This window comes from Lithobates pipiens, unplaced genomic scaffold, assembly GCF_037356315.1.
Source record: "Lithobates pipiens isolate NorthernLeopardFrog02 unplaced genomic scaffold, aLitPip1_a1.2 Scaffold_18, whole genome shotgun sequence".
Classification (NCBI taxonomy): Eukaryota; Metazoa; Chordata; class Amphibia; order Anura; family Ranidae; genus Lithobates; species Lithobates pipiens.
Window position 1 is genome coordinate 491,703,028 of NW_027507758.1, and position 144,179 is coordinate 491,847,206.

Consider the following 144,179-nt stretch of genomic DNA (forward strand, 5'->3'; position numbering starts at 1 on the left):
GTATCTTCCTGAGGAAGAAAAAAAAACATATTTGAGGCAAAGCCCCCTTTTTCCCGGGTATGAAAGTCGTTTTTGGCCCCCTACTGAGGGGAACTTGCAGAGGCAGAAGCACACACCTGTTACCCATGTTCAAATGAATTACTAAGGTACTTTAAGATACGCCCTCCACCGGCATTCCTTAGATGCCCGGGGAGAGCACACATATATGCTTTGCAACAGGGGTCAAGTCCTGGGGAAAAAAGTGTGGGAACTCCCACCCAAGATCCACTCCCCCACCAAAAAAAATAAAAATAAATAAAGGTACGCTCATATGCATATATATTTCACAGAAAATACAGTACATTTATTGTAAAGTGCCAGTTTACAAATACAAAATAAGTTAACTTATCAAACAGAATAATCAACACAATGGGTGATGATCTTTCCCTCGCAAGGAATTTCTAACACAAATACACCCTGTTCCAAATTCAAATACAGCAAATTATAAAATATCCCACAAACTGGAATAACGTTGCCCTTGCCGTGCAAGATTATCGGGAACGGATCAAAAAACTCACGGATCAGATCATTCCTTGGATCTGAGTCACAGATCGGATCTTTTTTCGGATCAGCAAATAATAATTGAATTTGCAAAAACCTGTGAAAAATTTCACCACCATATAGTCCCCACTGCAATATACATCTCCCCTACTGTAATATCCACGTCATCTACCCCAATAATATTTTGGCAGAGCATGGATGGGTATGGCTGGGTATTAGCAGAATATGTATTGGCAGGGTAAGTATTGGCAGGGTATTGCAGAATATTGGCAGGATAAGTATTGGCAGGGTATTGCAGAGTATTGGCAGGGTATGGCAGATTATTGCTGGGTATTGCAGATTATTGGCAGGGCATTTCTGGGTATTGCAGGGTAAGTATTGCAGAGTAAGTATCGGCAGGGTATGTATTGCAGAGTATTGGCAGGGTATTGCAGAGTATCGGCGGGGTATGTATTGCAGAATATTGGGAGGGTATTGCAGAGTATTGGCAGGGTAAGTATTGCAGAGTAAGTATCGGCAGAGTATGTAATGCAGAGTATTGGCAGGGTATTGCAGAGTATTGGCAGGGTAAGTATTGCAGAGTAAGTATCGGCAGGGTATGTATTGCAGAGTATTGGCAGGGTATGTATTGCAGAGTATTGACGGGGTATTGCAGAGTATTGGCAGGGTATTGCAGAGTAATGGCAGGGTATGTATTGCAGAGTATTGGCATGGTATTGCAGAGTGCTGGCAGGGTATTTCAGCGTATTGGGTAATGCAGAGTATTGGGTATTGCGGAGTATTGGCAGGGTGTTGCAGAGTATTGGGTAATGCAGAGTATTGGCGGGGTATTGCAGAGTATTGGTGGAGTAATTCCGAGTATTGGCAGGGTATAGCAGAGTATTGGTGGAGTAATGCAGAGTATTGGTGGAGTAATGCAGAGTATTGGATGGGTATTGCAGAGTATTGAGTAATGCAGAGTATTGGTGGAGTAATGCAGAGTATTGGCGGGGTATTGCAGAGTATTGAGTAATGCAGAGTATTGGTGCAGTAATGCAGAGTATTGGTGGGGTATTGCAGAGTAATGGCAGGGTATGTATTGCAGAGTATTGGCATGGTATTGCAGAGTGCTGGCAGGGTATTTCAGCGTATTGGGTAATGCAGAGTATTGGGTATTGCGGAGTATTGGCAGGGTGTTGCAGAGTATTGGGTAATGCAGAGTATTACACTCAGCCATACTCGGTGATACCCTGCAATGCCCAGCCATGATACCCTGCAATACTCTGTGATACCCAGCCATGCTCGGCCATGCTCAGCCATACCCAGCCATGCTCAGCCATACCCAGCCATGCTCGGCCATACTCGGCCATGTTCAGCCATACTCGGCTGTACTTGGCCTCTGTAGGTGGCCAGGCTGTGGAAGTCTCAGACATTGGGTATCGCTGTACTCAGGAGTAGGAGAATCTATTCTTGCCCCAACATTATCTCATTCTAAAGCAATCTGGGACAAACTCTAAATTAACCCAGAGTTAATATCCCCAATTTAAGCTGCTGGCACATTTATTCCACAATCCCCAATTCCCCCCAGGCATAGAGCCTTTCAATGGTGGCTGAACAAGGGGCTATACAGAATAGGTCATTATTTTAATTCCTCTGGCCCACTCACCCTCAATCACTGTATCTTGAAATGCCCCCAACTGAAACTTACAGACACCAACAAATCAACCAACCATCACTTCCTACACTCCATCTGGGAATCCAAACCCTTCCCACCTAGCATAACGCCATATGAACATTGGCGTGGTCAGCTTATGGAGCAGAAAGGGGGGAGATCTCGGAGATATATGCATCACTATCCGTAGAACATACTAAAACAACCTACATGTTGACCTGGGAGCTTGAACAGGAATGGGAGCTGGATGAATGGCACAGAGTGATCTCATGGTCAAACCGAGGTATACTCAACATATCTCTGATGGAGGCAAACCTAAAAGTTCTAACTAGATGATACTTGGTTCCCGCTGGGCTTGCAAAATTATATCTTTCAACTTCCCCCCTATGTTTCAGAGGATGCAATCACACAGGCATCATGATCCATGTTTGGTGGGAATGTCCAAAACTAAGAGGGTTCTGGAACAGGATATTTGCAATCATTAGACAGACGATGGGTTTGTCCATCCCTATGTCCCCCAAAATAGCACTGCTAAACTTCCCAATAGAAAAGGCCTCTAAAAGTAAAAGGAGCCTCGTTCACTTTATCCTTCTAGGAGCTAAAATTACAATAGCGAAAGCATGGAAGTAGCCCACGGTTTCCAGTGACTAAGGCAAACAAAAAATATCTTGGATCATGGCTCAGGAAAAAATGATTAGTATCCTACAAGATACTGTTCAAAAATTTGAGGCCACTTGGGAACCTTGGGCAGATTACATGCACATGCCCTTGACATCCTCATAGGAATTAGATAAAACGATCTTAGTAGAACATTCTGGAAGAACATCTTATTCTTGTTTTTATACATCTTTTCTATCCCCTTCTTCTTCCTTTCTCTCTCTCTTTTTTTTTTCTCTTACTCCTTAATACCTCCTTTGCTAAAATATTACCTGGTAGCAGACTTTAGAAAGACACATCCCCACCAGTTTAAATAGCATTTCATCTGTGGGTTGGATGTGCCATTCCCCTTTCCATGACACAGCTTGTACCCATTTGAGGGGTCTGCTGGAGAGGGGCGACTCTTCCTCTCCTTATGTTTGATTGATGTACCTGCGCCTACTAACCACAGTTGTTTATACATATATATGTTTTAAACTCATTCTCTTATACGTTGCATTACTATGGATTTATTGTTCTGCTACGTGAAAGTATGTATCAATGACTGTTTATTTTTTTATCTGAAAAATACTTTAAATTAATATATATATATATATATATATATATGTATATTAATTTAAAGTATTGTTCAGATAAAAAAAATAAACAGTCATTGATAAACCGGTATAAGGTGAAACCAAAAATATATTTATTTATAATTAAATCAAAAATAAAGCTTTTCTTCAGCATATAAAAAACGTAAATTAAAGTCCGCTTATCTTCAGCACAAATAATACGAAAAGAAAAGCACCTACAGTTCTGTAGACAGGTCTTCACCAAAAAGTTTCTTTAGAGTCCTTGCAGAGATCTTTTTGCAGCCTCCAAAACAGCAAAACAGCAAATACAACAACACAGCCAGACAGCTCCCCAGACAGGTGTTCATCTCCTTCTCCTCCTCACCACCACCCCTCTACTACTTCCTGTCTTATAGGCTCTCTGTCTTCCTGGAGGCCGTTAACCCCCTGTGGGCCGAATCCCTGTGGTCAGCGAGGGAGGCTCTTTCCCACCCAAATGTCACTTCAGAGCCTCCCAAATTCCGGGTCCCAACTATCTCTCTTAAAATATAGAGAGGACCGCTAGTCAGTCTTCTCCCGAAACTATCCCCGGAATTTGTCACCCATTTTTGGGTGACCTCCTGAGGCCTACCATGATTCCCTTAAAGGGACCACATCCCGAATATAGGCGCCACATAGCACCCATCCAGGACCCAACCTTGGCGTCCTGTACAATATATATATATATATATATATATATATATATATATATATATATATATATATATATGCATTGAAAGATTTAAAAATTTGCAGCGTGACAAATGTTATATCTCCATTACGAACCTTAGTTTTACCAGACTGAGAGCTTCCGTCTTGTACTAGATTCAGAGCATGCGTGGAATTTTGTGTGTGTCGAAATTGTGTACACACGCTCAGAATTTATGACAATAGATTTTATTGTCAGAAAATTAGAGAACCAGCTCTCAAATTTTTTGTTGTCAGAAATTCTGACCCTCCACCACCCCACAATCCACACACATACATTGGTGACCATGTCCTGCTGGAAGCTGCATTTCTGTATACACGATTAAGCAATGAGATCAAAGAGTAGAAGGTTAGCAGATGTTCCCAAATCATGAATGCATGGTCAGACAGGAATACACACACAACATTGATAGCAGGGCCACATAAACCCACTGTTAATGGTTAAATTACACAATAATTTCAGCAAACAGCCCTAGTTGGGCATTTGTCATTATGCACAATATCATTCCTTCTTCCCCACAAATCACAGCAAAAAACCTGGCCACTTCTCAAGCCGAACAAATCCCCTACTGCAGCCCTTTATATAAGGTAGGTTGTATTGTTAGCACACTGACACAAGCCCAATAGAAGTACATGCCCACCAGTATCTTTCAATCTATCTGTTTGTGTATGTCTAAAGTGATTGCACCTGATGGGCAGGAACACATTATACTATTTGCAACTGTGTTAGCCCTTGGCTATTTCCATTAAATCTCCAACTACAGGCCAAAGATGTCCATTTGCATGCACATAAACAAAGCAACAGTTTTCTAAGCATATGTACCTGTGCAGTGTAAACCCTACAATTTTAAATGTCCAAGTCCATGGGCATGATTAGTGCTAACAAACATTAACATCAGTCCCTGGCTGCAATGAGTTAGTGCAAAACTAACTTTCTTACATTAGAGACTATTTTGACAGGAGACAAATAAAATGCCAGCATGTCTTTGGATTGTGGAAAACATGGAGAACATATAAATTTCAACACAAGCATTAGCATGTTGGGGAATTGAACCAGTACTACTAGCCAGAATTACAAGGGGTGTTTTATGTGGCGCTACCTAGATAAATACTAATAAAGTGATTAAACTACCAAAATTGAATCAATACAAGAAAATTATAAATAAAATTATGTGAATCTATCCAACGTATCAAATAGTGAAAAATATTAATCAAGCTACTAAACGGCAATAAAGTGCATAAATATCAATTTACCCTAAATAATATGGTGTATCAGCAGTAAATCTCAATTGCAAAAATGCATGCGGCAGTGCGAATAGTGCAAAAACGCCTAGCATATTGCTGCCATACTTCTACCACAATTAATAAATAACAAGTGCTTAAAAACAAAAATCAAGATAAAATATACCAAAGATAATGGTAAAAAATAGTAATATGCAAAAATATATATATCCACATTAAACGCAAATTGCATGCAACAGTGTAAAATAGTGCAAAATCCGGCAATATAAACAATAAAAAATATATTCTGTGAGCATTAAATTCCAGTGCCCAGTGAAACACGTGTGTAAACAGTCCACTCCAAAAAATGTGCAGTTCGTTTAGCAATAATATCCATGCAGTGTGAGCAGTCAATATGATGTTCCCTCTTCCTTTGACTTTCAGTGCTTTACATGCACCCCTTGTTTCCCCCAGCCTCTCACCTCCAATAAAGGTCCCTACGGACCGGATCACACTTAAGGGGTGGTTAGTACCCAATCTTCCACCATCAAAAACTACAGCCTCCAAGAACTCCAACCAGTTCCTCCAATAGCGATGATCCAGGCAGTATATAAAAGAATGAGGGGGGGCTCCAATGAGTAGTAACGCACAGTATTTATTTATAATAAAAAATCAACACTTACATTTAAGTAAAACTTTTCAGGAAATATACACAGCGGAGCTTCTGGTCTCGGCGGAAAGGAGGTATGGGTGACCCCGTATGGGTGACCCCGCCCCCTCTGATGTAACGGAAACCTGCGTTACATCAGAGGGGGCGGGGTCACCCATACGTCACTGGGGAACCCCTGGCTTCCCTTACCAGCGTCAGATGGGCGGGGTCAGGTGACGGGTGGCCCCGCCCTCCTAATATAAGAAACGTCAGCGCTGGGATCTCCGCAGTGTCTCCGCAGTGGAGACAGAAGACGGATGTATGGACAGCGCTGGACTGAGAGATCCCCCGTCGCTGGATATGATCATCCATCGCTGGACCCCAGAGATTCGTCGCTGGATAGCAAGAGTGGATTAGCACCGCTGGAATCTTTTTTTTATTTTTTTTATTTTTAATAAAGGAATTTTTCAAAAGTGTGTTTGTCTTATTTAACCATTTTTACACTTTCTTTGTGAAATGGTAGGGGTACTTTTGTACCCCCTTACCATTTCAAACAGGGGGGGCCAGGATCTGGGGGTTCCCCTTTGTTAAGGGGGGCTTCCAGATTCTGATAAGCCCCCCGCCCGCAGACCCTCACAACCACCGGCCAGGGTTGTGAGGATGAGGCCCTTGTCCTCATCAACATGGGGACAAGGTGCTTTGAGGGGTCACAGACCCCCAAAGCATCCTCCCAATGTTGAGGGTATGTGGCCTGGTACGGTTCAGGAGGGAGAGGGGGGCGCTCTCTCGTCCCCCCCTCTTTTCCTGCGGCCTGCCAGGTTGCGTGCTCAGATAAAGGGTCTGGTATGGATTTTTAGGGGGACCCCCACGTCAATTTTTTTTTATTTGACACAGGGTTCCCCTTAATATCCATGTCAGACCTGAAGGGCCTGGTAATTGAATTTAGGGGAACCCCCACGCTTTTTTTTATCAATGAATGAATGAATTGTCGGCTAATACAGAGAACACTCATTGAGTGTTCTCTGTATTACGCGGAGCCGACAATATAGCCGCAAGTGATTTTAAAATACTTTTTTTCCTGCACAAATGACACTTTGTGCAGGGACAGTTCTAAGCACGGGAAACATGCGCCCCTTCACAGGCATACCATAGATACCCCCCAGGTACCACATTTAAAGGAATATTACACTTTTATTGTTTCACTTCAATTATTATTACAATCAGTGCTTCTGAAAAAACGTCAGTTTTTAAAACTTTTTTTTGCATTGATCCATGTCCCCTGGGGCAGGACACAGGTCCCCAAACACTTTTTAGGACAGTAACTTGCATATTACCCTTTAAAATTAGCACTTTAGATTGTGAACGTTCGAGTCCCATAGACTTTAATAGGGTTCTAAAGTTCACACAAAGTTTAGGTCTGTTCGCAGGTTCTGGTGCGAACCGAACAGGGGGGTGTTCGGCTCATCCCTAGTCAGGAGTTATTTTTAACAACATAGGGAGATGAGACAACTTCTCTACATGAAGCGGCATGCTTGGGATTTGAACCCAGACCCTCAGAGATGCTAAGCAGAAGTTCTAACCTCTAGGTCATAGAGCCACCACATATGGAAACCTCCTACAAAGAAATACACATATACTGCATTTCTTTGGACATATAGGAGGTGGAATTACATTACTCAAGAGTTATTCTTCTTGATTTATTCTGTGATATTTGGTGGGTGAGTGTAGAATAGTGATGTTACCCTCTAATTTTTGGGAATGACATTTTGATTTCTGATGTTGGTACACATCACATTTTTTGGGCTCAAATTATGATTATGTGGAAGACACCTGTGTGAGTTTGGGTAAAGATTTTTGTGAGATGGAGAGTAACAAGTGAAAGTGACAGAGAAAAATATATTTTATCAAAACATTCCACATTCTAGCATTCTTAAAAACAAAATAGTAAAATTAACAATGTTGCAAGGAAAATTTATTTCAGAGAAAGATAGATACATTTCATTTCAACATTAAAAGTATTTATTTGGGGAAGTTACAATTATACAATTAGAATCAATGGCTGAAACTTGCATTGGACTAAATAGCGCAGATTTTCCCTCTCAAAAACGCATTTTAGCCCAGCGCTAATTTTTAGACATGTGCACACTGAAATATTTTGTTTTGGAATTTCGTTTTCGATCGAAAACTACATTTATTTAGTTACTCGCGAAATTCATTCGTCTGAAAATCCTAATTAACGTCAAATCTGTCATTGAAGGCTTATGGTGTCCGTTGAATGTTCAAAGAAGATTTGACGGAGCAGCTAAACTGTATGACTCCGTATAGTTTAGCTGCTCTGTCAAATCTTCTTAGAACTTTCGACAGACACCATAAGTCCAAGATTCGATGTTTGTATGTTTTTTGCTGCTTTGTCGAATCTTTGTCAATCATGTTGAATGTATATAGATATAGAAAGCTTGGAGATGGGGAACTTTTAAGGTACCAATACAACTATTCAACCGGGTTTAAATAACCCTCTCCGTGGCGCCAAAATGCAGCGTGTGATGTCACGGCATAATGACACCACGCAGACACTAAAGTGGACATCCACGAGGCACAGATTTACCAACCGGAAGTGAGCATCACTTCCGGTGCGCCTACCCAATCTGCAAGGAGAAACCATCTCCTTGCAGACACCTCCTAGAAGGAAAAACCAGAAGGCAGAGAATGTATCCACTGAGGCTTCGCACTGGCTCTGGAGAACTATGTCCAATAGGGAACATCCAGAGCGGGCCCATAGGGAGGCACGGCGTCCCCAGGAACGAGGACAAAAACAATGCCCCCATGCACCCTCGGGCATCCGTACGGGCATCTATGGCATATAGACCACATGGCTTGGGATCCAAAAAAAAACACATATTTGCATGAGGTAATGTGAAAAAATTATTTTACACGCAGCACGAACCACGCAGTTGCATCACAAAGGAAAAGATATAAACACACGTATACAGCACAAATATAACATAAATATACCACAAACAGAGCCCCAATATAGGGACTGTAGCTGTGTACAAAATACTAAAATTACATTATATAGCACAATAACATAATCCTCCTCAAATTGAGGAAGTGAAGGCAGCAATAAACCAAGGCATCCCCACCAGGGCCATCCCGGCAAAATGGGAAATGCCGAACTCACACACCCCGATAAATGTCCTATCAAAATAGGGAGAGAATCGGTAATATACTTCATTCAAGAAATACTATGGACCAAAGGCCACACTGTGCTAGCCAATTATAAAAATGGCTTATAGCTGATCCCCTCATCGAGCTCCGGAAAACGGGTCACTTGCAATGAGTAGATCCATTTTGTCTCTAATTGTAATATTTTTTTCCAGTTCCCCCCCCGTCCTTGTGGAGGCAGATGTTCCAGGCTAAAAAAGCCAATAGATTTGAGGTTGAAATTGTGATGCAGTCCCACATGGCGACTTATTGGAGTCTCCATCTTATGTTTTGATATCAGAGAAACATGATCCCTTATTCTGCAATAGAGGGGGCGCTTCGTTTTGCCCATATAGAAGGATCCGCAGGGGCACTTCATTAGGTAGACTGAGGCTACTGACTGACAGTTGGTCCTTTTGTTAGGGAGGCCACACGTTGCCATTCGGAGCACCACATTTCTCCCCTCCAAAATGAAAAGACAAAAGTCACATTTACCACACCGGTAATGTGGTAATTTTAGTTGCACCTGCACTTATATAGTGACTCGAAAACCAAACTGTCTCGTAGCAAGCGAGATCTTTTATACGTGATCTACAGGGTAGGACTTAATAAACTTGGAGATCCTCTGGTCCGCTGTTAAAAGGTGCCAGAATTTTTTGTAGATGTTCCGGACTTTATTATGTTGCCGATTAAATTTAGTTAGAATCCGTGTTGAAGTAGATGACTTATTTTGTCTAGGTTTGTACAGCAAAAATTGTCTGTTCAAACCCCTAACCTTGTTGTAAGCTTTCCTCAGGCAATTCCTACTGTACCGCCTAATAAGGCGGCAAACTCGTAGGGACTTAGCCTCCCTTTGAAAGTCCTCATCCTGTGTGCAATTCCGTTTAATACGTAAAAATTGGCTATAAGGGATGCTCTTAATTATATTGTCCGGATGCGAATTGTTCCCCGCTGACGTCTTCCTATACAGAGTGGAACACAGTACCCCCCTCTCATCCACAAACAGCTCCACATCAAGGAAAGTATTTTTTATTTTTTTTGGTCAAAATTGTAAGTGAATTTTAAATTTTATGAATTAATTTGAAGACCATCCAAAAAGCTTAACAAGTCCTCCCTTGATCCTGCTCATATCATCAGGACATCGTCTATATAATGATTCCATGAAATTAAATGGGCAAGATTCATTGTCCTTGACTCATCTGAGAACAAGTCCCTTTCCCACCCCCCCAGGTACAGGTTTGCGTAAGAGGGTGCACATTTCGCCTCCATAGCAACGCCCTGCACCTGGAGGTAGTGGGAACCCTTGAACACAAAAATATTGTGTGTCAATATAAAGCTATGCATCTCCAAAATAAACTCATTATACTTCCAAGAGTCGAGGTCTCGCTCACCCAAGAATTCACGCACAACCTCCACACCCTTTTTATGTGGTATAGAATTGTACAATGCCTCTATATCAATCGCGACCAACCAAGCATTCTCTGGTATCTACAAACCATCCGTAATTTTTAACAGCTCAATAGTATCCTTCACATAGGAGGACAGCCCCTTTAGATGTGGGTACAGGTACTCATCAATGAGTTTGCTGGCCTTCTCGGTCAGCGAACCACACCCCAAAATTTTAGGGTGACCCAGAGGGCACACCAAACTTTTATGCACTTTAGGAAGTGTATAAAAGGTCGGGGTGGTAAAGTCAGTCATGTCCAGATATTCAAAGGTTTTCACATCAATAATGCCACTTATACGTGCTCTCGCAATGATTTCTTTATATTTACGTAGGTAATAAGTGACATGTGACGCTAGGACTGGTCTGTAACATGTTCTATTCAAGATGATGTCATAACACATCTTTTCATATTGGTTCACATCAAGTATGACCAGATTGCCACCTTTAACCAATGGCTTGATTATAATTTGTTTATTAGAACTTAGTTTACGGAGTGCCTCCCTAAAATCTTTAGATAGATTTGATTGTGGTCCACTTCGCCAATTTGTAGATTCTATTTCTTTGGTGACTTGGATCACAAACGCCCAAATATTTGAATTTCCCTGAAGAATCAGGAAGGACTTAGACTTAGGTCTAAGATGTCTAGATGACGTGATGGAGGAGAGACGACAGCGGGCGGATGGCTGAGTGTTGGAAGCCCCATCTATTCCACTGCTTGGATTAAAAGTCCATCCGGCCTCGTCTGGATTGCTCTAGTCCCATAACTCCATCATGTCATGCAAAGCCCATAAATCCTCAAAGCTTACCCCTTCCAAATTGGAGCCACTTGGTTCCACACTTTGAACATCAGAAGATTCCTTGTCATAAAGTACCTTGTACATCAAACGTCTGGCAAAGAGATGCAAATCCCTTGCCAGTTCAAAATTATTGGCATTCTCATCTGGGCAAAAAGTTATACCCATTTCTAATACTTCAGTCTCAATTTCTGAGAGACAGTAAGAAGAGAGATTGATAATGTCAAAGTGTTCCCGACTCCCAGTATCTGTGGAGTCGGGACAAGTTACTTTAAACGCTGATTTGTTTTCCTCAAAGGGGTGGGTGTATTAATCAATGTCCGCTTTGAGTCGTTGACGTTTGAAGCAAAAATAGGTGCTGTTCGTAGGTCCATAGATGGACCTGGTGCTGACAGACCTTGTGTTTGCCCTTGTTGGCCCATAGGTCCTGCTACCTTTGACACAGAATCAATATTTTTGATAGGTGTGTTCAAAGACAATGTAGAATGATTTAGACTATTCCCTGTTGGTGTTGTATTAGGGGTTGTCGTGTTTTTTGTCTGCTTAGGTCGTGTTTTCTTATCCTTGTTGGCTACCTTGGTCGACCTTTGGCGACCCTGTGAACTTGTTTCACTGTCCTTCTTTCTTTTTCGAGGTACTGTCCCTGACTTACCAGGGCGTAATGAGATGACATTGATGAGGTGTCTGAATCGTCCATGTCTAGATTAGTTGCCTGAGGGGCCTGGTTATGCTGGGTCCTACGACAAGGCAGATTCCCCTGTTGTTGCCATCTGTAAGCCTGTTCATGAGCATATGCTTTCTTGTCCCTCATAAATTTGCTATCTTTCAACTTAATAAGACTAGTGGCATACTTCGTCAGATGCTCTCTGAGTGCCTTATCTTTCTCTAAAAAATAGGCATGAGTACTCAAATTAGTGTGTTCCTCTTGCCACTTCAAGATTTCTTTGTCTAATTCCGCCATGTCCATATCATATTGCTCACACAATATCCGCATCATCTGTATTAAGCATGTTTGTAAATTCAACTCCCAAGCTTTCTTAACGTTAGGCTCCACTTTTTTGATATTTGGAAAACTGGTACAATAAGGTTAGTTCTATACTTCCCAAAAAATTATTTATGCTAAAACAGGCGAGTCTTCCTCTCTACTAGACTAGACGTTGCAAGCCAACAAAGTACATATCTATGTCAGCCTCAGTAATATCCTCTTTAGAACAGACCAAGTTAACCTCTGTGACAAACCTGCCGTGCCTGACAACAATAACCCGCCATCCCTTCAAAGATTCATCCAACCGGGAAAAGCCCACACTGAGACTGAAAGGACACCCGAGATTAAGGCTCCAATGCACCCCACGACCAGGAACAAGTCCAAGTGGTGCCCCGAGCTGCCTACTACAATAAACAAAATTACAAAAATGACACTAAAACATTACGTGCTAACAAAACATTAATTCTAAACCAATAATTCTAAGCAAAAGATTTTTGAGAGCACAGATCCCTATCCAAATAAGGAAGTACCCTGGGTGTATAATCCACCCTAATAATGTTGAATGTATATAGTTCAAACAGAAAATGGACTGGTGATCGTGATCACTGATCAGACAGGTAACAAGATAGGGTATATAGAATCTATATAGAATCTCAATCTATAATATAGAATTTATAATAATAAATCCCCCCCCCCCCACAACACAGGCAGCTTCTGAGGCTATCACAACACTAGCAAAACTAGTATAACTATCAAGTTCACAACACTAACACAATAGCAGCAGATTATTATGAAAAAGTTAAGTTGAACTGTAGCTTGCTTCACTATTGTTCTGCTACTGTGCTTATGCTTAATTGCTAAATAATTTAGGTTCTCTGACAAACGGACCAGCTAAGATTGACTGTCTTCTGAAATTATTCAGTGTGTGTCTCTCTCTGCTAGCAATCGTAAGTGAAAGTAAGTTGGCTGTACGTGTGTACTTAGTTCTAGCTATTTTACTGCTCCTCCTCTTTGGTTACAATCAGCCAATAAAATTCATCATCATCATTATTTTTATTTTACTTTCCCCACCCAATTCCAGCAGCGATCTTTTCTCTCTATGTGAAATCTTTTCCCTCTATGTAGAATAATAATCCTCTGACTAATAGAGTTAAGGCTAGACACATTCGAGCACAGGTTTGATAGACACAGATTGTTATTGTCGGCGTCATGTCAAATCTCCTATCTATATCAAACTGTTGTCACAACGAAAATGAAAATAAAGCATTTGTTTATGTCGGATCTTTTGTTTTTCGGATTCTGCACTTTCATTATCGTTTGTTAAAACAATAACGAAAATACCTGAAATTCGGACGAAAATGCATTCGGACAAAAACTAATTTTGGCATTTACTATAGCGCCCTGTAAAAAAGCCATGGGAGTTAAAATGAGAGTAGTTTGCAGGTCTGAGCATGCTCAGTTGTGCTGGCCCTTAGTTGTACAGAGACACGGAATTTATCTCTTCTCAGACTTTTAAAGATATTTCAGTGTAAAAATATTTTTTCACACAATTTAAAAGCCGATTATCTTTAAACAATACACTGTATATTTCAGTACTATTTAGGCAATTATATCATGCTCTAAACATTATTTCCATGTGTACTACTCCAGGTTTTAGCAGAGGGTTTGGGCGCTATTTGTTTTTGGGGAGCCATAGTAAATTCAATTTTGGGAGTATTTTTTCACCAGCGCTATAGTGAATACCGTTTTAGCGCTAACTACCATGATTAGCCCTAATTTGCGGTAATTAGAACTAATTAGCGCCACGGTGGTAGTAAATGACCCCCTTAATCTCTACTTCAGGGAACAGATCAGTTAACCAGTGTTACTTTTGTAGACAAAAATATTTTTATCGATTATATTAACATTATTTTAAACAACTAAAATACAACTAAAACTAAAACAAATCAGATGACTAAAACGGCATTTTGGTCAAAACACTATGACTAAAACTAAATTGAGATTTGACATCAAATCAATACTGCACTACCACATGAGAATAAATAGGAGGCATCCACTAAGCTGCTGAAAGAGCTTTTACTAATATTTAAAGCTGGTAATATGTTGAGGTAATACGTGAAATGGCATTACAGGCAATAGAGTTTATAGCTTTTTGGGGATTATTTTATATTTTAAAGTTGCACTTCTGTGTGTCAAAAAGCAATATTTTTGTTGGTAATGAAACCTGGTTTTATATTTAAAGACGTTATATCTCACGGCTAAATCTCTGTCTGTAGTGCATGTTCAAACCTTAATACCATAAATAATTTTAGATTCCTTAGACATTAATGGCTGTGTGAGTTATTATGAGGGGACAGCAAATTTACACTGTTATACAAGCTGTACACTCACTAATTTACATTGTATCAAAGTGTAATTTCTTCAGTGTTGTCACATGAAAAGAAAAAAATATTTAAAAAAAATGTGAGGTGTGTACTCGCTTTTGTGAGATACTGTATATTTTAATTGTTTATTTTTATAAATTTACAAAATGCAAAGTGAGTGAACAGAAGAAAAATCTAAATCAAATCAATATTTGGTGTGACTACCCTTTGGCTTCAAACCAGCATCAGTTCGTACACTTGCACACTTTGTACACTTGCACAAAATCAGGGATTGTATAGGATCACAGTCAGGTGTATGATTAACCAGTTATACCAAGCAGGTGCTAATGAACATCAATCTCATATATAGGTTTAAACACAGTCATTAACTAGCAGAAATAGCTGTGTAGGAGGCCTAAAACTGGGTAAGGAACAGTTAGGCTCGGTTCACACAGGGGCGACTCAGATCCGACTTCAGGTCGCCCCTAGTCGCCTCAGGTCGGACAACATTTAAAAATCAATGTAAGTGAATGAGAGCCGTCTTAATGCACGCTACTGAAGTCGCTCCGACTTCAAAGGAAGTTCCTGTACTACTTCAATCCGACTTGTAGGCGACTTGTACCCATTGATTTCAATGGAGGTCGCCTCCAAGTCAGATCTCTGTCTATACGGAGGCGACTTTGACAGAATTATTAGCTCTGAAGGGGGAACTCCACGCCAAATTTATGAAAAAAATTTGGCATGGGTTCCCCCTCTGAGAGCATACCAGGCCCTTAGGTCTGGTATGGATTCCAAGGGGAACCCCCTACGCCAAAAAAACGGCGTGGGTCCCCCCCCCAGATCCATACCAGACCCTTATCCGAGCACGCTACCCGGCCGGCCAGGAAAGGAGGTGGGGAATGTGACATCAACCGATGACCCCGCCCCTTGTCCTTATATAAGTCGCCGCGCAGTGCGTCCCTGGCATTGCGGCCGGAGAGAGCGTCAAGTCAACATCTCCAGGAGAAGAAGAAGAACGGAAGGCGGCGGCGGCGACGGCAACAGAAGACCGGGCCACCGCCTGTAAAAGAGCTATAAGAAGGCGCTGTGGCCCAACAGAAGAACCGAAGAGGGGGACAAGACCCCCGAAGTCGGAAGAAGAGGGCGGCGGCAAGGAAGAAAGCCGGGCTCCTCCGCTAGCAAAAGAGCTAGAAGAAGATAGCGGAGGAGTCCGGCGAGAAGACCCCCGAAGACGGAAGACCCCCGGAGCTGTGCAATAAACTATTTTATCTTGTGTGTTGTGTTTTTTTTTGTACTTTTTTTCACAGGTGAATGGGTACATTGTACATTGTACCCCATACTCATTCACATAGGGTGGGGGTCCGGTATCCGGGGGCCCCCTTATTAAAGGGGGCTTCCGGATTCCGATAAGCCCCCCGCCCGCAGACCCCGTCAACCAACGGCCAGGGTTGTCGGGAAGAGGCCCTTGTCCCCATCAACATGGGGACAAGGTGCTTTGGGGTGGGGGGCCGCACGCCCCCCCTCCCCCAAGGCACCCCCCCATGTTGAGGGCACGCGGCCTGGTACGGCTCAGGAGGGGGGGCGCCTGCTCGTCCCCACCCCCTTCCCTGGCCGGCCAGGTAGCGTGCTCGGATAAGGGTCTGGTATGGATCTGGGGGGGACCCCCACGCCGTTTTTTCAGCGTAGGGGGTTCCCCTTGGAATCCATACCAGACCTAAGGGCCTGGTATGCTCTCGGAGGGGGAACCCACGCTAAATTTTTTTCATAAATTTGGCGTGGAGTTCCCCCTTCAGAGCTCTTTCTCTGATTGGCCATGGCAAAAGTCGCCTTGCCTGGGGCGACTTGTAAGTCGCCCCAGGTTGTGTCTAAGTCGCGTTGAAGTCGTCTCCAAGTTGCCTCACAAAGTTGTCCTGAAGTCGTGTCACTCCTGTGTGAACCGAGCCTAAAGCTCTGTGAGGTTGTGGAAGATATTTTCCTGTCACAGGTCATACACCATGGCAAGACTGCACACAGCAACAAGACACAAGGTAGGTATACTGCATCAGCAAGGTTTCTCCCAGGCAAAGATTTTAAAGCACACATGTGTAGATGGTGCAAAGTTTGGGTAATCACTGAATCCATTGGGCATAGCAATTTTTTTCCCAGCAACAGTAACAATAAGGGCATAGGCATCACTTGGAAGGTAGCTCAAAGCCACTTAATGTAATTGTCTGAATAAACTTTCTGTTAGTGTGTAATGCTGCACCCAGAGTAGTGCTCTCTGTTTGTATTGAAAGATTTCAAAGCAGACTGGGGTTTCAATATGTGCTATTCAAACTCCTTTGAAGAAGCCCAAAGAAACAGGCAATGTTGAGGAGTATAGACACAGTGGTCGGCCAAGGAAAATTAATGCAGCAGATGAAAGACGCATCATGCTTACTGAAGATGTCCAGCAGTTACATTAGTACACAACTGGCACACAACTGGCAGAAAGCAGTGGAACCCAGGTACACCTATATACCCCCCTGAAGAAGTCTGGCCAGGAGTGGTTTTCATGGATGAATTGTGGTCAAAGAGCCATACCTCCAGCATAGAATCAAGGCTGACACTCAACTATGCATGAAAACATAGGACCTGGGGTGCAGAAAAATGGCAGCAATATTTGAAATATTTGGGTGTAGCATGAGGCAGTTTGTTCAGCGAAGGGCTGGAGAGCAGTACGATAATAAGTGCCTGCAGGCAACAGTGAAGCATGATGGAGTTTCTTTGCAAGTTTGGGACTGCATTCCAGGAGATTTGGTAGGATCAATGGTGTCCTCAATACTGAGAAATGCAGGCAGATACTGTACTTATCCATCATTCCATACCACCAGGGAGGCATGTGATTGACCCCAAATTTATTCTGTAGTAGGACAACGACTTCAAACCTACAGCCAATGTCAAGTGGAAGTAAGTGATGGTTTGGCCACCACATAGCCCTGATCTCAACGTCATTAAGTCTGCCTGGGATTACATGAAGAGACCGAAGGATTTGAGGAAGCCTACATCCACAGAAGACCTGTGATTAGTTCTCCAAGATGTTTGGAATAACCTACTTGCTGAATTCCTTCAAAAATTCTGTCTAAGTGTACCTAAAATAATTGATGTTGCTTTGAAGGTAAAGGGTTGCCACATCAAATATTGATTTGATTTAAAAAATTAACTATTAAAACTTCTATTTCTGAAAGCATTATTAATTTACAGCATTTTTTCCCACACCTGCCTAAAACTTTTTCACAGTACTGTATGTGGAACACCCAAGTCAAGCAGCTTTCTAGGACTGGTGACAGGCTATTAAATAGTGCTGGAAGAAAAAGACAAAGTGGTCCATTGAGTTTGGTCCATTTTCTTATTCTTTTTTTTTTTTTACTTTTTTTGTTGTTAGTATAGATCAGTGGTCTCCAAACTGTGGCCCGGGGGCCAGATGCGGCCCTTTGCTTCCCTTTCCCCTTCCCAATGATGGGGTACTAATCCTTCCAATGACACCAATTATGGGGTACTATTCCTCTCACTAACACCAAGGATGGGGCAGTATTCCTCTCACAAGCACCAAGGATGCAACGTTGTTACCGTTGCCAGGACATTTTCTGCTCCTACTGGCCACGGTCCAACCCCTTTAAAGTCTGAAGGATAATAAACTTGCACTTTGTTTAGAAAGTTTGGAGACCTCTGGTATAGATCTACATATGTTTTTCCCAAGCATGTTTGAATCCACTTACTGTTGCTGAAAATTGATCCAAGGCATCAACTACTCTTATTAAAATAGTACTTTCTAATATTATTTTTTAACTTTCCCCCATTACAAGATTCATTACGCCACTAAAGTTATCTTATGGTAAGGCTGACCGTTTTGGTTATTAAGTTGGAATTTCTCTCCCCTTCCCGAACACCTCTGTCCAAAATGAGCTGGAGGTGGATATTACAATGCAAAGAGGTGCAGGAGGCAACTGGGCAGTTGCAGGTGGGTAAAACCCCAGGGGTAAATGACCTTCCTTCTGAATTCTACTCCTATCACATTGATTTACTGTTCCCTAGGCTAACAGATATGTTTAGTAATTTGCTTCCCAAGGTCCACTCCCTGAGTTGGTGTCTGAGCAGGGCCGTCTTTAAGGCAGGGCAAAAAGGGCCCCTGCCCTGGGCCCTGTCATTGTTGTGGGGCCCAAAGCAGCTGCCTCATATTTGGCAACTATCCCAGTGTAAATTCCCTTGTCCCTTGAAGTTTTAGTCCTGTGCTGTGTCCTAAGTGTGAAGTGATGGTACTAATACTGCCCAACTCTGCCCTATTGTTGTGTACAGATGACTCACCTGCAGACCCTGTGTTTACATGTAAATAGTGGCGGCATTACTAAGTAAATAGATATGGCCGGCAGCATTGATATGTAAATAAAGGTGGCATTTATATGTGTATCATGCTCCGCTGCAGTGAGGAGATGATGTGCTGTAACCTCCAGCAACCAATCAGTGAGCAGTATTACTTTACAGTAATCTCTAGTAACCAATTAACAAGCAGAAATCATTTGCTGTAACCTCTAGCAACTAATCAGTGAGCCATAATGTGTGCTGTAACCTCTAGCAACCAGTCATTAAGCAGTAATGATATGCTGTAACCACTGGCAACCAATCTCAATTGCTGCCTGATCTGATACAGTAAACTGATTTTAAGTCTAGCTGCTATATATTGTATCTCTTAGAGCAGGTGGAGAGCAAAATTGCATGGGGGGAGCCCCCAAGAATTTTTTTTCCCAGGGTCCAATCAATATTTAAGACGGCCCTGTGTCTGAGGCCATTATTGTTTTGGCGTCCAAACTGGGTAAAGAGTTCGATGAATGGGCTTCATATCGTCCTATTTCTTTATGTAATGGTGAGCTGCAATAAAAAACAAAAAAGTGTTCTAAATAATACCTATATGTGTAAAGCTTCAAAATTGAAAGCCAAATAGCCTGGCTAAATGGAAAATAAATTATATTCCCATTTAAATCAATTCATGTGGTTAAAAACGTGAGTGATCAGTGACAAAGAATTATATTAAAAAAATGTGAGCATTAAATAATATATAAATAAATACATAAATTATATAAATAGATAATCATTTATATAACTAGTCAATATGTGAAAAAAATCCAAATAATAAACACTAGTGTCAAATCAAAAGAGACCCCACCAAATCGGACCTATCAGGAATCCTCAGATGAGAAAAAAATTTATTAAAAGAGATAAGACAGAATATATATATATCTCCTATAAATTCAGACATCTGAAGCTTTAATGAAAACAAAATTGAATTCCATTTAATATATAGACATACAAAAAGGGAGAAGGAATTAGTCCACTAAAGTCCCAAAAATTGATAAACAGCAGCAATAGTGGTAATTCGTCCAGAGTGAGAATGGAAGACTAACACCCACGTCACTTCGTGCAAACAGAGATCCAATAGAAGCACCTCCACCAGTGAGAAAATGGGGCCGCTTACGAGAGCTTGAGATCTCAGTGTTTAAGTGAGATCAAAAAGGCATATACATAGATGGTCTGGATGAACCATTTTTTACGCAATGCGAGTGTCTTTTTGTTTTCCTATATGAATTGTGGCACCATCGTTTTACGGATTGGAACTAATATTGAGGAGAGCCCGGTGTGGTTCCTGTGACAGTTCATCCAGACCATCTATGTATATGCCTTTTTGATCTCACTTAAACACTGAGATCTCAAGCTCTTGTAAGCGGCCCCATCACTGGTGGAGGTGCTTCTATTGGATCTCTGTTTGCACTAAGTGACGTGGGTGTCAGTCTTCCATTCTCACTCTGGACGAATTACCACTATCTATTGCTGCTTGTTATCAATTTTTGGGACTAATTCCTTCTCCCTTTTTGTTTGTCTATATATTAAATGGAATTCAATTTTGTTTTCATTATAGCTTCATATGTCTGAATTTATTGGATATAGATAGATAGATATATATATATATATATATATATATATATATATATATATATATATATATATATCCCATCTTATCTCTTTTTTAATAAATTTTTTTTCATCTGAGGATTCCTGATAGGTCCGATTTGGTGGGGTCTCTTTTCATGTGATTTGACACTCGTGTTTATTATTTGGATTTTCTTCACATATTGACTAGTTATATAAATAAATGATTATCTATTTATATAATTTATGTATTTAATTATATATTATTTAATGTTCACATTTTTTAAATATAATTCTTTGTCACTGATCACTCACTTTTTTAACCACATGAATTGATTTAAATGGGGATATAATTTATTTTCCATTTAGCCAGGCTATTTGGCTTTTTTTTTTTTTGAAGCTTTACACATATAGGTATTATTTAGAACACTTTTTTGTTTTTTAGCACAGCTCACCATTATATATAGCCTATATTATCGGAGTATTATGATTAGAGTTGCTGCTTATAGTGAGGGCCTTTGAATAGCGCAGTTTACTCTCTGCTAGTTTGTGGTCCTATTTCTTTGCTGAATGTGAATGCTAAGATTTTACAAAAACTTTGGCCAACTCACAATCTAATGTTCTAGACAAACGAATCCATATAGACCAGACAGGTTTCATGCCCAGCAAGGGCAGTGACAATAATCTTAGGCAGATATTATTGAACTCTACAATTTCTCATATTAGTGGAGGGTTGAGATTTATAGCCTCCCTGGATACTGAAAAGGCATTTGACTTGGTGTGGTTGACTTATAGGTGGTACTTTGAAGATATGGTTTTGCATGTAGCTTCGTGAATTGGTTGCGTATCCTCTTTCAAACACAAAGAGCCAGAGTTTGTACTAATAGAACTATCTCTGTTTTGTATTAATATAACTGTCTTTGACCCTTTGTGTTACAGAAGAGGACCCCCCCCCCCCCCCAATGTTATCCACTTTCAGCTAGCCTCCCTGCATTTGCCCTGGACCCCCTAGCCATCACAGTACTGTGCTCTCCATTGGTACAGGGCCTTAGGGTAGGTAACTTAGAAGAGAGGTTGTAATTAAATATTGTCAACACCTTTTTATACTCACATAATGCAGGTCCATCCTTCTAGGCTGCCCTGGATATATTTGACCTCTTTTTTAATTTAATTTCAGGAATAACTATCAACTGATCTAAGTCAGTCCTTTTTCCCCTGGATTCCCTGTGAGCGCTAACCGGCATGTCCTGGTGTTAGGACAGCCCCTCTGTCAGAACACAATAGCTTAGAAGAGATATTGCTGTACTAACATTGGCTAGTTAGCTCCTCCTTTTTTCCATTCAGCTCCCTGGGTTGAACAAAAAAAACCTGATAGTGTGTACCAGACAGTCTTCACAGTTAGGTGGTGGTTTGCCTAGATAAAAAATTACCGTATTTATCGGCGTATAACACACACTTTTTTCCCCTTAAAATCAAGGGGAAATTGTGGGTGCCTGTTATACACCGATCCCTGGTGATCCCCCGCTGATTTTGAGTGGAGGATCAAGCGGGGCCGATATACATACATAGCCGAGGCTCCTCTCGGCTCAGCTCACAGTCACGCCCAGTCCCGCCCTATGATGGACATAACACAGGGAATTGGCATGACTGTGAGCGCATCCGAGAGGAGCCAAGACTAGCCGAGTACACTCGGCTATGTATGTATATCCAGTGACGTCACTAGGGTTGGTGTCACCCCCCCACCAAATAGTCCCCCCTCCACTAACTACAGACCTTCCTCCCACAGTATAGATCCCCCTCCCTCAATACAGACCACCCTCCATCAATATAGACCCCCTCCCTCAGTATAAACCTCCCCCCTCACTACAGACACCCCTTCAGTGCAGACCTCCCATCTGTGCAGACCCCCCATCGGTACAGACACCCCCACCTCAGTGCAGACCCCCCCAGCATTACAGACACTCCCCTCAGTGCAGACCCCCCAGTGCAGACCCCCTCAGTGCAGACCCCCTCAGTTACAGACACCCCTTCAGTGCAGACCTCCCATCTGTGCAGACCCCCCATCGGTACAGACACCCCCACCTCAGTGCAGACCCCCCCAGCATTACAGACACTCCCCTCAGTGCAGACACCCCCCATGCAGACCCCCCAGTGTAGACCCCCAAAAGTACAGACACACCCCCCTCAGTGCAGACCCCCCAGTGTAGACCCCCCAACTGTACAGACACCCCCCTCAGTGCAGACCCACTCAGTGCAGACCCCCCCAGCAGTACAGACACCACCCAGTGCCGACCCCCCTCAGTACAGACACCCCTCTCCGTGCAGACCCCCGTGCAGACACCCCTCTCCGTGCAGACAGCCCCAGTACAGACCCCCCAGCAGTGCAGACAACCACCCAGTGCAGACAACTCCCCTGTGCAGACATCCCCCCGTGCAGACTCCCCAACAGTACAGACCCCCCAGTGCAGACCCCCCCAGCAGTACAGACATCCCCCAGTGCAGACCCCCCTCCGTGCAGACCCCTGTGCAGACACCCCCCCAGTTCAGACCCCTCAAGCAGTAGAGACACCCCCCTTACATACCTCAGAACAGCAATCATATATACACACACACACACACACCCACACACACAGCGGTGTGTGTCCCTCAAGCTCGGGCTCCTCCTCCTTTGTGGATGGAAACAGAGATGAGGGGGAGGCGGCTTCATTCCGCTCCGCGCTGAGGGACACAGCCTCGGCGCGGGACCATGCAGCGGGCGTTGTTAGTGGTTGCGCTACCCACGGGTGTCACCTCTCTGGCGGGTGTCACCTGGGTGCGGCCCGAACCCCCCTAGCAATGCCACTGTATATCGGTACCGCTCGGCTCCACTCACAGTCACAGTGTGAAAGGAGCCATGATGAGCCGAAATACACAGAACGGCTCTGTGTATCTCGGCGGCACCATATTTAAATTGCAGTGACACTGACAAGGCTGCAATGTCACTGGGCAAGGCTGCAAATTACACTGACAAGGCTGAAATGTCACTGGGTAAGGCTGAAAATGACACTGACAAGACTGCAAATGACACTGAAAAAGCTGAAATGTCACTGGGCATGCCTGCAAATGACACTGACAAGCCTGCAAATGACACTGACAAGGCTGCAAAATACACTGGACAAGGCTGCAGATGGACACTGATAAGGCTGCATTGATGGGCATTTAAATGTAAGTTTTTTTCCTTAAAATTCCCTACTAATGTTGGGGTCCGTTTTATACGTCGGCGCGTGTTATACGCCGATAAATACGGTACAAAGCATTATGTTTGGAAAAAGCCTATGTGGGATCTCTTCCAGAGCAGGGCAACTTAGACCCCATACACACTATTAGATTTTCTGCAGATTTTTGTCTTCAGATTTATCAAAATAATGTAGTGCAAGGACCTCCCTGATTGCATACAAATTTAAACTCTTAAGGTTTGACCTCATATTATATGGTTTTGGTAAATCTGAAGACAATAATCTGCAGAAAATGTAATAGTATATATGGGGCTTTAGTCTTCAGGGACCCAAAGGCATATCCCAGACTCCCTGGACCTACCTGAACCACCTTAGGGTGTGGGCTATGGCTAGATATAGATTCCACAAACATATTTACTTGTCTCTGTTCCATCTGGTATGGGGTAATCCTTCACTGCCCTATTTTAGAACTATCCCTGATCTTCAAATCTGGGCACATGCGATATTCTCACCTGTGCAATGCTGCTCAGTCCCAATTTACATATCCATCTGTCCTCCAGGTCGACACCATAGAAAGCCAGTTGAGTAGATTACTTCTTACACCTTTGTCCTCCCTGACAAATTCTTACACCGGGTGTACTATACCCCACAGAGATTGCATAGGATATATCTCCATACACCTTCAGCGTGTTACCGTTGCTTAGTAGAACTTGGCACATACAAATATTTTCTAAACTTCTACAAGAGCTATTGGCTATAGGTCTTAGAAAACCCTTAACTCTTGTCTTGTGATGCTCCCTGGCCTTAGCCTCACTGGGTATACATGAGGATGTACAGATGCCTGATCACACAAAGCTACTATTGTCATACCTGTTCTACCTGTTCATGTACTATACTAAGAAAGAAATCCTTCTTTACTGAAAATCTTCCCTACTGCATAAAGCATCATCCTGAGAATTCTTTATCTATCAATGCTGTTCTACCTATGTATAAGCTGACTTATATGAGTAGGAACTTTTCCGATGAGCTTTAGTTGCCATGGATGGGAAGCTAAATAATTGTTGTTTTATACCTAATTATGTATGCCATGTATGACAATAAAGAAAACCTACACCTTTAACAAAAATTCCACTGATTCAGTTTGTTATGCAAAAATTTTATATCATACACCAGCAATAATAAAGCAGTCTTCCCAGTGAAACAATCTTTAATTGATTAATGTGAATGTAGATTTATAATGTCTTTACAAGATGCATTCACTGACTACACTTACAGTATATTGTAGAGCCATAGTGCCCAACCTGCGGTCCTTGTAGTGTATCCACTCTCTCTGACCCTCATTTCCTCTATTAGGTCTGCATTAGGTCTGACAGTCCTCTCAAGTATTAGATATATTAAACATTTTGCAAAGCCCTTTGGTGGTGTCAGAAGTTGCATTTGAGGCCCCCTTTAGCTCAAAAGTTGACAACCACTGTTGTAGAGTCTCTTTCCTAGCAAGAATAACTTGCATGCTCTCTTTTTTGAGAAGGAGCACAGCAATTTTCTTTTCACTTTATACAGAAAAAAAGTTTTATAAGTCACAGACTTATTAATATTTTACCTTCCAATGACACTGAAGGTTACACAGTTGGTTTGAACTTGACACCAGCAAATAAATATTTATTTTTCCCTAAAAACAGCTCTACAAGCTGATTGTAGATAAAGTGTATCCAACTTATAACATTTCCCTATATGACAATGCCCTCTCCACTTTCTATTTGAGATCAAACAAAAAACTGACAAAAATTCGTCCAATAATCTGACCGTGTGTACAAGGTTTTAGACTCCAGACCTAGTTTGCACCAGACATGTTTTCGCATTGCATAGCAACCAGTTCTTTTCAGGACCTTGTAATTTTAATGCCATTTGCACCAGGTCTCTCTTGCAGAGTCTGCCTGACACAGTCACAGTTCCAAGTACACCGACAACACAGGGTCATTCTAGGAATGTTTTTTCGTGGATTTTATTTGCATAAACTTGAACAAGAGGGGATTTAAGGGTTTAGGAAACTCCAAAACGATAGCAGACATAATCAGGAGAACAAACGTCTTACAAAATCCTCTTGAAACAGACCTGAAAGGAGGTAACAGGGAATGGCCGCCAGTAATTCTAGGTCTCTGTAATAGTGCTGTAGACCCAGTCCAACAAGTAACCTCTGGCACTCAATTTCCTCTAGCACATGCACACACATGAGTCCAAAAACAAGATTTTATTCACAATGTCCTGAAGGACAGTTGTTTGCCACCTAGCTTCCATGTGACACTCTCCAGTGAGGGAGCTAAAGATCAGTTTCCAGACCAGACTTCAAGATGATGCCCTCTAGCAAAGATCATTTTAGCATATCTTCTCCAGGCACTCAGTCCAGCACTTGCTGAGGCCCAAATTGCAACTCTGGTACACAGGCCCCATATCAGGGGCAGCAGCCTCAGGACAAGAAACACCCTGAGCTGGTCTCTCAAACATTTATCACCTTCTTCAGCCACCTTTTGGGCGTCCCTTCCCAGGGATTAGCTAAGGTCTGATAAATATTCATAACTCAGTGGTTGATCCTCCTATACTATATTCTGGAAGCTTCTTCCACAAGTAGATAAGAGTATTTATCTACCAAGCTTAGGAAAACCTGACCAGACCAAAAAACTGATTATTACCCCACTGAGTACAGTGGCGCCAAAAAAATAAAATTTAGCCAAACTTTTGGTAGGGTGCTACATCTATATTCACAGTGATGCTTTATAACTATTGGTTTAAATGGTATGAGAATTGATACTATATATATTGTTTTTAGAGGAGCACAATAAACTAAAATGTGCCTGGTGTTCTTGATGGTGGTGCCTCACACGTGAGACCTGACAGCACAGAGAACCACAAGAGTTGCTTGGAACCTGCCACAAACAGACCTTAAATTAACTATTTGGTTGATGTCATCACCAACCAAGATGGTGTCCAATGCCAAGCAACAGGCGCATCAAATACGGTACCAACAAAATTGACATGCATTGTAATACATCCTTCACAAGCACAGTAACACTGCTACAGCCATTTATTTAAAACACAGTCCTGTAGCAGTATGCCAGAGAGCCGGGAAACAGGAAAGAATAAAACATTCGGGGGGGGGGGGGGTATCATTGGGGATCAAGCAGACAAATTTTCTTAGTTACATTCTAAAACTATTCCAAGTTTTTTTAATTTTGGATATTATAAAGAATAGTTGCAAAATGGATATCTTTCATTGTCTCTGTTTGGGAGACCTCTTTACTTTCTGTTCAACCAATGAGTGTTAGCCCTTGTACACATGGTTGGAAATTCCGATGGAAAATATCCGATTGGACCGCGTCGACGGATAATCCAACCGTGTGTGCGCTCCATCTGACTTTTTCCGTCGGAATGTCCGACCAACAAAGTTTGAGAGCTTAATATAAAATTTTCCGACAACATGATCTGATCGGACTTTGATCATTTGTAGAGAATTCCGATCGGACAAAGTGCCACGCATGCTCAGATCAAATTACAAGACCAAAGCTATTGGCTACTAGCCTGAATGTAGTCCTGTTGTAACCAATGAACGTCATCAAGTTCCGAACGATCGGATTTTCTGACAACTTTGTCCAACCGCGTGTATGCAACACCAGTTTTGGACAAAATCAGTTGGAAAAAATCATACGGATTTTGTTGTCGGAATGTCCGACCGTGTGTTCAAGGGCTTAGACTGAACAGGAACTGACACAAAATCTCTCCAATTGATGTGTATTTGATGGGTATCTGACAGAACACTTGGGGATAGAGGTAGAAAAAAAGCAGGAAGGTTAATGGGTGAGAATGTTAGGAAATCTCTTTACCAAGGACACAGAAACAATTAAAAACTGTATGAAAAATGGTAATCAGTATGGCCAAAGATGGCATTTGAAACTTGGTAGAGGTTCTAACCCTGTTCTACTCTAAAACTGGAAAAAAACGTTTTTACTGGAGTTGAGTTTTAATCCAAAATTAAAATTGATTTGCAATTTATTTTTTAGATACAGTTTACATTTTTAAAACCAGGAAAAAAAGCTGAGTGTTTGCTCTCCCCACACTTACTTTTCTGGGTTTTTGTCAGCAGGCCTGAGTACATTAAGCAGGAAGTTTGCTGTCAAACCAAGTTGCCTAGGGCAGAACATGAATTCATAAATTAAATTGTGCCCTTGGCAACAAGAACAGTACTAAAAATATCAACTGTGCATGTCGTGGCCAGCACTAAACAGTCACTATTAGCCAGCATATTTTCCACATTCATGTTACATACTGTACATGCACGCATACATACAGTACATACATCATGCTGTACATCACATGTACAGACCACTGCATATTGTACAGTGCTCTTTATTTTACATTATTTTTCCTAGGCTGTTGTGCTCTGGACTATGGGGGTTATTTACTAAAGTCGCTGTAGATCCGAGGGGGAAATGCAAGGAAGATAAATAACAGCATTTTAGCTTGCACGTGATTGGATGATAAAATCAGCAGAGCTTCCACTCATTTCAGATCTACCCCTTAGATTTAGAGCGACTGCACTTCCAAGTGCACTTTCAGTGCAAAGTGGATTTGCCTTTTGTAAATAACCCCCTATGTGTTGTACTTCTGTATGACTTAAGGCCCGATCTGACTTTTTGACAACAAACATGCAAATTAGCAGTTTTAAGGCAACATCCGACCGTGTATACGCTCCATCGGACAAACTTTTTTCGGTTTTCATCTGACTTTTGTTGGCTGTGCGAGTGGACAAACTTTTCGACAACATAAGTCCGATCGTGTGTACAGAAAACCATCGGACTTGGTGAAAGTTGGCTGAAAATGTTCTGGGCCAACGCCCTTTATGCAGAAATTCACGGGAACGTTTGTACAAAGTCCGATCGTGTGTATGAGGCTTAAGAAGTTTCCTACGAATGTGGAATTTCATCTTATTAAATGAATGGGCCTTTTGTGGGTATATATCAGTAATTTTTTTTACTATCGTTATTTGGAAAAAACTTAATTTACTTTGTTCATGAACACCACATAAGTATACATATAGTATCTCACAAAAGTGAGTACACCCCTCACGTTTTTGTAAATATTTTATTATATTTTTTATGTGACAACATTGAAGAAATTACAATATGCTAAAATGCAAAGTATTGAGTGTACAGCTTGTATAACTGTGTACATTTGCTGTCCCATCAAAACAACTCAACACACAGCCATTAATGTCTAAACCGCTGGAAACAAAAGTGAGTACACCCCTAAGTGAAAATGTCCAAATTGGGCCTAATAAGCCATTTTCCCTCCCCCGATGTCATGTGACTCGTTATTGTCTCGTTAAGGTCTCAGGTGTAAATGGGAAGCAGGTGTGTTAAATTTGGTGTCGCTCTCACTCTCTCATTCTGGTCACTGGAAGTTCAACATGGTACCTCATGGCAAAGAACTCTCTGAGGATCTGAAAAAATATGTGTTACTCTACATTGAGATGGCCTAGGCTATAAGGCGAATGCCAAGACCCTGAAAGTGAGCTGCAGCATGATGGTCAAGGCCATGCAGTGGTTAATCAGGACAGGTTTCACTCAAAACAGGCCTCGCCATGGTCACCCAAAGGAGTTGAGTGCAGATACTCAGCATCATATCCAGAGGTTGTCTTTGGGAAATAGACGTATGAGTGCTGCCAGCATTGCTGCAGATGTTGAAGGGGTGGGGTGTCAGCCTGTCAGTGCTCAGACCATAGGCCGCACACTGCATCAAATTTGTCTGCATAGCTGTTGTCCCAGAAGGAAACCTCTTCTAAAGATGATACACAAGAAAGCCCGCAAACAGTTTGCTGAAGACAAGCAGACTAAGGACATGGATTACTGGAACTTGTTCTGTGGACTGAGACCAAGATAAACTTATTTGGTTCAGATGGTGTCAAGCGTGTTTTGGCTGCAACCAGGTGAGGAGTACAAAGACAAGTTTGTCTTGCCTACAGTCAAGCATGGTGGTGGGAGTGTCATGGTCTGGGGCTGCATGAGTGCTGCTAGCACTGGGGAGCTACAGTTCATTGAGGGAGTCATGAATGCCAACATGTACTGTGACATACTGAAGCAGAGCATGATTCCCTCCCTTTGGAGACTGGGCCACAGGGCAGTATTCCAACATGATAACGACTCCAAACACACATCCACATGGGGCATCTTCAAATGGAAGGTGGAGAAGTGCAAGGTCTCTAACATCCACCAGCTGCATGATGTCATTATAGAATAGTGGAAGAGCACTCCAGTGGCAACCTGTGAAGCTCTGGTGAACTCCGCGCCCAAGAGGGTTATGTCAGTGTTGGAAAATAATGATGGCCACACAAAATATTGACACTTTGGGTCCAATTTGGACATTTTCCCTTTTGTTGCCAGTGGTTTTGACATTAATGGCTGTGTGTTCAGTTATTTTGAGGGGACAGCAAATTTACACATTGTAGCAAAGTGTAGATTCTTCAGTGTTGTCACGTGAAAAGATAGAATAAAATATTTACAAAAATGTGAGGGTGTACTCACTTTTGTGAGATACTGCATTTGTGGCCATTAAGGTTAAACCATCTGTGCAAATATTACAAATGATTTTTTGGCACCATCAAGGACCTCCCCCAATGCTGTTACAAAAATTGAACATGCCCCACAAGTCCCCCATCCTCTTTCCATCCCCCCAATTCTCCAGTTGGATGCCCTTCTAATCATACCCAATACTACACCCTTACCAAGAGGGCGGGCAGGTATGCAAAATTTCTCACCTTACTGGCTGTTCCACTTCAAGGTCTCTCTAACCTCTAACTACTTCCTATCTGTTTCCTGTGTCATATCCCTAACCCCTTTATCACCATGTAACACATATATGCGGCATACAGGAAGTGGGCTTTAAATCTGGGCATTGCATATACAGTGTGTGTTCTTGTGTGGGAGCTTGCTCGAACACGTGCTACCAGCACTGAGTTTTTTGTTCTGAAGTCTGCCCATGTTTTTTCTCTGTGAAAAGAAATCGACTTGTGCTTTTTTTCAACCAGATTAACTATGTGACTATGTAGCTATAAACAACATCCTTTCTCGCTAGGGAGGAGAAGAAGATACAATGTCTCTTTCTTCCTCTAGCGGACATGTCAGCAAGATCACTTTTATAGGTGGAGCAACTTTCCGGTTGTTTCTGAGCTTACCAGAGCTGTTGGTAAGCCTGAAATTGATCCAGTGCAGTCAATGGTTAGACAGGAAGTCGAGTGAGGGCAAGATAGCCCCCTCTCGCCTCTATGCCCTTGGAGGACGGGAGCAATGTCTGACGTCACTTTCTATTCTCGAGCTTAGAGAGATGATTTTTTTTATATTCCTTGTAATAGGAATAAAAGTGATCAAATTAATAAAGGGACAGCGTAAAAATAAAAAATAAAAAGTAAAATAAAGAAGAAAAAAAAAGAATTTAAAGCGCCCCATCCCTCTGTGCTCGCACGCAGAATCGAAAGCATACGTAAGTTGGGCCCCGCATATGTAAACAGTGTTCAATCTACACATGTGAGGTATCACCATGATCGTTAGAGCAAGAGCATTAATTCTAGTGCAGGACCTCTTCTGTAACCCAAAACAGGTAACCTGCAAATTTTAAAGCACCGCCTATGGAGATTTTTAAGTGCCGTAGTTTGTTGTAATTCCACGGGCGTGCGTAATTTTAACCACTTGCCTGCTGGGCAATTTTCAGCTTTCAGTGCTCTCACACTTTAAATGACAATTACTCAGTCATGTAATACTGTACCCAAATGATTTTTTGTTACCTTTTTTTCGTACAAATAGAGCTTTCTTTTGGTGGTATTTGGTCACCTCTGGGTTTTTTATTTGTTGCACTATAAATGAAAAAAGTCTGAAAATTTTTGAAAAAAAACACATTTTTCTTTGTTTCTGTGATAAAATTTTGCAAATGATTAATTTTTCTTCATAAATTTTGCCCACAATTTATACTGCTACATATCTTTGGTAAAAATAACCCAAATTAGTGGATATTATTTGGTCTTTGTGAAAGTTTTAGAGTCTACAAGCTCATTTATTGTGAGCCTAACAAGCCAGGAAAGTACAAAACCCCCCTAAATGACCCCTTTTTTGAAAGTAGACATTCCAAGGTATTTATTAAGATGCATGGTGAGGTTTTTGATGTTGTAATTTTTTCCCACAATTCTTTGAAAAATTAAGATTTTTTACCCACAAAATTGTCATTGTAATAGGTTATTTCTCTCATATGGTATGTGTATACCACAAATGATGCCCCAAAATAAATTCTGCTACTCCTCCTGAGTATTATGATACCACATGTGTGGGACTTTTTCAGAGCCTGGCCACATAGAGAGGCCAAACATACAGGGAGTACAGTCAGGTGTTCTAGAAGCATAAATTACACATCTAACTTGTTGGCTACCTATTACACTTTTGAAGGCCCTGGAGCACCAGGACAATGACACATGACACTGATGTGGCAGTGAGGACAGATGGCACTGATACGTGGCACTGATGAAACATGACATTGATGTGGCACTGATGACAGATGGCACTTATACGTGGCACTGATGACTCGTGACACCAATGACAGATGGTACCAATATGTGGCACTGATGACACGTAAAACTGATGTGGCATTGATGACAGATGGCACTAATACGTGGCACTGATGACAGATGACACTAATACGTGGCACTGATGACAGATGGCACTAATGCGTGGCACTGATGACACACTTTGATAGAAGACTGGATGACCACTAACTCCCTCAAACTCAATGAATCAAAACCAGAGCTTCTTATCCTATACGCAAACCCTAATTCCCGAACCAAGACCCCCTGGACACCACCCACCATCTTTGAGCAGACCATCTCCCCAAAGACCAAGGCCAAGTATCTCTGGGTCATTTTTGACTCACAAATGCCAATGGATGCTCAAATAGGAGCGGTAGTCAGTGGCTCTCACCATCTGCTCCACCTGCTATGCAGGCTCATCCCTTTCAACCCAAAGAATGACAAAGCAGTGGTAGTTGGAACAGTCATTAATTCACGACTTGACTACGCAAACTCCCTTTACATAGGATTACCCCAATATCAACTTGCGCGCTTACAACTTATCCAAAACACGACAGCAAGGCTGATAACAGGAGAAAACCCATGGGAATCAATCTCCCTTTCCCTGAGGAGCCTACATTGGCTAACCATAAAGAATCGGATCACATTCAAGACCCTCTTCCTCACCTACAAATGCATGCATGGAGACGCTCCTCAATACCTACTTGAGAAAAAAAAAAACACTACACACCCAACCGCAGTCTTCGATCATCTAACAAAAACCTCCTCCTCGTTCCCAAATCCCGGTACAAATCAAAGGGGGAACGGAGATTCGCTGTCCAAGAACTACGGCTATGGAACGCTCTACCAACCAACATCCGCTTGGAAGAAAACCACCAGGTCTTCAGGAAAAAACTCAAGACCTTCCTCTTCTAGAAGCTGGAAAACAAAGCTCATCACAGCGCCTTGAGGTGATTCAGATTACTTCATTCACATTCATTCACATTACACTGATGTGGCACTGATTATAGATGGCTCTAATATGTGGCACGGATGACAGATGGCACTAATATGTGGCACTGATGACAGATGGCACTAATACGTGGCAATGATGACCCGTGACACTGATGTGGCACTGATGACAGATGGCACTGATGACACGTGACACTGATAACAGATGGTACGTGACACTCACAGGTGTCCCTGATGATAGATAGCACTGATACGTGGCACTGATAACAGATGGCATGGGACACTGACAGGTGGCACTGGGGGCAGAGGGCACTGATAGGTGGCACTGGGGACAGATGCCACTGACAGGTGGCACTGGGGACAGATGGCACCGTGGACATGTGTGTGTTTGTGTTCACAAACTCATGGCTCACGCTGCAGCTGCAGGTCGCTCTCCCTCCTCACACGCAGTCTCTGTGTGAGGAAGGAGAGCCGGCAATGAGAGATGATCATCTCTCATTGGACACTCTGATCGAGTGCTAAATGGCCGCTGTGATTGGCCATGTCCAAGGGACACGGCCAACACAGATTTCCCCCGATGCACGCCCACGGTGGCGCACATCCTATGATGTAAAAACTGATCTATAAATAAAAATACATAAATAAAATAAAAAAAAGTAATTAAATGTGTAAAACTGCATCCCTAAATAGTGCATCCAAATAAATTTAAAAATATATAAATTTTTTGACTATTCTGGGTCTGTTTTCCTTTGATAATAAAAATCAGAAGAATACCCATTAACATTTCCCACCAAGACAGTCTGCCTGCACCTAATCTACAGGTATATTATTTTGCTTCACAACTCACCCATGCCCATTGGTGGAGCTACCCTGACACTAATAATGCAGCTGCAGTATTAGAAGCTGCTATTCTTGCATCCTATGAATCTTTAACATAATAGGCAATGTACTGCTAAGCATAATAGTACAACAATATTTTTAATGATGCTCCGTATATTCTGAGCATTCCAATTAGCCACAGCCGCTGGAGATATAACCTATTTGCCCAATACCCCAATTATTTTTGTGAAGTGATGATTTTTTTTGGAGAAGGAGCACAGTAAAATATGTATCACATCTTTACGTTAAGGGTAATTTCAAATCTTTTTTGGAGTTTCCAAAGGACTATGGTATCCTAAATGCTGCTTAATTCAAATATTTGAATAAACATTACACTGTAGCAACTCAATTTGGTTTACTAATGTAACTTTACAATGTAGTAAATTGAAAAATGTGCTTTTTCAGCCAAGTAACAGTAAAACGTAAACTAATTTCTATATATTGTTCTACTCTGTTTCATTCCAAAACTAAACCCCTAATTTGAGCTGAATCTTATTGGAAATTGAATAAATCTGATTTTCCAGATAATGCCTGGCAGGAAATGTTACCTTCTCATGTCCCCTTATGCCACGTACACATGACCGGACTATCCGGCGGACTTAGTCCAGTGGACAATCCACCAGACTTTGCAGCGGAGGTCAGCTGGACTTTCCAAACAAGTGGATTTGCACACACACAACCACACACGAACAGACTTTCCGGCAGACAATCCGCCGGACTTTTGGCGGAGGTCTGCTGGACTTTCCAAATGAACGGACTTGACCACACACGGACTAAAGCCCGTTCATTTTGAAAGTGACTTCAGGTACAACGGGACTAGAGAAGGAAGTCAATCTCGCCGCCTCCATCGGCGAGATTGACACTTTGTGAGCCCCGTAGCCTGGTATGGGTTTTAAGGGTAACCCCTACACTGAAAAATGGCATGGGGGTCCCCCCAAAGTCCATACCAGACCCTTATCCAAGCACCTAGCTCGGTTGGTCAGGAAAGGGGGTGGGGACGAGCGAGCACCCCCCCTCCTGAACCGTACCAGGCCACGTGCCCTCAACATGGGGGGGTGGGTGCTTTGGGGAAGGGGGCCGAGGACGAAGGAGAAAGCCGGGATCCTACGCTAGCAAAAAGCGGCAAAAGAGCAGAAGATAGCAGAGGAGCCCGGCGAGAAGAACAGGAAAGCGCGGAGAAGTCGGAAGAAGACCCCCGGAGCTGCCTAATAAACTACTTTAAAAACCTGTGTAGTTTTCTTTATTGACACTTTTTTGTGAGAGAAAGGTCATTCAGCAAACTGGCACTGATAAAGAATTATCTGAGAACCATGATGACCCATGAAAAACTAAATGCTTTGTGTAAACCGGCTATTGAGAGCAGTGTCCTCAAGATGATACAGTTTGATGAGTTAAAGAGGAGTTTCAGCCTAGAGGAAAAAAATTAAAAGATGATACCAAGAAAATATATACCTAACATGTTATGCTTTTAATATATGGACACTTACCTGTCCAGGGAGCCCGTGATGCTAGAATCCCATCCGCTCTTCGGATCGGCTTCTGGATGCTGCCACCAAAAATTCCTGTTAAGGGAAACTGGAAGTGATGCCTTTTGGCTTTACTGCTGGTCACCTACTGCCCATGCGTGAAGCGCGCTGCACTTCCTAACTAGCCTGGTGGCAAGGGAAGGAGGAGGGGCAAACTTGCGAGGAACAGTGCCACCATGGCGCAGTCTCCCAGAAGTGGGAAAGGGTACGTGTCAAAAACAGATAAGTGGAAGTTCCACTTTTGGGTGGAACTTCGCTTTAAGGATTCTACAGATGCTCAGTTCAGGAAGAAAGACTTGTTTCAAAATATTGTAGTGAAAGGCATAACTGTGATTATGACTTGCCAGTTCCAATTACCTGTGTAACGTGTATTCTGACAGTCAATAAAATTGAGGGAAAAAATCAGACAAGTGTCTTTTTCAGAACCTAATTTATATATATTTTTTTAGAACAAATGTGGTTTATCATTCATTTCAATTCACTTTTTTATTTGTCATAATATAATTTCTATGTTGAGGAGCCCCGATCTTGAAGTGCCCCTGGCCTCCCAAGGTCTAAATCTGGCACTGCTCCCACGTGCTCTAAATGTCCTTCTGACAATGGCACATTTTATCATATGATCTGGAAATGCCCAGCTATCTGTTCTTTCTGGTCTGCTGTTACGGACGTAATTCCCTCCTTTACCTACCTAAGATATGCAACCTTTCTAGGTGTTTATTGGGGTACTTAGAGGACTCTGATATTCCTACTTGTACAAAACTTCTTTTACTTTTGTTACTATTTTATGCTAAGAAGCTTACGGTGATTCAGTGGAAATCACATACCCCCCCCCCCTACTTTACCACAGTGGCTCAAGACTGTTAACCAAGTTATAACTATGTATAAATTAACGTATGAGGCATGAGGATGCGCAAATACATTTGGGAATATCTGGTCTCCCTGGATGGAATTGCAATATACAATACCATAGTTATTATTCTAATGTATTATAAGTTAAAGTGAAGAACTAATTTAATTATCTATGGCAGTTGGGCTTCTATGACAAATTGTCATATTGTCATTGGATGAAATATGGATATACAGTATATGTTTGGCTTACATTTTACAGTATTGCACTGCTGTATTAAAATGGTTGTTAAAGTGGTTGTAAACCCTTAAAGAGGAAGTAAACCCAGATGGGTTTACTTCCTCTTTCATTCCCTGCAAAGGTAAAGCATAATGGACTACTATGCATCGCATAGTAGTCCATTATGTGTCCCTTACCTGACACAGGAGCCAGCGATGTCACTGCTGTCCCTTGTAGTCCGGTGCATCCATCTTCTCGGTGAGTCTCGCCACTGTCATTCGGCGAAGCCACGATGACGTCACTCCCGCGCATGCGCACGGGAGCCGCCACGCTTGGCATATTCGCAGTTGACGGTGCCGCGCTCAGTGCTCGGTAAATATCTCCTAAACCATACAGGTTTAGGAGATATTTCTTGGACCTACAGGTAAGCCTTAATCTAGGCTTACCTGTAGGTCAAAGTGTGTTGTAAGGGTTTACAACCACTTTAAAAACCACTTTGACCTACAGGTAAGCCTAGATTAAGGTTTACCTGTAGGTCTAAGAAATATCTCCTAAACCTACATGGTTTATGAGATATTTACTAAAAGACAGTCACAGCTGTCTACGGCGCATGTGCCGTAGACAGTGGCGCGCAGGCGCACTATCGTTAGTGGCAGCTCCCATGCGCATGCGTGGGAGTGATGTCATCACTGCTCCGGTGCTGTGAGTGGCCAGCGCAGCGATACCCGGAAGAAGATGGACGCTCCGGACCATAGGGGACAGCGGTGACATCGCTGGCTCCTGTGTCAGGTAAGTGACCCATGATGGGCTACTATGTGATGCATAGTAGCCCATTAGGCTTTACTTCCTCTTTAACCCACTGTACTAACCTCTGTATCATAATAATATTTGTCCCTGTATCTGTGTAATGTAAAAAAAACTGCAGATCTGTACCTGTATAAGCTGCACTCTGAGTGCTCAGCTGACATGTCAGCTCCCTTGTTTCTCCAGCTCAGAGCTGATGTGGGCGGGGCCGAGCCGTCCTGCTGATGTCAGCAGGTGGAGGAGGGGGAGAGAGAGAGCAGACAATCAGCTGAGCGGCTGGAGCAATTTATACAGGTACCGATCGGCTGAGTTTTTACATTACACAGGCACGGGGATAGATGTTCTAATGCTACAGAGGAGATAAAAAGATTTATTATCAGATATGAGAGGAGCAGAAGTGGGGGGGCGGTGCAGCTACAAGCAGGGAGGGGAGAAAGGAGGAGGACAGAGGACACAGACACAGGGAGAACTGCAGACAGGAGAGCTGAGGCTGACTGAATCATGGAAATAGACCATGATGTCCGGGCTCAGCAGCCATAATTATCGTGGTCTGTTTGCAGGGGGGAGGATATAGCCAGGCAGGATCAGCCAGGTTGTTTAGGGCACTGTGCTGTATAACATGGCTTAAAGGAACAGGATCAAGTTGTTGTTTTTTTGGGGGGTTAACAAACGCTTTAAATGAACAAGTGTTCAATGTTTACTGTACATTTGGTTTATACTTATGCAACCCCCCCCCCCCCAAATAAAAAAGTTACCTTTAAAAAAAAAACTTTAACCAAAAGTAGCAATGGCATGTACAGTTTTACTAACACACATCAAAGTTGAAAAATTGGGCTTGGGCATTAAGGTTTGTTTTGATTCTGGTCATGAAGGGGTTAAACTATTCCCCACACATTCTTAACCCTTTTTCTGCTTTCCAGCTCGCCTTGTCGTGGGCCTTTCACCTATGTGCTTCAAAGTGCTTGCACATCATAGGAGAACAATTTTTCACATCATAGGAGAACTATTTTTTTTAAAAACCTAGATAACTGGTTAAGCGAGGACTGGTAAATTCTGCTTTTGTTTGCCTAGGGTCTTGAATAATTGAGTCTGCAGCAATTATGATGTTTTTTTAGAGCATGTAAAGTAGAAAGGAAGGAGTGAAATGGGAGTGAGCTTTTCTGAAGATTTAGAGCAAGTAGACATGTGGACAGAAGCCAGATCATTCTGGAGTAAAGAATGGTGACCTGGAAGAAGGAGAAAAATTTCTGAAATGGAATTTTGACCATTCATTTTATTACAGATGATCGTTGTTAATATCAGCAAAGATGTCCATGCAATGGGTGCGCTGCAGGTAAGAAGAGAATGACTGAATGTCGCATGCATACAGCAATAGCTGTCAGTTTCAGTGTATTGGATGAGAGTTGTCAGTTGAGCAGTTTATGACTGATCATTTTGCACTGTAACCTTATGCCTGTATTTTATGCAGATTCTTCTTTAAAAACTACCTGCAATCTGGCATTTTAAGGTTAGGAATCAGGGTTCTCAGTGAAATACCTTTTTAGCCACATGTTTTTGTATTAATGGACTACTTCCAAAATAAGATATACATTTAAAAGATATTTATTGTCTACTGATCACATTTTTAGATTGTGTAGAAAGAAGCAACAAAGTGACCAGGATGTTATATTATAACCTATTTTCACACTGTTATCTACGGATTAGCACTGGGGCTATCCTAAAATTTATTAAACAAAATTCTGTTTTAAAGTCAGAATTCTGACATTAAAAATTACAATTCTGAGTTACAAAGTCCGAAGAATTTTGACTTTTAATCTAAGATTTCTGACATTTAATCTCAGATTTCTGTCTTTGAAACTCAGAATTTTATTTTACAAATTTTAGGATGGTCCCAGGGCTCTTTTGTATTTGTATTTAGGATGGCCCAGGGCTCTTGTGTATTTATCTTCCATTTTAGTTGTCTCCATACAGTTTGAATGACAGTCATATGCCTCAATGCCCCCAGCAGTTGGAAAGGAGTTTTCCATTGCTACATGCTGGTTTGCCTAATTATACACAACCTGATCAAGTGAGTTCATTCATATTTACTTTTACTTACCATACCTCCTCAGGTTTTATGCTATTTTGCCCCTGCCCAGTGTTTTTTTTTATATTTCCCCTAGAAAACCATATGTTGACCTGGAGATCTTTGATGGAAAGCTCTAATAGTTAGTTACGTTTATTTACATTTTTTAAAGTTACACATGTATACCTGCTTTACCTGAGCGGACCATGAGAATCAAGGAAACGCTGGTGCTTGGCCCCTTCACTCATACATTACTGTAAGCCCTTGTACACGCGGTCGGACATTCCGACAAAAAAATACGTCGGATTTTGTCTGATGGATTTTGTCCGAAACTTGTGTTGCATACACACGGTAGGACAAAGTTGTCGGAAGATCCGATCGTACGTAACGTGACAATGTTATTTCGTTACGACGGGACTACGTTCAGGCTAGTAGCCAATAGCTTTGGTCTAGGAATTTGATCTGAGCATGCGTGGCACTTTGTCCGATCGGAATTCTCTACACACAATCGGACAAAGTCCGATCGGATCATGTTGTCGGAAAGTTTTATAGCCCAGCTCTAAAACTTTGTGCGTTGGATATTCCGACGGAAACAGTCCGATGGAGCCCACACACAGTCGGTTTATCCGACAACACGATCCGATCGGACATTTTCCGTCGGAATGTCCGACCGTGTGTACAAGGGCTAAGAGATTTTTAAGTCACACACATAAAATCTTCCATTGTTTATTGAATTCAAAGACTGGCCTCGGATGGTTTAATTTTTGCTTGATCAGCCAGTGGGCTGATAAAAAAAAAGAACAGGTTCCCCCATCCACACGAGCAAGGTAGATGGAGGAATCATCCATGCTGTGCTATTATCTTCTGACAGTGGGGCTCCTTTAGCTGTCAGAATACACTGATTAGTGAATGCAGTCGATTGGAACTCATTGCTGTGTGCATTACATTTTGTTTAATCTGATGTATAAGATCTTTTTTCTTTTCTTTTTTTTCTTTAGTATACAGATAAAAATTGTAATGAGTCTAACGTAATATTTCGTCTCTCTTATTAATACCTTGTCATCCAGTCCCCGTTGCCTCTTCTCAACCTTTAACTCTCTGCTTCGCCCCCCACCCACTCTACCCACTAACTCACTCATGGCCCAAGAGATTGCCAATCACTTCAAAGACAAGATTGATGCAATACGTAAAGACACCTCCACTGCGCATACATCTTCCCCACTCAACATGCCTTTCCTAACAACACAGTCAGCACTCTCCTCCTTTAAACTGACTACTACTGAAGAGGTTACAAAACTTTTCTCAGATGCCCACCTAACCAGTTGTCCCCTGGATCCTGTTCCCTCACAAATACTACGGTCACCCTCTTATTCTATCCTATGCTCCCTCACTCACATCTTCAATCTCTCCCTCTCTAATGGCACCTTCCCTCCCCTCTCAAACACGCGCAGATCACTCCCATCATTAAAAAGCCCTCACTAGATCCCACCAACCTGAACAACTTAAGACCCATCTCATTGCTTCCATTCACCTCTAAACTTCTACAACACTTAGCCCTTGTACACACGGTCAGACATTCCGACAGAAAATGTCCGATCGGACCGTGTTGTCGGATAATCCGACCATGTATGGGCTTCATCGGACTGTTTCCGTCTGAATATCCGACCGACAAAGTTTTAGAGCTATGCTATGAAATTTTCCACCAACATGATCCGATCGGACTTTGTCCGACCGTTTGTAGAGAATTCCGATTGGACAAAGTGCCACGCATGCTCAGATCAAATACCTAGACCAAAGCTATTGGCTACTAGCCTGAACGTAATCCCATCGTAACGAAATAACGTCATCACGTTACGAACCATCGGATTTTCCGACAACTTTTTCCGACCGTGTGCAACACCAGTTTCGGACAAAATCCGTCAGACAAAATCCGATGGATTTTGTTGTCGGAATGTCCGACCGTGTGTACAAGGGCTTAGTCTTCAACCGTCTTAGCTCCTACCTCAGTGAAAATAGCCTTCTTGACCCCTTACTGTCTGGCTTTCGCTCGCAGCATTCCACAGAAACTGCCTTACTAAAACTCACTAACAATTTACTATCTGCTGAAACCAATGGCCACTACTCCATACACCTACTGCTTGACCCCTCTGCGGCCTTTGATACTGTTGACGACCTGCTCCTTCTCAATAAACTTCGTTCCCTTGGCCTCCAAGATTCTGCTCTATCCTGGTTCTCCTCCTACCTATCACAGAGCTCCTCCAGTGTTACCTACAATTCTGTCTCCTCCTCTCCATTGCCCCTTTTTGTGGGGGTCCCCCAAGGCTTTGATCTTGGACCCCTTCTCTTCTCGATTTACACCTCCTCCCTTGGTCACTTGATAACTGCCCATGGCTTCCAATACCATCTATACTCCAATGACACCCAACTCTATCTGTCTACTCCTCACCTCACTCCTTCAGTCCCCTCTCGTATTACTAACTGACATATCAGCATGTCACACCACTTCCTTAAACTAAATCTCTCTAAAACCGAGGTGATAATATTCCCCCCTCCATGACTTTTCTGTCAAAATCAATAATGCAACAATCAATCCCTCCCCTCATGCCAGAATCGTTTGACAAACGATAATGAAAGCACAGAATCCAAAAAACAAAAGATCCAACATAAATAAATGCTTTATTTTCGTTTTCGTTTTGACACAGTTTAGGAGTTTCGACGTGACTCTGACAATAACAATTTGTGTCTATTGAACTTGTATCATAACAGTCCATTCACACAGGGGCAACACGACTTCCAGCGTGACTTTGGGAGGCAACTTGGACACGACTTGAGTGTGAATCACAGCCCGACTTACAACAAGACTTTAATGTAAAAAAAAAAAAACGGCATAGGTTCTCCTTCAAAAGAATACCAGGCCCTTCAGGTCTGGTATGGATATTAAGGGGAACCCCGGGCCAAAAAAACAATGGCGCGGGGGTCAACCTCAAAATCCAAACCAGGCCCTTCAGGTCTGGCATGGATTTTAAGGGGAACCCCACGCCAAAAAAAAATGTCGTGGGGACCCCCTCAAAATCCATACCAGACCCTTATCCGGTCACGCAACCTGGCAGGCTGCAGAAGAAGAGGGGGGTGAGAGAGCGGCCCCCCCTTCTAAACTGTACCAGGTCACATGTCCTCAACATTGGGAGGATGATTTGGGGTCCCCCCCAAAGCACCTTGTCCCCATGTTGATGAGGACAGAGGCCTCATCCCCACAACCCTGGACGGTGGTTGTGGGGGTCTGCGGGCGGAGGGCTTATCGGAATCTGGGAGCCCTCTTTAACAAGGGGACCCCCAGATTCCAGCCTCTCCCTGTGTGAAATAGTAAGGGGGTACAAAAGTACCCCTACCATTTTACCAAAAAAGTGACAAAAGTGTTAAAAATGACAGGAGACGGTCTTTGACAAGTCCTTTATTAAAGTCTTCTTTCATCTTCTTTCTTCTGGTCTTCTTCCTTCTTCTTTTCTTCATCCTTCGGTTTCTTGATCTTCTTCCTCCATCTTCTTCTTCCTATAATCCGCTTCTTCTTGCTCCGGTGTTCTCGTCCGGCATCTTCCTCCACGGCATCTCTTCTTTGTTCTCGGGCCGCTCCATGCAATGGGAGGCTCCCGCTGTGTGACGCTTCTCTTCTTCTGACAGTTGTTATATAATGGAGGGTGGGGCCACCCGGTGACTCCGCCCCCCCTCTGATGCATGGAACCGTAGCAGAATGTATTTTGGGGTTTCATTTTTGCTATGTACATGCTATGTGTTAGAAATATCTTATCAAGGGACAACTTTGTGTAAAAAAAATGCATTTTCAATTTTTTTCCACATTTACGTTGGGGTGTTTGCTTGGCAAAATTGGGTAATTTTGTGGACAATTCCATTGTCCTGGTGCTCCAGGGCCTTCAAAAGTGTTATAGGTGGTTGAGAAATGAGATGTGCAATTTATGCTTGTAGAACGCCCGAAGGTGCTACTTCAATGTTGGGCCTCTATATGTGGCCAGGCTGTGTAAAAGTCTCACACATGTGGTATTGCCATACTCAGGAGGAGTAGCGGAATGTGTTTTGGGGTGTCATTTTTGCTATGTACATGCTATGTGTTAGCAATATCTTATAAATGGACAACTTTGTGTAAAATAAAAAAGAGTTTTCATTTTTTTTTTCACATTTTCGAAAACCTTCTGGAAAAAAACGAACCATTCAAAAGACTCATTATGCCTCATAGATTATACGTTGGGGTGTGTGCTTTCCAAAATGGGTTAATTTTGAGGTTAATTATATTGACCTGATGCTCCAGGGCCTTCAAAATTGTAATAGGTAGTTGAGAAATGATATGTGCAATTTATGCTTGTAGAACACATGAAAGTGCTACTTCAATGTTGGGCCTCTGTATGTGGCCAGGCTGTGTAAAAGTCTCACACATGTGGTATCGCCATACTCAGAAGGAGTAGCAGAATGAATTTTGGAGTGTAGTTGCAATTATGCATATGCTGTGTGAGAGAAATAACCTGTTAATATGACCAGTTTGTGTAAAAAAAAAAAAAAATCTTAATTTTCACAAGAATTGTGGGAAAAAATTACAAGTCCATCAAATCCAACCTATGTGTGTGAGTATATGTCAGTATTACATTGTATATCCCTGTATGTTGTGGTCGTTCAGGTGTTTATCTAATAGTTTCTTGAAACTATCAATGCCTCTGCTGAGACCACCGCCCGTGGAAGGGAATTCCACATTCTTGCTGCTTTTACAGTAAAGAACCCTCTACATAGTTTAAGGTTAAATCTCTTTTCTTCTAATGCCTCCTAGTAAATACCTTGGACTGTCTACTTTCCAAAAATGGGTCATTTGGGGGGCATTTATACTTTCCTGGCTTCTTAGTGTCTCAAGAAATGAGATAGGCCTTCAGTACATCAGGTATGATCAGATGTGATACATTTTCAGTGATTGGCACCATAGATTGTAGACTCTATAACTTTCACAAAGACCAAAAAATATACACTAATTTGGGTTATTTTTACCAAAGATATGTAGCATTATAAATTCTGGCACACATTTATGAAGAAAAAGTACTTATTTGCAAAATTTTGCAATAGAAACTTTAAAAAAAAGTGTGTTTTTTTCAAAATTTCCACAGTTTTTTTGCTTCTGTTGCAAAAAAGAAAAAACAACCCACTGGTGATTAACTACCACCAACAGAAAGCTCTATTTGTGAAAAGAAAATTATAAAAATTTGGTTTGGATACAGTGTAGCATGCCTGAGTAATTGTCATTCAAAGTGTGAGAGCGCTGAAAGCTGAAAATTGGTCTGTGCGGGAAGGTGCATAAGTGCCTGGTATTGAAGTGGCTAACCATACAGGGAATGGAGAGGATCTTTACACCCATTCGAGGGGGTGACAGATTCAAAACACTCCGTAAAAGAGAAGTGTTCTGGATCTTTCACCTCATTACTAGAAAGCCGACGGGGTTAAATTTTGAATGGGCTGTATCCCATTTTTCTGATTGAAAACACAAACTTCTTGTTAATCCGAGACTTGTTTCAATTATCTGTCTCGCTCTAGCCATTTATATTTCACCTTTCTGCTTTGAAAAGCCTTTTTATAGTGGGCAACATTTATATTTGCCCCTTTGCCATCTCACTATATCAGGATTATACTGAAAATATATATATATTTTTTAGGATTATACTACTAATATTTATGACACCAAGTAATATCCGGAGCTAAATGGAGAGAGAGGATATGGCCTGTAATTGCATTTACATTGTTCCAGACAAATTTGTTTCAAATTCAATCTAATATTAATAAAGCTAGTTGTGCTCCTGTATATAACCCTTCCCATGACATGTAAGGGTCCTTCCACATGTGTTAATACATGTACGTGTGTGCTTTTTATCGCATAACCAGTGAGAGATGACTTGTTCAGACACCTCCTGGTCATGGTCAATTGCATACATGTATTTGTGTTTATGCACACACACTTTTAGATATTTTCACATATTTTTTCACATATTTTTAAAGGTGCATTTATGATTTTGTGTACACATTGATGTTTAAATTTGACTAAATGTTTTTATGGGTGTTTGGTAGATATATGAGCATAGTGTGTTACACATTGATGTGTCACACATACCTTGCCCTTTACATGTATTATAGAATGCATTGGTGGGGTGGGGGGCGATCTGTTTTAGTTTATCTATTGGACCCTGGGTCATGAAGTATTTTGAAATTGAATTCTTCATTTATCATTTATTTACTAATTCCTACCTTGCATGGGTTAATCCACTTATATTTTTTCTACTCTGATTGCCTCCACGCACGCCCATTCCTCTTCATGTGTGTGAAAGTAGACACAATTGGTCAGGTGACCAGTGATTAATGTGTATAAAAGATAGATTGGGGTGAGTAGTCCTATAGCTATGAGTAAGCACCACTAACAGTGCGAAACGCATCAGCTCTCATCTCTACCTGTGCCTCTGTTGGTGTATGGACTAAGTTTTATCAATAAAGGCATTATATCGGAAGGGGGGCTGTCCTACTTGATTTCTCTTGTTATCGCCTTTGCTGAGCAAGCACCCTCCATCTCCTGAAATACAAGGATGGTGTGAACATGGGGCCATCACTTGGAGCGATAATCCCTTTGAACTTTATATTCCTATGGATGTTTAAATGAGCCTATACTAGGGGAGTTGGGACTAGGAGACCAGTTCTGTTCAATTGGTGGTAATCTAGTTTAGGAGACTCAAAGAGGTTGATTTATTAAAACTGTAAAACTGGAGAGTGCAAAATCTGGTGCAGCTCTGCTTATAAACCAACCAGCTTCCAGTTTTTTCCATCAAAGCTTAATTAAACAAGCTGAAGGTAAAAGCTGACTGGCTACAATGCACAGCTGCCCCAGATTTTTCACTCTCCAGGTTTAGTAAATCTCCCCCAAACTGTCTGGTGGTGGGAAAAAGAGATATCTATTTTTCCACATTCCAGTAAACTGGGATCCCCATATCACACGAGCCATGGTCAGTGATGGCGAACCTTTATGAGCCGAGTGACCAAACTCGAAACACAAAACCGATGTATTTATTTCAGAGTGCCAACATATACAGAACTCGATGAGCATGTGCTGTGATGTCTGGCGGTGAACATGGGACACATCAGAAATCATTGGGCTGTGTCATGATGAGCAGTGATCTATTTGCAGCTATGTATGTGACTACTAGCCACTATGCTGTGTGTGTTTGAAAGTGGAACGCATGTGTACAGTGCCAGGGCCCTTGAGTGTATTGAGTTTATTTTTTAGATAATGTTGTTAACCGTTTTTATATGTCATATTTTTGTGACACACCAAGCTAAAAGCAAGAGATATAAAAGTCAATAAGCATTTACATTTACTTTCAAGAAGAGCAACAGATAAGAAAAGTGGACTAGCATGTTGCAACTCCTATACATGTGCACTAAACACAACTAAAATAGAAGATGGAATCTGCTAAATGGTAACTAGAAATCAGTGACCTTTACATAGTGACCGCTATTCTACTAACTATAACATTAATATTCAATACACTCAAGTTGTATGACAGGTTCACTTTAAATTGCTAGTCGTCATTCAGTAGAAGCACTGGCTGGATGATAAAGAAATCCTGTTACAGGGGTGACATCCAACCAGCAACTCTCGAGCTGCAGCAGAGCTTCCGGTCCCCCATGCCCTGCTGGCACACATTATGCACTCTTGGCTGCCAAGGAATGTTGAGATCTGTAGTTCTACTCCAGCTGAAGACGTACTGGTTACCCTGCATTGCTGAAGTGGATGACTACTTAGAAAATCTCTCATTCCTGACTATGTTCATAGTCCTCAATGTCCAGGAAACATCCTCCTGAACGTGAATACTCAAGGACAACTGTAACAATGCTTTACCAATGCAGTTCACTAACAATGATGGTGCAGTTCATTGCAAGTCAAATGCACACTCCCAGCAGCAGCATCTCTACACCTTCTCCCTGTATAATGGCAGTGATTCTGGACTGTGTCTGTCATGTGACTCTGATGTCCTGAAATATAGTTTTTGTCCCTGCCATTCCTCTGTATGTATTCACATCTCACTGTACTGCAGTTGTCTCTGCAAAATCTAGGAGGCATTCCAAGCCAGATAGACCTGAATAGCCAACACAACGCATGATCCTAGGAAAAATGCCTCTCCGACAGCTTTGAGAGAGAGTAACACAGATAGCATATATACATTATTCTGGCCATACCCTTCCATAGATTCTATAATAGATTCTATTTGAAGAGGCACAGAAACATAGGTTACACAGCTAAACACATTTATTCCCCACACAGCATACACTTACTTTAACAATTTCCACAGCACTCCAATAATACAAACATTAGCCGACTCAGCTCCCGGGCATGAAAACGGCCTGTAATTGGGCATCTTCAGTGGCAAGAGCTGGTTTAGTAACCTGCCAAAAGCAGGGTTCTACATGCAGTTATATACTTGCCATAAGCTATAAAGCTGCAATTTAAATCCAATAAGATAATCAATAACATTAATTTATTTAATAACATTAGCCATCAACAGCTACCACTGAAGACTTACCACGTGCTGTTTCTTCTCTGCACCAACCAATATGTATCAAATGGTATGAAGATAAATAAAAACATCATTTGTGGTACTGTCAGCCATTGTAGCCACAAGAAGAGTTACGGTAAGCAATGAATGTTATTTGGTTTATAGCAAGTGTATACAGTAGATGCAGATTTCTCATGATCTATGTAAAAGGCCTCTGCTGTCTGAATTATGTTGTTGTTTTTTCACAATTTCCAAATAGTTTGTTTCATAAATGTGTCTGAAGAAGGAACAATTCATATTGACCATACAACCAATCAGAATCACAGATTCGTCCACTTATACTAGATGAATGGGGTCAAGGTCTCTTTCTGTTCCAGACAATTTCATATATGAAGTTCATACTTATCTCCTGTGTTTAATACTTTTGTACCTACACCTTTTTACTCTTTTTTAAAAAAAAATATTTACAGCCATATATAATGCCCCTAAAACAGTCACTCAATTGATCAGTTGACCTTGCACTTTCTTGGGCTTAGCAATATTACACTAACTGCTCTTTGAATTTCCTTAGCTATATTTGATGCCAATCAGCTTTGACATTAACTTAATAACGTAACAGAAAGATTTTTTAAAAAGGATCCAGCTCTTATCTGCCATTTCAAAGGCAATGTTGGCTTCCCCTGGCTTTATGTTTGCAATCTTTGATACAAGTAGGGGAAAGGGACACACTGTCCTCAGTTTTGTTTGTTCATAATCCTCACATTAGCCAAATTTACTTATCTACATTTTCTGTTGGGTGAATTTTCTAAACTATCAGGGCTGAAGTTCTGTAGCTTTGCGCTCAAAGCCCTTCATGTCTAACCCCCCCCCCCCCCCCCTTTACAAATAACTGTTTTCGTCCATAGGCCAGGTGCAAACAACACTTTTACTTGTTTCTTCAATGACCAGTCTAGGGGTGTTGTTTTTGTTGTTTTTATTTCTGGAGAACTTGGATAGGGATGAGGGGTAGTGGTGGCATACTCCAAAATTTAGAACTATTTACACTGAGGACCTAAACTTCCTTTCTTGCTTAGTTAGTAGTAGAACTAGTAGAGCAAAGTCTCTTCTCTTAGTGGACAATATCAGGACAGAGCTCTTCAGGACCAAAAGCCAGTGTCCCCTTTCAAATAGACCCACAGCTGACTATAACTAGGCACCAAAGGGGTAGTTAGAACACAAGGTCCCCAAGAACCAGCAAAGTCTGTACATACAAGGCTTAAAGACAGATGCATGCTGCCTTCCAATCTTCCTAACAATGCCCTCCAGTAATACCATTATTATTATTATTATTATTCAGGATTTATATAGCGCCAGCAATTTACGCAGCGCTTTACAATATAAAAGGGAGACAACACAGTTACAATACAATTAAATACAAGAGGATTAAGAGGGCCCTGCTCAGAAGAGCTTACAATCTAAAAGGGTGGGGCAGGTGGTACAGAAGGTTATAACTGTTGGGAATGAGTTGATGGAAGTAGTAGGAGATTAGTTTGAGACGTGATAGGCTTCCCTGAATAGATGAGTTTTCAGGGATCGCCTGAAGGTAGCAAGAGTTGGGCATAGCCGGACCGGTGGAGGTAGCGAGTTCCAGAGGATTGGAGAGGCTCTGGAGAAATCCTGGAGACGAGTGTGGGAGGAGGAGATGAGAGAGCTTGAGAGTAGGAGGTCTTGAGAAGAACGGAGGGGACGGTTTGGGTGATATTTGGAGACAAGATTGGTGATGTAGCTCGGGGCAGAGTTGTGAATGGCTTTGTATGTGGTGGTTAGTATTTTGAATTTAATTCGCTGGGTGATTGGGAGCCAGTGTAGGGATTGGAGGAGAGGGTTGGCAGACACTGAGCGGTTGGTAAGGTGGATAAGTCTGGCAGCAGCATTCATGATAGAATGAAGGGGAGATAGCCTATGGAGAGGCAGGCCAATGAGAAGGGAGTTGCAATAGTCAAGGCGAGATATAACAAGGGAGTGAATGAGGATCTTGGTAGTTTCAAGACAAATCTATGGCAGACAGCTCCTCTCAATCAGCTTCTTCTAAGCACCTGGGTCTCTGCATTTCTCCCCTCAGGTTGACCACCTGAGGCCTCCTTTCAGCACCTTGAGCCTGGGGAGAGCAGCGTGCCCTTCCCAGACCGGACTTTTTCACTCTGGGACATAACCCAGACCTTAGTGTGCGCAAAGAAAAAAATTCAATCACCCAGCCTGCCTCCAGAGCCTGCTTTTCTGGGATAGGCCAGGGCTGCATCCATATTCATGCTTCCATCTGGATAGCTCCACACCTATCATCAAGAAACTTCTCCTGACTCTGGGATACAGAGGAATATATATGCAGAACTAGAAGCAAGTGAGCACACTGAGCAGACCTAACTAGCAGATTGCCGCTTCATGCACAATTACAGCCATACTGCCTACCGTGTGTCAACTAAATTTGCCTATCAAAAACACAACTTAACAACTATCTAACTATCCTAGCACCTACCTAGGAGGGTGCTACATCTATAAGAATAGCTAATAGTAGTTAGTCACATTCATTTGGGCTTGTTCTATCATGTTAAATACAATTTGCAGCTTACCCAAGATGCTTCTTTAGTTCAAATAAATGTCAGGAACATATTCCAACATTTATAGCCACTGGGCTAACTCCTTAAAGTGGTTCTAAAGCTAAAACATGTTAAGGCATTGCTTACATTAAGTTAGAAATGTTTTACCACTTGCTGTGCTACCCACCCCTCTACCTCCCTAAAAACTTACCTGAGTTCTCTATTGATCCAGTGCTGTGCTCATTTTGCGTCTCTCCTCTCCCCTATCTTTGTTTTTAGAAGCTTCACTTAAAAAAAACTGGAGGCATTGGCTGCTGTCAGTCAAAGCCTGTGAGGAGGGAGTGGAGGGTGGGGCCTAACCCACTGTGTCTGTTTTTATTGATGCACACAGCCTAGATCAGGAGCACGACCACACGTGCTACCATAGCACACACCTTGCTATGGGGGCACACACAGGAGAGGAGAGCACCAGCAGGGGATACCAGAAGAGGAACAATAGGGCTGTTATGTGCAATAATATTGCACAGAGCATGTAAGTATAACATGTTTGTTATTTTAATTTAAAAAATTAGACGTTAGAACCTCTTTAGGCTCGGTTCACACAGTAGGCGGCACGACTTGCAGCGCCGCGACCTGCCGCGACCTCAGCGGCGACTTGCAAAACAACTTCTGTATAGAAGTCAATTCAAGTCGCCCGAAGTCGCCGCAAAAGTAGTACAGGAACCTTTTTTCTAAGTCGGAGCGACTTGAGTCGCTCCTATTAGAACGGTTCCGTAGTACAGAACGGGGCGCGACTTGTCAGGCGGCGAAGTCGCCTGGACAAGTCGCCCCTGTGTGAACTGAGCCTTAATCCAATCACTATGGAATGTGTAAATACAAATGTTGATTGTCCAGGAACACACAGAAGGTGTGAAAGATGTGTCACTACCCTATTCTATTTACATAATCCCATCCTTGTGCATCAGGGGCCCATTTGTACCATTGGTGCACATGAGAATAGTCCCAGTCAAGCCTGCAGGCAGCAATAAGGCTGTATGGTCAGTTACTAAAGGGCCCAGTCTCTCTAACAGCAAATAGTAAATCCCGACAGCAGCAGATCACCAGTCCCAGCGATATCACAGCTCACCATCCGGTCACACACAGCGATCATTGCAACAAACTTCTACTCTGCACCCAGGTGACTCTGTTGGCACATCCAAATTCAGCACTCCAAATCCCGCTCGGGCTGCTGATATACAGCAGTGATGGTGCATACTGGACAGCAATGTTCACTTGCTGGTCTCCCTTGCGGTAAGAGGAAGCTGTGTTCTGTACAGCCAAGTAAAAATGCAGCACTTCTCCTTCTGACAATCTCTTCTTGAGGAATGTAGTTCAAAATCTCTTTATTATATAATAGAGTCTCTCCCCAGGACTACAGTTCCCACAGTGCAGTGCTGCCTGACTCAGTTCATTGAACTCTATCTGCTCAGCAGCTCCCTTCTTTTGCTGAAATAGCTATTAACCAGTTCAGCATCGCAGGGCAGCAGCCTCAGAGAGCAGCTGCAGTCAGTGTTTCTCTTACTCTCATTCTTAGCCAAGCGCCTGGCTACATAATAATATAATTAATAGCATCTCCTAAATGCATTGTGAATCTAGTCAATATTTGATTATGTGGCTTGAGCTAATATTGCATCTGGCTTGTAGAAATGTTCAAAGTTAACTTGACCTTATACATTTACCACGGCCTAATAGCAGGCACAGTAGATTGCTTTTAAATAACCTTGACTTCCCTGAATGAAGCTCCAGCACTTCTTGACAGAATCCACACTAATTTCTATAGAAACACTTAGCATTTAAAGTGAACCAGTAAGCAATTTTAGCATATTAAAATAATTAGAGGTCTTGGCTAAACTTGTTTTATATGGGTCTCAACTTCCCTGTTATCAGGGCTAAGATTTTATATACGTCATGCTACACCCATGTCCAAAAACACTGTTGCAATAAAAGGTGAGAACCAACTGGACACTATTAGCTTCTGCCTCTGTGGTTCCACTATGTTACATGATTGTACAGGGTGCCAAGCCCAGAACAGCGGGGCAATAAAACAAAGTTAATCTCTTTTTTTAAAGATGATTTTTATTTATAGTTGTATATACCTGTATGTCAGAGGAAAACCACAGTAAAATCAATTGTACACTCCACCCTATTCTTGTTGCCTGTTGTCATTATTGATGATTACATTTAAAGATGGAGTGAAATATAAAAATACAATAATATGTGTATAATAAAATCCATGGGCTTCAAATACAGTCACATTTTTGTGGATGACCTATATTGTCATAAGTGAGTTTAAAAAAAGGTGAGATTAGTTCAAACAGCTTTTTACATTCCACAAGGGTTAGCTGGGAGGGTACCTTCCAGGGAAGGGAAATGACTTTCTTAGGCAAAAGAAATGCGTGGGAGGTGTCAGGTATGAGAAGTGATAAAGAGGTTCTCAAGCATGCCAAGAAGACAATACATTTGTTAACCTCTGATTAAAACCTATGGATGTAATGACAGTGCCAAAAGGAGTGGTAGAAATCTATCTCTAAAACACAACCCTTAAAACAATGTGAGATTGGTCTAAACCAAATTGATATGATACTGCAGGCGTAAGATACATAGTTTCAGTTGGGAAATCTTATCTTTAGACAAAATAATTGAAGGTATATACTGTATTTGTCTTCAAAATCCATCCAGTCATGTGGTGATAATTGGGGAATTTGTTCCTGTCATTTCCATTTAGCTTTTACAAAATGTAAGGAACTTGTTCAAGATTACATCAGAGTAATACCCAGATAGCAAGCAATTGTGCTGCAAGTTTGAAAATGACTTGCTAAGCTATTGCTAGGCTTGCCAAGCTTCACAAGTTTGTTGCACAATTGCAGCAAGTCAGCTTTGCATGACTCCAGATCAACTTTCTTTGCAAACATTCTGCAAGTTCTGGTGAAAGTTGTGCAATATCCATCCCACCACTATGGCTGAATTTTCATGCTGTAAACTTGCAGAGCTCTTGCTGTAGACTCACCAATACAACTTTGCTCTTGCTGGAGACTTCCTACACAAATTTGCTACAGATTGGAAAAAGTTCAGCTAGAACTTGTGCTTCAAGTCCTCTGCAAGTACAGTATACAACTCGCAGGTGAAAATGTGCAGCAAGTTAACAGATTTACAATTCAACACTGCCACAAATTTGTAGGAAGTTTTCCTTGCTATCTGGATATCTGAATACCAGTTAAGATGTATCTGTTCAAAGGAGGTTTTTTTTTTCTAAGGTCGGTTGAGAACTAACAAACTGAGCTTTGGCGGTATTTGAGAGTTGTAAATAGTAAGAGTATGATGCGGGACCCCAAATTCCTCCTGTGGTAGGTTATGGGGTTCTTTTCACTGAACAAGAGGTGCAGCAATTTAATACCTGGAGCAGACCAGTATTTTGATATTTGCAGTTTGGGAATTTCAGAATTACCCTTAATGGGAATGTTACTAGATCTGGTCCAGTCTTCTTTATAAAAGGTTACATAAACACGAAAATAGTCTGCAGTGGTTGATATCAACATTGTAATGGGTGGTTTCCCTGTATATGGAGTTATGTAAGGATAGGAAGTGAACATCAGTAGTTGTACAATGCCACAATACCAGCCAGTCGCTAAAAAAACTGCAGATTTTTAAAGAATATCCTTGGAGTCTGCTATTTTCAAGAAAAAAGGAGCATAGAAACAATTTGCTTGAAGTATGTTACTGGTATTGGACAGGGGGAGTTGACAGGAATGTAGAGCAATTTAGAAAAAAGAAATAAAGTCCTTTTAATAATATTCACTCTCCCTAGTAGATGTAAGAGAAAGTCCATCCACTCTTTGGTGTTTAACGACTTGTGCACCAGTCTGTAATACTTCTTCAATACCATGCCATTTATTCAGTTTTCATTGTTGTGATAGTATTACTAGATAGTATTAATTGCTCAGTCATTGAACACTACAACCAAATTAATTTTATACTGTTTCTTTGAGATAGATAGAGCTTTCTTTTGGTGGTATTTGATAACCACTGCGTTTTTTATTTTTTACTATATGAAGGAAATATATAATGACAAGAAAAAATAAAACAACTGTCTTTCTTCATATATTTAGACCAAAGGGTATTCTGCTGCATTTCTTTACTTACAAAACAGATATAGATATAAAAGATATAGGTGGGTATTTACTAAAGGAAAATCAACTTTGCACTGTAAGTGCACTTGAAATTAAAGTCGCTGTAGATCCAACTGGACACTATTAGCCATTTTACTTTGCTTTATTGAATACAATGAAATGTAAAGATTGCATATTTAATTATAGAATCTCTCCTATTGTCTACAGGAATATCCGATACATGAAGTTACTGTTTACTATTTTTATATTTACTGGAATTATTTGTATGCTTGCCATAGTGCAGAATCAGAACACATCAGAATGGTAAGTAGTAAGAGCAATTTTATAAATTTATACATGAATGTTGCAATATGAAAGGGAAAGGGGCATATTTGAGTGATCCAAATGAAATTTGCAGTATCGTTCTAAGCTGAGACAGAGATTTCCCTGCGGGCTGCAGTGAAGGAAGCTGGCGTCAGTGCACCATTCAGAGGTGTAAGCCCTTGTACACACGGTCGGGCATTCCGGCAACCAAATCCGACGGATTTTGTCCGAAACTGTTGCATACACACGGTCGGACAAAGTTGTCGGAAAATCCGATTGTACATAACGTGATGACGTTATTTCGTTAGGATGGGACTATGTTCAGGCTAGTAGCCAATAGCTTTGGTCTAGGAATTTTATCTGAGCATGCGTGGCATTTTGTCCATCGGAGTAGGCTACACACGATCGGAGTATGTCCGATCAGAGCATTTTGTTGGAAAATTTTACCGGCAAGTTGGAAAAGTTGGTCCGTCGGATACTCCGACGGAAACAGTCCGATGGAGACCACACACAGTCAGAATATCCGACAAAATGGTCCGATAGGACACATTCCGTCGGAATCTCCGATCGTGTGTACAAGGGCTAAGAGCAGTATCAAAGAGAAGAAAAGATGGCGCTCACCAACCCAGTGCATTAGTATGTAGATGAATGTGGCCTTAGCACTGCTCCAACCACACCCCGGACATGTTTTCCCCCTCTCACCGTGGATTGGTCACAGAGGTCCATTCCGCTGTTCTATTATTGATATTCTAGGTTTGTGGCAATGGAGAGGAATGTGCTATGGTGAGTCCTAATACCATATACCGTATATACTCGAGTATAGGCCGACCCGAATATAAGCCGAGGCCCCCAATTTACCCCCAAAAAACTGGAAAAAATTATTGACTCGTGTATAAGCCGAGGGTGAGACATGCCTGTCCATCCCTGTGTGTCCGTCCATCCCTGTGGGTCCATCCATCCCTGTGTGTGTGTGTCCATGCATCCGTGTGTGTGTGTGTGTGTGTCCATGCATCCGTGTGTGTGTGTGTGTCCATGCATCCGTGTGTGTGTGTGTGTGTGTGTGTGTGTGTGTGTGTGTCCGTGCAGCCTACCTGTGTCCAGCCTGCCTGTGTCCGTCCAGCCTGCGTCCCGTCCAGCCTGCGTCCCGTCCAGCCTGCGTCCCGTCCCGGCCCGGCCCGTCCCGTCCCGGCCCGGCCCGGCCCGGCCCGTCCCGTCCCGAGCCGAGCCTCCGTCCTTCAGCTCTTCGTCGGCGGCCATTCTAGGATTCAAAAGCCGCGCCTCCGTCGGTGATAGGCGGAACACTCAATTTCCCACTGACTGCTGTTCCGCCTATCGGATGTCCGTGATAGGCGGAACACTCAATTTCCCAGCAGCCTGTGTTCCGCCTATCACGGGCATCGTCTCATCCTCGTCCGTAGTACGAGGATGAGACGATGCCCGTGATAGGCGGAACACAGGCTGCTGGGAAATTCAGTGTTACGCCTATCACAGGCGAAGGCGGAGCCGGAGGCGCGGCTTTTAAATTATAGAATGGCCGCTGTCTGTCTGCTCGACACGCTGATCGAGCGGGCAGACAGCGATGACTCGAGTATAAGCCGAGGGGGGCACTTTCAGCCTCAAAAAAGAGGCTGAAAATCTCGGCTTATACTCGAGTATATACGGTAACCCTTTAAACTAAGAAAAATCTGTATGTAGGACTATAATGGCCAAGCAGAGGAACAAAATCCTCCTATGGAAAGTATGTGATCGAAAAGAAAAAAAGAAAAGAAAAATGAAAGTGTCAAATAAAGTGAACGCTAAAAAAATACAATAAAAATATCAGTAGCACAATAGAATTATATCACTGATCCTAGCGCTCAATGTAAAAGAAACAAATATCTTTAAAAAAGCAGCTGTTATTAGTCATACGTCAAATCTTTAAATATATGTAGAAATACAATTTCAACCATAGTTGTGAACAGTATTACCACATTAATAGCGCTAATAATTAGCTAATTAATTAAAAAACCTGTGCAGAAAAGTTCATACACATTGCAGAAGCTTATACAATTAAGAAAGACAGATAGTTCATAGAGTCCCCCAAAACGCAGTTCATAAAGTGCGAGAAGTGCTCCAAAAAGCCACAAGCTTTATAGCAAATCCTTTCAGCGAATCCACACAACACCAAACAGGCAGAAGAAACCTTGTGCTCTGTGTGACCCCCTTTGGTTGTGCACTTACCCCCTCAAGGGTTAATATCAGGCGCTAAAAAAAAAATACAGCATGTTTACAAATTCTTTCATAGATTTGTGAGCTGTTGTAGGATGCATTAGACAAGAGAACCACTTAACCTGTGCCCAAGCAGAAACTCTTCCGTGCACCTTTAATCAGGGACTGCCCAAACTATATGTAGTGCCGCCTCCTGACGAGCACAGACTATATGTTTTTGAAAATGAATATTCCTAAAACCACAGTTGGGTTTTAGGGCTAATTTTGCTAAATTATGGTTTCAATACCAGTCTAGCTGGATTAGCACTGAATTCTCCTTGGCTGCAGGTGTCGCTGTCACCGCCAGCAAGTGGCAGAACGCAGTCTAGTTGGGTGTATTGAGTACCATCCTTGTCTGTGCATTGAGGTGGTATTTAAGGTACTGCAATCACGTGCTTCTGGGTTCCGGTCCAGAAGAGATTTGCTGTCTGTTTGGTCCTGGTCTTCCTGACCAGCCCCCATGGCCCTCCTGCGGATCCATACAATTCCGAGCCTCGGGCTGGTAAAGCCGAGGCGAAGCAACTGCAGAGACAGGCCTGAATGGATATGAGGCCATAATGATTCAAAGGTGGTCCGGTGTCGTCTCATCTAGGGAGAGGCCCAGTAACTGGAGAAGCATCCGGGGGAGGACTCTTCGGGAGAAGGCCATGCGTAAGGCTGGTTTCTCAGAAGGAGCCTGGAGGCTCAGTTGAAGGACACTTTGTGGATCTATATTCATACGGTATCGCCGAACTGGCTGAGAGATATTGGTACCTTATAATAGTTCTCTAAATTTGTCTACGTCCCTCAGTTACACCCAAGTCTGTGGCAGAGACTTTTGCTTTTCAAGTGTTCTACATCCAAGTCTGTGGCAGAGACTTTTTTCCTTTGCTTAACACCCTGCCGGCTGCTAGGCATAGTGAGAGGAGGTCTACCGGGAAGTTGTGAGAATCCAGCTGTGAAACGTTTATTCTCTGGATTTTGCAGTTCCAAAAGTACCTGAACCTCCTTTCTAACTCTCTACCTTTATTAAGAAACTGTGTTATCTTCTAAATAAATAACACAAAAGAGGATCCAGTGTCAGTTTCTGCATTTCTTTGGGCCATCTACCACGGGAACCCCTAGACGGAGGTGAGGTCAAGAAGGTAACGGTAAGCCCAAATCAAACCAGCAGCTCCTTCGGAGGACAATGCTACATATACATACCAACTAGTCTAATTTTTATTTTCATGTACTGGAAAATGTATTGAAAATATATGTTTGTTGGTAGTCATTTGATTCATACCCCTCTTAGCTACATAGCATGGGCCACTGATAAGGCAGTACAACCAGTCCTGTTGTACTTGGCCACGGCTCCATCACCTAATCAGGGGGGCCTGAGGCAGCTTCATTGTTCATAAATTAATTTGACTAGACACACCACTGCTCCTACTTGCTTACCAGGGCTTAACCAGGGCAGCCAGAAGGAGGGTTCAAACAGCACCTCAGAATGTATTCTGCTACTTCTCTGGGAATGCCATATGTCAGACTTTTGGTTAAATACTACTTTATACAGCAAGGAAATAAAAAAAAGATTAAAAAAAAATGGTATGCTGAATGGCAAGATTAGCTGCTAATAAAGAAAAGTGCCTAAAAATAATTTAAATTAGAGGACCAATATTGTGGTGAGGTATCATAAATCCAGTAGCATTCATTTATGCCAAAGACAGACTTTGTGGGACAGCTGGGACAACAACATTGTGTGTCTTGGCATATTCCATTTTTCTGTATACAATGGATCTTTTGAGGTGTCCTGTCTCTTTGGGAAAGATGATACCTGGAAAGCACCTTTCATGTAGCCTTCTCACTATGGCAAATTGAAGCCTTGGATGCATATATTCTGACTGATAAATTAACAATGTTATAGTTTTTTTTCCTAGCTATGTGAGTAAGCAGCCAGACCTTCCTGCAGATAATATAGTAATTGAAAATGGCCAACTGATATAAATTTACACTTTTTGTACCAGTTCTTTGATTTATGAACTACCAAGTAGGGTTTCATACTTTGTTAATTTAAATCTTTCACCCCCGTGCACAGAGTATACTCTTGGATGCAGTTAGGTTTTTCATATCTTTCCAGAGTAATTTGCACTGGCACTAGGGTCTCTGTGTGGATGGTGGAGAGAATATTAACTTCCCATTAATACCTAAAGGGTAACTCCACTTTCCTGGGGGAAAAAAGGAAATTAAAAAAACAAAAATAAATATAGAATATACAACTGCAACATAAATCATATTGCAATTTAATGCTATTAAGAACTAGCTTTCCCTTTCAATCTGCAGCGCTGTAATTTTCTGTAAAATGCAATGCAATATGGCAAGCTAGAGGCAGACTGTCCCCAGATATGTTATTTCCTGCTTGTGTGATTGGCTTACTGATTTTCCCAGAAGTCTGCACTAAGATACAAGTCAGATTTTTGAATTCCTTGCAACAAAATTTTTGGTGAGATACTGCCAAAGGGAAATCACATCTAAAGGGATGCAGACCTTGCCACTTTCCTTTTAGAACCCTGCAAGTGTAGCAGCTGATTGATAATTATAAAATCACCCCCATACAGATGCACTGTGCACATGGACACAGACAAACAGCTATTTCTTCAGATTAACTAAAGATAGGAATCTGCAACAATGTTTGTTAAAATCCCTGCAATATACATTGATCCCCCAGACAGGAATGTGTTTTCCTCAACAAAAGTGGAGTTCATTTTTACATTTTAATGCCGAAAGTTCCTGGCTCTGCATACAGGTCTCTAAAAAGTGATACGCTAGAGTAAAACTTGTCAATGTAGACGTGGTATATAGAAAAATGTGTAAGAAAGAGGGGTTAAGGGGAAGAAAAAAGGGGGGAGAAAAAACATAATTTGACACGTTGCATAAATAGGAAAGGTCACCGACTCACCCCTGTTGGGGGGTGGGGGTTCCCGGAGTCAAGGCAGCCTAGAAAAAGAACTGTATGAAAAAGATTTTGGAGGGGACAAGAGAGTACCCAGAAAGCAAAATGGAAGGGAAGGATCAACCACGACTTATGGTACAAAAATATATAATAGGCTTTATTGAAGAGTAGGGGCGGGGGTTGGTACATACATAAAAGTTAAAGTATATGCATAAGTATATAGTCTTTCAATTTTGGTCTGTGGCTAACAAATACGCCTAGTGTATTGAGGCTTCTAATGGTTTGCTGAGGTCTCTTATCTATGTTTGTGGATAATGAAAAATTTACTGACCCAGTTGCATTCGGGCTATCCCTGCTGTGGATACATTCTGCTACTTTATTGCATTGCTACTGCTGATACTTACCAATACATGATAATACTTGACTTCATACTAATTAACCAGCAAACTATAGGTTGCATTACGGTGCCATCCCTTTCTGGATAAACAAAGGCTATGTTGTTCTGCCTGCCGGAGCGCTCTGCATTTTTAGCTATTAAATGCTGCAGCATGTTTTTATTTTTTGGTTGAGTATAGTGAGATAAATTGTGTTAATTAGGATGCACTGTTTTCTTTATCATACATCACGGGACACAGAGGCTCATAGTAATTAAGTGGGTTACATCTCACCTTTGGATGCTGGACACTGATGTAATCAATTAGACTGAAAGTTTCCTCCCTATATCACCCCTCCCCTACAGGGATTACCTCAGTTTTTTTTGCCAGTGTCTAAGGTGTTGGTCACGGTTAATGAATGCTCCTTAAATGGCCTGAACAGGGTCAGAGAGCTACGCTATTGGATCCTTTCAAAGACCCAAACAAAGGCTAACGTGGATGGTACCCGATGCCTCAATACCGAAGAACAAGGTTTTGCCTGTCCTTCTCTTAGGACAGCTGGTCCCTGAGATCCAGCACCTTGTTCACATTGCTATACCACAAGTTTGCTCTGGCAGAGCCCTATACAAGGCCCAAGGCAGTGGACACTATGTACAGAGGGGGCCCTGTCCTTGAAGATCTGGCATGACACCAACCCTCCGTGATGGGTGAACATTGGGTCGCTGTGATATTGCAGTAGTACCCTGCAGCAAGGAATGGCGAGTCTGCATTTATTTGCAGTGTCTCTATTAAGAGAGCGGTCTGACTGTCTGTGTTCCCGGTGGCCACTGAGAGCAGTGTGCTGTTCTATCATGCTTGTACTCTGGCTGAGGCAGGCTGCTGTTTTTTTCCCCAGCCACTAGAGGGCGCAGATTTGCTCCTAGTCTATAGTTGTTGTAGGCAGGAAGAAGAAGGGCCGCCATTACCATGTGCTGACAGGTCAGACGGTCTTGGAGACAGAACAGTGGGACGTGAGTGTGTGAGTGCCAGCTTGGGAACAGGTACTAGGGATGAGCCGAACACCCCCCGGTTCGGTTCGCACCAGAACTTTCGAACGGACCCCACGTTCATTACGAACGTTAGAACCCCATTGAAGTCTATGGGACTCGAACGTTCGAAATGGAAAGTGCTAATTTTAACGGCTAATATGCAAGATACTGTCCTAAAAAGGGTTTGGGGACCTGGCTCCTGCCCCAGGGGACATGGGTCAATGCCTAAAATGTTTTTAAAAATGGCCGTTTTGACGGGAGCACTGATTTTACTGACGATTAAAGTGAAAAAAAAAAGTGAAATATTCCTATAAATATGGTGCCTGGGGGGTGTCTGTAGTATGCCTGTGAAGTGCCACGTGTTTCCCGTGTTTAGAACAGTCCCTGCACAAAATGACATTTAACGGAAATAACACCATTTAAAACTGCTTGCGGTTTTAATGTTATATCTGGTTCCTGCAATATGGTTGAAAATCATTGAGAAAAATGGCATGGGTAGCCCTCCCTGCCCATTACCAGCCTATTTGGGTCTTGTACGCATATTAAGGGGAACCCTGTACCCATATTAAAAAAAGGAAATGCGTGTGGCCCCCAGGCCCTATATACTCGAAACAGCAGTATACAGGCGGTGCAAACAAGACAAGGACTGTGTAGGTTTGTTGTGTTAAGTTGAATCTGTTTGTAATTTTCAACTGGTACATTTTTAAAGTGTAGCTCCAGTCAAAAAAACAATTTTTAAGCTTTTTGGAAAACATAGGGAAGGGTTATCACCCCTGTATAATTTGTTTTGTCGTCCATCTTTTTTCATCTCACTTGCAGCTGTCTCCTTGCATTTGCAAGTAGGAGATGTTTGTAAGTTGGATGTTTGAAAGTAGGGGCCTGCCCTATATGCTCTGCAGAAATGGCGGAACAAGGTGTTGGTTTTGCCACAACATTGTAAGCCCTGAAAGTGACTCTTGGTGGGCGCTGGAGCGCCCTGCTGTGAATATTATATCAAGAATTGTAATTACATGCCATTGTTGAACAGTGGTAGAAAAATTGACCTTTGGTGGTTGTGGTGCTGGTGCCACAACATTATAAGTCCTCACCGTTACTCTGGGTGGGCACAGGAAGGGGCCCTCCTGTGAAATATTATATCAAGAATTGTAATTACATGTCCCTGTTAAACAGGGGCAGAAAAATTTGGCCTTAGGCACTGCTGCTGGTGCCACCACACTGCAACCTCTTCCATATACTCTAGTTTTATTGCAGGAATTAGCCCTGCTGCAAAGCATTGCATCAAAAATTGTACTTAAACAGGGGCAGAAAAATTGGGCCTTAGGCACTGGTGCTGGTGCCACCACACTGCAACCTCTGCCATATACTCTAGTTTTTTGCTGGAATTAGCCCTGCTGCAAAGCATTGCATCAAAAATTTTACTTAAACGCCCCTGTTAAACAGGGGCAGAAAAATTGGGCCTTAGGCACTGGTGCCACCACACTGCAACCTCTGCCATATACTCTAGTTTTATTGCAGGAATTAGCCCTGCTGCAAAGCATTGCATCAAAAATTGTAATTAAACGCCCCTGTTAAACAGGGGCAGAAAAATTGGGCCTTAGGCACTGGTGCTGGTGCCACCACACTGCAACCTCTGCCATATACTCTAGTTTTATTGCAGGAATTAGCCCTGCTGCAAAGCATTGCATCAAAAATTGTACTTAAACGCCCCTGTTAAACAGGGGCAGAAAAATTGGGCCTTAGGCACTGGTGCTGGTGCCACCACACTGCAACCTCTGCCATATACTCTAGTTTTATTGCAGGAATTAGCCCTGCTGCAAAGCATTGCATCAAAAATTGTACTTAAACGCCCCTGTTAAACAGGGGCAGAAAAATTGGGCCTTAGGCACTGGTGCTGGTGCCACCAAACTGCAACCTCTGCCATATACTCTAGTTTTATTGCAGGAATTAGCCCTGCTGCAAAGCATTGCATCAAAAATTGTAATTAAACGCCCCTGTTAAACAGGGGCAGAAAAATTGGGCCTTAGGCATCACCCAGAACCAAAAATGTTCTTCCAACATATCAGCGGAGGAGGAAGAGGATAGACAATCAACATAACAGGACAGTCACTCAGCATCAGCATAGGCAGTCTTGAAGGGATGTGGTATTTCAAAAAAAATTATTCGGTTACATCAGCTTCAGGTGCTTGGTAGCTGTGGGTGATCCAAGACTGATTCATCTTGATGAAGGTCAGTCGATCAACTGATTCGGTGGACAGGCGCACCCTGTGATCGCTAACAAAGCCACCAGCAGCACTGAAGGTGCGTTCCGAAAGAACGCTGGATGCAGGACAGGCCAGTAGCTCAATTGCATACTGTGCAAGCTCTGGCCAGTGATCCATCCTCAAGACCCAGTAAGCCAGAGGATTTTCGGTGGGAAAGGTGTCCAAGTCTGACCTTGCCCATAGGTATTCCTGCACCATGTAAATCAGACGCTGGCAATGGGTGCTGGAACCGATCATACCTTGGGGCTGCGGACTAAAAAATTGTCTGAAAGCATCAGTCAGACGGCCACCTTCTCCACCGCTCCTTCTGACCAATGCCTCAGCAACACGTTGTCCAGGACCAGGAGTTTGTAACCTCCCAGTCTCTGGGAACGCGTTGCACAGACCTTTCTGCAAGGCCTCCCGGAGATGTCTCATCCTCTGCTCCCTCTGCGATGGCAAGATAAGGTCGGCAACCTTACCCTTGTACCGTGGATCAAGGAGAGTGGCCAGCCAGTAATGGTCCCTCTCCTTGATCCGAAGAATACGAGGATCCTTCCGCAGGCTTTGCAGGATCAGGGAGGCCATGCAGCGTAGGTTAGCTGAGGCATTCGGTCCGGAGTCCTCTGGGTCACTAAGGACAACATGATCCGCAGCTACTCCCAGCCACGTACAAGTCCACGTGTTTCTTGGGACTGTAAATCATCCCTATAAGACTGCTGCTGTTGCTGATGCTGATGCTGAGTGCCAGCCTCCACCTCCATGCTGACACAATCATCCTCCTCCTCCTCTTCCTCCTCCTCATCCTCTTCCTGTGTGATGGGTGGCACAGCAGGAACACTGTCTGGATAAAGGGGGCCTTGAGAGGCAAGGAAGTCCTCCTCTTCCTGCCTCTGTTATGCCTCAAGTGCCCTGTCCATTATTCCACGCAGCGTATGCTCCAAGAGGTGGACAAGAGGTACAGTGTCACTGATGCATGCACTGTCACTGCTCACCATCCTTGTGGCCTCCTCAAACGGTGACAGGACAGTGCATGCATCCCTGATCATGCCCCACTGGCGTGGTGAGAAAAAACCAAGCTCCCCTGACCCTGTCCTGGTGCCATAGTCGCACAGGTACTCATTGATGGCCTTCTGCTGCGTGTGCAGCCGCTGCAGCATGGCCAATGTTGAGTTCCATCTGGTGGGCATGTCACATATAAGGCGGTTCTTGGGCAGGTTCAACTCCTTTTGGAGCTCAGCCAGCCGAGCACAGGCATTAAATGATCGGCGGAAATGCACACAGACTTTCCTGGCCTGCTTCAGGACATCCTGTAAGCCGGGGTACCTGCCCAAGAACCACTGCACCACCAGGTTAAGGACGTGAGCTACACAGGGCACATGGGTCAGTTGTCCCTGTCGGAGGGCGGAGAGGAGGTTGGTGCCATTGTCGCAAACCACCATTCCTGGCTTAAGCTGGCGTGGCGTCAACCACCTCTCGGCCTGCCCCTGCAGAGCTGACAAAACATCCGCCCCAGTGTGGCTCCTGTCCCCCAAACAAACAAGCGCAAGCACGGCATGGCATAGTTTTGCCTGCGTACTTGCGTAGCCCCTGGAACGGCTACGGAGCACCGCTGGTTCTGAGGACAGAGCACTGGAAGAGGCCATGGAGGAAGAAGAAGAGGAGGGGGTGGAGGAGAGAGGTGTGTCACAACCAATAGTAGCATTTTGGAGGCGTGGTGGCGGAACAACCTCCAACACTACTGCACCTTGTCCTGCATCCTTCCCAGCAGCCAGAAGAGTGACCCAATGGGCCGTGAAAGACAGGTAACGTCCCTGTCCATGCCTGCTGGACCATGAGTCAGCGGTAATATGCACCTTACCGCTGACCGCCCTGTCCAGCGAGGCAAGGACATTGCCTTCCACATGCCGGTAGAGAGCCGGAATCGCCTTCCGTGAGAAAAAGTGGCGTTTGGGGACCTGCCACTGAGGAACCGCACATTGTACAAACTCACGGAAGGGGGCCGAGTCTACCAACTGAAAAGGCAGCAGTTGAAGTGCTAGCAATTTAGCCAAGCTAGCATTCAACCGCTGGGCATGTGGATGGATGGGAGTAAACTTCTTACGCCCGTCCAGCAGCTGGGGCAGGGACATTTGCCTGCTATAATCGGACGTGGGTGTACCACTAGCAGAGTTCCCGGAAGCACTTGGCTGTGACACACCTAATTCTACACCTTTATTCCTCTAAGAGCAGGTTTCAGAGAGGACTGAAGGTCTAGTGGGGTTGGAGATGCCAGCTGATGAGGAGCAAGGAGAGGTCCGCTTTGTTCTTTGGTGTGGGTCTTTGAGGTACGCTTGCCAACGAGCTGCATGGCAGGTCAACATATGTCTGGTCAAGCATGTGGTGCCCAAGCGGCTGATGTTTTGGCCACGTGAGATACGCTTGAGACATATGTTGCAAATAGCAGCGGTGCGATCTGATGCACTCGTCTCAAAAAAGGCCCACACCAAAGAACTTTTAGAATAACGCGCAGAGGCAGCGCTCTGCACAGGCGGAGCTCTGCGGTGTGATTCAGTCGGTGTGCTGCCCCTAAGCTGGCCCCCGGAGGGCATCCTGCCTCGTTGGACATGTGCCTCCTCCTCCTCCTCCTCCTCCCTCCTTCCAGGCACCCACGTGGAGTCAGTGCCCTCATCATCCCCTCCCTCTTCATCGCTGTAGCAAACCTGGCAGTATGCTGCAGCTTGTGGAACATGACTGCCAGATTGCTGTCCTTCTTGAGCATCCCCTCTCTCTGCGCTCACGCTACTGCCTTCCTCTAGCTGAGTGTCATCATCAGAGCCCACCAAACACTGGGCATCCTCCTGGAGCATGTACCCAACACTGTGCTCAAAGAGTTCAGGAGACTCCTCAGGAGGACGTGGTGGGTCTAGGGAAGGAGTCACTGATGATGACATTGAGAGGAGGGAAGACGATGCGTTGGCAGCTGCTTTGCTACTACCCTGAGACTGGGTGAGAGAGGATGAGGAGAATGAAGAGGGCTTGGTCATCCATTCTACCAAGTCGTTGGCATGTTGCGGTTCAACATGTCCAGCTGCCGAAAAGAAGGACAAGCATGTCCCATGGCCACGTGCTGATGACAATGCACCGCGTCCACGACCAGCACTGTTGTCTCTAGACACAGAGCCTGCTTGCCCTCTTTTATCGGCTCGCGCCTGTCTGCCTCTCCTTGCTGGCCTTTCAGACATGGTAATGGCCTGAAGGGAGTTGGGTAAAACAGCAGTTGGGTAGTTTATATTGTGCTGGAGGCACACAACACCCACTAACTCCTGCAGATGCCTTTTTTATAGAACACCAGAGATAAAGAGGTATATACAAATGTATACTGTGCTGTGCTGGAGGCACACACAACTTCCAATAACTCCTGCAGATGGCAATTGGGCTCAAATAGAGAACAGCTATGTAGGTGGATTATAGCGGTATGTACTGGGTACAGAGCACGCAGACAGCACGCACTATCTCCTAACACTACTGACTGCAAGCTCTATTATTAAAGATAGATCACTAGCTATATAGGTGAGGTGAATATCGCGGTGTATACTGCGGTCAGGGCACGCAGACAATAACCAGAAAACAGCAGAGATAAAGGGGTATATACAGATGTATACTGTGCTGTGCTGGAGGCACACACAACTTCCAATAACTCCTGCAGATGGCAATTGGGCTCAAATAGAGAACAGCTATGTAGTTGGATTATAGCGGTTTGTACTGGGTACAGAGCACGCAGACAGCACGCACTATCTCCGAACACTACTGACTGCAAGCTCTATTATTAAAGATAGATCACTAGCTATATAGGTGAGGTGAATATAGTGGTGTATACTGCGGTCAGGGCACAGACAATAACCACTACACAACAGCAAGATAGGAAATCAGCCAAAAACGATCGGTGTGTACTGTGTTGAAGGTACACAGAACACCCACTGCTTCAGATGCCAACACACTACACGAGGCCGCCTCAATGGCGGCCCTATATAGTGTGGGGCGTGCACTACACAGCCTGAGCTATGATTGGCCACAGGCATCCTGCCTGTGGCCAATCATGGCTCTCCTCGCTGCTGGCGCTGCGATTGGCCAAGCATGCGAGGTCACAGTGCATGCTTGGCCAGTCATGAGCCAGCAATGCACTGCGCCATCGCAGTGCATTGTGGGCCGTGAGCGCCACGCGAATTTTGACGCGAACGGACCAAGTGTTCGGATTTCGCCGAACGGACGAACAGCCAATGTTCGAGTCGAACGTACGTTCGACTCGAACACGAAGCTCATCCCTAACAGGTACAGACAAGTCATGATTACATGCTGCATATTTTCTGCCTATCCACGTAGCATGTACATGCTATAAGTAGTAGATATACCCCTGGATGATTAGCAGTTCACTTTAAAAGTGTCATTGTCTGCTTGGGGGCAGGAACAGCATAATATACCGTATTTATCGGCGTATAACACGCGCCGGCGTATAACACGCACCCCAAGTTTAGGAGTGAATTTTGTGGAAAAAACTTTTAGGAGGGAAATTTAAGGAAAAAAAACTTACATTCAAATGCCCATCAATGCAGCCTTATCAGTGTCCATCTGAAGCCTTGTCAGCATCATTTGCAGCCTGGTCATGCAGCCTGTCCTCATTGCAGCCTTGTCATGCAGCCTGTCCTCATTGCAGCCTTGTCATGCAGCCTGTTCTCATTGCAGCCTTGTCATGCACCCTGTTCTCATTGTAGCCTTGTCATGCAGCCTGTCCTCACTGCAGCCTTGTCATGCAGCTTGTCCGTAGCCTTAGTGATGTCCGCTTATTTTTTTTTAAAATGGCGCCGCCGAGATGTCCTGTGTATCTCGGCAGCGCCTGGAAGTTCTTGGCAGCTTTCAGCCGCTCTCGGTCCTTCTCTGCGGCTTTCGGCCACCTCGGCCCTTCTCGCCGGCTTTCGGGCGCTCTCGGACCTCAGTGGCTTTCGGCCGAGGTGGGCGAAAGCCGCCGAGAAGGTCCTGGGGCGGCCGAAAGCCGCCGAGAAGGGTCGGAGGCGGCCGAAAGCCGCGAGAAGGGCTCTGGGCGGCTGAAAGCCAGCCAGAGCCCAAAAAATCGTGCGGAAATCGCGGAGTATCAGCGTATAACATGCACCCGCGATTTTCCCCTGATTTTAAGGGGAAAAAAGTGCGTGTTATACGCCGATACGATATGTGCTTGCAGTTTTGAAATGCATGTTGTTATAATACATGTTTGAAAGGGTGTTTTTTTTTTAACTCAATAAAGTTTTATTGAACAGAAGCAGTGTTGTTATTACACTAGTAAAGTGACAACATAATAGTACTTATAATGAATGTATACAGTTCTAATCAATCAACTTGCGCTTGAAATGATTCATTGTGCAGACATTATGTGAGAATCTATCACTGAATATTATTAAACCTGTCAATACGTCAATTGAAGTTACCAAAGGTTTAGCGAGAGAAATATAAGAAAATAAGGAAAGTGTAGGAAAAGTTTAAGCAGAAGGGCAGAGAAAAGAGCCCTACCATGAGAACACTAGTTCTTTACACGTTCAAGATTCTGTCAGGGTCCTATAATTTTCTGTATGTTTATAGATCACCCAGGTTTGCCATAGGCATTGAATTTTTCAATATTTTCATGTGATATGGCTCTCAGTTCCTCCATTTTATATATGTCGTGAACGGTATGCAGCCACTCTTTAATCAAGGGTGTATTTATAGTCTTCCAATAGCTGGGGATTAGAGTTCTTGCTGCTGTAAGGAATTATAGTGTTAGAGATCTTTTATATCTCTTCATGGTACCTTTTGATATGTTCAATAAACAAAATGCATCTGTCAGGGTGATGGAAGTTCAGGTGATCAGTTTGATGAAATCACACACCTTTTGCCAAAATGGTTGTATTACCTCACAGACCAACCATATATATAATATAGCGTGCCTACTGCTCTGGTGCATCTCCAACATACATCTGGTACACCAGGGAACCATTTATGTAGCTTAAATGGAGTGTTGTACCAATTTCTCATGTATGATGTCTTGTACTTATCGAACATTTATTTGCGAACACACAGGTGTGAAGCCATTGATCATCGCTAAAGGTGGTATTCAATGTGTTTTCCCAAAATCTTCTGTGTTTGTTTATTTCAGAGGAGCCTGTGGCTTGTAGCCAAATGTATGCCGTTGAAATGGCCCTCTCCACTTTTTCAGCTTTAAGACAAACCTCCTCCAGCGAGGACAAGGGACCGGCGTAATGTTTACGGTTAGTACGGTAGGGTTTGAGAAAAAGCTATGAATTTGGCGATATTCCCAGTGCGATAGCGTTTCCTGACCGTTAACCTGTTCGAGCTCTTGCCATGTTTTTATTTTGTCTTTCTCAAAACATTAGGTTGCGACCACTGATTTTATTCCCAATGGTGAAAATTTTGAAAAAACAAACACTTTTTTTGTTTATATTGTAAAATTTTGCAAATAAGTTCTTTTTCTTCATAAATTAGTGGCTATTATTTAGTCTCTGTGAAAGTTATAGAGTCTACAAGCTAGGGTCCAATCATTGAAAATGTATCACACCTGATGTACTGACTGATTTCTTGAGGTACTAACAAACCAGGACAGGACAAATATCCCCCCCCCCCCATGACCCTTTTTGAAAAGTAGACAATCCAAGGTAATCGGTAAGAGGCATGATGAGTTTTTTGAAGTTGTCATTTTTTCCCACAATTCTTGGGAATATTAAGACATTTTTTTCTCATATTAGCAAGTTATTTCTCTTACACAACACATGCATACTTGCAATTACAACCCAAAATACATTCTGCTGCTCCTCCTGAGTATGACAATACCAGATGTGTGAGACTTTTACACAGCATGGCCACATACAGAGGCCCAACATCCGAGTAGCAGCTTCAGGCATTCTAAGAGCATAAATAACACATCTAATTTCATTACTACCTATCACAATTTTGAAGGCCCTGGAGCACCGGGACGATGGAAATGCTCACAAAATGACCCCATTTTGGAAAGCAAACACCCCAACATATAATCTATGAGGCATAATGAGTCCTTTGAATGGTTAATTTTTTTCCAGAAGTTTTTGGAAAATGTGGAAAAAAATGAAAACGCATTTTTATTTTACACAAAATTGTCCATTTATAAGATATTTCCAACACATAGCATGTACATAGCAAAAATAACTCCCCAAAATACATTCTGCTACTCCTCCTGAGTATGTGTGTCTCACACATGTGGTATCGCCATACTCAGGAGGAATAGCAGAATGTATTTTGGGGTGTCTTTTTTGCACAGTCTGGCCACGTACAGAGGCCCAACATCCAAATAGCACCTCCAGGTGTTCTCGGAGCATAAATTGCACATCTAATTTCATTCCTTCCTAACACACTTTTGAAAGCCCTGGGGCACCAGGACAATGGAATTGCCCACAAAATGACACAATTTTAGAAAGCAAACTCTCCAATGTATAATCTATGAGGCATAATGAGTCTTTTGAACGGTTAATTTTTTTCCTCAAGTTTTTGGAAAATGTGGGAAAAAAATAAAAACAAATTTTTTTTTACACAAAGTCCATTTATAAGATATTTCTAACACATAGCATGTATATAACAAATATGACACCCCAAAATACATTCTACTACTCCTCCTGAGTATGGCAATACCAGATGTGTAAGGCATTATGAGTCTTTTGAATATGTAATTTCTTTTCACAAGTTTTTGGAAAATTTGGAAAAAAATGAAAACTATTTTTTTTACACAAAGTTGTCAATTTATAACATATTTCCAACATATAGCATGTACATAGCAACATTGACACCCCAAAATACATTATGCGACTCCTCCTGAGTATGGAGATACCACATGTGTTAGCCCATGTACACACGGTCGGAGATTCTGCCAACCAAATTCGTCGGATTTTGTCCGTCAGATTTAGTCTGACGGATTGTGTCCGAAACTGTTGCATACACACGGTCGGACTAAGTTGTCGAAAAATCAGATCATTCAGAACGTGATGACGTAATTTCATTACGATGGGACTACATTCAGGCTAGTAGCCAATAGCTTTGATGTAGGAATTTGATCTGAGCATGCGTGGCACTTGGTCCGATCAAAATTCTCTACACATGATCGGATTACGTCCGACCGGCCCAGTTGGTTGGGAAATATTTCCAACATGTTGGAAAATTGGGTCCGACGGAGATTCGGATGGAATCAGTCCGATGCATACCACCCACAGTGGGATTATCTGACGACACAGCCCGATAAGACACATTCCGACGGATTCTCCGACCATGTGTACGCGGCATAAGACTTTTACACAGACTAGCCACATAGAGAGGCTCAACATCCAAGTAGCACCTTCAGGTGTTCCAGGGACATAAATTACACACACAAATTCCTGTCAACCTATCGCATCGTTGAAAGCCTTCATATTACTAACACATAGCATGTACTGTACATACCAATTTCAAACCAAAATACATTCTGCTGAGCAAAGGGTAAACAAAAGATAACCAGCGGTTTTAGTAGTGCAGTGGTCCACAGAGGAGAGCATCAGTCCAGGCAGCAGGCAGGAACGTGGACAGTGACAGCAAAACAGACAGCAGGCAGGAATACAGTCCATAGTCAGTACAGGTAGAGATATTGTCAGCACAGCCAAAACATTGGTCCAGGTAGCAGGCAGGGATGTGGTCAGTAGCAGTGAAAGGATCGTAAATGCAGCAGGCAGGAATACTGTCCAGAGTTAGTACAGGCAGCAGGCAATGAGCATGGTCCATAAAAAGTCCTGGGTCAAATCGCTTTGAAGCCTTCAGACTCCAAACCCTGTTCTGGGAATTACAAAACAAGGAGAAAACCAAAAACTTTTTCTATCAACTCAGAACACTATTCTGGAGCTCCTCACATAATTGAGACTCCTGTGTAGCAGGGTGAAAGATCAGTCTAAGGTGCAGGCAAAAACATGGTCAACAGGCCGAGGTCAGTGCAGGTAAAAAGCAAAAATAGACGGAGGCATAGTTGATACAGTCCAGGGTCAGTTTGCGTGAAAGGCAGAAACATGACAGATAAACAATGAAGATGGCAGGCAGAGGCATAGTCCATAAACTGGCCAGGATCATGGAAGGCAGTGATACGGTTGGTTGAGGCACAAGGGAAATAATCAGCACAGAAATTGAAAATGAGGAAATGGCAGTCTATTAGAAATTTGGGCTAATAGTTTACGAGAGTGTGATAGCGTCTGAAGCATTCTCCAATGCAAAGGCCAGGCTGGGAGGGACAGTGGGGACAATGGAACCCGGTGTCTTTCCAAACTCTTTTTGCTGCACACCCATTGTTTTTGGCATCTTCTTCCAGTTACTGATGGTTGAATATTGTCAGGAAAATGGCGCTCATGCAGTCTGCTGACACAATCAGAGCAAATTTCTGGGGGGATCCTTGCTGATAGATCAGGGCAGTAACAATATCTTTGATAAATTTGAGGAAGGGGTTGGGTATTTCCGTTGATTTTTGATGACGTATGCATTATAAATGGCCAAATGGAAGAAGTAAATTGCAACTTTTTTATACCAGAAGATGGACTTTCATGTTGATAGGGCTGCGACATTTGATCATTTAAATCCACCTCCCACCCCCCATGAACTTATTGTATTTGTGGATACAGCAAGGCTTTTAAATGGGGCCGTGTCTTCTGCGACGTTCCACTTAGGTGTCATTATGGATGGTGGACATGATGTACACATCTTTTCTATCCATCCACTTCACAGCCAACACTTCCTCGCTCCTCTGTTGATTCCCCCCTTTGTAGCCTTGTGGTGACTAGATACTGTGGGAAGCCCTTCCTATTTTTCCCTGATGTACTGTAGGCCAAAGTCTTCTGAAGGTATAGTTGGCGCAAAAAGGGCAAACTGGTTAGTAATTGTCCATGTAAATGTGATCCCTTTTGGAAGAGTGGGAATGCCAACTGCCAGACAATTTTCCCACTTATTTCCATGTATGTTGGAAACTCAGGGAGCTAAAGCTGTGAGTCTTTGCCTTCGTACACACGAAAAGAATGTACATATCCAATGGAGCTTTCACAGAGCTTGTTGAGCTTCAATCCATATCTCTTAATGGGGATATACTGCTTGAATCCCAGCTGGCCTGTAAAATGGGCCAGGGATTCATCCACAAAGATGTTCTGGTCAGGGATATAAAGTTTGGCAAAGCTCTTATTAAAAAAAAAATTAGGGGCACATTTTAAATAATTTATCAAAGTCAGGATGATTTCTGGGGGGCACTGCGAGCTATCACTGAAATGCAGGAAGCACATTATCATGTCATAACGGGACTTGAACATGACAGCTTAAAAAATTGTCATGTTGTGGATGGGGTTGGTAGACCAATATGCTTGCAGTTCGCTTTTTTTGTACGCCCCATGTTGCGCATAAGGCCTAAAAACAATCCAAGGTCCTCCACTGTTAAGGGTCTCCATTCAAAAGGGCAGACATATCTTGAGTTGGGGTTGTTTTCTATATACTGATGGGCAAAAAGATTTGTTTGGTCCATGATACTTTGAAGTAACTCATCATGGAAAAATAAAGTAAAAAAATCGATTTCAGAAAATATTTTGGTGTTGGCCTGCACACCTGGCTGTGCTGTGAAAGGGGGGATTGTGGCCTACCCAGTGCTAGAAGGCAGCCACAATGGGTTTGCAAAGGCATCCAGAAGAGGGGTTTGAGCCAGAATTCTCTGGTGTGAAATTCCCGCACTTGTACTGGGCTTGTACTGGGCCTCTCCTCCTGGGGTCTAGCGCCGTTGGCATTTGCCGATTGGCAATTGGGGTGTCTGGCACTGCTGGTAGCTGCCTAGTCTTCAGATCATCTTCTTTTAAGATGGACCACTTCCTCCTGTGTTTCAGATGTACTGCCTTAGGCGGACTCATATTCTGAACAAGAATTGGAACTGGAATCAGAACAGTACTGGGGCGGTGAAAGCTCCCTGCCGCTCTCATCAGTCAGGCTTAGGATTTGATATGCCTCTACTGGAGTGTAAACTTTTTGGGACATGGTGGCTGTATGACAGGGGACACTGATGGGCTGCACGACAAGTAGTGATGGCCTACACGTCAGGGACTAAGGGGCTGTACGTCAGATAGTAATTGGCTGCATGACAGGCACTAATGGGCTCACGAGACAGGTACTGATGTGATTACAGCTACTCTGATGGGATGACAGGTACTCTGATGGGATGTCAGGTGCACATACGGGGATTATAGTTACTCTGACGGGATTATAGTTACTCTGACGGGATGACAGGTACTCTGGCTCTTTATGCTGATTGGAGCTGGGCTTTGTCCGAGGAACCAGCCTGTCCCCGATCGCAGCTCTATTTCCCCCCGGGGGCATGCGCGAACAGCATGCACATCGATCTCCTTCAAAGTGACCGGCTGTGATTGGGCCCTTTACCCTATTTGGGGAGGGGCTGTGTCCGAGTGACACACATCGTCCCCAATCGGCGCTCTGCTCCCCCCCAGGGGCACGCACGATTGGCGTGCACGACAAGCTTCAAAGTGATTGGCTATAATTGGACACAGCTGGTCACGTGGTAAAGAGGAAGAGGGATACGCCTGATCCCCGATTGTCGCACTCCAAGCCCCTGGGATGGCCACCCAGAGGAAGAGAGTGTTACTGCCAGCGTCATTTGACTATGGCCCAGGATGGAACTGGTTACAGGGGAACATGCATGTTGTGATCTTTAATATTAAAGGTGCACGTTTTGACGTGAGCGACTAGCCTGTGTTGTCGTGGTTTGTCTTCACATTTGGAGATGACTGACCTTGTCCAGTTTTTGAGATTATTAAAAACGACTCCAGGAATCTAGAGATTTGCAAGCCTTTGAGATACAGCAGACACCTTTTGTTTCAAGGTGGTGGAACCTATAGAATTACACAGTGGATGTTTATTGGTGAAGTGGGTGAAAAAGAATACAACAAAAGACTTTATTTGACTTTATATGATAGTCATCATATTTATTATTTTATGACTCAAGAACTTGATTCATATTTTGAAATTTGCTTTAGATATGTGTAATTTACTTGTCTTTACACATCACGATACCTCTGCTGTTCACAATTTTGTGTGTGGCACTTGTGGTAATTTATAGTTTGGAATAAGTGTCTCTATATCACGCTGTAGCAGTACTATACACTTGTATAGGAATTATTTTCATGACTCCATCCACTGTCTTGAAATGAGATGTAATCCCTTTTTGGAAATATGTAGTGCATTTGATATGTAAAAACCTCCTGTTCTAAGAACGCGGTACTGTTACCCACTGGTTCAATTGGAGGGCTTTTTAAGTCCTTTAAAACCCTCTCAATATAACCTTCACAGTTATACTTTCTTATCAGATAATATTCATGGTTTGTGTAATTTATGTAGCACCCTCCAGCAGTGGCATAGCATGTGTTGTCAGCACCTGGGCAAGGCAAGTAATTTGCGCCCCCTAACCTGTAGGCTTTTAGCACTCTCTGAGTCCCTTCCCTTCCTACAATAGTACTGATCACCCTGATTCCTACACTGACCACTGCACTAACCTACCCGATTCCAACACTAACTTACCTGACCACTACACTAACCTACTTGCTTCCTATACTAGCCACTACCCTGTCCACTACACTACCCTACCTAATTCCTACACTGTCCACTACACTACACTGACCTACCTGACCACTACACTAATCTGTCCACAGGGGGCGCCCAGGCAACGACCATATATATATATATTTTTTTTAATTTCCCTCCCTATGTGCACTGTATCCTGGCGCCAGGCGCAGTGCTATATAGGAAGCGCTACGTCTATACAATCACAAGGCCAAAAAAAATGCGCTCTGTGGCGCAGCCGATCGCGCCGGCGCGATGGACTGACTGAGCGAGTGCATAGACTTGCACTTTGAGTGAGCAGTGGGCGATGCTTCCGACATCCCTCAAGGAAGTGAAGTTTGCACGGCACTGCTCTGTTCTGTCCTGCCTGAGAGGATCAGGTAAGGCTATCGCATGGCAGAAATGACTTCTTCATTATTTATTCAGCACCGCCGCCGGTACCCTCTCCACATCCACAGGGTTACCATGGTGGTCGGCACTCGGCAACATACCCCAACCCCCCCACCACCCCCTTGCTAAACAAGATTTAAAAAAAGAGTGCTATTATCAGTGGTCGGCAGCATACAGAGAAGAAGCTTTAAAAAAAAAGGGTTATTAATAATAACCCTTTTTAAAAAAAAATCTTGTCTAAGGGGGGGGTATGCTGCCGGCCACCGATAATAACCTTTTTTTTAATCTTCTTAAGAGGGGGTGGGTATGGGGGTTAATGCTGACGACCACCGATAATAACCCTTTTTTTAAATTTTGTTGGGGGGGTATGCTGCCAACCACCGATAATAACTTATTATCGGTGTTTGGCAGCATACCTCCCCCCAAACAAGATTTGCAGGTTGTAGATATGTGCGATTTGCAGAATGCAGCTATGTGCAATTTACAGGTTGCAGATATGTGCGATTTACAGGTTGTAGATATGTGCGATTTGCAGAATGCAGTTATGTGCGATTTACAGAATGCGATTTACAGAATGCAGATATGTGTGATTTACATGTTGCAGAATGCAGATATGTGCGATTTACTGGTTGCAGATATGTGCGATTTGCAGAATGCAGATATGTGCGATTTACAGAATGCAGATATGTGCGATATGCAGAATGCAGATATGTGCGATTTACCGGCTGCTGTATGCAGTTATGTGCCATTTACAGTTTGAAGAATGCAGATATGTGCGATTTACCGGCTGCTGTATGCAGTTATGTGCCGTTTACAGTTTGAAGAATGCAGATATGTGCGATTTACAGAATGCGATATACAGGTTGTAGATATGTGCTATTTACAGAATGCAGATATGTGCAATTTACAGATTGTAGATATGTGCTATTTACAGAATGCAGATATGTGCGATTTACAGAATGCAGATATGTGCGATTTGCAGAATGCAGAATGCAGATATGTGAGATTTACAGAATGCAGATATGTGCAATTTACAATCTGCTGTATGCAGTTATGTGCAATTTACAGTTTGAAGAATGCAGATATGTGCGATTTACAGAATGCAGATATGTGCAATTTACAGGTTGTAGATATGTGCTATTTACAGAATGCAGATATGTGCGATTTACAGAATGTAGATATGTGCGATTTACAGAATGCAGATATGTGAGATTTACAGAATTCAGATATGTGCAATTTACAGAATGCGATTTACAGAATGCAGATATGTGCGATTTACAGAATGCAGATATGTGCAATTTACAGGCTGCTGTATGCAGTTATGTGCAATTTACAGGTTGCAGAATGCAGATATGTGTGATTTACAGGTTGCAGAAAAGGTGCCTGTTGTGGTTATACACAAGATAGACATGATTCATCTGCTTTAATAGAGCCCAGTGTATAATGTGCAGCCTGGTATATGATGGGCAGAGCCCAGTGTATAATGTGCAGCCTGGTATATGATGTTGATTTGATAAGGGGTGTGGCTTATGAGAAGTGAGATGGGCCAAATCTGAAGGGGCGGGGTCTTGCGCCCCCCATCCTAAAACTTCACCAGCCACCACTACATTACACTATACTGATCACTGCTCTGTCCACTACACTGTCCATTACACTACACTGACCTACCTGACCACTACACTACTCTGTCCACTACACTGTCCATTACACTACACTGACCTACCTGACCACTACACTACTCTGACCTACCTGACCACTACACTACACTGACCTACCTGACCACTACACTACACTGACCTACCTGACCACTACACTACTATGACCTACCTGACCACTACACTACTCTGTCCACTACACTGTCCATTACACTACACTGACCACTACACTGAGCACTGCTCTGTCCACTATACTCCACTGATCACTACACTGTCCACTGCTCTGTCCACTACACTACACTGAACACTGCTCTGTCCACTACACTGTCCACTACACTACACTACACTACACTACACTACACTGTCCACTTCACTGACCATTACACTACAATGACCACTGCTCTGTCCACTACACTGACTGCTGCACTGACCACTGCACTGATCACTACACTACACTGACCACTGCTCTGTCCACTATACTCCACTGATCACTACACTGTCCACTGCTCTGTCCACTACACTACACTGAACACTGCTCTGTCCACTACACTGTCCACTACACTACACTACACTACACTACACTACACTACACTACACTGTCCACTTCACTGACCATTACACTACAATGACCACTGCTCTGTCCACTACACTGACCACTGCACTGACCACTGCACTGATCACTACACTACACTGACCACTGCTCTGTCCACTACACTGATCCCTGCTCTGTCCACTACACTGACCACTACACTACACTGACCGCTACACTGATCACTCCAGTATTCCTATACTGACCAATACTGACTCTAACTGCTTGTCTAATTTCTCTCTCTCTCTCTCTCTGGCTTGCTACTCCTTTTCTACAGACTGTATCCACAACCCCCGGGGCCAGCAACACTACTCGACTCTTATGACCTAACCTGCAGCTTGTGTTTTCCATCAGTCTGAAGTAGGTAAAGACAGCACATTGGTCTGGATGAGAGGGGGAGCCAGGAGGAGGAGGCAGAGACGGGACTTCAGGAGAAACCGCGATGGCAGATAGGCCAGCACCGCCATGATCACAGATAGGCCAGCCATGACTGCCACACATGACACTATTTGCCGAATCACAGGGTGCCAGCCGCAGGGACACAGGAAGTAAAAATTAGGGGGACAGAGCCGGCAGTGACACACTGCCTGGCATGGGGTTTCGCCCCCCCCTAAAGGTTGCGCCCGATGCCATGCCCCCCGCAACCCCAAGCTATGCCACTGCCCTCTAGCTAGGTGCTAGTGTAGATAGAAGTTATAGTAGGTAAATTGGCCTGGGTTGAATCTGGGTCAGGGCTGAGTGACTCAGGGAGGCTGGATGACTCATCAATCAGCACCTCTGGTAACTTCCTATGCTCCCTGGAACCTTGGATAAGCTTCCAGAACTAGAGTTTGGAGTCTGATTAGAGTATTAATGAGGCCAATCCCCAGCAAAGTGGACTGGCCGGGGGCAGGCACTTCTTAAATGCTCATGAGTCATACCAGCAGGGGCAGTCAGGGGGAAGATAGAGAAGGGGTGCTAAGGAGGCTGTTGGTGGCCCTTGAGGGTGCCCCCTAGTCTGGGAGGGGGTGACCTCGGGCAGGGGGCTCGGGTGCTGGAGGGACCCTCTACAGCACATGGAAAAAATCCTTCCTGGAGGCACGGGAGCAAGCAGAGGACAGTGGGAGAGGTTCAGCACATCCAGGAGTCTCTAGAGGAGTCAGCCGGGTGGGCTGGTGAGTGAGCAGTTTGGAAGGACTGTGGTGTCAGTCTGGGAGAACTGTGGAGAAGTAACCAGGAGGGCTAGTGAATGGGGCAGCTGCAGCTAGGTTGGCTGGCAGTGCCTGAAGTTGTGGTGCTGCTGGGATCAGTAGCCACGGAGATGTAAGATGAACACTAGACTTTGCTACACAACCAAAGAGGCCTGGGGTCCCAGCTTGTAAAGGGCTTTTGCTTTAATCTGGCTGAGTGTTTTGCCAGATTCACTAAAAGTGTCCCAGCTGAGTCTGTTTTTGCAAGAAAGGTCTCGAGGTAGAAGAGGAGTCTACATAGAGACTGTATATAGCTGTATATATGAAGCGTTGTCCCTGAAGAGTTTTCTGAAGTCAAGCGAGCATCCCATTTATCCCTATCAAAGTTTTATCCCCTCAATAAAACAAAAAAGCAAAGTACTGGACTGTTTTCTGACTCTGGGAGACTGAAAATTTGGTGTGCCTGGCTGTGCAGGATGGGGGATCCCATTTCTGCTTATGGTTCCTTAGGGGGTTTGCTACATTTAAGTGAGTAAAAAAAATATATTTAAAAAAAAACCTGACCTCACATATATTCTCTTTTTCAGCAGTGATATAGCACAGAAGCCAACTAAGAGCTCTTCTAAAGTTGATGTTATAAAGAAGAAATCATGTCAGCCTCACAAACATATTTTCTTCATGAAAACTCACAAGACAGCCAGCAGCACCATCATGAACATGCTTTTCCGCTTTGGAGAATCAAACAATCTGACCTTCGCCTTACCAGCTTATAACTCATCACAGTTCTTTTATCCTTTCTACTTCAACGCAGCTTATGTGGAAGGCTATATTAGGAAGACCATTCTTAAGTTTGATATCATGTGTCACCACATGCGATTTCAATTGGGAGAGGTAATCTGTATTTAAATATCATAAAAATAAACATAAGATCGAATAGAACAGGTCATTACGAAGAACTCAAGATTTTACGAAGTGCAATAGATAGTATACATTTGCCTGTCAGTGTCATTAGTGGGTAAAAGACTCTACAACTTGGTTGTCACTGCGGTACCATTAACCATTTCAGCCCCGGAGGGTTTGGCTGCTCAACGACCGGGCCATTTTTTGCGATTTGGCACTGCGTCACTTTAACTGACAATTGCGCGGTCGTGCACCGTTGTACACAAACAAAATTGACATCCTTTTTTTCCCACAGAGCTTTCTTTTGGTGGTATTTGGTCATCTCTGCGATTTTTATTTTTTGCGCTATAAACAGAAAAAGAGTGACAATTTTGAAAGAAAGCAATATTTTTTACTTTTTACTGTAATAAATATCCCTCAAAAATATATAAAGAAACTGTTTTTTTTCCTCAGTTTAGGCCGATATGTATTCTTCTACATATTTTAGTTTTTTTACAAAATAGGGAATAGTTTTATGGCATTTTTATTATTCTTTTTTATTAGTAAAGGCGGCGATCTGCGATTTTTATCGTGACTGCGACATTATGGCGGACACATTGGACATTTTTTTACACTATTTTGGGACCAATCGATGCTATAAAAATGCATTGATTAGTGTGTAAATGACAATGGCAGTGAAGGGTTTAATCACTAGGGGGCAGTGAAGGGGTTAAGTGTGTCCTAAGGAGGGATTCTAACTGTGAGGGGGCTGGGCTTGAACACATAGGACAATGATCACTGCTCTAGATGACAGAGAGCAGTAGATGACTGTTCTGTCACTATTTAGAATGGGAATGCTTTGTTTACAAAAGCATCTCCCCATTCTACCTCTCCGTGACCCGATCACTGGGAGACCGGAGGACATAGAGTCAGCAAGACCCACGGGCACAATCACAGAACATGCAATGGGGGCACAGCGGGAAATTCATACCCCTTGGAATTTTCCACATTTTGTCATGTTACAGCCAAAAACGTAAATGTATTTTATTGGGATTTTATGTGATCGACCAACACAAAGTGGCACATAATTGTGAAGTGGAAGGAACATGATAAACATGATAAATGATTTTCAAACTTCGGGCTTTTACACTGGAGATACAGCAGAGGCTATTTGAAGGCGCTTTGCATGTGCTATTTTTAGCACTCTAGTGCCTGCAAAACGCCTCAGTGTGAAAGGGGCCTAAAGTTGTTCAAATTGAGTCTCAGCACTCTGCTCTGTCCCATCTTCCTGTGCAAAACAGAGAGGAGATAAGGGCGCTCTGGTGGAGGTGGATAGTTGGTCAGAAGGATGATAGTGATGAGGTAGCACTTCTGGCAGCACTTTGGTTAAAAGAGAGGCAACTCTGAAGATATAACCACTTTCAGACCGGACCAATTTGCTGGTCAAAGACCAGACCACTTTTTGCGATTCGGCACTGCGTCGCTTTAACTGACAATTGCGCGGTCGTGCGACGTGGCTCCCAAACAAAATTGACGTCCTTTTTTTCCCACAAATAGAGCTTTCTTTTGGTGGTATTTGATCACCCCTGCGGTTTTTATTTTTTGCGCTATAAACAAAAATAGAGCGACAATTTTGAAAAAAACGCATTATTTTTTACTTTTTGTTATAATAAATATCCCCCAAAAATATATAAAAAAACATTTTTTTCCCTCAATTTAGGCCGATACGTATTCTTCTACATATTTTTGGTAAAAAAAATCGCAATAAGCGATTATTGATTGGTTTGGCTTACAAATTAGAAGGGTGGCAGGCTGCAGGTTCACTGCTGGTAGGGTAGAAACAAAACCCCAAAATTAAAAATGATCACTTCTATAGTGTGGTGTGGTCTGCGTGCAGATGCAGCCAGTTTTGCATATTGACACATTTAGCTCTCGTTCATACGGGTGCGATTTGTCATGACAAGTCACCCCATCGGCAGCAATGGAACCGTTCAAATTGATTATGAAAAAGGTTCCTACATTGCTTTTTTCCAATTTTCATTGCAACATGCAAAGACTTCTGTTAAACGAAGTCGCAAGCCACAATCAAATTGGAGGTGCAAATCATGCTGAAGTAGCACGCTGGTGTGAACCAGGGCTTAGTATCTGTTTACTTTATATACTGTTGTTGTGACATTAAAATATAGAATTAAGATGATATTATAAATATTTTCTTAGTTCAGTGGACTGTAGTAGACAAATGTTTTCAATTTAATATTTAACTAGATGAGATGAGATGACATGAAAAGTATTCCTTTTGATAGTGCGAACTATGAGCTACATCAGGGGTGCCAACCTTTTTAAGAGCGAGGGCCACTTAACCACTTTCAGACCGGACCAATTTGCTGGTCAAAGACCAGACCACTTTTTGCGATTCGGCTCCCAAACAAAATTGACGTCCTTTTTTTCCCACAAATAGAGCTTTCTTTTGGTGGTATTTGATCACCCCTGCGGTTTTTATTTTTTGCGCTATAAACAAAAATAAAGCGACAATTTTGAACAAAACGCATTATTTTTTACTTTTTGTTATAATAAATATCCCCCAAAAATATATAAAAAAACATTTTTTTCCCTCAGTTTAGGCCGATACGTATTCTTCTACATATTTTTGGTAAAAAAAATCGCAATAAGCGATTATTGATTGGTTTGCGCAAAAGTTATAGCGTTTAGAAAATAGGGATAGTTTTAGAGCATTTTTATTAATAATTTTTTATAATTTTTTTTTTTTTTACTAGTAATGGCGGCGATCAGCGATTTTTATTGTGACTGCGACATTGTGGGGGACCCATCGGACATTTTTGACACATTTTTGGGACCATTGTCATTTATACAGTAATCACTGCTATATAAATGCAGTGATTCCTGTGTAAATGACACTGGCAGTGAAGGGGTTAACCAGTGGGTGGCAGTGTAGGGGTTAAGTGTTCCTAGGGGTGTGTTACTAACTGTGGGGGGGTTGGGCTTTCATTTAGTGAACACTGATCTCTGCTCCAATCACATGGAGCAGAGATCAGCGTCACTAGTTGCTAGGCAGAATGGAGAAATGCTGTTTACAACGGCATTTCTTCATTTGGCCGCTCCGTGAGACGATCGCGGGTATGCCCGCGGCGATCGAGTCCACGGGTCCCGCGACCGGACTCACGGAGGTCCTGACCAGCGCGGGAGCGCGCCGCCGGTGGTGCGCTCCCGATGGCAGGGCGGCAAATTTAAAGGGACGTACATGTACGCCCATTTGCCTGCCCGTGCCATTCTGTCGACGTACATCGTCGTGCGCTGGTCGGCAAGTGGTTAAGCAACTTGGTAACCAGTCGTGGGCCACAATGAGCGGAGCGGGTGGATGACAGGTCACGGCTACTCTATACGCCCTGTGATCTGATCCACCCAGATGGAAGGGGACGAATTCCCTTCTATTTTTTGTATCGGATTTTTGGGATCGGATTGGAGGCAGGCGGGCGTAAATAGATAAGAATCTGTTTACATCTGCTGCTCTGTAGAGGTGAATCGAGGGTCCGATTGGGTAGGGGCGATTGTGTGAAAAGGGCCTAAACTGCTTTCACACTGATGTGCTGCGGTTTACCCACAACGTGGGTGCAGCATAGTGCACCTGTGTCTATCCTAAGGGTTAATTGAACTTTGCCATAGACTCTGCTTGTGGCAAAAGCCGGCGCTGTACAGGAAGCATTGGCTTATGGGGCTCTGCTCTGCAGCCACTTTCTTCCTCTACCACCAGCTTTATTCACAACACTGATGCTGTGGTATGACGGGTCGGCAACCTGCGATCTGGTCTTGCTAACCCACCATTCCAGAGCAGGAGGTCGCGGGCCACACCAGAGGGCTCCGCAGGCCACATGTGGCCCCCGGGCCACTGGTTGGCCACCCCTGAGCTACATGGTATGTTCTAGCTGTCTAGAACCATATAGGACAAAACAGTTATAAGGACCCTGTTTACAGTGGTCATGCATTGTTTGGATCTGCAGCTTCGGGATGACCAGGTGATCCATATAACCTGTAGCAAGAACCCTCTCCAAAGCTCACTGGCCAAGGTTTAGAGTCTGTCCCACATCCATATGTAGTCCCCTTGTCCTAAACTGGGGCTGCTATGTACTTGTATAAGATTTCACAAACCACTAAAAGTTATGAATATTTACATTTCCTCCAGCCAATCCAGTAGGAAGTTTAGGCCACTGGTGCATGCTGGGGGGTGGAAATGAATATTTGGGGCAGGCTATGTGCTCTCTCCTTTGTGCCTGTGTGAATGATTCTCAAGCCATCATCTGCTATGCTCCATTGTATGACTGGTGATGGGGCACAGTTGGTGATGATTTTAAAATCATTCACACATACACAAGTGTAACACTGACCCCCGAAGGAGCTGCTGATATTTAAAATTTTTTGAGCTTACCGTTACCTCACTGTTCCACCGTGTCCGTCATAGGGGTCCCATTGGAAAGTTGTTCACAGATGTCAGCTCCAAACACTTAGTTTCATTTTCCCAATGCTTTTATTAACAAAATTCAAGTTTAGGGATGGAGGGTTAGGGAGATTCAAGTATCTTGTATTGCGGATCATGGGCACTTCTTTGTACCAGAGGACAAACAGCTTCCACAGACTGGATCTCGCTACCGGGTAGCACAGTGGTGTAGTGGTTAGCACTTTCACCTAGCAGCACTAGGGTTGTTGGTTCAAATCCTGACCATGACACCATCTGCCTGGAGTTTGCATGTTCTCCCTGTGCCTGCGTGGGTTTCCTCTGGGTACTCCAGTTTCCTCCCACACTCCAAAGACATGCTGGTAGGTTAATTAGACCTAGTCTAAAAAAAAAAAAAAAAAAAAAATTGGCCTTAATATGTGTATGTGTTTGTAAGCATGTCAGGACCTTACGGGGTAAAGGACCATGCAAAAAGCCGCAGATGGATTCTGGTGGCAAGAAAGTGCCCTGAGGCGATTCAGTTTGCATAGGTAGCACTATACAAGTCATTCATTCAACCATCAGATAGGCCTCTCTCACTGACCTAGCAGCTGGTACAATGCTCAGTCAGAGTCTCTGCCACAGACTTGAAGAAATGTAGTTGTCTGCTATTGTGTAACCAATAACCTTTGCAAAGTCAAAGTATAATCACACAGTACCAGTTTCTCTCAGCTAAGCCAGCAGTACTGTGAGGTAGGTGACCTGGGATGCATCCTCCAATTGGGTCTCCAGGATCTTCTGGAGATACCAGCCTTGTTGCCTGGTCCTCTCTGAGAAAAGTCCTCCCCTGATTTCTCCCAGCAGGCAAGACAGTAAAGGACCACCCCTGGATCAGAAGGCCCCAGAACTTCTGGGCCTACTTTCAGTGACAAGGCCTGGGGCCAACCGGCCCCGAGACAGTTGAGTGGTTATGGTACACCTTAGGCCAGGAGGGCCATTGGGTCAGGGAACAACCCCCTTCCACTGTGTCTGTCCCTTGAGTACCCTCTCCCAGAATGCATAGCAGGTAAACCACTCCCACTGGGCTTTTTCCGTTCCTCGGATCAGAGTCCACAGATCGGATCATTTTTCAGATCTATATGGCAGGGTATTGCAGAGTATTGGCAGAATATTGCAGAGTATTGGCAGGGTATTGGAAAAGTATGGAGGGATTGCTGTGACTGCAATTGTCACAGAGCAGCGCTGTGGGCACTACAGATCCAGCCCATCCGATCTCTCCACTCCACTGTACAGATCAGTACACAGAAGGGGAGAGGAACCGGCGTCGTGACATGATGCCGGTTTGTTTACAAGTGGTTGCTCCGTCATTGTAAACGGCCGCCAGGTGTACAAAGATGGCTGCCGCTCTGGAGCTAGGCCGAAGCGGCGGATATGGACAGCTTCTGTCACTAATCACCTCCCATATAGCTGTGTAATAGCATAAAAATAAAGAAACTACCTGTTGTTGTGCTATCACAGCAGTAATAAAGAATTAATAAAGTGTCAATAGTGCTAGATGATACTCAACTGTGTGAAATCAACCTCATAACATAGCTGAAAAATTATAAAAATACTATAGTGATATATCCTTGTGATATATAAAACCCTTCAAAATCTCACACATCAAACTAATAAAATAAAAGTGTTAAAACCAGGTTCATTACAATAAGCCCTGAATAAATAAAAGTGAAAAAAAAGTGAAATGTAAAGTGCTATAGTGCATACGAACTGTGATGTCCTGACCATATATCACATGGGTCAGTATAAACAAATAACATAACAAGTCCTTATCAAACATAAGTCTGTGAATCCATTGACAGAAGTGATCAAAACTCGTGTTGCAGTGTCCACACTCTGGTGCTCCCCACCCTTAGGTAATAGCCGCAAACCTCTGAGCCTGTAACCTCACATTTAAGCGTCTTAACTTCACGATCCTGAGCTGCTCAATAATGCTGTCTCCTTATATGTAAACAGTAGGAAAAAAGGGTTGAGGGTTGATAGTCTAATATAGTTTTATAACACCAATTTATTATACAAAAAAGCCCCAGTTTAGGGTACTCACATGGGTCTGGTGTATCAGTGCACTGATCTATTCAAAGCTTTAAAACACTTGTTGAGGTCATAGGTTTCTCCACTGTGAGGCAGACCAGCTGCATCCTGTCCCCTCCCAAATGTGTGTCGATACAGGGAAATATGTATCTTCCTCAGGGGGATATTGATTGGACAGTGAGTCTGTTAAATAATCGGCCGTCAGCCATTTCTTTGTAGCCTGAAGACGTTCTATTGTCCATAGACTTAATCTAATCCACTAGCTATACTGATATCCACAACAGGATACCATACGGACCATCTCACAGCAACATTGATCTGACTCCTACTCCATCTTGCTGTGGTCCCACCAATGTAATATGTGTACCAGACGAAGATAAGCTGCATTCCTACATTAATACTTAATCTCAGGACGATGCTGTGGAGCGAACCTATTACATCCTCCCAGATATATAATAACCTTTTACTAAACAAATACATCTTGAAAAACAAACTATATACTAATTTACTCAAATTCTAAATGTTGCATATGGTTCAGTGCATAGTATTAGCCAAACAAGGACGTACTACTAATACACTGGAATTCACAAATAATTTCCCATATTAGTACATACTGGGACATTAAGTAGTTAATTTTGGTCTCAGTATGTACTAATATAGGAAATTATTTGTGAATTATTTTGGTCTTCCTCTCCTCTTTTGCTTCTTGTTTTTTGGATTAGTGAGTTATTTCAATGATTAATTACCCTTGTTTACCATTTTAACCGAAAAGGTATCCACGAGCTTTCACTTTCGATCAGTTGTAATCTCTATTTTTGGTTCCATTAATAACATTTTTGGCAAGGCGATATTACACAGCTTAAAAATATATAATATGCCAAGCTGTGGACAGTGTATCTTTGTGGCCTCCCATTTGTTTCCCATAGTAAGCTTTTTCATATCTACTGAGATTTCTGCTGACACAAATGTTTCACTTTCTACACCTGGGAAGCTCATGTAGTTATTCTGCTTCACCGATGAGAAAAAACCTTGTGTGTTTATTAATACCCCTCTTAGAATTCTTCCATTTCCACAGATAAACACTTTCATATTGGTAGTCATCTCTACTTCTCATAAATTTAGATTGCCACTGCCCTGCCTCTCCATCTCGTCCAATCAGAGAACACTTTGGGGTTTATTTACTAAAGCTGGAGACTGCAAAATTAGGCTCACTTCTTCATAGAAACCAATCAGCTTCCAGGTTTAATCTCCAAAGCTTAATTGAACAAGCTGAGGTTAAGAGGTGATTGGCTAACATGCACAGCTGCACCAGACTCTGAGTGCACCATTTTTAGTACTCCCTTTGTATTTATTTAGAATATGCAGAGCATTCTCTGAATGGCACCTGTACCAAGCAGCCATCCCCCTTTGTTCAGTAGGCACTCAGCACGGGACCTGGAAGCAAGTGGAGAGATAACTGGAGTAGTGAAGTCTACTTCAGTGATTTCCAGCTTCCTGGCGAAATGGGCCAGGTATGGTACAGTATATGCATAGTTACATGGTTGGACCAATGTAACTATGTAGAAAATATCCATGCCTTGAGCTCCTCTTCAGTGAAAGTTTGTATGCCCTGGAGTTCAGCTTTAATTGTAGTCAGCAGTGTTGCATGCTGGGAAAATTTATACACTCCTAGTAATTATTCACATTTACTAACACATGAAATAAATACCTTTTCAGCTTTACTATGATACATATTAGGCCTTCAGATTTCTTGCATTAATAATGTATCATATTTCAAACAAAACAACAGGTAAAGATTATCTGTGTGACCTTTTCTTACAGGTGGAGAAGGTGATGCCAAAAAACACTTTTTATTTCACTATATTAAGGAATCCTGTGTCAGTCATGGAATCATCTTACACATATTACAATTCTATAGACAGCTTCATCAAAACTAAAAGTCTGGAAAATTTTATTATGAACCCCTACAAATTCTATAACAAAACAAGTAAATACAACAGTTATGCAAAAAACTTAATGACATTTGACCTTGGTTTTGACAACAATGGACCAGAGTCATCAAAGTACTTCCAACTAGTCCAGAAATCTGTAGAGATAATGTTTAACTTGGTGCTTATAACTGAGTACTTTGACGAGTCACTAGTACTTCTAAAAGATGCCCTTTGCTGGACCTATGATGATGTCCTATCATTTCCATTAAACAGCAGAAGTAACGCCACCCGAAAAGTCCTTCCTGTAAAAATTCAGGAAAGGATCAAGATCTGGAACCAGCTGGACTGGCAGCTGTATGCTTATTTCAATAACACTTTCTGGAAAAAAGTGGATGAGTTTGGACGAGAACGTATGCAACAGGAGGTAAAGGAACTGCGGAGGAGAAGAGCTTTGCAAATGGAAATCTGCTTACAAGGTCAAGTGGATCCAAAATACATAACGGATGATTCTCTGAAACCATTTCAGGCTGGGTTAGCCAGAATCCTGGGTTACAACCTAAAACAAGGACTGGCAGAGTCTGAGAGGTCACTGTGTAAAAGACTTATCACCCCAGAACTTCAATACAGCTATTTGTTGCTGAACAAAACAAAACAGAAAACTAGTAAAGCTAAAATGGTGAGAAAGATCTTCAAAAGCAAAATCGGCAGGTTTGGACACAAAGCAATACCACTGTAATAACATTTATAAATTGGCTGTGTTTTTAATTAGATTCATGTAACAAGTCTATGGTATCCTCAGGTTTGCATGGGCAATAAAAATTCTCTTTGAAACCTTCACATATGGTCAAAAAATTACTATATAGGTATACAATTGTGTTCATAATTTTTGTATATAGCATTATCCGTGTTCTACAACACAACAACAACATATCTGTAAGGCTGCTATTTGAAATGAACAATCTGTGCTTCAAATTTGTTTCAAGGAAACTGGTAGCAATAAAGTCTGTAGGCTGGCTTTGCTGACCTTTCCCTTTAAAAATGTTGATCAGTTCAACATCTCGAATGGCACCCGCTAAGGTTGCCCCCTCTCCCTGCTCCTATTTGTCATAGTGATTAAACAATTGGCTTGTGCCATTCACATTCAAACCCCCTCCGCCCACCATAAACGATCTCTTTACGTTGACGATCTGCTGATTTATGCCCAACAACCTCATATAAATAAATAGAAAAAAATCTGCGCTTAGTAAAAAGAAATAAAGAAATCGGCGGCTGAACACCATAACCCAGATACTAGGCACAAAAATATAAAAGAAAAAAAGTGCAGCGCTTAACCAATAAATATTACTGTGAGCATTAAAAAAAAAAGTGCAAAAAAAAGTGCCAAAAAAAAAAACCTGTGAAAGTAACTGCACAAAAACTATTAAAGATAAATCAAATATATAATATACATAAAAAATTATATATTCAAGGGTCCATATATATTGCAAAAAAAAATCTGCCGCCAGAATCTGTCAAATGTTCAAGATAAAGAAATCCTAAAAATTGCGGTCTCTGACGAACTGAGAACAGCCTGGAAGTGGATTCTGCTTTTGATGTGATATTACAAAAAATATGTAAATTGTCCAGTGTGTGTATAATAATAGCTGAAGCTTGATTGTTCAATCAAATTGTATTTGACCACGTGGACCCGTCACCTCTAAACACCACTTATAGATGAAGGCTTACCAGATTCCCAGTGACCCCCCTGCTAGGGGAGGTCAAACTGCGCAAATTGGATCTCAGATCCCACCATAGACGTCCAGATATCCGGATGCCAGAGACTGTCCCGATCCTTCGGATGTGTCACAATCTTCGGATTCACACGACTGCTCTCAGCGAGCCTCCAAACGAAGTATCACCATGAAAAAAATTGTATTCTATTCCTTAATGAATGTCTTTTCCTCTGGCACTCACTGCCTCTTCATATCAAAAGCAGAATCCACTTCCAGGCTGTTCTCAGTTCGTCAGAGACCAACATTTTTAGGATTTCTTTATCTTCAACATTTGACAGATTCTGGCGGCAGCTTTTTTTTTGCAATATATATGGACACTTGAATATATAATTTTTATGTATATTTTTATATATTTGTTTTATCTTTAATAGTATTTGTGCAGTTACTTTCACAGGTTTTTTTTGGACTTTTTTTGTTTAATGGTAACAGTAATATTTATTGGTTGCATTTATTTCTTTTCTTTTTTTTTTTTCAACAACCTCATATGACCCTGCCTTCACTCTTTTCTCTTCCGGCTTTCCAGCTTATTTAGTAACTTCAAGCTCAATATCTCCAAAATGGAGGCTCTAAATATATTTTTTTATCCACCCCCACAATTACATGCCTTCGCTCCAACTACTCCTTCCAATGGCAAACCAAGGGCATTTCCTACTTAGGCATCACGATACCTGTCAACCTCACTAACCTGTTCTCACTGAATTACATTCTTCTCCTCTCCCATCTCCGGAAAGTACTGGCAGCCTGAGGGGGCTCTGCGATACCATGGTTCGGCCAAATCAACATCATTAAAATGAATACCCTCCCCATACTGCTGTATCTCTTCCAAACCATAGCCATACTAATCCCCAAAGCCTCCTTTGCTACCCTAGGCTCACTTTCCATTCGCTTTATCTGGAATCGTAGCCTATCCAGAGTCAAACATAAGCTACTCACCCATCCAAAGCTACAAGGTTGTACAGGACTACCTGACTTTGAAATATTTTACAAAGCTACTCATGGCACGTGTTCTTTTTTTTTTTTTTTATATTAAAAGGTGTTTATTTAAGTTTTCAACAATACAGCTTATATGTCAATCGGGATACATATCAAATATCAGCACTCCAGTTGTACAGACAGAAGTATAAACCCGTAAGAAATAAATATAAAATGTTGTGTGCAGTGGCCCGAGCACCACCTGTGTAGGTAACCTCCCACCCTGCAAGCTGATATACAGCTCGCTGCCTACACCATCATGTTAGTAAAAGCTATGGTGGTACTCAGAACACCAGAGAAATAAACAAAAAGGGGCACACCACAGGAGTAAGCAAAACAAATGAAACAAAGAAACAAAAACCCCCAACAAAACATAAACACAAAAAGACAAGCAGGCAAACCAATCACACACACGTCACATCCACACAAGTCACCGTCCCACTGATCATCAAAATTATTCAACTTTCGCATCATCATCATATTGTCATATGACTGCAGTCTTCCCCTAATCCGCCCCTCCCACCAGTAACAAGTAGCATATACCAAGAATCCTAAAAAACCCCGACCCAACCCCCACAATCCCACCTAGGGGATTTGCGAGGATAGGACCATCCCCCAGAAAGAGCCAAAGACATCCAACCATGGCTGCCACACTTTATGGAACTTTTTTAAACAAGCTCTATTTTTATACACAATTTTAAATTTGGGGAGTTCTCCATTAATAATACCATATAGGGATTGGATCCTTGGGGGGGTCACTCTCTTTCCAGTGCAGTAAGATCACTTTGCGTGCATAGAATAAAATGGTACGTAGTAGAATCCGTGCTGATGCCTTGTGGATAAAGTCATTTAGTATACCCAGCAGCCCCACCTCTGGGGTTTGGGGCACCGGGAGAGCAAGATGTTCCTCAAAAAATTTGAACAGGTCCTTCCAATATGATTCCAGTCTAGGACAGCTCCAGAACATATGATATAAATCAGCCTTATCAAATGTACATCTGGGACACAGAGCCTCAGCTCTCAGGCCCATTCGAGCCAGTCTAGCCGGAGTATAATGCAAATAATGAATAAACTTAAAAATTGTACATATTGATCAGATGTGCTTATGATGTTCTGAAAACAAATTTCTGTAACCTCCTCCCAACCCTCTTCTGACAGGTCAGGTATCAGTCTTTTCCACTTCATAAAGGAATTTTGGAATGGGTCCACCCCTACCCTGGAGAGATGACTATAGAAAGTTGTAACCTGTTTAGTAAGATCCAGGTAGGACAACAGGTCTTCCATAGGAGATTCCTTGAGCTCTATGGTCAGGGAGCCAAACTGTGCCCAGATGGCATGTCGAAGTAGTAGGCATTTATAGAAAAATGTATGATCTAACGTAAAATTACCCCATACATTTTCAAAGGACTCAAATACGTTCCCCTTAATTATATGGGACAAGCACGATATGTGCAGCCAGGTCCACCATTGGGAGTCTGGATACCCATATAACTCTGGAAGACTAGGATTGTCCCATAGTGGGGTTTGTGGTGACCTGCCAGGGGTGGTGATTGAAAGCAGTTTTTCCCCCTCTCTCCAAGCTAGTAAACCTACTTCCATAGGAGAAAGCCTAGAGCACCTAGAATGTAGTGCCCTATGCAATACATCATTAACTGTGTCAAATGGTGCATGTAGGATTGACATGAGAGTGGCGGAAGGGGTCTGAGGGTTGGAATGCAGGCATTCATATACATAAGTAAGTTGGGAGGCAATGAAGTAATGGTATAAATTTGGGTGGGCCAGGCCTCCTTTCAGTTTGGGGGACTGCAAAGATGTCTTGGCTATCCGCGGATGGTAATTTTGCCAGATAAAGGAGGACACAATAGACTCTATTTTCAGAAATAACTTCTTAGGGAGATAAACCGGAGCAGCTCTAAAGCTATATAGAAATTTAGGGAGGAAAATCATTTTGAAGATATTGATACGTCCTATTAAGTTGAGAGGGAGGGTTGCCCATGTTTCGAGTTTGTCTACCATCTGTTTTGTAATAGGGGCAATATTTAAGTCTTCATATTTGGGGAGCTCGTTATGGATCTGTATACCTAGGTATTTAAATGATTGAGACGTCTGAAGTTTGGATGTTTTCAAATATTCATAGGAGCTGTGAGGGCCAATGGGAAAAGCTATCGACTTATCCCAGCCAACCCTCAGACCAGACACATCCCCAAACTCTTCCACCACCTGCATAAGGCCCCTGAAGGAGCTTTCCTTACCATCTAAATAGATCAAGGCCTCGTCTGCATACAAAGATATCTTCTCCTCCAGCATCCCAAGGCGGATGCCCCCTATCCCTGAGGCCTGTCGCACCGCCAGAGCCAAAGGCTCAATGGCGAGTGCGAACAGGAGCGGAGACAGTGGACACCCCTGCCTAGTCCTCCTCTGCAATAGGAATGGTGAAGGGACATCTCTATTGGTTCGCACCCTTGCACTCGGTTTAGCATACAGCAGGCGAACCCAGTTTGTAAATTGTGGGCCAAACCCCATGTTAGCCATAGTCTCCCACAGGAATGACCAACGCACCGTATCAAAAGCTTTTAAACACATCTAAGGACAACACCAGGCTACCAATTTTGTCCCTGCATGCTCTATGGATATGTAGATATAATCTGCGTATATTATCAAACGTGCTACGTCCAGGCATAAAACCTACCTGGTCAGGCGATATCAAGGTAAGTATAACTTTTTGCAAGCAAAGAGCTAGTATCTTTGCCAATATTTTTGCGTCATTGTTCAGGAGGGAAATGGGTCGGTAGGATTTGCACAACAGTTTATTTTTCCCCGGCTTGGGTAGAACCACAATCAGTGCTTCGTTCATTGAATCAGGTAGAGATCCCCGGTTCAAGGATGAGTGAGGAGTAGTTTAGGAGCTATCAATTCAGTGTAGGTCTGATACCATGTCGAAGGGATACCATCCAGGCCCGGAGCCTTCGAGGGCGGTAGGGAACCTATCGCTGCTTTCAACTCTTCAAGAGTAATTTCTGGTTCCAAGAGGTCCCTCTGAGTGTCCTCCAGCCCAGGGAATACCAATGATGAGAAGAAACCCCTAAAGGTAGCCTCCGAGGGGGGTACCGGATCGTCATATAATCTACCGTAGTACGAGGCAAATTCCTGATTAATAGCTACAGGGTCCGCGGTAGTGGAGCCATCAACTAATTGTATAGCAGAGATGGAACTATCCAAATATTCTGTATGGGCAAGAAAGGCTAGCCGTCAGGTGCAGTTGTTGCATTTAGTCATGTCCACGAGATGTAACAGTAACAGCTTATGGGCATGAGTTAGCTCCCCACGGGTAGTCTCTTTCGGGTTTAGCGTGTGCCTACGTCTTGCCTCCTCTAGGGATTGCTCAAGTGTAGTTTGTTGGGCCTTCCTGGCTAGTCTATGATGCTTAATACGGGATATATATGACCCACGCAAAAAAGCCTTAAAGGCATCCCATGTGGGGCCTGGTGCTGTTGTGTCAAGATTAGTGGACCAATAATCCACCATATCCGACGGGATGGCCTCCTGTATCCCAGGCGTGAATATCCACAAGGGACTAAGTTTCCACACCCCAAAGGAAGGTTTGTATCCCAGAGTAAGGGTAACCTGGAGTAGCGAGTGATCCGACACTGTTTGTTAGATGTATTTAATTGCCCTGACAACCGGCAGAAGGTCCCTGGTGGCAGGTGCATAGTCCAGCCTGGATAGAGAACCGTAGGTTTTAGATTGACAGGAGAATATTTTTTCTCCCGGGAACTTCCAATGGCAAATATGTACATATCCATACGCCTCACACCATTTACTAAACAGCTTGGGCTCATTCGCATTGAATCTATCCAGAGCAGGCTGCAATACTGAGTTAAAATCCCCTACAATAAATGTAGGGCAAACAGGTAAAAGCGATAACTTAACGCTCAGTTCTGAGAATACCGTGGCCGTGGCTGGCGGAGCAACATATATTGTGACCAGAATAACAGGCGTTCTCTGCACCGTAGCATGTAACACCAAAAACTGACCCCTAGGGTCCGAGACCACCTGGTGGCACTCAAAAGAAAGCTCTTTACGAATTAGGATGGCCACCCCACGAGCATAATTAGAGTACATGGAGTGAAAATTTTGAGCCACCCGACACTTTTTTAATGCAAGGATTTTTGAGCCCACCAGATGAGTCTCTTGTAGGCAGAGAACATGCGGATGTAATCATTTAATTTGCTCAAACACCAATGCACGCTTAAATTTAGAGTTCAGCTCACGCACATTCCATGAGCAAATGTTTACCTCAGCCATTGGGGGGTCAGGGTCATCACACAGGCGGGAAAAAACGGGTGCTGCCTTTCCAGGAGCCCCAGGACAGTCCCCCGCAAATCATCCAGAGCCACAGCACCTCCAGTGAGACAAAGTGACACACACACACACATCCATCCAAATTTCTTACATACCGATACTAGACTATAGACAAAAAATAAAGAGCTGCCGATCAGCAGCAACAACCCTGCCCTGCTCCCACGGAAATGGAGCAGGCTTGTACCCAGAACTAGGGCCATGCATGGGGCGCATGGCCTGATATCCATGTGGTTAACTGTAACAAGTCAACTTCACCACTGAGTGGCTCAACATCGTTCTCCTAGAGCAGCTCCCAAATACTCATCCAAAAAAGGGGGAGTAAGTTTGTCCCGCAACAAAAATAATCATGGTTGATCCCATTATGTTTCAACAAGAGCAGCGTAGACCCACCGCTCAAACCAGAGGCAGAGATGAGAAGGGGGAGAGGGGGGACAAAAGAAAGCAAGGACGTCGACCGTCCGGGCCGACATCCTTCAGGCAGGGTCATGAGGGGGTTGGGGTAGGGACTCCCACCATGCGATGACATTCTTGGGTGACTGGAAGAAAAGAACTTTCTCCTGATGGACAATGCGAAGGGTAGCCGGAAATATCATGGAATACTGCACAGCATGTTCCCGCAACTGTTGTTTAACAGACTGGAATTGCGTCCTTTGGTTGCGGACAGTCACCGAATAATCTGGATACAGTGACACTGTAGCATTGTTAATCTTCAAACTGCCTTTTGTTCTGGCTACACGCAAAATAGCGTCTCTCTGTCCCTGTAGTTCAACAACCTGATGACCATCGTGCGTGGCGGATTACCTGCCAGGAGAGGTCTGCCCGGGAATCTCTGCGCCTCACAAAGCAAGGGGACAGTATATCATGGCCAAACTCCTGCTCCAGCCAACTTTCCAAGAAAGCCACTGGGTCAGACCCCTGTACCCGCTCAGGAAGGCCAACCAGCCTCAGGTTGTTTCTTCTGTTCTCGAGGTCGTCCACCTTGTCCTCAAGGGTAGCTATTTTACCCCCCGCAGCATTGAGTTTAGGCAATAAGGGGTTAACTAAGTCTTCCAAATCACTAATACGTTTTTCAGTTTCATCCACCCTTCCACGTAATTTCTGGACATCCTGCCTTAGTAGTGTAAAGTCACTTTTGATTTCAGCCACTGTCCCCATTAGAGCAGCATGGTTTACCTTAATGGTCTGCAGCACCTCCGCCAGCGTAGGCCCCCGTTCGCTCACCCCCTCCTCCTTCCCCGCCGAGATCTGCGACAACATGATCAGGGGGTCAGGCTGTCCCGGGGAGGATGGCAGAGAAGCATCCCCGAAGAGATCTGGCGTGGAGGCAGGGGAATCACAAGGTACTGTGGAGGTGGTCCGGCGGCCATCTTGGCCTGAGCGTGTGTGCAATACATTCGCGCCGGCGGCTGCCTTCTGCGCTTGCCCATTCGCCGATATCACTGTCCGGTGAAGCAGGGCAGTTCTCCGGTGCAGGCGGCATCCTTCGTGTGGCGGTAAGTGGGCGATCAACCGAGGATTGAGCAGGGTTGTAGCAGGAGATGTCGGAGCTGCACGGAAAGACGTCCGCTCACATGACCACCTAGGCCACGCTCCCCATGGCAAGTGTTCTTGAATGGTTCTCACGTCCTTTTCAAAAAGCCTTTGTCATGGTTAAACAGGATTTGGCCTGATTGATGTGCCATTCTATGGAGACACAAAGGAAACCTCTCTAGCATGTCCTCTGCCTTACCCCTAACCATTTCTGCTCTCACTCTATGGTACCGAAGTGGGCTATGTGAGGTCCTCTCTTCAGACTCCTCCCCCCTATCCACCCTATTTGACAACCCAACCTTCCCCCAGGTTCCCACTTTAGGTTCATTCCATCGCTCCTCCTTTTGGCCCTAGGCCCATACTTTCATCCGTCGTGGACTTGGGACCCCCCGGTCGTTCCTAAGGATACACACGACTGGCTCATTGCCCTACACTTATCTTCCTTTGCTAAACAATTATTCCTCTCCTCTCAAATATACCATCCCTTCACTGAACGTTTAAGCTCTCTCTGTGATATGCTCAGACATTTACTCTACTTCCTATACGGTCTGATCCGGGCCCTCATGCAGGATAACCTGCCTCCCTACACTAACATGTGGTTGGCAAAGCTGGGAAAGAGCCTCTCCAGAGCAGAATGGCAGACTGCGTTCCACTTCACCCACAAGTCCTCTATTTCCTGCTTTTCGCAGGAGAAGAATTTTGAGATCCTTTCTAGATGGTACAGGGACCCTTTCACCTTACACAAAATCTTCCCATCTACCCCGGCCTCCTGTTGGCACTGTGGTACATCTTCAGGTACTTACATCCATGTCTGGTGGGAGTGTGATCGGATACAACCCTTCTGGACTCAGGTATTTAAGGTGTATAACGTTATTTATGAGGAATCTTTGCAGCTGACCCCAGAGATTGCCCTTCTCTCCACGCTGCCGGGCTCGGAAGCTTCACATAAATTATGTCTCCTCCATTTTTTCTTGTTGGCAGCTCTGCAACTTATCGCACTTTACTGGAATACCACCACTACTCCTCCATTATCATTATGGGTGACGCCATGAGAATGGAGAAGATGCTGGCACTCTACAATAATACCCATGATAAATATAAAGTTCTATGGTCCATTTGACTTTGCTTTTCCTCATCCGACACTCTGACTGATATGCTCCCTACCCCTTCAAGTTCATCCCCGCCCCTACCCTGAATTATCACGTGTGGCAATGATACCCACAAGTACAGTTCTTTTTTCTTCTATTCCATGCTTTCCCAGCAGAATTCTTCCTTTCTCTTCTCTCTCTCCTTCTTGCTTGGCACTCCACCTCGCTTTAACTCCCCCCCCCCCCCCCTTTTGTTTCCTTTTTCTTTTTGCTGTTATTTATTGTTTGATACTATTTGCACTTCTCTGTGTCATTATTGAGATATGGCACAAGCATCGCTGCAGGCGATAGCCACTTAGCCTTCTCACGCCCCTCTTTTTCTATTTCAGTGATGTAACTGTTACGCTGTTCTTATTACAAATAAAAATATTTTCAAACCTAAAAATGCTGATCATGAGTCCTTAATTCACACTGACTTTCTGGATCTGCAACCTTGTTTATGGCCAGTGATTGTGAAAATAATGAAGCAGGAGACAGACAGGTTAGTAATATTTTACGAAGTGGATCAGGGTGGCAGCTTCCGTATATCTCTCCATGCAGGTTTAGACATGCAGTTAAAAATGTTTCTCCATTTTGGCTAGGGTTGGTAAAGGTATGAACCTTCACTAGATCTTCACTGATGCCTCTTATATAGGCAAAAAGATTCTCTTCTAACACCATGATTACAACAGGCCAAGCTCCCATTATCAATAAGTTAAAGGAGTATTAAATAAAAATGTAATATATCGCAACTTATCAATTCTTTAACTCAGCCATAGACGGTTCAAATCTTGTCTGATTCAACAGGGGCCAGGCAAGGATTCGAGCCATGTATGGGCAGACTGAAAGCACGCAAGTTGAGCGATTAACTTGGGTACAACAAGCCTGCCGGATTTTACATGCAATTATTGCTAGTGGCTATTATAGCCATTAGGAGCAATCACTGTGTCCTCCTGGCAGAGGCAGACTCCCCCACCCCCCTTAGGAGAACACAATAGCTCAATGGGAGGGATTCCCCCATCAACACTGACTGTGTTGAGGGGCACAAAAAGCGATTTTCTTTCCTGCAACCCAGGAGACCCGATCTGTGATCCAGCACTTCTACAGGCTAGAGTGAGACTGAAACAAAGCCAGAAACGGCTTAATTCCAGTCTCCTATGCAAACACACAGAAGCGACATCACTTACAGTTTACTTGGCTGTCAATGGCACAGATTTTTGTTTAAATTACACTATTCAGAATCGCAGTTTTTGGTGATCTGAATACTTTGAAGTGCAAAGGAGGGATTTGGGGTCTTTTAGACCCCCGATCCCTCCATAAAGTGTACCTGTCACCACCTACTACTGTCACAAGGGATGTTTACAATCCTTGTGACAGCAATAAAAGTGCTCCAGAGGACGTCGTAGTAACGAAACGCGTAGGGCGTGGCCATAGAACGCACTCTCCCTGGCTCAGAACGCCACGGCGAACGGCTGTTTTATCTTGATATGCGATTGATACATTGTGCAAATGTGAGTAGTTTTTTTAATTAATAAAGCTGGTATTTGAAGCGGTTTTACACTATGGAAGCCCTTCTCTTTTACTGATACCTATTTGAGACAACTCCAACAGACCAATTAAGGACCCCCCCAGAGGAAAGCCAGACAGCGACACAGGGGCTCACACTGTGGCAGCGAGTTCACCCCTGAAGGGGGCAGGTGATCTGGTGAGGGCAACAAGAGCACTTTTTTGGATCCATGTGTTGGGGATCTTTCTCTTTGAAGTGGCAACACCCTTTTACCTTGCACTAATAAGAACTTATTTGGACTGATTGGCTAATTCTTAGTTGGATTGATTGTTTTTTAAACACATTTTTTTATTCATTATTTATTTTGTTCACTGACAGTTTTTCACTATAGTTACTAATTAACCCTCAGTGGGATTGATTGTTTTATAACATTTTAATTCACCATTTATTTATTTTCACTAACTTATGCAGATGAAATTATTTATGTTACGTTTCATGAATTATTGCACGAGAAGTTATGTATTGCATGTATATTAATCAGATTGGCACAAGCACTTAGCACACTATTCATACACATATATACCAACTCTATACACATTCATTTTATAAAATGTTTTCATTTTTAATCAATTAATTAATTTATTTATATTTTTCCCACATTTTTCACAGATTTTGTTTATTATCAATCATATAATTTTAAGGATTTTGAAAGTATAGCGCCATATCTACTCTCTCTTCCCTTTTTTCAGCAATAAAAGTGATCAGAATTTTTTTTTTTAATGTGACAGTGTAAAATAAATAAGAGATTTTTTATTTATTTTTTAAAGCGCCCTCGTCCCCGCGAGCTCGTGCAGCAAAGAAAACGAATGAGTAATTCTCGCCTGCATATGTAAATGATGTTTAAATCACACATGAAAGGTATTGCTGTGATTGTTAGAGTGAAAGCAATAGTTCTAACAAAAGACCTCCTCTGTAACTCAAAATGTAAGGCTCCATGCACACTGAAGCTGATAAACTGCAGTTTATTGGAGTTTGGGCGTTTTTTGTAAAAGCCCATAAACTCCACTCTATGTTAGCCTATGTGTCCATGCACACATGGACGTTTTTCAGCTTTAATGAGCAGTGGAGTTTATGGGCTTTTTTCTGAACGCCAGAAATTCGCGTTCAAAGTGCCGTTTTTCAGCGCCAAAAAACGACAAACGCTGATAAACGCTCATAAACGCTTGTAAACACTCATAAACGCTCGTTCATTAGTGTTCAGCATTCTATTTTTCAATGCATTGTGGGATTTTTGGAGTGTCCTCTGTGTATTTTTATAAAAAACGCCCATTAACGCTAACGCTGTAAAACGCTCATAAACGCTCATAAACGCTAGTATAAAACGCTGTTAAAAGCAGGTTTTTCAACCAGCGTTTTCTGCCAGCAATCTGGCGTCCAGAAATAGCTTTTTTGAGCTTCAGTGTGCATGGAGCCTAAAGCATCGCCTATGGAGATTTTTAGGTACCGTAGTTTGTCGCCATTCCACGAGTGTGCGCAATTTATATTTCAATATTTTTATTGGGAAAGAAAAAAAATCTGGTAGTAACAGAAATATCATTGCAACAAAGCCAATTCTCAGGTTGTTAACATAGTAAAACAAAGTTAATGAAGCTCGAGAGGAAAATGACTAGAGAATATAAACCAGTGAGCCAGACAGAGTTGGAAGGTTGCAAAAAAACAAGGACAAACAACTCTGGCCCACAGTGTATAAGTAAATAAACTTTAACTTTGTTTTTACCTGGATCTTTTGCCCTCTCTGGTCTTTGGTGTCCTTAGTTCTGTGGAGTACAAGTGATTGATTACCATCTGGCAGTTGTCTGAAGTGGTGGACTTGGTCTGGAAGTTTCTCTTCTACGATTAACCACTTCAATACAGGGCACTTTCGCCCCCTTCCTTCCCAGCCCAATTTTCAGCTTTCATCGCTCTAGCGCTTTCAGTGACAATTGCGCGGTCATGCTACACTGTACCCAAATGAAATTTTTATCATTTTATTCGCACAAATAGAGCTTTATTTTGGTGGTATTTATTCACGACTCCGTTTTTTATTTTTTGCGATATAAGCGCAAAAAGCGGAAATTTGGAAAAAAAACAATATTTTCTTTTTTCTATTTTAAAAGAAATCCAATAAAATCTAATTTTGTCATAAATTTAAGCCAAAATGTATTCTGCTACATGTTTTTGGTAAAAAAAATTCCGTTAAGTGTATAATAATTGGTTTGTGTGATCACGGACATATGTACGCAAATGATCATGTACATATGTGTGCAGGTGATCACATATATATGTGTGCAGATAATCATTGGAACATGTGATTTTAGTGGGACATATGTGGGGGACATGTTTTCATTATTAGGGACATGTGTTTTTATTATTTGGGGACATGTATGTTTTGGGGACATATGTGGGGACTGTGTTTATACTGTGTGGTGTGTTGTGTATTACACTAGACTGGTGATCAGTGAGTAAAAAGCAGCTCATACTCACTGATCATCAGCCGGCTGCAGCGATCTGCTCTCCTCTCCTCAGCGATGACTTCTGTGTGAGGAGAGGAGGAGCCGATTGCCTAGCAACCGGCTGTTTGTTTACATCACATGACGGCCGTGATTGGACACGGCCGTCATGTGATCAGGAGGGCCAATCAGAGAGCCCTCCTGCTGATCTGAGATGCGCTGTGTCCGGGTGACACGGGCGCATCGGGATCGCGCCGCTGCGCGGGCACGCACGCGCGCGATCCCGCTCCTTCTGATGGACGTTCCTGAACGTCCTATCAGAAGTAGACGGCTCCCACCCGGCCGTATATGTGCATTGGCCGGGTGGGAAGTGGATAATGGAAAACGCACATCCCCTGAGTAAGCATACCTGCGAAACATGTTGGGATAATGTGCCGTAATCCATCTTTATTCCACCAATTTTGATCAATTCAAACCACAATTGTACAATTTTATTGTTTGTGAATTTTAACTATGTTCTGAATAAAAATGGTATACTTTTATTTTATATATGTTCAATTTTCTTTATAACTAGCACCGTTAAAATCCCTACATTTTCTCCAACTTTATCATATTATCTATTTGGGGGTGTGGTGCCTATATAAAGGTTGCTTTGTATGCTTATGGTTGAGCCATCTGTATAATAGTAAAACAAAGGCACATAAGGTATGACCAAATAAAAGGGGTATGTGGATATCTCCTATCTCCCCATGGAGACATCAACAAGGGGAAGTGAGCATAGGGACTGTTGCGGGGCACATAAAATATTTATCATACAAAAGAAATATTAATACCAAGGTAATAGGTCATGTTTAAAAAGAGAAGATTTATTTAAAGAGAACAGAAGAATAAATACATAAAATATCACAAGCTTCCGTTGATAGAGAGACGAATGTGGTAATTATTCGACTAGTTTCGCTGACATAGCTTCATCAGGATATTACCTGAGTCTAAAAATATACAATTATTAGTATAGCAATTCATTAATGTCAATAGTTACAAATATAAACATGATAATTGTCATGTTTATATTTGTAACTATTGACATTAATGAATTGCTATACTAATAATTGTATACTTTTAGACTCAGGTAATATCCTGATGAAGCTATGTCAGCGAAACTAGTCGAATAATTACCTCATTCGTCTCTATCAACGGAAGCTTCTGATATTTTATGTATTTATTCTTCTGTTCTCTTTAAATAAATCTTCTCTTTTTAAACATGACCTATTACCTTGGTATTAATATTTCTTTTGTATGATAAATATTTCATGTGCCCCGCAACAGTCCCTATGCTCACTTCCCCTTGTTGATGTCTCCATGGGGAGATAGGAGATATCCACATACCCCTTTTTGATCCAAACTATCGGGATGAGGTGCACATATGTAGTTGTACAACCATTGTATCTTCAAGCGACTTTTCCTTTATAGTATGACCAAATAAGATAACTGTTGTCCACAAAAAAAAACACAAAACAAAATGTAATTGTGAGTAATAGTGGAACCAAATAATCACTTCTTATTGGTAGTCAGAAAACAACAATGTATGATGGAGAGCAGGAACAAGGGCATGGTATAGGGAAAATATGGAGGGGGAGGGGAAGTAATGGGTAAGGAGCCACGGGCAAATACCACCATTAATTCCTGAGACTATTGTAGGGCACATAACTGTATGAGGCCCCATAGACAAGCAAATTTACAGTACATTTAGATACCTGAAAAAGAGGGAAATAATGAGGAAAAGGAAGAAGGAGAAGAAGAGGGTCAACCTGGAGTTCACTAGGGAGCTGAGATATAACAAATCCATAGGTCCAATATCTTATCCAAATTTTTTTAATTATTACAAAGTATATGAGTGAGCTTACATTAACCATGATCCAATTGAGTTTACTTCTAACATAATTGAGAGGAATAACCGACTGTTTCCAGTGCCTAGCAATTGTAATAATCCTCGCTGCCAGCAGTATATATGTGATCAATTTCACTGACTTGTATGCGTAGTTTTAAGGTATGACATGTTAGGTATTTATTTACTCGGCATAACGTCATCTTTCAAATTATACAATATAAATTGGGCTAACTTTACTGTATAGTTTTTTTTAATTCATGAAAGTGTCTATTTTCCCAAAAAAGTGTGTTTGAAAGAACGCTGCGCAAATACCGTATGATATAAAATATTGCAACGATCACCATTTTATTCTCTAGGGTCTCTGCTAAAAAAATATATATATATATATATATATATATATATATATATATATATATATATAAATGGTAAATTTAGAGGGGGTATTGTAGAGGATTTCCAGAACCAGGAAATGAGCTACTGTGCAGCTGATAGGAAGAAGCTGAGCAGACCTAATTTCTGTGATTTGATGGAACCAGGAAAAATTTACAGAAGTGCCATTTTAGGGGAAGGTAAGCTGCAATTTATTTAATTTTTGTGTTTGGGTATAATATCTATTTAAGCTGGTACTTTATATATTCATATTAGGAACACAAACAGAATTTTTGTTTTCTACCATTTTTGTGAATTAAAGATAATAATTAATTAAATTATTATTTAATTAATTAATTAAAGATTGTTACTCCCTATGGTCATATCACAGTGACCTTTTAAGATGTACAGTATTTAATCACTAAATCTATTTTACAGTATGTTTGGCATCATGCCCCACTGTATACAGTTTTATCAAGCACATTGTTTTTTGTTAATCAGTTGAAATCTCCTGCCAGTAACAGCACAATGCTAAAGCTGGCCAAATGTTATATAATTTTCTTGTTCAAATTCCTTTAGAGTCAACTCTTCAACTCTATAGTGCAAGGGCCTGCCTGATTGCATACAAATTGAAAGTGTTTAGGTTTGACATCATATTATATGGTTTTGGTTAATCTAAAGGAAAATGGTACAAGAAAATTGTATAATGTATGGCCAGTCTAAGACACCGTCTCACAATTAGCAGCAGTTGTCAGTGCAGCATGCACCTTCGGTTGGCCATTAGGCTACCTAGCTGTAGACCAGGGATATGCAATTAGCGGACCTCCAGCTGTTGCAGAACTACAAGTCCCATGAGGCATAGCAAGACTCTGACAGCCACAAGCATGACACCCAGAGGCAGATGCAAGATGGGACTTGTAGTTTTGCAACAGCTGGAGGTCCGCTAAGTGCAGATACCTGCTGTAGACAGTCCAAGAATTGTGAACCACACTGCTGCTAAATGCAAAGCAGCAGCTTAGCATGGGAACAAAGAATGCTGTTACTTGCAGGATCTCCAGGTAAGAAACTTTACACCGATTTCACAAACAAACGATTTGCTTAAAAAAAAAAAAAAAAATGTATACAGTGAGACATGATGACAAATATGCTGGAAAATTTATTTAGGATTAGCGCAGACATTAACACTGTATCTCTCCTTACGTTGCTCTGCTGATGACTTCAAATGGATTGCAATAATTTCGGTACATATACAATATAAGTCTAAAATAAATGCCAACAAAACAGTCGGAAACATTTTTATTAAAAATGTTTTATTCTTAAAATGTCTTTTACAGCTTTTTGTACTAAAGTGAAATATATATGCCTGTTGACAGAGATATTTGCTGATTAGAAGAGGATTCATGAGAAGGACTTATTTACTACTTTAAATTGACCCAGTAATTGGAAAATTATAGGGGCCACCTTTGCTGACCTCCTTCTTAGAAATGCTAGTTGTTTGGCCATTTTTTTGGATTTAATACTTTTTAAGCATAAATATAAATGCTGAAAATTTGTGTCAAAAAATTGTCAAATTTCCTTAACTTTATACTCAATCCAGGTCAGTGACTCAGAAAGCATTAAAGCCAGTCAACATGACAACCAAAGAACTAGCATTTTCAGGAGAGGTCAGCAACGGCAGCCTCCATAATTCTCTCATGACAAGTTTTCTTTACCAAGCAGTCCCTGACATGAAAAGACACAGTGGATAGACTTTTGATGAAGCCCAAGAAACAGTGGAACAATAAACATTTGTGGTGTAAGTTCCAGAGAATCCTGGGTTGTTTTTCCTGCCTATAAGTTAAAAAATCCAGTACAACATTTCTAGAACAGGTTTCGCTGCTTTAGCGGCTTTTATCTTTTATTGACACATTCTCCACTTTCTGCTGCCTGGCCTCGATGGAATTTTTCTTTGAACTCTTTGCAGGCGATGATTTATTACTTGAAGTTTTAGGCTGAACATTCTTCGCTTTAGGGGTTCTGAATTTGCTTTTTTGGCTGTAGAGTAGATTCCTCTGGAAGAGTCGAGGGATATTTCCCTTGTACAGGAAAAGGGCCACCATCATACCTGGGTACAAAAAAATAAGCAGAATGGTATGAACCAGAAACCGTAGCACAATTTAATAAAGCTCCACTTGAGCCAAAAACGCTTTTTTATGAATTTGAACAGAGTTGGGAAGGGATAGAAGCCTTGCTGGGACAGGGTTGAGGAATTTCTCTTGAGGAACAAAGGCTGCAAAAAAAAAAAAAAGAGGGCCAGCAGTGGGCTAACGGGATTTTTTTATCTAACCATTCAATGTTACATTTGACAGTGGAACCATGAGGTACCTTATTATCCATAAACTCTACTCTCTCTCTCTGTGCATCTTACAAAGCGTTTCATTATGTTTCCACAGCCTGGAGCTCCCCAACTAGCAATTACAGTCCTTCTGTCCAAGAACAGTTATTGTGTTACCTACTGAGATACTCTAGAACAGGGGTGCCCAACAAATGGCCTGGGGGCCACATGTGGCCCGCGGAGCCCTCTGATGTGGCCCGCGGCCTCCTGCTCTGGGATGGCGGGTTGGCAAGCCCAGATTGTGGGTTGCCAACCCACCATTCCAGAGCATCAGTGTTGTGAATAAATCCACTGGTAGAGCTTCTGTTTAAAAAAAAAAAAAAGCCACTGGTAGAGGAAGCAAGTGGCTGCAGAGCCACAAAAGCCAATGCTTCCTGTATAGTGCCAACTCCTTTCACAGGTGGAGAGTGATACCAAATGCGCTATGGCCTGGGACAAAAGCTGGCAATACCTGAATGAAAGACTGTTATTAAAGGTAAGTGTCATGGTTATGCAGTGATCTTCCTGTGTTTGCTTACCTTCCCTCATGTCTTCAGACTAAGAGGTCAGCCACTTCCACCTGGTGGTTTTTATAACCTCTCCTCTAAGCATGGCTCCACCCCTGGCCCTATCAGGGAGCTCTATATTAACATGTGCACTGCAGGCCATCAGTGCTGATCAACCATTGTGTATTCCTTTGTGTCTTAGCTTCCTGTTTCCTGCCGTGTGCTCTGCTTCTGGTTTCCGTTACCGACTTTGGCGTGTCTTGACTATCCCTGTTTGCCTGTGATCCTGACCTTTTGGCGTGTACCTGACTATTCTTGTCTGCTTGTGGCCCCGACCTTGGCTTTGTCCCTCACCATCCCTATCCTCCTGTTGCCTACTGTGGGTGTGAGCTGGGGGACCCTGGAGTCGCGACCTGGAGCCAGTTGCAGCCAAGTCCATCCTCACCACTAGAGGCGCTGGTGAACACCTGCTGGCTCTTAGACTCCGCGCCCCAGGGAATCTTACGCTCTAACCCCAGTGGGATCTGTCCCCTGTCTGCAGCAGTCAGCTGTAGGGTCCACAACCTTGCGGTGCACTCCTGATCCCTACGGTGTGCACCTGTCACCTCGCCTCAAGGTGACCTGACAGTTTGATCAGCCATGGACCCGGCTGACGTGCCTCTTCCTGCAGATGATCCATTGCAGAGCTTAGTTCGGCGACTTGAGACCCAAGAATCGCATCAGACCCAGGTGATGCGATTCCTTCAGGATTCGGCCTCTCCGTGTTGAACAGGTTCAGGCCTCATTAGGACCCCCGGTTCAAAAACCTCAACCGCTATCTGCCGCTGCACCTATCGTATCAGTCGCAGCCACACATTCATTACAAATACCAGCTCTGGTCCGTTTCTCTGGGGACTCCAAGGCTTGCAGGGGGTTCCTTAGCCAGTGCACAATTCATTTTGAACTTCAGCCCCAAAACGTCCTGTCCGATCGGGCAAAAGTCGCATATATCATATCCCTCCTGTCCGGTGAGGCGTTAGCTTGGCCCGCCCCTCTGTGGGAACTGAATGATCCAGTGGTTTCTAGCCTGTCTGATTTCTTGAAACTATTTCGGAATATCTTCGAGGAGCCGGGTCGTGTCTCCTCAGCGGCTAGCGCTCTTTTACGTCTCCGTCAAGAGTCTGCGTCTGTGGGACAGTATGCTCTTCAGTTCCGTAACCTCACAGCTGAATTGAGCTGGAATAATGAGGCCCTAGTTGCAACCTTTTTACATGGCCTCTCTGATAGAGTGAAGGATGAATTAGCAGGAAGATCCCTTCCTGCTGATCTGGACAGGGTCATCACCTTGTGTAACCAGATCGATATTCGTCTTCAGGAGAGGGCCCTGGAAAAAAGACGCCAGCACTCCCCGTTCTTTAGGCAGTCTGAGCCCCCAGTCCCTTCTCTTCGATCCGAGGAGCAACCCCTACCTGCTGAGGAACCTATGCAGTTGGGCCGGACAAAGTTATCTCCCGAAGAACGTGCTAGGCGCAGAACTCTGGGCCTATGCCTCTATTGTGGGGCCAAAGGTCATTTCCGTGATACTTGTTCTCTTCGTCCGGAAAAACGCTCAGGGCTAATACATCTGGAAGGTGGAGTATTAGACCCTTAAATATCACCTTCACCTTCTCGTCTTCTCCTTTCAGTGTTGCTTCATGTCGGTGCTTCCTCTCATTTGGTCTCAGCATATCTGGATTCCGGAGCCGCTGCCAATTTCATAGTTACATAGTTACATAGTTACATAGTTAGTCAGGTTGAAAAAAGACACAAGTCCATCCAGTTCAACCCTAAAAACAAATAAATAAAATAAAAAATAATCGTACAATCCAGATACCCAATTTTATGCCCACAATTGATCCAGAGGAAGGCGGAAAAAAAACCCAGCAGAGCATGCTCGAATTTGCTACAGCAGGGGAAAAAAATTCCTTCCTGATCCCCCAATAGGCGATCGGATTTTCCCTGGATCAACTTTACCTATGTTAGTACCTAGTTATATTATGTACCATCAGGAAAGTATCCAGGCCTTTCTTAAAGCAATCTACTGAACTGGCCAGAACCACCTCTGGCGGGAGTCTATTCCACATTTTCACAGCTCTAACTGTGAAGAAACCTTTCCGTACTTGAAGATGAAATCTCTTTTCCTCTAGACGTAAAGAGTGCCCCCGTGTCCTCTGGGTTAACCGTACAGAGAACAACTCAACACCAAGTTCACTATATGGACCCCTAATGTATTTGAACATGTTGATCATATCCCCCCTTAATCTCCTCTTCTCAAGAGTGAATAAATTTAGTTCCTCTAATCTCTCCTCATAGCGGAGTTCCTCCATGCCTCTTATCAGTTTGGTTGCCCTTCTCTGCACTTTCTCCAGTTCCCCGATATCCTTTTTGAGAACTGGTGCCCAAAACTGAACGGCATATTCCAGGTGAGGTCTTACTAATGATTCATGGATTGGGAAACTGCATCCTCCATGAGACTTACCCTTTTGCCCCTTACAACGCCATTGGTGGTCTTGGCGAATGATGGCACTGTTCTCCCAGGGGGCCCTATCCGCTTCCAGACTCTTCCTGTTAAGATGTCAGTAGGGACACTCCACCAGGAGTGGATATCCTTCCTTGTCTTACCTAAGGCTTCATCTCCTATCATATTAGGTCTTCCTTGGTTACGGCTCCATTCTCCACACGTCGACTGGTCTGCTGGTCAGATCCTGGCTTGGGGTTCCTCCTGTTCCTCTTCCTGCTTACTCAAGGGTACCCCAAAAGAGAAACTTCCTGTTACCACCATCCCAGTATCTTCTGCTATTCCCACTGTATATAGCGATCTCTGGGACGCGTCCTGCAATAGTTGGACTGATGCACTCTCTAGGTCATGTGGTACTCTGGATGAGGAGCCCACCTATGAACCTGAGTCAATCATTCACTCCAGTTTGCATGGCCATTTACCTTTGCCTGTCCCTAATCTCCCTTGGACGCACAGCCAGGCTAACTTGTCTGCAAGTTCCACAGTTGCTATGCCCTGTGATGCGATTGAGATGGTCGCTACACCTGAAAATACTATTCAGCCGGCCTCTGCACCAGTTATGCCAGTCCAGCCCATGCCCAATGAGCGTCCTGCTTCTTGTTCAGGACCTTCTGTGACCTGGCCTCGCCCTACTGCTACTATGTCCGTTCAAACCCGTTTAAGAGGTTCAATCCATCCTTTGGATAGACTGCCTCATTCGGCCAGGTGGGGTTTTCAATCTTTTTCTCAGGGTTCTCTGCATTCTGTTTGTGTTGCAGCTATCCAGCTTGACTCTTGTGACATGTCACTTTCTAACCAACCTGACCTCAGGGATCCACTGACCTCTGCCCAGTCTGGTGGTCCTGTTATGGATGCCCAGCTCATCTTTAAGGGTGTGGGGGACCCTGCTCAGACTCCTGATCTTCTCATGCCCTTACCCATTCCTAAAAAGCCTTTAGTCCTCAAGTCCTCTCGTCCTCTCCCTACCTCTGTTTCGGTCTCTGAGGATAATCTAAAATACGAGGTTAGTCAAGTTTTGGATTCCCGGCTCCGTAAAGGCATTCTTCAGTACCTCGTACTTTGGAAAGGGTTGGGTCCTGAAGAGAGGTCTTGGATCACTGCATCTGAGGTCTTTGCTCCCTGTCTGTTAAGGAGGTTCCATCTGGAGTTTCCCTTTCCACCTTCTGGCTCTTAGACTCCGCGCCCCAGGGAATCTTATGCTCTAACCCCAGTGGGATCTGTCCCCCATCTGCAGCAGTCAGCCGTAGGGTCCACAACCTTGCGGTGCACTCCTGATCCCTACGGTGTGTACCTGTCACCTCGCCTCAAGGTGACCTGACAGTAAGCTTATTACTTAAATCACAATGTATGTATATATATATATATATATATATATATATATATATATAGGCATATCTGTTCTGCGGTGGTTACTGGGCTGCTTTCAAACTGATATGCAGGTGCAGTGCAGAACACCTGCGAGTTACCTGCACTGTGCCATAGACTTCTGTTATTACCTGCAAGTTTAGTGTGCTTTCAGAAAGTGCACCACACCTGCAGGATATAATAAAAGTCTATGGCAAAGTACAGCTAACCTGCAGGAAAGCCACAGGTGCACTTGTCTGCACCCTGTGTGGGTAAACCACAGTGCATCAGTGTGAAAACAGCCTTAGTCCCCATTGACACTATCGGTCTGACCCTCCGTTCACCTCTATTGAGCTGCAGATGTAAACAAATATATGTGGCCGCTTACACCCCACTTAGTTCCAATCCGATCCGTCCCCTTTTATCTGGGCAGATGGGATCCAAGGGCCCATAGGGTAGAGTGGGCTGTATCCATGTCTGCTCTGCATATGCAGAGTGGACATGGAACTGTCACCCTTCTGCTCCACTCATTGCGGCCCGCAACCGGTTACCAAGTCACTTAAGTGGCCCTCACTCTTCAAAAGGTTGGGCACCCCTGCTCTAGAACGTCCCGGAGCAAAGGGAACCTAAGTGGAGGGGCCACATGACTGGGGGGATGCTAGGGGAAGATGCACCAGAAAGTAAGGGATAGTGTGGCCACAGGGCGGTGCTAGCCAGTTCCTCCAAGGCGACGAAGAGGTAACAAACAAGCAGAGTGATTTTTCCCTCCCTCCAGGCAGCTATATGGTATGCGTGTTTGTGTTTTTTCTGTTTTATTGTTTCAGGTACTGGTGGCAGGGGTCTCTGGTTCTTGAAGGTCGGAATGGTGGTTGGTATATATATATATACAGTGGTGTGAAAAAGTGTTTGCCCCCTTCCTCATTTCCTGTTCCTTTGCATGTTTGTCACACTTAAGTGTTTCGGAACATCAAACCAATTTAAACAATAGTCAAGGACAACACAAGTAAACACAAAATGCAATTTGTAAATGAAGGTGTTTATTATTAAAGGTGAAAAAAAATCCAAACCATCATGGCCCTGTGTGAAAAAGTGATTGCCCCCTAAACCTAATAACTGGTTGGGCCACCCTTAGCAGCAACAACTGCAACCAAGCGTTTGCAATAACGTGCAATGAGGCTTTTACAGCGTCCTGGAGGAATTTTGGCCCACTCATCTTTGCAGAATTGTCCTAATTCAGTTACATTAGAGGGTTTTCGAGCATGAACGGCCTTTTTAAGGTCATACCACAACATCTCAATAGCATTCAGGTCAGGACTTTGGCTAGGCCACTCCAAAGTCTTCATTTTGTTTTTCTTCAGCCATTCGGTGGTGGACTTGCTGGTGTGTTTAGGATCATTGTCCTGCTGCAGAACCCAAGTTCGTTTCAGCTTGAGTACACGAACAGATGGTCGGACATTCTCCTTCAGGATCTCTTGGTAGACAGCAGAATTCATAGTTCCTTTTATCACGGCAAGTCTTCCAGGTCCTGAAGCCGCAAAACAGCCCCAGACCATTACACTACCACCACCATATTTTACTGTTGGTATAATGTTCTTTTTATGAAATGCAGTGTTCCTTCTACGCCAGATATACTTGGACACACACCTTCCAAAGAGTTCCACTTTTGTCTCATCGGTCCACAGAATGTTGTCCCAAAAGTCTTGGGGATCATCAAGATGTGTTGTGGAGAAATTGAGACGAGCTTTGATGTTCTTTTTGCTCAGCAGTGGTTTTCTCCTTGGAACTCTGCCATGCAGGCCATTTTTGCCCAGTCTTTTCCTGATGGTGGAGGCATGAACGCTGACCTTAACTGAGGCAAGTGAGGCCTGCAGTTCCTTGGACGTTGTTGTGGGGTCTTTTGTGACCTCTTGGATGAGTCGTCGCTGCGCTCTTGGGGTAATTTTGGGCGGCCGGCCACTCCTGGGAAGGTTCACCACTGTTCCATGTCTTCGCCATTTGTGGATAATGGCTCTCACTGTGGTTCGCTGGATTCCCAAAGCTTTGGAAATGGCTTTATAACCCTTTCCAGACTGATAGTTCTCAATTACTTTCTTTCTCAATTGTTCCTGAATTTCTTTGGGTCTCGGCATGATGTGTAGCTTTTAAGGATCTTCTGGTGGACCTTACTGTGTCAAGCAGCTCCTATTTAAGTGATGCCTTGATTGTGAACAGGTGTGGCAATAATCAGGCCTGGGTGTGGCTAGAGAAATTGAACTCAGGTGTGGACAACCACAGTTATAGTATGTTTTAACAAGGGGGGCAATCACTTTTTCACACAGGGCCATGATGGTTTGGATTTTTTTTCACCTTTAATAATAAACACCTTCATTTACAAATTGCATTTTGTGTTTACTTGTGTTGTCCTTGACTATTGTTTAAATTGGTTTGATGTTCCGAAACACTTAAGTGTGACAAACATGCAAAGGAACAGGAAATGAGGAAGGGGGCAAACACTTTTTCACACCACTGTATATATATATATATGGTGTGGTATGGGTTGGGGCCTATCTCAGTATGAGTACCTTCCCCATCTGGGAATATGGGCTATCATTCATCAAGCTGAATGGTGCAAGAAGGTGGTAATCATTTGTCCCTGTGCTGGTGGGATAGCGACTAGATAGATTACCTTCTTTCAGGAACCTCAGACGTAGCAGTCAGTTAACCACTTAAGGACCGCCTCACGCCGATATACGTCGGCAGAATGGCACAGCTGGGCACAATCACGCACCTGTACGTGGCTCTTTAAGTGCCCAGCCGTGGGTCGGGAGCGCACCGCCGGCGGCACGCTCCAGACCCGGTCCTGAGCTCCATGACCGTGGTCGCAGGACCAGCGGACCCGATCGCCGCTGGTGTCCCGCGATCAGGTCACAGAGCTGAAGAATGAGGAGAGGTCTGTGTAAACAAACCTCTCCCCGTGCTTCCTAGTGTGGCTGTCACCGATCATCTGTTCCCTTTTATAGGGAAAGACAATCAGTGATGTCACATGCCAGGTCATGCCCCCCTACAATAAAAAAAAACCACATAATGTCACATATAACCCCTACACTGCCCCCTAGTGGTTAACTCCTTCACTGCCAGTGTAATTTACACAGGAATCAGTTTATTTAAATAGCACTGATTGCTGTATAAATGACAATGGTCCCAAAAATGTCCGATGTGTCTGCCATAATGTCGCAGTCACAATAAAAATCTAAAAAAAACTAGTAAAAAAATATATATTAATAAAAATGCTATAAAACTATCCCCTATTTTGTAAATGCTATAACTTTTGAGCAAACCAATCAATAATCGCTAATTGCAATTTCTTTTTACCAAACATATGTAGAAGAATACGTATCGGCCTAAACTGAGGGAAAAACAAATTTTTTATATATTTTTGGGGGATATTTATTATAGTAAAAAGTATCCGAAGATGAACACCGCCTGCTCCATGAGTCCAGGTTCAAGCCCCACCATCCAAGTGGACATAGAGTTAGAATAAAAAGAGCCGAGCGAAGCGACTTCGTGCCCGAAGTGTGGCGAGTGAAACGAGCCCGCGAGGGACCCTCTAATATGTGCAGCCCTATGTCCACTTGGATGGTGGGGCTTGCACCTGGACTCACGGCGCAGGCGCCGTTCATCTTCAGAGATTTTCCGAGTCTCCTTCTGCTCCGTGCTGCGCCCATGCAGATCAGAGCGAACACTTTTCGATAGGTAACGGACATCAACATCATCTGAAACAAATACGTTTATGTTGGTCTCATCAGACCAAAGGACATGATTCCAGTAATCCATGTCCTTAGTCTGCTTGTATTCAGCAATTTGTTTACGGGCTTTCTTGTGCATCATCTTTAGAAGAGGCTTCCTTCTAGGATGTCAGCCATGCAGACCAATTTGATGCAGCGTGTGGTGTATGGTCTGAGCATTGACAGGCTGACCCCCCCCACCCCCCACCCCTTCAAAATCTGCAGCAATACTGGAAGCACTCATAGGTCTATTTCCCAAACTGCACTGAGGTGGCACTGATGGGCACTGATGAGGCTGCACTGAGACGGCACTGATGAGGCTGAACTTAAAGGGCACTGATAAACTGCACTGATGGACACTGGTGGGCATAGATGAGGCCGCACTGATGGGCACAGGCTGCACTGGTGAGCACAGATGAGACCACACTGATGAGCACAGATTAGACAGCACTAATAAGCTGCACTGGTGGGCACAGATAGGCGACACTTATGGGCACATATAGGTTGCACTGATGGGGCACTGATAAGGCTGCACTGATAGCCACTTATGAGGCTGCATTAAGGTGGCCCTGATAGTTGCACTGATAAGGCAGCACTAACGGACACCGAGGAAGCACTGATGAGGCTGCACTTATAGACACCAATAAGTTGCATTGTGGCAGCACTGATGAGGCTGCACTGATAAGCAGTGGACACCGTCCACTGCTTTACTGACACCATCCACTGCCAGATATCTGTAGGCAAAGTTTGAAGTCATTTTTTATGTCTTATTTTCAGTGTGATGTGCATTATATGTGAAGTTACATATACTAAAGTTTGAATGAGTGTGTTCACTGTGCTCATTTAAAAAAGGAAAGGGCTGGTAAATGACATTGACTAGCTCCTTCCCCCGCTCTCCATCCTGAAACACCCCCCGAAGCAGCCGGGGGGAGAGGATGGTATTCAGCAGCACTGCAGGTGGGGGTGGGAAGCAAATGATGGTAAGCCTGGACAGTAGGGGGAATTGGCACCACTCAAAGCCATTAGGGAGTGCACACGCCTATAATTCCAGGTATTTGGGTGCCCCTAGGACTCAGGTTGTCAGAAGCGCCAGGTTAATAAAGATGAGCAAAGGACTTTAGTATTGTCAAGGGGAGTAGCCCAGGTTGTTGTCATGGATAACAAGAGCCAAGAATCTAAGCCAGGGCTGTACAGAGATGTATACAACCACAAACCCAAGGTTAGGACCATCAGATAAAAGCATGTAACAGGGTCTAGATAGAAAAAAAACAGACAGGTACCAAGAGTAAAATAGACTATGGGTCAGCGCCAAGAGTACAGCAATAGGGACTTATAAGATACAAGAACAGGCTACGGGAATATAGGATAACACAAATGCACACCCAAGCAATAGCGTGTTATGGTCCTTTCAAAGGAGTATAGAGCAGTCGCCCCTAACCACATCCATGCATGTGCTCAGCTCTAACAGAGAAATTGGTCCGAATCTGCACAGGCCAGGACACACGAAAGGGGGTTTGACGTGGACAGTAGGAACAGCAGCAAGTGCAATAGGTGGACACAGCAAGCAGAGCACAGGTTAGTTCCTGACATTTGGACAGAATGGGGAAGGGTTAAAACCTCTGTTTCTGTTCAAGAGGGGACTTCCTCTTTCTTCCTGTCTCTGGTGACAATTGGAACTAGTTTGTAAGAAAAATCTTCCTGGTGGGGACAAAGGCAGAATAAAAATGACAAGACTGCAACCCTTTCTCCACTCTGCTTGTGTTTTTAGCTATGCATATTAATTATTCATTCTCCATGTTAACTGGGGGAAAGGGCAGGAGTTGTCCTTTGTATGCACTTGATGCTTAAAGAGGAAGTAAAACCTGATGGGTTTTACTTCCTCTTATTTCCCTGCAAAGATAAAGCATAATGGGCTACTATGCATCGCATAGTAGCCCATTATGTGTCACTTACCTGAAACCAAAGCCTGCGATGTCACCGCTGTCCCCACTAGCAGCGAGCGCCCATCTTCACCCCTCTTCCTTACGGGGGCGCAAACTCCGGCTCTGTGACAGGCCGGAGTCACGTGATGTCACTCCTGCGCATACTTTATTGTAAATATCTCCTGAACCTGGAGGTTTAGGAGATATTTCCAGCACCTACAGGTAAGCCTTAATATAGGCTTACCTGTAGGTAAAAGCAGTTGTACAGCCAACTCTCTAATCTGAGAAAGTTGGGGGGTATGGGTACCAATTACCAAGAAGTGAGGGAACATTGGTTTGTAGGATAGGACATGAATGTGTCCTGTAGGGTAGGGCATAAATGTGTCACTTAAGCATGAATTCATGCTTAAGTGACTAGATGTCACCATAACCAAATGTCAGGGAAGACCTAGGAGTTTGTAGAGTTCAGTGCCAGCCCTGCCCTTGCTAGGAGGTATATTGGTAAAGGAGAGAGCTTCCTGGATTAGTTGCCAAGAGTAAAACGAATAATTCATTTATATTTCTATAGCACTTTTCCCCCTGGTGACCTAAAGTGCTTAGGAGGCGAGGCACACTCAGTTGAGTCAACCTACTAGCATGATTTTGAAGCATGGAAGAAAACTGGAGTACCTGGAGGAAACCATGAAAAGCACAGGGTGAATCTGGAAACCCCATGCAGATAGTGCTCTGATCAGGATCCAGACCTAAAGACATTAGTGCTACAAGGCAGAAGTGCTAACCACAAAAACACAAAACAACATGTAAAAGGAGGAAGCCTGGAGCAGTGGAAGGACTGTATGCATCTTTGGTACTACTTCCATTTCCCCTGTTGTGTGATGCTGGGCTCTGGGTTCCCCCACCTGTGAGTAACAGGTCTCCCATTGCTACTCTCATGCAAAATATCTATCTGAACTATGCTAGACTGCTTTTAACTTAAAGCAGTATTAAACCCAAGTTTTGAACTTTCTCCCATATTAAAGCTTGTAATATATCTTACTTGAAAGTACCTTTGAAGCCTTCTAAAGCTGTGCCGTTCAGGAGATTTAGATATCAGCTCAGGCCAATGACATTACTCTCTCACACTACCTGTGCCGTGATTGCAGAGAGCACTGTGCCATGATGGTAAAAGCACGGGTGTGATACCATCATGGCTTGACCATTTAAGCGGCCGGAAAATGTAAACACGGAAGGAAGACTAGGCAAAGATGGAAATGCTAAGAACGATGACAGCTCAGCGCTGGAGGGCTTTGCTTGTAAGGCAACTCCGTCATAATATGCTAATATGCAGTGGATACCAGCATATTATGGGGAAAACCAAACGGGCCTGTTTTAATAAAAAATAAAAAAAAAACAGCAGGTGCATGCATACCTCCCAACTTTTGAACTTCAGAATGAGGGACACTGGAGAAGTAAAAAGACCTGCGGCGCTCTACGTCGTAGCAAAATGTGAGCGTGGTAAAGCACCTAGCTTAAGGGATGTGGTTAAACAAAACCCGTGCCTCCTTGTACATATAATATATGTTTTGATTGCTTTGTCTGAGCCTAACTGAAAGAATTCCATTAACATAGTCAGGGACTGTATGGACACAATACAGAAGATGGTCAGAGACTGCAAACATGATACACGAGATGGTCAGAGACTGCAGACATGGCACAGGAGAGGGTCAGAATCTGCAGACATACTACAGGAAATGGTCAAAGTCTGCAGCCATGATACAGAAGATGGTCAGAGACTGCAGACATAATACAGGAGATGGTCAGAGACTGCAGACCCAGTACAGGAGATGGTCAGAGACTGTAGACATAGTGCAGGAGATGGTCAGAGACTGCAGACATGATAAAATAGGTGATCAGAGACTGTGGACATGATACAAGAGACATGATACATGAGATGGTTAGAGACTGCAGACATGCTCCAAGAGACTGTCAGAGACTGCAGACATGCTCCAAGAGACTGTCAGAGACTGCAGACATGCTCCAAGAGACTGTCAGAGACTGCGGACATGCTCCAAGAGACTGTCAGAGACTGCGGACATGCTCCAAGAGACTGTCAGAGACTGCAAACGTGATACAAGGAGTGGTCAGAGACTGCAGATATGCTCCAAGAGACTGTCAGAGACTAAAGATATGCTCCAAGAGACTGTCAAAGACTATGAGCATGCTACAGGGGTTGTTGGAGACTGGGGGTATGCATCAGCAGTCAATCATAGACTGGATAAAACAAATGTAATACAGCGCTATTTAAGATTCAAATAATTGACAAACCAAAAAAATTAATGAAAATAGAGCTGTAACCTAAATGTGAGATACCCACAATTTTAAATACCAATTTTTCAAAAAAGGCTGCGCTATAATGATCCAATTCAATATCTATGAATATAGAAATAATTTATATGAAAAATCGTGCAAAAAAAGGACAATAAATAAATGAATAAATAAATAATTTGTACAAAAATTAATATATACAAAATATTAGTCCATCTCCAGCCAAAAAACGTTTTTGCTTGTGATCTCCACCGTGATGAACCACACCGCACCAATGAAAAAGTGTCACCAAAACAGCAGGAAAGGGCTTGCCACCACCAAATGTACTGATGCTTACCAGCTACACAGATCTCATCTCAGAGATCTAATATCGCCACTGTCATATCCCTCTTTCAGATCCTGAGCTGCATGGAGGATGTATCGCTTTAGGCACTCTGTTCCAATTGCTGGTGTATTCCTACGGCCACACCGCTCATTTCCAATCACATAAATAAAGAAGGGGAATCGCCATAGTATAATATTGCCAGGATATTTTAATAAAATTAAAGAATCACACTTACATAAATTATGAAAAACTTGCATCCAATAAAAAGAATTCTGCCGGCCGTCTACTTGTAATGCTGCCCGTCGCTTCTGGGTTCAGCGTAGATCGCGGTGACGTCAGCACGCCGCTCCTCCCTACGCTGTTTTGTTACAGATAATGTCTTCCAGGGGCACAGGTGGCGTGCTGACTCACCGCCTTATGTGTCGTAACACTAAATAGGAACACCCCACTCTGAGCTTCTGATATCCCAAGTGGCCATATTTAGTAGGGGCAAGTGCCCACACTATGTGGGTGGATATTCTATCACCGCCGCCCTACGCCATCTACTATTGTACTCTCTTCCTGAATCCTCCCTTCATAAGTGAAGGGGCCATCTTAAGAGCGGGCAAATGTTCTCTCACTATAAGCCGGCTACCACTCATACGTAATAGCACAGCAAATACCGTTTTCTATATATATTAATTATTAAAAAATACAGAAAAAACAACAAAAAAGATATATATAAAAAATAATAAAACATTAATGGCTGATATATAATTTAACATACATCATGCTTACTTCTGTAAGTCTCACATGATGTCATGTAAATTTATTATTTCTTAAAGAAAAATATATATAAATATACTTTCTCTTCCTTTATTCTATTAAGCCAATAATAGAGGTCTCAACCTAGTTTACTTAAAAATAAACTTAAAATCTATGTCATACTAAATTGGGCACTTCATATACCCAGATGTACACACTCTCAAGATAGAAACATAAAATGCACCAGTGACTGTCCCCCCTTAATTAATTCAGATTACCAGGCTATCAGAAACTCACAGTGGGTTTACAATATTCAATTTCACCACATCCTATCTAACTATTATGAATAAATGCATTAACGTCAACTTCGACATTAAGGCCATATGGGGTATAGCAGCGTACCCTATGTATCCAAGTCATCTCTAACTTGGATAATTCCCTCACCAAAGAACTTCCCCTCCAGTGGGCGCTATATTTGTCGATTCCTAAAAATAATGTATTAGCAGGGTTGCGATTGTGATGAATGGCATAATGTTTTGATACCGAATGAAACCTAAATCCATTTCGTATATTGGTAATGTGTTCATCCAGATGCACCTGCATGGTGCGTTTGGTCCTACCAATATACTGGAACCCACAAGGGCATTGTAATAAATATACAACCCCTGTGGAACTGCACGTAATAAACGGTTCTATTTTATATTCCCTAGATGTACTCGTAGAGAAAAAAGATTCTGTTTTTCTCTGTCTATTCTTATTCAGTGTACAAACCTGACATTTACGGCACTGATGATACCCTGACATATTTTGAAAGAAAGATATCTTTTTAGTGGGTGGATCCACCACATTAGGCGCTATTTTATCTCGAATAGAAGGTACTCCCCTAAAGATCACCTGTGGCTTCACTGGTAGGAAAGTTTTAATAATCCTATCATTCCCTAGCAAATGCCAGTGCTTCTGAAGCAGTTTTTTAATCAGATAATGTTGAGTTGAATGTGGTGATAAAGGGTATAGCTGGTCTCTCCCTCTTTTTTAGGGTCATCATTCAGCAAAATAGAGCGATCGATTTCTATTTATTCCATTATCTGATTCAAAGATTCCACCTCATACCCCTTCTCTATTAGTCTTTTTTTCAGAATACCTGCCTGCAGCTTATAATCAACCATAACTGTGCAGTTTCGCCTCATTCTTAAAAATTGACTCTTTGGTACTGAGTCCAACCACACATCATGGTGACAACTCCCCCTTGGTATGAATGCATTCCCATCCGTTTTTTTAAAGAAGGAAACTGTCTTAAATGTATCTCCACTCTTATTAATCGTTAAGTCAAGGAAGTTTATCTTCTCTTGACTCGCCTCATATACAAATTTAATGCCTCACTCATTGTCATTTAAACTAATGAAAAATTCTTCCAATTCCAAGATGGTTCCATCCCATAGGAGGAGGACGTCGTCTATATACCTGGCCCAAAAGAACAAATGAGGGCTATGGTATTTTTTAATAATTAATATATATAGAATACGGTATTCGCTGTGCTATTACGTATGAGTGGTAGCCGGCTTATAGTGAGAGAACATTTGACCGCTCTTAAGATGGCCCGTTTAGTCACTTATGAAGGGAGGATTCCGGAAGAGAGCTCCTATACAATAGTAGATGGCGTAGGGCGGCTGTGATAAAATATCCACCCACATAGTGTGGGCACTTGCCCCTACTAAATATGGCCACTTGGGATATCAGAAGCTCAGAGTGGGGCGTTCCCAATTGAGTGTTACGACATATAAAGGCGGTGAGTCAGCATGCCGCCCGTGCCCCTGGCGTAGGGAGGAGGCGTAGGGAGGAGCGGCGTGCTGATGTCACCGCAATCTACATTGAACCCGGAAGCAACAGGCAGCTTTACATGTAGCCGGCCGGCAGAATTCTTTTTATTGGATGCGAGTTTTTCATAATTTATGTAAGTGTGATTCTTTAATTTTATTAAAATATCCTGGCAATATTATACTATGGTGATTCCCCTTCCTTATTTATGTGATTGGCAATGAGAAGTGTGGCCGTAGGAATACACCAGCAATTAGAACAGAGTGCCTAAAGCGATACATCCTCCATGCAGCTCAGGTCCTGAAAGAGGGATATGACAGTGGCGATATTAGATCTCTGAGATGAGATCTGTGTAGCTGGTAAGCGTCAGTACTTTTGGTGGTGGAAAGCCCTTTCCTGCTGTTTTGGTGACACTTTTTCATTGGTGCGGTGTGGTTCATCATGGTGGAGATCACAAGCAAAAACGTTTTTTGGCTGGAGATAGACTAATATTTTGTATATATTCATTTTTCGCATAAATTATTTATTCATTTATTTATTGTCCTTTTTTTTTTTGCACGATTTTTCGTATAAATTATTTGTATATTCATAGATATTGAATAGGACAGTCATAGACTGGAGACATGGTACATGACAGATTACAGATAAGTGTCTGCAGGGGATCAATGGGCCACACAAAAAGTGGCAATGGACTGCATGTGGCCCCAGGCACTAAGCACTGCATTGTAAGTTTAGAGGGAAGTGCACATTCTTTTTCCTAAACCTCAAGAGCTAGCACTCTTCTCCAGCTCTGGCAACACTGCCAGGATGTTGGCTATGATACATAAAATACAATATATTGCTGGAGATTGGGGACATGCATGGGCCATGCTTCACACAGCAACAATTCTACCACCCGGCAAACCTGAAGACTGGTACAACATAACCTGAAACCCCTCAGCACTCTCTTAAAATGTAAAATGCTATTAAAGTCTGAACTTGAAAATGATCCCTTGCAGTGATGATGTGCCAGGAGTGCAAAGGTTACCTGCATTGTAACTTTTGCCGATCTTCTGCTATCCAATGTCGTTCAGACAGAGTGGTGTGCCTTATCCCCCCTCCTCCTCTGTGTACAGGAGAACATCACAGCACAGGAGGAGGAGGGGTGGGTTCCTGCAGTGTCTGTGTGTAAGAGGCAGAGAAGTGAGATGCGGCTGCCATAGCTCCCACGTGCAGGAACTATGGCAACCCACACACACGGCGGCTATTCCAGGACTCAGCCCTGATTCGCCAGGACTTGGAGAGGGTCCAATTTGCGGGACAATCCCGGCAAATCAGGGATGATTGGGAGGTATGGGTGCATTAACCACTTCAGCCCCAGAAGAATTTCCCCCTTTCCTGACCAGAGCACTTTTTGTGATTTGGCACTGCGTCGCTTTAACTGACAACTGCGCGGTCGTGCGACGTGGCTCCCAAACAAAATTGATGTCCCTTTTTCCCACAAATTCTTTCTTTTGGTGGTATTTGATCACTCCTGCGTTTTTTTTTTTTTGTGCTATAAACAAAAAAATTGTGACACATTTTGCTATAATAAATATCCCCAAAAAATATATAAAAAAACATTTTTTTTCCTCAGTTTAGGCCGATACGTATTCTTCTACATATTTAAAAAAAAAAAAAAAATCACAATAAACGTTTATTGATTGGTTTGTGCAAAAGAGAATAGCGTTTACAAAATAGGGGATAGTTTTATGTCATCTTTATTAATAATTTTTTTTTTTCTAGTAACGGTGGCGATCAGCGATTTTTATCGTGACTGCGACATTATGGCTGACACATCGGACATTTTTTACATATTTTTATCTAGCAATCAGTGCTATACAAATGCACTAATTCCTGTGTAAATTACACAGTGAAGGGGTTAACCACTATGGAGCAGTGTAGGAGTTAGGTCTGTCCTGGAGGGGGGGGGGGGGGGGGGGGGAGGAGGAACGGATTAATATAAATGAAACTAGTATATATATATATATATATATATATATATATATATATATATATATATGTACTTAAATTGTTCCTTTTTTTATAAAATGTGTATTTCTATTGTAAGCTGTAATTTTCTTATAAAATAAAATGAAGAATTAAAAAAAAAAAAGTCTGTTCTGGGACGCGTTTCTAACTGTGGGGGGGGGGGAGGCGTGGCTACATGTGACACATCACTGATCTCTGCTTCCGATCACAGGGAGTAGAGATCAGTGACACTGTCACTAGGCAGAATGGGGAGATGCTTGTTTACATTAGCATCTCCCTGTTTATCCTCCCCGTGAGGCGATTGATTCAGTGGGACCCGCGACACGACTCACAGAGCTTGCCGCACGCACGCTGGACGCCGCTTAAAGGGCAATGTACAGGTACGTTAGTTTGCCTGTACGAGCCCTTCTGCCGGTTGTATATCAGCGTGAGGCGGTCAGCAAGCAGTTAAGTACTATCTACAGCAGGGGTAGGCAACCTCAGCCCTCCAGCTGTGGTGAAACTACAAGTCCCATGGGACATCCAGTGCAAGACCCTGACAAATCACAGGCATGACTCCTAGAGGCAGAGGCATGATGGGATTTGTGGTTTCACCACAGCTGGAGTGCCAAGGTTGCCTACTCCTGAACTACAGGTACTGGTTAAGCTAGTACAGGTTGTCACATGAATGGGAGAATAGAATAGTTCCCCTGAGAGGGTCCTGTGTTCATGGCATGCTGTTAAGGCAAGGTCACTACCCCTGGATCCCAGCAGGAATGGATTACAAAGCACACATGTTACCCATAACACAAAAGGTTCAATGACAGAAATAACAATGTTATACAGATTGAGTAAGAAGTGTGACTCCCGCTATTATTATTTTTCAGAAGCAAAGGTGAGCAATTTGGCCAGTCAGTAACAACTAGCATGCACGGAGCCAATAATGGACCATGCAGGTCTAGATTTACCCTGTAGGCCAGGGATATGCAATTAGCGGACCTCCATCTGTTGCAGAACTACAAGTCCCATGAGGCATAGCGAGACTCTGACAACCACAACACCCAGAGGCAGAGGCATGATGGGACTTTGCAACAGCTGGAGGTCCGCTAATTGCATATCCCTGCTGTAGGCCTTCTGCTGTGAGGCAAAGAGGGACTTTTTATTGTATAGTTATCATGCTACATTTTTTTTTTTTACCTATCATCGGTAGAAGTACAATCTTCTTATATGAGATAAATACCCATTTACAATTTCTCACAACATTCTAAACTAAATGACAACTAGTAAAACAAGAACATTTTTTGTGTAAATTTGCTGATTCTAGCAGAGGATTTGCTTTGGGCAACAAAGGTTGGTACCTGCAACCTCCAGTAAATGAAAACTGTCTGTGGGACCTTGATTTTACCAGATTTCAATGTCAAAATTCTATTGCAGATAAGAAATGAAAATATATCTGACAAGACTCTTTGCACATAGGCCTTTTTGCGCACTACATTCATAATTTAGCTCCAGTGCAGTAGTCTATCGTACTTGATACCCGGGGCAGATTATATTTTAACACTCCCATGTGTCTATATGGCCTGATCTATATTTCAAAATGTCTTTCAATAGAAATAATGAAATTAAATATATAAGGATAATGATCAGAAAAAATGGAAACAGTGAAGATTTTCTTTGTGTGATTGTTTTATATATAATTATGCTGGTTAAAAAAAAATGTAATTAAAGGTGTTAATAGCAGAATACACCAGGGTGAAAAAAAAAAAAAAAGAGGGAAATATCTGCATGCTAACTAAAGTAGAACTGGAAATTAGCACATAATGCTCCATAATGAAAAATGGAGAATATAACAGCATGCTATAAAAAATAAAATAAAAGTGCATTTTGGAAAAGGATAACAGCAGCGTGCTTTGATGTTTTGGCATGGCTTTGATATGTTTACAGGGGTAAAATTATAGTACTATGATCCTCAAAACAGAGGTGACCTCACAATACATAGGCATAAATGGCAGTCCTGACAATACATGGGCCCTAAATGGCAATAGTATGCAATACACAGGCAACAATTAGTCAGCTGTGCTAAAAAAAAAAAAAAAAAAAAAAAGCAGGCAGCATATAGACAATCATTATGATAAGCGTGCAAAAAACAGACAATTTTGACAATATGCAGGTAACAAATGCCTAACCAAGCCAATATACAGGCAAAAATAGGCAATTGTGATTATAAGCAGACAACAAACTAGCAATCTGTGAAGGAATAGCGCTGTTAAACTAGGAAAGGAAGTGTGTTATGACTACCGAAGATGTCCCCTTCTTCTCATCTTCAGAATGTAGCACCCTCTAGTACTAGAATAGGTGTAGGAAAATTTACTTGACTCATGGTAGATGCACTTCATTGGTTAAAAAGGAGTTTCCCCTAAAAAAAAAAAAAAAAAAAAAAAAAAAAAAATTTTAAGTTAGCAGCTACAAATACTGCAGCTGCTGACTTTTAATAATCGGACACTTACTTGTCCCAGGGTCCAGCGATGCGGGGGATCGAAGCCCTGCTCGTCCCCTTCCTCTCGGCGGCACCGTCATTGCAACTGTGAGGCCACAGCCGGGCACCAACTGCGCATGCGTGAGCAGCGCCGCGCGCCGTGATTGGTCACGCAGTCATCTGGGACCTGTCACGTGTCCCAGATGACTGACAGGAAGGAGGGGGCGGAGCTGAGCCCTTCCTGTGCTGAGGGGAAGTGACGTCAGGAGCCCAGGCACTGAAGGAGGAAGACTACGAGGGACCCCCTAGCAACAGGCATTTAGAGGCGAGTTAACAATTATTTTTTTCCAAATGTTTTTTATTTTATTTTTTTAACAATTTTAAGCATTTTGTTTTTGTGAGTGGAACACCACTTTAAGTGCTTGTTTAGTCTGGGGGACAGGAAAAGTACAACCTCAATTGCCAAAAAGTTGAGAAGCTGTATAAAATATGTAAAAATACAATGTAATGATTTGTAAATCTCATAAAGCCATATTTTATTCACAATAGAAAATATAAAAAATATAAAATGTTTAAACTGAGAAAATGTACCATTAATAAAAAAGTTTTGAACTTTATGGCAGCAACATGTCTCAAAAAAGTTGGGACAGAGCAACAAAAACTGTAAATGTCTGGGAACTGAGGAGACCAGTTGCTGGAGTTTTGGGAGAGGAATATTGTCCCATGCTTGTCAGAGCATATGCTGCTCTAAAACCTCAATATATATCTTTCAGTATAGATGGTGGCTTTCCAGACTTGCAAGCTGCCCAGTCCATATGCACTAATGCACCCCCATGTAGGCAGTCCTCGGGTTAGATGAACCAGCCATGCGGAAATTGTTACAATGTAGATGTGTAGTTGATCTGATGAATTGGTTAGCTATATTTTCATGTCAAACATCTAGAGAATCACATAAAAAGGGCTCACAGAAATGCCCTAGGAGCTTTTCCTGGGAAATGTAGGCTCTTATGCTGCTGGACTGTGCCCCAGTTGGGGGGGGGGGCAATCAGGGTTCCCTGAGGGTCTGGGAACCTGAGGACTCTGATTGACATTCAGTTACCAGCTATGGACTTACTTTAGGGATCATTGTTAATCATGGACTCTTACTGTCCTCTGTGGAGTATTTGCCTTTATGGCCTCTTTCCTTAATGGACTGGCTATGAACCTTCTGCTGACTCAGGTATGATTACCCTAAGAGCACCTCTGTACAGGATTTCATGTATGAAGTTGCTTTGCAAAGACTGTTCTATGTTTGCATTTCTTCAGTAAAGACTGTTTGTGTTCCTTTAAATGCCTGGTCTAAAGTAACTCTAAATTTTGCATTGCATGTCATATCTAAAGAACAAGGCTTGTAACAAGGACACTGTAGGTTAGAGTAGATACAGTGCATTTTAGTCCAGCACGTAGTTTGCTGTCTAGTGTGGGCTATAGTGGCATTGCTAGGGACAACCATACATGTGTCTTTTCTTAATGCAGCCAACGTATGGGTGATTTAGCATGGGGTGACAGTTACTCTGGTAGGAAAGTGGGTAAAGTGCTTGGTACCATCACTTGTGGCCGGGCTCGTGGCACAGCGCACCTTGGGACCTAGCCGGGTAGTCACTGAAAAGTATGTTATGTAGAGAGGGGGACACAGAGAGAGAGCAAGCATGTAGTTGCAGATTGAGGTTCATTTCCTGTACCCATTAGTAACTGTAGACATGTCACCCGGGAAGGGAATGAGTTGACAGGTATTGTTGGGTTGATGGATGCCAGTGCAGGCTCTGCAGCACCAGTTCCTAAATGCTGTGCAGTGTCTGAAGAGCATCACAGAGCGCACCGCCTGTACCCCACAGCGGGTGCGATCATGGGAGGCTGTCATATGGCGGCATCCCAGAACTAGGCAGCCACACTATAGCTGTTGTTCAGCTATTGTGCAGTTGGCAAGTGGTTAAACATTTGCTATGTTTTCTATTGTGAATAAAATTTGGGTTCACAAGTTTTAGAAATAATTACATTCTGTTTTTATGTAGATTTTACAGTGTCCTAACTTCTTTGGAATTGGGGTTGTACTTTTACTTACCTGTTTTTAGTTGATCCTCCACTCCCCTGGCAAGGCAGGGCTTTGAGGTCTGCATCGTTATGGGGGAGAAGAGGCTTCACACACCTATGCCAGTTTTGTAATGACATCTGTGGGCTTGCTAAAGCTGTATATTAGCAGAGAAAGGCAATCAATTAGGTTTCTATGGCACCATCTGGTATGTATCTAACAGTCACTTACCTGAAACCTTCATTGATATTTGTTGGCTTTAATGCAAGCAAAAACATGTTAAAACATCAGACCATTCATTTCATCAAAAATCTTCTTTTTCTTCGTTTCTGTTATAAAATTTTGTTTTCTCCTTCACTGATGGGCACTGATGAGGCGGCACCGATGTGCACTGATGAGGCAGCACCGATGGGCACTGATGAGGTGGCACTGATTGGCACTGATATGTAGAATTGAAGGGCACTGACAGGCAGCACTGATGGTCACCGATAGGTGGCACTGATATGTGGCACTGATAGGCAGCACTGATGGGCACTGACAGGCGACACTGATGGGCAACACTGATTGGGCATGTACTGACGGGTGTTAATGCTGGGCACTGATTGGCACTGTGATGGACACTGGCACTATGATGGGCACTGATTTGCACTGTAGTGGGCATTGATTGGCACTTTCTTGGGCACTGGCAGGGGGTTATGATGGGGCACTGATTGGCAGGTTATGGGTACATTTGATGGGGGCTGTGCAGATAATCAGTGTGCTAATTATCAGCACAGACATCCCCCTCTGACAGGGAGCGCCGCCGATCGGCTCACCCTGTCAGCACAAACCAAGGAATGCCCTTTACCGGCACTTCCTGGTTTACGCAATGATCAGCTGTGATTGGTCACAGCTAATCACGTGGTAAGAAGCCTCTCTCAGAGGCTTCTTATCAAGATTGGAGATGTGGCGTGTCAGACTGACACACCGCACACTCACGATCACCCCAGTGTGCACGCACCAGCATGTTATTCTGCTGGACATCATATGACGCCCAGTCAGGATAACAGAACCACTTTGTGAATGTCAATCTGTTATAAGCCAGATGAGAAGTGGTTAATATTGAGTTGGCCCACCCTTTGCAGCTACAACAACTTCAACTCTTCTGGGAAAGCTATCCGCAAGGTTTAGGAGTGTGTCTTTGGGAATGTTTGACCATTCTTCCAGAAACGCATTTGTGAGGTCAGGCACTGATGTTGAATGAGAAGGCCTGGCTCGCAGTCTCTGCTTTAATTCATCCCAAAGTTGTTCTATCAGGTTGAGGTCAGGACTCTGTGCCGGCCAGTCAAATTCCTCCACCCAAAACTCACTCATTCAAGTCTTTATAAACCTTGCCTTGTGCACTGGTCCAAAGCATTTGGTAGAGAGGGGATTATGGTGTTGGGTTATTTTTCAGGGGTTGGGCTTGGTCCCTTAGTTCCAGTGAAGGAAATGCTTAAGGCGTCAGCATATCAAGACATTTTGGACAATTTCATGCTCCCAACTTTGTAGGAACAGTTTGGGGATGGCCCCTTCCTGTTCCAACATGACTGCGCACCAGTGCGGTAATATAGTGTATATCATCCATGTGATTTACCTGTAAAAAGCCTTCATTATTGAAATCCAAAAGCCCCAAGACTGGGCTAGGAAACTGACCAGTAACGTCACATTGCAAGTATATAAAACTAAGTTATGAAAGGGGAGACTAAGCATTTAAAATAATAGATGTCTTTAAGTTGGTGACAGGGTCTTTTTAATCAAATTAATTATATCTTGGCTTGAATTACATCAATTTATCAATGAGCATTTCATATATTTTGATCAAATGAATTCCATGATAATAGTTGATTTTATCATTACTCACCAATGAATGAACCACCCAAGTAGACTGCAGAGTTCTCCTGAATGCTCTTGCCAGGACAGTGAAATGTCAGGGCGTAAGCCAAGACTGGGTTGAAGTAAGCAGCTGTGTATGAGGTACCTGAGGACAAGAACAACTAGGTGAACATTGCTAAATAGAAGAATCAACACTGGTTTAGATAACATGTAGTGAGCCAAAAGTGCAATTACTTACCTTGTTAGCACCTTCATACACCTAAATAACCATCAACCTTGTTTCAGGCGTTATGAATAATGGTGCTTACTATCGTGATTTATGCTTAACATAGAACTTAACCCTTCTCCATCTAACTGTTAAGTAGCCAAAGAGACAATCTTGAGACTATTTGAGAAGGATGCATAGACTTCAATGCTTTGTTTTAGAAATACATATACAAACCATCAATTTGATGTGCAGTCTGCAAATGTGTGTTATTGTTTTGAAAAGCCTTGCTTTTTTTTATATATAATTTTTATTTTTATATGTAAGGGGGGCTGCCACATTCACTCATTTCACATACAGTCTCTCGTTCCTGCTTTGTATTGCTACACGATAGTGCAGTAGCCCAATAGCAATATACAGTACTGTGCAAAAACCTTTAGGCAGGTGTGAAAAATGCTGTACATTAGGAATGCTTTCAGAAATAGAAGTGTTAATAGTTTATTTTTATCAATTAACAAAATGGAAAGTAATAGAACAGAAGAGAAATAAAAAATAATATTTAATGTGCTCTCCCTTTGCCTTCAATTCTTCTAGGTACACAATTTTTTAAAAACTCGGTAGGTAGGTTGTTCCAAACATCTTGGAGAACTAACCACAGATCTTCTGTGGATGTAGGCTGCCTCAAATCCTTCTGTCTCTTCATGTAATCTCAGACACACCCAATGATGTTGGGATCAGGGCTCTGTGGGGGCCAAGCCATCACTTCTGGGTTTCCTTCTTCTTTTTGCTGAAGATAATGACATTTCACGAATTACATTGGCTGTATGTTTGGGGTCATTGTCCTGCTGGAGAATACATTTGGGGCCAATCACGCACCCCTGGTGGTATGGCATGATGGATATCTGCCTGTATTTCTCAGCATTGAGGACACCACTGATCCTAACCAAATCTCCAACTCCATTAGCAGATATGCAGTCCAAAACTTGCACAGAACCTCTCCCATGCTTCACTGTTGCCTGCAGACACTCACTTAATGTACCACTCTCTAGCCCTTCGGCCTCCTGCTGTAGCCAAATATTTCAAATTTTGACTCATCAGTCCAGAGCACCTGTTGACATTTTTTCTGCACCCCCAATTCCAATGTGCATAGTTGAGTCACTTAGCCTTGTTTCCACGTCAAAGGTATGGATTTTTGGTGTGAAATTCTTCCATGAAGACCACTTCTGGCCAGACTTCTCTGGACATTAGATGGGTTACCTGGGTCTCACCAGTTTCTGTCAGTGCTGATGGCACTACTGGACATCTTCTGATGTTGAATGGATGTAAGCATAATGGGGTTGATTTACTAAAACTGGAGAATGCTAAATCTGGTACAGCTGTGCATGGTAGCCAATCAGCTTCTAACTTCAGCTCATTCAATTAAGTTTTGACAAAATAACCTGGAAGCTGATTAGTTTCTATGCAGAGCTGCACCAGATTTTGCACTCCAGTTTTAGCAAATCAACCCCGATGTGTATTTCATCTGCTGCATTAAATTTCCCAGGCCGACCACTGTATCTACGTTCCTCATTATTGCCAATTTCTTTGTGCTTCTTCAAAAGAGCTTGAATAGCACATCTTGAAACCCTAGTCTATTTTAAAATCTTTGCCTAAGAAAGATCTTGCTGATGCAGTATGACTACCCTGAGTCTTGCTGTCTGTGCTCAGTCTTTTTATGGCATATAACCTGTCACATGAAACAGTCTTATATATCTTCACCTTAGTAGTAGAGTTTGGCTGTTCCTCACCCAGTTTTAAGCCTCCTACACAGCTGTTTCCTACATATGAAATTGATGATCATTAGCTTATGCTTGATATAAGGCTCGGTTCACACAGGGGCGACACGACTTCAGGACGACTTTGTGAGGCAACTTGGAGACGACTTGAACACGACTTTTAGACACGACCTGGGGCGACTTACAAGTCGCCCCAGGCCAGGCGACTTTTGCCGTAGCCAATCAGAGAATGAGCTCTGAAGGGGAAACTCCACGCCAAATTTCTGAAAAAAAATTGGCGTGGGTTCCCCCTCCGAGAGCATACCAGGCCCTCAGGTCTGGTATGGATTCCAAGGGGAACCCCCTACGCCGAAAAAATGCCGTGGGGGTTCCCCCCAGATCCACACCAGACCCTTATCCGAGCACGCTACCCGGCCGGCCAGGAAAGGGGGTGAGGACGAGCGGGCGGCCCCCCCTCCTGAGCCGTACCAGGCCGCGTGCCCTCAACATGGGGGGGTGCCTTGGGGGAGGGGGGCATGCGACCCCCCCACCCCAAAGCACCTTGTCCCCATGTTGATGAGGACAAGAGCCTCTTCCCGACAACCCTGGCCGTTGGTTGTCGGGGTCTGCGGGCGGGGGGCTTATCGGAATCTGGGAGCCCCCTTTAATAAGGGGTCCCCCGGATACCGGCCCCCCACCCTATGTGAATTTGTATGGGGTACAATGTACCCCTACCCATTCACCTGTAAAATAAAGTACAAAAAAAACCACAACACACAAGAAATATTTTATTGCACAGCTCCGGGGGTCTTCCGTCTTCGGGGGTCTTCTCGCCGGACTCCTCTGCTATCTTCTTCTAGCTCTTTTGCTAGCGGAGGAGCCCGGCTTTCTTCCTCGCTGCCGCCCTCTTCTTCCGACTTCGGGGGTCTTGTCCCCCTCTTCGGTTCTTCCTGTCTTCTGTCGCAGCCACCGCCTTCCGTTCTTCTTCTTCTCCTGGAGATGTTGACTCGATGTTCTCTCCGGCCGCAATGCCAGGGACGCGCTGCGCGGCGACTTATATAGGGACAAGGGGCGGGGTCATCGGTTGATGTCACATGGGTTGATGTCACATGGTGACCCCACCCCCTTACGATGTCACAGTCCCGGAGGATGCTGGGACTGTCGCCATGTGACATCAACCCATGTGACATCAACCGATGACCCCGCCCCTTGTCCTTATATAAGTCGCCGCATAGCGCGTCCCTGGCATTGCGGCCGGAGAGAACGTCGTGTCAACATCTCCAGGAGAAGAAGGAGAAGAAGAAGAAGAAGAAGAAGAACGGAAGGCGGCGGCGGCGACAGAAGACCGGGCCACCGCCTGTAAAAGAGCTATAAGAAGGCGCTGTGGCCCGGCAGAAGAACCGTAGAAGGGGACAAGACCCCCGAAGTCGGAAGAAGAGGGCGGCGGCGAGGAAGAAAGCCGGGCTCCTCCGCTAGCAAAAGAGCTAGAAGAAGATAGCGGAGGAGTCCGGCGAGAAGACCCCCGAAGACGGAAGACCCCCGGAGCTGTGCAATAAACTATTTTATCTTGTGTGTTGTGTTTCTTTTGTTGCACTTTATTTTACAGGTGAATGGGTAGGGGTACATTGTACCCCATACTCATTCACATAGGGTGGGGGGCCGGTATCCGGGGGCCCCCTTATTAAAGGGGGCTCCCGGATTCCGATAAGCCCCCCGCCCGCAGACCCCGACAACCAACGGCCAGGGTTGTCGGGAAGAGGCCCTTGTCCTCATCAACATGGGGACAAGGTGCTTTGGGGTGGGCACCCCCCCATGTTGAGGGCACGCGGCCTGGTACGGCTCAGGAGGGGGGGCCGCACGCTCGTCCCCACCCCCTTTCCTGGCCGGCCGGGTAGCGTGCTCAGATAAGGGTCTGGTGTGGATCTGGGGGGGGCCCCCACGCCGTTTTTTCGGCGTAGGGGGTTTCCCTTGGAATCCATACCAGACCTAAGGGCCTGGTATGCTCTCGGAGGGGGAACCCACGCCAAATTTTTTACAGAAATTTGGCGTTGAGTTCCCCCTTCAGAGCTAATAATTCTGTCAAAGTCGCCTCCGTATAGACAGAGATCCGACTTGGAGGTGACCTCCATTGAAATCAATGGGTACAAGTCGCCTACAAGTCGGATTGAAGTAGTACAGGAACTTCTTTTGAAGTCGGAGCGACTTCAGTAGCGTGCATTAAGACGGCTCTCATTCACTTACATTGATTTTTAAATGTTGTCCGACCTGAGGCGACTAGGGGCGACCTGAAGTCGGATCTGAGTCGCCCCTGTGTGAACCGAGCCTTACTGATTAATCATACACCTAACTCTAATCCTACAAAATCCCTAACAGGTGTGCAAAGTGTAAGAACTGACGCTGATTTGAATCCAAAGGATATATACACCAAATATTGGTTTGATTTAGATTTTTCTTCTGTTAGCTCACTTTGCATTCGAAAATTGATAAAAAAATAAACAATTCTTACTTTACAGCATTTCTTTACACCTGCCTAAAAACATTTGCACAGTACTGTATATATTATGTAGACATGTTAATACATTATTTAATTTATGTTCATCCATTAGTCAAAAACCATATCTAAATTTTTTTTTTTTAAACAAAGAGGACGCCTTTACTATGTTTCATTCTGCAAATGCTAGTTGCTTGACCTTGATAAAATAAGCGGATGAAGGCTTTTGACATTACTGACTTGCATACTTGTTCTGGGTCAGCGACTCAGAAATGATATAAAGGGTTAGTCCACTTACTCACAAAACATTTAAAGGGGAACTAACACACAACACCTTCCCGCTACTACTGTCCCCTGCTGCATTTACTTCTGTAAAGGGTAGTCCACCTTTTCACAAAACATAAAAAGGAGAACTCAACCCTCCCTACATCCCTGGTTCAGTGGCAGCTGGTGAAGTTTTAATATGGGGGGGGGGGGGGCAGACCCCACATCATACACAGGGCTCTGTACATCATATACCAGGCTGTACATTATACACAGGGCTCTGCACATCTTATACCAGGCTGTACATTATACACAGGGCTCTGTACATTATATACCAGGCTGTACATTATACACAGGGCTCTGAACATTATATATCATGCTCTACATTATATACATCTAGAGTGGCCCCGGCCTAGGGCCACTGGTCACGGGGTGGTTGAACGTGAATGTGCTCAGGTTTCTGGTTGGTTTAAACCCGGACACATGTGTCAAAACCCGGACTGTCCGGGTCAAAACTGGAAAGGTGGCAACACTATGTTGGACCTGCTCATTTGTTTAAAGGTCAGCTCCAGGAAATATTTTAAGAAATTACAGTAGGAGGGAAGTGCAAAATGTTTAATACTTTTACCTTGTTGCCAAGGATGCACAATGCTTTAGGTCTTGGTGCTTTTCACTTTTAGTCCCTGCTATTGTATGAATGAAATTACTTGCTGTGAATGATGGTCTCATAGACCTTTTTTTTTGCAATGACTAACTGTACTGCTGCACTCCTTGCTTTCTGTTTTCAGCAAGCTTTGTCTGGTAAAGGCAGCATGGAGGTAAGTGTAATTAACATACTAGAAAAGACTGTGAGAGATAAGTTTAGTTATGTTTTCTGAAGCTCTCATTTAAACATTAGCTGTTGCCATGGCTGATCTGTACACACATACAGCCCATACATGTACAGAGCAAACTGCTGCTGGGCTCACCCTACCATTGTAATTACCAGTCATATAAGGAGCTGTTGACAGACACCAACCTTGGGAAAGAAGCACTGCATGCAACAACCACTCACTTTAAAATGCTATTAAAGAAAATGTTTTACTCAAACATTAAAAAATATGGAAGATTGAGATATAATGGAAATTAAACATATATGAACAAATAGTATTTGAATAAATTTCATGGGTTGCAGGCAGCCTGAAGTTACAACTAATCTTGGACATAGGTGGCTCGAATTATGACAATTTCTGCTGAATCTGCGAAAATTCAAGCTGTGGATGTCCCTGCAAGCATGACCTGGCTTGAAAAAATTGGATAAGATAAAATGGTGGATTTGAATAATTTTCAAATCATATATAGCCATGCTGTATAACACTCACACTCTAGTTCAGGGAGCCAATTAATTATATCAGTCAATATATGACAGCCTGGGTGAACAAACACCATAAGAGCCAGTGTCGATTACATTTTTTTGGACTCAGATGGGTTTTTACATTCCTATATAAGTGTATGTGAATGTAAAACTCACTTGAAGCAGGTCAAATGCAGGTCAGAAGGAGGATGGCTGAAGGTGCACCTGTCAAAGCACCTGTCAAATTCTGGATGATCTCAGAAGCATCTCAAACTGATGTCAAACTGATGCCATCAACACAACCCCAAAGTATATTGACACACATCCAAAGAAATAGAGTACTATATTTTACTCTGATAGTTTAAAGAAAACAAATTGGCTTCTTACCTGCATAGGCCAGTATAGTTACAGTAAGAGCAACTGTTGGTATCTTGTAGACCGCTTTTGAGTTTTGGAAACGGAGAAGTACGAAATGGTAGCAAAAGGCACATATTGCCTCTACAAAGATGCCTTGAGCTAGAGAGGTTTGTAGAGATGGACTGCAATCATCTAACATCATCATCTGAATTGTGTGGAAATCCGTTAATTCCAGCATCCAATACTGTTTAATCAGGAACCTAGCAGCCTCCATGCCAGCATATTGAGCCAATAATTTAATTGCTGTATCTAGGAAAGGGCAATCCCGGAGCAGAAACTCCTGTAGGGAAACCATAGGGTTGGCCGATGCTCCATCAAAGGTAAACCCATGAGCTAAAAACAGCAGGAAAAGAAGAGTAGAGACCACATCAGGACCATAACCTCCACCCCACATGCCAATCTCGACTAACATGCGGAGTTCCATGTAGCAGGCACACAGCTGCAAAGAGCTGGCTAGCTCGTTGGTTGTGCATCTGTAAATCCTGGCAGGCAGATATTTCTTGGTTATCCAGCGAATTAGCTGGGACAGTGCAACCACTGATATGAAAAAGCCTACCACTATGTTCAGCCCAGCCATGAGAACAAGCAAGCACACTGCACCCGAGAGCCCTCTGACAAAGAAAGACAGAATGTAAGCTTACTACTTATGTGCTGCTTAGTGTAGGTAAACGTGGCCCAATCTACAACCACTGGCGTCAAGGACACAGCTGGGAAACTTTGCAGGTGTTATTTTACCCTATATAGATATTAACATGCTTGCAAAGTTGTCTCTTGAATAAAATGAGGTGTTATCTTAAGCAGTGCTTATAATTAATGCATTAAGAGACTTAGTAAAACTTCTAAAAGAGTTCAGTGCATTTGCCAACATGAAATACTGACAAAAATATCATATATTCCTGTGGCAACTTTACCAGCTTAAAAATGAATAATCAACTCAGTTGAGTGTTCATGTTTATGTGAATACAGATTGTAATGATGGGGGATAGAGCTCCAAAGAAAGGTAATGCAATATTATCCCAACTGTCCCTAATTTGGATGGACGGTCTCTTTTTTTGGAACCAAATTCCTCTCTCCCTTTACCTCCTCAGTATTCCCTCTGTTTGGTCTGATGTATAGGCCTCTATAAAAAGTGTTTTTTAACTAGCAAAGTATTATACTACTGTAGAATGTACCTTTCATCCAACCTCTATAGTATTTGACTTATTTTGAAAAGCCAGTATAAAATCCGCCTCCATACCATCCTGCCGACTGCAGACTTTTCGCGATGACAGCTGTTAGATATATTATATATGTTAGATGTAACCTGGTGACCCCACCCCTTCTGACATTATGTGTGCTCACGTGACGTCAGAGGAGGCAGGGTCACCCGTTTACGCCACCGGGTGGCTCTGTCCTCAGCTATATAATAGCTTTCATCCTGGAAAGGCTGCAGTCAGCAGGACACCTCCCATAGAGGCAGAGTTTTTCCTTTCTTTTTTCTCTGGACTGTCTGCGCTGTGATTGAAGATGGATGGACATTGCGGGACACTTTTTTTTCTTTTAATAAAGGAATTGTCCAAAACCGTCTTCTATTATTTTTACTTTTTTAAAACATTTTTGGTGAATGAGTTTGGGTACAATGTACCCGATACCCGATACCCATTCACATAGGAGGGGTGGTCGGGACCCAGGGGATCTTGTTAAAGGGGGTTTCCAAATTCAGATAAAGCCCTTCCTGGGGACCCCAAAGCACCCTCCCCATGTTGAGGGCATGTGGCCTGGTGCGGTTTGGGGGGGGGGCACTCTCTCGTTCTAAAATACCTGCAAGGCCTGGTAATGGACTGGGGGGGGGGACTTACGCAATTTTTTTCAATTACTTTTATGTATTTTGCTGGGATCCGGCAATACATTATAGCCGCGGGCAGCTTTAAATTACATTTTGTCTTTTAGAAATGTAAATTTGCTGCTCTCATTCATTACACTATGTATGGCCACTATGTAAGTAGCCTTATATAGCGTAGGAGCGTGGACTTAGCCCCCTGAACAATGATTGGCCAAAGGCCAATCAGAGCAGAGCACGCTGTGATTGGCCAAAACATGCAGGTCAGGGGAACAGGCGAACACCCAATTATCGAGTCAAACTTACTTTCGACTCGAACATCAAGCTAATCCCTACTGATAATCCTGTAACATTTGGGGGCTCTGTCTGGGATTGGTGCAATCACAGTGCCACAGGTCACAGAGAAGGGAAGTGGCTATTACAGTAATCTGAAACAATAGATACAGTGCGCGCAATCAGTACTGCTTAGACCTTGAAGAAGGGGGCACACTCCGAAAGCTTGTTCGTGAAAAACGATATGTTAGTGCAAATAAAAAATTATTTTGCAAACACATATGATGAATAAAGTGGCAAAAGGGCAAATTATAAACATATAAAGTTTATGTAATAAAGTGTCCAAATAAAGATGCTTCACTTGTTCTGGTGAGTGTGTAGTAGTGGTGGAATCAGTGCGCTTGTAGATACAGTGTGTCATCATTGCACTAATACCACATATACAGGACCGGACTATCCAGGCAGACTAGGTCCGATGGAATCAGTCTGTCAAACAATCCAATCGTGTGTGGGCTAATCCGATCTTTCCGACGGACCTAGAAGTAGAACATGTTTCAAATCCGTCTGACGGACTCAATTCCTATAGGGAAAACCGTTAATCTGTATGCTGGTCCGACGGACCAAATACGACACAAGGGAAGCTAATGGCTACTGGCTATTGAACTTCCTTTTTTTAGTCCCGTCTTACGTCATCACGTTCAAAACAAACGGACTTTCGAACAGACTTAGTCCATTTGTGTCCATTTGTGTGTGGCCAAGTCCGTTCATTCGGAAAGTCCATCGGAACTCCGCCGAAAGTCCGTTGGGAAGACTGTCGGACCTAGTCTTCCGGAAAGTCCAGTCGTGTGTAAGAAGTATAAGAAGTACTTGCAGTAATATTTATGTTGGAAACATCTCTATCTGGACACTTTGTTACATGGACTTTATATGTTTATAATTTGCACTTTTGGCACTTCATTCATCATATGTGTTTGCAAAATAATTTTTTTGTACTATTTTTGGCACTTTAAGTACAATTTGCATAGGAATGGGATTATTTTATATACACAGTGAGCAGGGCGTAACTAGAAATCACAGGGCCCCATTGCAAAATGTTATATAGTTCCCCCCACAAAAAATGGCGGGCTGAAATTAAATACTGGGCGTAGCTTAAAGGGCGTAGCTCAAAGGGGGTGTGGTTTGAGTCTGAGATGAATTAGGGATGGAGGAAGGAAGGAAAGAAAGAAAGAAAGAAAGAAAGAAAGGGAGGAAGGAGAGAGAAGAAAGTTTAACAATCAACAGATAAAGATACTTCACCTGGTGTTAGCACTTCAATCATCCTCACCTGTGCCCAATGTGGCCTGCCTGTTCCCAATGCAGTGTGGCCTGCCCGTGCCCAATACCGCCTCACCTGTGCCTAATTCAGCGTGACCTGCCTGTGCCCAATGCAGCCTCACATGTGCCCAATGTGGCCTGCCTGTTCCCAATGCAGCATATCTTGCCCATGCCCAAAACAACCTCACCTGTGCCCAATGCAGCCTCACCTGTGCCTAATACTGCCTCATCCATGCCCACCTGTGCCCAATGCAGCCTCACCTGTGCCTAATACTGCCTCATCCATGCCCACCTGTGCCCAATGCAGCCTCACCTGTGCCCAATGCAGCGTGACCCATGCACAATGCAGCCTCACCTGTGCAGAAGAAGAGGCGAGCCAGTGGCAGAACTACTGGGGAGGATGAGGAATGCATACTGCAGCCCTCAAAGGGCTCTTGGCAAGCGTGGGGCTGCCTCAGAGTGGGGGGGGGGGGCGGGCACCGCCCACACGGTCTCCCAGCCAGGGGAAGTGAGGAGAGGAAGAGGCAAGCTGTCTGTACGAGCAGGGAGGTGTAATAGCTTTCATTTGAATTTCCTGTGTTCCCGGGGGGCTCACCTTCACATAGCCCCACCTCTTGGCCCAGCGCCTTTGGTAGACAGAACAGTGGTCCAATGCGGGACATGTGATATCATCAAAGGTGCCGGGCCAAGAGGTGGGGCTATGTGAGGGTGAGCCCCCCGGGAACACAGGAAATTCTAATGAAAGCTATTACAGCGGATGATCTCGCTCTCTGCTCGTAGACAGCTTGCCTCTTCCTCCCCTCCCTTCTCCTGGCTAGGGGACCGTGCGGGCGATGCTCGCCCCCTGCAGTATGCATTCCTCATCCTCCCCAGTGCAGTCGCTGTAGACCTAAGGGGGACATGTAAGGAAAATAAAAACACAGCATTTTAGCTTGCACATGATTGGATGATAAAATCAGCAGAGCTTCCCCCATTTCAGATCTACCCCTCAGATTTACAGCGACAACACTTCCAAGTGCACTTGTAGTGCAAAGTAACCCCCATTGTCTGAGAGTCAGCTGCGCTCACTGGCTACCTTAATGCAGGAAAAAGAAGGTAAAACAGTTCACACAGCTCATACCGCAGGTTCAAGTGAGATAGAGATCTGTGAGTACATCATGGAACACCTGCAGGGAGAAGTAGTATGTGTCATGGTACTACTACAGTGAGCCCACAGGCGAGCAGGAGACATGGGATCCCCCAGGGCGTGGAGTCTAAGGGCCAGCCGGTATTTTGCCAGGGACCTCCTCACAAGGGTTTGGGCTTAGCTGTGTGCTGACCCCAGGTCACGACCCTCAGGTTCACCCTGCTCGCTAGGGGAGTAGCAGAAGACACAGTCAGATGTGTATGGATGGATGAAGCAAAGGAGAGTCAGATAGCGAGCCAAGGTCAGGACGGGCTGCAGACAACGTAATCAGGACAAGCCGAGTCAGCAAGAGATCAGTTCACGAGAGCTCAGGTTAAAGCAGGTTACACAAAAGGGCAGTGGCGGAATTCTAGGGGTTGCCGAGATCGCCATGGCAACCGGGCCCCTTGCTGTACTCCTGTACAGGGCCCCCTGTACTCTTTGATGGGGGGGGGAGGCTGAGAGGAGCTCCTCGATCTTCAGCCGAACTGGAATCGGCACTGTGTGGGGAGCTCCTCACATTAGCCTGTGAAAGCACAGTGCTGTTCTCTTTGTCTCCCCCTACAGTGCAGTAAGAGCCAAGGTAAAGCACAGCCGTTTTTTTTTAATAAGACTATCTACTCCTGTATTTGTGTTTATATGTGTGTGCATGCATGCATTTGTGTGTGTGTGTGTGTGTGTGTGTGTGTGTGTGTGTGTGTGTGTGTGTGTGTGTGTTTGCATGTATGTGTGTGGGTGTGCATGTGTGTGTGGATGTGTGTGTGGATGTGTGTGTGGATGTATGTCAATCAAAGCAGACCTACTAAAATGGGACCGTACCACTTTTTCCTGGATGGGCCGAGTCGGTATATTGAAGATGAATGTGTTGCCAAGAGTTCTTTTCCACCTTCAGATGGTGCTCATATTGTTGCCCAGATCTTTCTTCTCTGCCCTCAACAGTCTGTTTTTGAAATGTATCTTGCATGGGTCGGAGCCCCCGTCTGGCCTGAAGTACCTTGCAACATCCTAAGAGGTTGGG

The 144,179-nt window shown here is 43.3% G+C and overlaps 2 protein-coding genes across 4 annotated transcripts; one reads left to right on the top strand and one right to left on the bottom strand.

Moving 5' to 3' along the window:
* The first annotated feature begins 38,964 nt into the window (after nucleotides 1-38,964).
* LOC143988760 (galactose-3-O-sulfotransferase 2-like) lies at nucleotides 38,965-90,947 on the top strand. 3 transcript variants are annotated; one of them, XM_077488591.1, is made up of 4 exons: nucleotides 38,965-39,140; nucleotides 55,404-55,499; nucleotides 81,356-81,656; nucleotides 90,001-90,947. In XM_077488591.1, the coding sequence occupies exons 1-4, from the start codon at nucleotides 39,115-39,117 to the stop codon at nucleotides 90,844-90,846; spliced, it is 1,269 nt and encodes a 422-aa protein (XP_077344717.1). In that variant the 5' UTR covers nucleotides 38,965-39,114; the 3' UTR covers nucleotides 90,847-90,947. The 3 variants fall into 3 exon arrangements, with proteins under 3 accessions (XP_077344717.1, XP_077344716.1, XP_077344718.1); XM_077488590.1 differs by having other exon boundaries at nucleotides 38,966-39,140; nucleotides 81,353-81,656; XM_077488592.1 differs by lacking the exon at nucleotides 38,965-39,140 and adding an exon at nucleotides 70,463-70,574 and having other exon boundaries at nucleotides 55,398-55,499; nucleotides 81,353-81,656.
* A 16,472-nt stretch (nucleotides 90,948-107,419) lies between these two features.
* On the bottom strand, nucleotides 107,420-139,219 carry AQP12B (aquaporin 12B). The gene is made up of 3 exons (XM_077488593.1): nucleotides 138,561-139,219; nucleotides 132,155-132,271; nucleotides 107,420-108,230 (listed from the first exon to the last, which is right to left on the bottom strand). Exons 1-3 carry the CDS (start codon nucleotides 139,165-139,167, stop codon nucleotides 108,007-108,009), a joined length of 948 nt encoding a protein of 315 aa, XP_077344719.1. The 5' UTR covers nucleotides 139,168-139,219; the 3' UTR covers nucleotides 107,420-108,006.
* Between the last annotated feature and the right edge of the window lie 4,960 nt (nucleotides 139,220-144,179).

Excerpts from the sequence above, each read along its gene's own strand:
- LOC143988760 (XM_077488590.1), top strand. The coding sequence starts at position 39,115 with ATGTCCATGCAATGGGTGCGCTGCAG. Across the intron at positions 39,141-55,403 it reads ATGCAATGGGTGCGCTGCAG|GAATATCCGATACATGAAGT; the intron begins GTAAGAAGAGAA and ends TATTGTCTACAG. Across the intron at positions 55,500-81,352 it reads AATCAGAACACATCAGAATG|CAGTGATATAGCACAGAAGC; the intron begins GTAAGTAGTAAG and ends TCTCTTTTTCAG.
- AQP12B (XM_077488593.1), bottom strand. The coding sequence starts at position 139,167 with ATGGCTGGGCTGAACATAGTGGTAGGCTTTTTCATATCAGTGGTTGCA. Across the intron at positions 132,272-138,560 it reads AACTATACTGGCCTATGCAG|GTACCTCATACACAGCTGCT; the intron begins GTAAGAAGCCAA and ends TCTTGTCCTCAG. Across the intron at positions 108,231-132,154 it reads CTTGGGTGGTTCATTCATTG|GTATGATGGTGGCCCTTTTC; the intron begins GTGAGTAATGAT and ends TTTTGTACCCAG.